The following is a 144179-nucleotide window of genomic DNA, read 5'->3' as shown; positions in this document are numbered from 1 at the left end:
CCAACATGGCTTCACTAAGGGCAAATCATGCCTGATAAATTTGATGGTCTCCTACAGCAGGTGTTGGTGGATAAGGGAAGAGCAATTGACTTCACCTACTTGGACTTGTCCAAAGCATTTGACACACAACATCCTTGTCTTTCAATTAGAGAGACATGGATTTGACAGATGGATCACTCAATGGATAAGGAATTGACTGGATGGTCACACTCCAAGAGTTGCATTCAGTGGTTTAATGTTCAAGTGGAGACCAGTGACAAGTGGCGTTCCTCAGGGTTCAGTATCGGGATCAGAGCTGTTTAAGATCTTTGTCAGTGACATGGACAGTGAGATCGAGTGCACCCTCAGGAAGCCTGCTGACGATACCAAGCTGTGTGGTGTGGTTGACACACTGGAGGGAAGGGATGCCATCCAGAATGACCTCGACAGGCTAGAGCGGTGGGCCTGTGCGAACCTCATGAAGTTCAACAAGGCCAAGTGCAAGGTCCCACACATGGGTTGGGGCAACCCCAAGCACAAGTACAAGCTGGCTGGAGAATGGATTGAGAGCAGCACAGAGGAAAAAGACTTGGGAGTGTTGGTAGATGAGAAGCTCAACATGAGCCGGCAATGTGAGCTTGCAGCCCAGAAAGCCAACCGTATCGTGGGCTGCGTCCAAAGAAGTGCGGCTAGCAGGTCGCGGGAGGTGATTCTGCCCCTCTACTCTGCTCTCATGAGACCCCACCTGGAATACTGTGTTCAGCTGTGGAGTCCCCAACACAAGAAGGACATGGAGCTGCTGGAGCAAGTCCAGAGGAGGACCACAAAGATGATCTGAGGGATTGAGCACTTTTCCTGTGAAGACAGGCTGGGGGAGTCGAGATTTTTCACCCTAGAGAAGAGAAGGCTCTGAGGAGACCTTTTAGCAGCCTTCCAGTACTTAAAGGAGGCCTACAAGAAAGCCGGAGAGAGACTATTGACAAGAGCTTGTAGTGACAGGACAAGGGTCAATGGATTTAAACTGAAAGAGGGCAGATTTAGACAAAATATAAGGAAGAAATTCTTCCCTCTGAGGGTAGTGAAGCACTGGAACAGGTTGTCCAGAGAAGCTGTGAATACCCCATCCCTGGAAGTGTCCAAGGCCAGGTTGAATGAGGCTTTGAGCAACCTAATCTAGTGGAAGGTGCCCCTGCCCATGGCAGTGGGTTGGAACTAGTTGATCTTTAAGGTCCCTTACAATCCAAACAATTCTAGGATTCTATGAAATGATAGTGAGAACACTACATGGGAAAGTGATATAATAAAGCATGAGAAAGTGTGGTAACAGGAAATCCAAAACTGAGATTTTGGAATTAAGAAAAAGAAATACTATGGGAAGAAAATTTGATTTTCTTTTTTTATTTTGAACTCTTTTCTAAATAAGAAAGAATAAATGGTAGCATGCTCCTGCTCTTTGCAACCAAGTAAAATGTCAATTATACACCCCATTTAAAATTAATTTTCTTTCAAACTATCAGGCAATGAATTTTAAAGTGATTGTATGTGAGGTATATAGTGCAAAATGTAACCTCACAGTTGTTTCATGTGAGCTGTTAAACTGCAGGAAAACACTTCTCCTCACATCCCTAAGTTGCAGAAAATAGCACTTGTGTGTTTAATAGCTGCTCCAGTTTTCATTCATAACAATGAGAATGCCTTATGTTCCACAAAGTCCTGGACCGTTCACTTTAAACATTAAGTTAACAATGCTGTCTGCTTAAATTGTAAGGCCTCAGCAGACACTCTTCCATTGAACTGAGAGAAGGAGAAAAGAGGAGGTCATGAATGAGTCCTAGTTACTGCATTTGATGGGTTTCCATCTGCAATTGCTTTTTACTGTTGTCAGTTTTCAGAAGTCAGATGTATTTGCCACATACATTTGTCACAAGAAATGGAGATAGAAATATTTATCAAATTCTGCTGTAATGACTCTTGCCAATTAGATGAATCAAGGAGCCTATGCAAGAAATTACCATAATGATAGATAGGAGAAAGAAGCAAGATGCAAAATTTAAATCACTAAGCTTAATTTAAGCAACTTCTGCAGTGCATTGCAAATTATGTATTTCCACTCATCCAAGATATAATACAATTTTTTACGATATGCATCACGCATGAAGCATACTGTGGTTGGTAGACATGTATCAGATGTTTTTTTTTTTCTGTAGGATTTGTATTATGGAAAGTTTACTAAAGAATAATAACATTGTATACAGATGCTTTCATAAGAAGTGATTTCTTTCTGAGCGGAGCACCCAGACCTCCTGGGAGTGAATCTGGATGCTTTTTCTCAGACTTCTATATTTGACCAGTTTGACACAAACTGTCCTTGATGTGAATATGTCATCAAAGTTGTATGGAACAATACTTGTTCAATATTATGTCTTATGTTACTTATAACTGAATAATAATCTCCAATTCTAGCTTTAGTAATATTAGATAATTCCAGCATGAATTCCAGCGTGAATTCCAGCATGAATTCCATTCCTTTCAGTTTGAAGGTTTCTTTTTTAATATAAGGTTGTGTCTAAATTAATTTAGAGTTTCTTCCTATGTTCTGCTCACACATGCCTTAAATTGGATATGATAACCCTCCCATCTGTAATTAAAACCTGGAGTTAAACAGGATGAAGAGCAAAAAATGAGAGAACAGTAGCCCTGGGGATATTAAGACTGATCTTTGTTGCTAACAGATGGTGTAGACATAGAGGTTAACAGTGAAAAACATAATCATAGAATCATAGAATCATAGAATGACATAGGCTGGAAGGGACCTTAGAGATCATCTAATCCAGCCTCCCTGTCATGGGCAGGGATGCCTCTCAACTAGACCAGGCTACTCAAGGCTCCGTCCAACCCGGCCTTGAACACCTCCACGGAGGGGGCATCCATAACTTCTCTGGGCAATGTATTCCAAAGTCTCACCACCCTCGTACTGAAGAATTTCTTCCTAAAATCTAATCTAAATCTGTCCTCCTTCAACTTAAACCCATTTCCCCTTGTCCTATCAGTGGACACTCTTGTAAAAAGTCCCTCCCCGGCCTTCCTGTGGATTCCCTTCAGGTATTGGAAGGCAGCTATTAGGTCCCCCCGAAGTCTTCTCTTTTCAAGGCTGAACAATCCCAGCTCCCACAACTTGTCCTCGTAGCAGAGGTGCTCCAGCCCCTGGATCATCTTTGTGGCCCTCCTCTGAACACGCTCCAACAAATCTATGTCTCTCTTATGGTGGGAACACCAGAACTGGACGCAGTATTCGAGGTGGGGTCTCACAAGAGCAGAGTAGAGGGGAAGAATCACCTCTCTTGACCTGCTGACCACGCTTCTCTTGATACATCCCAGGATGCGGTTGGCCTTCTGGGCCGCATGAGCGCACTACCGGCTCATGTTGAGCTTCTCATCTATAAACATCCCCAAATCCTTCTCTTCAGGGCTACTCTCAACCCACTCTGTGCCCAGTTTGTATTTGTGCCTAGGATTGGCCCGACCCAGGTGAAGGATCTTGCATTTTGACTTGTTGAAGCTCATGCAGTTTGCACTGGCCCATTTCTCAAGCCTATCAAGGTCCCTCTGGATGGCATCTCTTCCCTCAAGTGAGTCCACGGCACCACACAACTTGGTGTCATTGGCAAACTTACTGAGGGTACACTCAATGCCGTCATCCGTATCGCTGACAAAGATGTTGAACAGCACTGGACTCAGAACAGACCCCTGAGGGACACTGCTTGACACTGGTCTCCATGTAGACATCACACCATTGACCACAACTCTTTGAGTGCGACCATCCAGCCAGTTCTTTATTCACCGAGTGGTCCATCTGTCAAATCCGTGTCTCTCCATTTTAGAGACAAGGATGTCATGTGGGACAGTGTCAAACGCCTTGCACAAGTCCAGGAAAATGACATCCGTTGCTTTACCCACGTCAACCAGAGCTGTAGCTTTGTCATAGAAGGCCACTAAATTGTTCCTGCCTAACGAGGGGACAACAATACAATACAATACAATACAATACAACACAATACAACAAGCAATAATGCTTTGCTCTGTCGTTTTTAGCTGTGCTTCCAAATCCTTTGCCCTTTATCACACCATTGCTTAAAAACTCTTAAGGCCTTCTTCTATTTCACGTAGCTCCCTCTGGCAGGGTAAGGACAGCTGAAGTAAAAAGGAAATGAACCTGTGTGCACTTTAAGGAAGCCTGTAAGACTTCCGAAGTACAATAGAAGACATATAAATGTGAATGAGGCTATCAAAATAAATTACAATCAATCCAAACTGTATATAAAGTTGACACTAGACTTTTAAATCTACTGCTAACATTTAATGAGAGTTGTGACTGCATGTGAGTTTTGTGTCATTACAGAGCAATCGCACGTTTATGCTGATGCCCTGCCCAAACCATTCTGAGTTTGAACTCTCAAAAGTTCAAACACAACGGCTCTTGAAATCTCTAATTTCTATCTGCAGAACCCCCCATCCACAGCTGAGGGTTTGAACAGAGATTTAAAAGAAAGAGATGTTGGAAAACTGAGCTCCTACACAGCACATGGCTGTTTTTCATCTCCAGATGGAATGTTTGGGAGCGTCCTGAGCAGATGTCATTAAATAACCATGGACATCTGACCCCAGGGCTGCAGAGTGGGCTGTGCTGGAGGGGGCTGGGCCTGCCCTGTGCCAGTCACAGACAGTTCCCAACAGCTCAGCAATGGACAAAGCCAACCCACCGCCCAACACTACCACCACTTTGTACCGCTCTTGTTTTTTTGTTCTGCAGCCTATCCAGCAAGAACCAGGGGTGGAGTTTGTCATAAAGATACATTCAAACCCTTGCTGCCTTCCTGGTTTTGTGCTTTGAGGAGGCGAGAGGGCGTTCTGCTGAGGGGGTGTGTGCGCTGTCGTGCTGTCAGACCCCGCAGCCTGGGACGAAGGATAGATTTGGAAGGTTGTTTGCTCAAACAGTTCTTAAATACCTGCATAGCAAGGTGAAGGGTGGGATGAGTTGCACATCCTTTTGTCTTCCTGCATATTCATGGTGAACTGTCGAATGCTCCCTCCCAAGGTTTGTATAGTATTACCTGTCTCAAGAAATGATGTTTTACATCATAAGAAAGATCTGATTCTCCTGGTAAAATTTTTAGTCTTTCTTTTTAGTTATTTGATTTGTTTGGATTTAAATCACAAGATGTCTTGAGGGTTTTTCTTCTCCATAAGATTTTGATTAATTTGACTTTCTCAATAGAGAGGATCTCACTAGGTATCTTTTCTGCAGCTACCCTGGAGCTGTGTGGTTTATGAAATGAAAAATTAAACATGTGCGTATATTTCAGCAAATAAATCAATCAAGTCATGGTGCATATTTAGTTCTCAAACATTATTTTATTTATTTGCCTATTCAATTGAAGGCTAACACTTGCCAATCTTTACAGGTCCTGAATATCTAAAGACATAAGATATGTGTTAGAGCTGTGATTATTTCTGCAGGCAAGGTTCCTTTGCAGAAGCAGCTTCTGGAAACAGCAAATATTAATTTGGTGGATTTCAGAGAATGATTATGGAAAGTAGATTTGTTAGAACACATCCTGTAAACACAGCTGAGCCGAGGAACTTTGCACTGGTCCTGGGTTGTCATGATATTGTTGGCATCTGTTGCAGAGGTGGGATGTGTGGGTTACTGTGTTTTGTGCGTGTTCATGCTGATGTGCAGACCACAGAGAAGCTTGCTCCAGCTGCCACCGTCCCGTGCAGAACAATATGTCATGCTTGAAAATCCTTAAGAGACTGCAGAAATCTTAAGCTTAGAAAATGTATTGACTAAGTAAATAACCTCTATTCTAAGTGAATGACCCCTAAAATGCAAAGATGTTTGACAGGAAAATAAAGTAAATAAAAGATCGAAGATTATCAATGTCATTCTTGCTATTCAAGAGTAACCACAGTCTGACCAGCTTCAAAATAAAACACAAACTAAAGCTAATGAGTTCCTCTATTCAATAAGAAGTGTTGATGTGGTTGCAACAACATGTTCACTTCCTTGTGTGACTAAAATGTTTTTGTCTTACACTAGACATAGAATTGGAGGTGCTAAATGAATCTCACTGTCTGAGTTCATAATCAGTTCTTCTGAGAAAGGCAAAACATTCCTGTCCCAGGAAGCATCAAGAGACTGCAAAGAACAGCAATCAGACAGATCTCCTGCCATTACTCTCACTGACCTCAGCGTGAACACTGTAGCTGAGGAGCTGTGTCTATGGAGGTTTGTGTTCAGATTTTGTTGCTTAGCCCTTTGGGACTACTGAGAACTGATAAAGCTGCCTTTCCTTGAGTCTGGGACAGTGCTATGGCTTGGGATCAGCAAATTATAAATGGAAACTGAATGCAACAGTTCAACAAGATGTCTTGCATTTGCCTTTTATCTAACTGTGGAGTTCATAAGCGTTGATAACCGTCATGGAAAGGAGGATACAAATCTGAACACGAACTTAATAAGCGAACCAAACGGAAGTGAGAGGAGTTCCTTTTGTCATTACTAAAAAATTAAGTCTAGTGGCAGTTTGATAGGAGTTGAATGGGAAAAAAGGAAGCCTCATGGTTAAATATTTTATACTTGAGTATTTAAAAATTATTTTCAGATCAACATCCCTAAATTTAGCAAAAAGTTGTTTTTAAATAAACTTATTTTGCTCTTCAGCTTTATAGCTGAGTTGTGGTTGGCTCAGATTAAAAATAAATGACTGCGCGTGAGCATTAAAAATGAATTTCAAAGGCACCTACTCTACTAAAGAGGTCTATGTTCCAGAAAAGAGAGTTTTCCTTCATTTGTGTTATACATTATAACCTTATCAAGTTACTGATTGGTGAAATATGCATTTCTCTAAGGGTTGCAGATGCTGGAATGAAAGTAATGACTCAAAGAAAAGCTATAGTTAACAGTGGCAGGGGTCATCAAGGAAGTGAATAAGTATCCTCTGACATAATGAATAGCAAGAGTATTAAATGGGTCATTGCAGTTTGTAAAATAAATAATCGTTACTTTAACAAATATATTACTACATAATTGTCTGTGGCAATGATTATAGACTCTCTGGAAAATGCTGTCTGCTGCAATAGAAATACCATGGAGTTTCAAACCTTTGTATGCACCTTAACCTCTTCAGATGAACAAAATTCTTTCTGTGCCCACCTACCATATAACAAAAAGCACATGTCAAACTAAAAGAGAATTCTGCAGGCTGGAGGAATCAGGTGATTTGCTGCGGCGGCTAAATGCATGGACTCCATAGACGTGATAGCAGAGTGACCTTTATTATTGTTATACAGGCAGCTTTTATAGATTATTACTCTAGCCACGATGTGTCCACGCGCCCCTCACCCAGCTGTGATTGGTTACAAACAATAGTGCACGCATCTATTTTAACTTGACTATTGGCTATGCCTGAAAAGGAGCTATTTTTCACCTGCTAAACTAAACATCATTTTCTCACACACTCTATATCATCTTCCCATACTCTCCATGTCAGCTTCTCACACTCCTGCGCTAGCTTCTCACACTCCCTGCACCAGCTGTTCACACTCCCTTTTCTTTCTCATCCTCTTTATCGGTGTTTTCCAGCTTCTTCAATAACACAGGCTTAAATCATCAAGGCTGGGCCCCAACAGTAACTGTGTGTATGATTCCACAATTTGCTACCACCCCTCCCATCTCCTGTAATGAGGGCTTGTTCTCAGTCACGGAGAGTTGATCATATTGGACTCAGACCCCTCAAGGACAGATGGGTTTCAGCACAAGGAAAAGCTTAGGACTGGTCATGTGGCTTCCCTGACCTCAGAGGTTCTGCTGGGTTTATGTGATGGGGTTTCAGTAACAAGGGAGGGGCTGCAGAGATGGCCTCTGTAAGAAGCTGAGAGAAAAGCTTCCGTGGCTCTAAAACCAGTTGGAGCAGCTTCTGGGCAGGTCAAACCTCCCATCCCCTTTGGCCAGGGCAGAGCCAGTCAGCGCCTCTGCCAATGCCCTATTTAAGACGTGGACAAAGGAGCCTGAACCAGGTTGGACCTACAGTCAAGAGAGGGGAGAGGTTGGGGGTTAGCCCCTCCAGCCTCCTGGGCAGGTGGCTGTCCAGGATGGGCCACTGCCAGTTGACTGAAGATGGCCACGATGGTGTGGTTTGGAGAGCTCTGAAGCGCTGCGCTCCCAGGGTGCCTGCTGAGCAGAGCTCATCCTGCTGGGACTGCCGCGATTTGTCTGACAGATAGGGCCCGGCACGGCTGCAGCAGAGAGAGGACCGAGACCTGAGATAAACGGCCATGCAGACACCAAGGTCAGTGAAGATGGAACTGGAGGAGGTGTGCTGGAGCTGAGATTCCCCCGTAGCCCATGGAGATTAGCGGTGGAGCAGAGACCAACCTGCAGCCCATGGAGAACCCCACGCTGGAGCAGAGATGCCTGTGCCTATAGGGAGGTTGTAGATTGTCTCAGTGGGAAGGACCCCATGCTGCTGGAGACCAACACAAGGTGGAGAGGCATCTGGAGTCCGTGGAGAACCCCATGCTGGAACGGGTGTCAGCTCCCTAAAAAGCCATGACTCTGTGGGGAAGAAGCCCATGTCAAGCAATCTGATGTGTAAGGATTGCATCCTGTGGGAAGAACTCATGTTGGAGAAGTCTAAGGACTGTCCAATAAGGAGGGGATCCATTGGGGCACGAGAGAAGAGTGTAGGGAGTCCTCCTCCTTTAAGGAAGGAGTGGCAGAAACAATGTGACAATGTGTGATGAACTGACTTGCAGCCCCCTCATTCCCCATCCTCCCGCACTGCTGGGGAACGAGGTAGAGCCAGGAAGAAGGGCAGAGTGGGAGAAAACATTTTAACATCTGATTTTGTTTCTTGTTATCCTCTCAAGTAACTATTAATTTGTCCCTAAATTTGAATCTGTTTTGCCCTGGGGCCATGGTTGGTGAGTGATCCCTCCCCGTCCTTATCTCCACTCTCAGGCCTTTTGTTACAATTTTCTCTGCCCCAAGGAAGGGGACGAGTAAGCGAGCAACAACCTTGTGGTAGCTCAGCTGCCAGCTGGGCTAAACCATGACAGAGGTACATTCTGCTCCAGCGAGACCTTCTAGCAGCCTTCCAGTACCGAAGGGGAGCCTACAGGAAAGCTGGAGAGGGGCTTTTGACAAGGCCGTGTACTGATAGGACGAGGGGCAATGGATTTAAACTGAAAGAGGGGAGATTTTCATTAGATCTAAGGAAGAAATTTTTCACTCCGAGGGTGGTGAAACACTGTAACAGATTGTCCAGAGAAGTTGTGGTTACCCCATCCCTGGAAGTGTTCAAGGCCAGGCTGGATGAGGCTTTGAGCAACCTGGTGTAGTGGAGGGTATCTCTGCCCGTGTCAGTGGTGTTGGAACTAGATGATCTTCAAGGTCCCTTCCAATCCATGATTGTATGATTCTGTATACCCTGTTCAGTGGCACGTGAAAGGCTTTGCCCCCCAGCATAGTTTACCACAAAGTAGCCTGTATCACCAGGCTCTATACAGTTCTCATTGTAGGCAGACAAATGAGGTGAGAACTTAAATCCTGGGCCATCTGCAAGTAAACTCTTCCATTTTTCAAGTTTTCCTTCTTGGAGGCTCCCAGGAAGTCATTGCGTTGCAAATCTGAAAAATCAGTAATGAAACTGCCAGTGGAGAGGGTATGTTCACATGTCAGTTCTTTCAGCTGCATTGTTTGAATTTCAATCTCTTCAGATTTAAAAGAATAGAGCTAGGGAAGAATAAGGCAGGAAGGCATCTCTGGAGATGACCTCATCCAGTCCCCTGCTCAGAGAAAAGTCAGCTAAAACAGGTCACTCAGAGCTATGTCCAGTCAGGTTTTGAGTATCTCCAGGGAGGGATACTCTACAACTTCTCTGGGAAACCTCTTCCAGTGTATCAGTTTTTCCTCATTGCTTCTTGTCCATTCACTAGATACCATTGGGTATCTGTTGTCTTTGCACCCTCCCGTTAGATACATGGATTTTTAAAAACCAGTTATCTAAGATCTTTCCGAAAATATCTATAGAAACTCAGCTGACTCTTGCGTAGAGCAGAATGTGATTTTTCTTGTTTCTGTGAACTGATGAAACAGGGATGTAGAAGTTCAGTGACCATTTTATTATTAAAGAAATGGCAACAGAACCCAGGAGATTTGAGCGTGAAAATTTATCTGCATGAAAGCTTTTCAACCATCATTCTGGGTGCTTGGCAGCATTAAGCCCCATGCCATATTGCTGTAAGGCCTATAATGGACCTTTTATTCCCCCTTACAGATGTAGCAAAGGGTACTTCATATCACACTCCTTTTAAATTCTGGATATAAAACCACAAACCTTCAGCTAGGATAATTGCTCCTACAATGGTTCGACTTCAAGTGTTTTAAATTGGCCTTTCATTATTGCAGACTCCAGCTTCTTACATACTGAGTTGATCAAAATGAAAGTGTGTTTTAAGCAAGTTTAATTTGCCATGGCTTATTCTTGTGTTACTTCAACAAAATCTTCTTCTAAACCCAAAAAGCAGGCATGGATATTAAGTTAAACTAAAATACGTTCCAATAGATAAGTACCAGAATTATCTGAACACTTTTTTAAAAACAAAATCAAAGACCACAAACTTAAAAAAAAAATGTTTCCAATGAACTATTTAAAACAGACTCACTAAAACACTTTGTATATCAGAATGAACTTTAAAAGCTGCTTGGAACACTTTGACTGCTTTGCCTTAGATAGGTGAAAGCTTAGCAAGGATCAGCCACTAGGAATCTTGTGTGACTCATTAGAGCTAATCAAGACCCAGCAGTTCAGGCTTTGATATTGAGTACACAGAAGAAACAGCTTATATAAAATCTACAGCCCAAATTGTGTTCTCCAGGTTTAGTGACCTGATTAGTTTTAAATAATTTAAATAATTTAATTAAGCTAACAGGAAATGTATGTCCTGAGCAAGAGCGGAAATAGTAATATGTGTGTGTTATGAATTATAATTGCAAGGTAAATTAATATGCCCATGTTAAAAAGCTGCGTTTAAAAAGCACAATTCAAAGTCTATGTTATGTTTTTAAACAAAAAAAAAAATCCTATGGAGTCATCTAAATCTGTCTTTCTTCTCAACTCAATACTTTCAGAGGGTGTATATTTAAACTAAGATCTCACCTGCTCTGGGTTTCTAGGGCATGGTTATCTCAAAAACTTGTAACAGTTCAGACAGTGCCTGATGAACAGAGAATAATATTTTAATTATATCACTCAGAAATGCTATAGACATTTTTTTTTCCTTACCACTGTCATACAGGGGAATTGATAATCTAATAGATTTCTATAAAAATCCTTTTTCCAATTGTAATGTTTTTTTCCACATCTGTGATGTGTAAGGACTGTCATGGACACATTATTGTAATAACGTCTTTTTGTTCTTCTCCCCATTTTAACAGTAGGATCAGTCTGTGGTAAGCTCTACATTTGCCAGTTACAGAGTTGCACTCATGTCGTTAGTCACAATGGGAATGAGATATAATTAAAATATGCAAGGGTGATTGTTTGATGTGTAGAGTATTGTGCAATTTCTTCTGCAATCTCTCACAAAAATCTATATCAGTGATCAGAGGAAAGCAAAAAACAAACAAACAAAAAAGAGACTGACTGGGAAATTTTCACCAACTTATTTTTCTTATACGTAAGGAAAGCTTTAAATGTTATTGTAATATCTGAGGATTAATTGGAAATGCTTATTCCAGAATAAGAGGTAGACGCAGAGCTCAAATCTCATGTCATCCTTAATATTGTCCCAGTACTGGTGTCCCAGATAATTTGCTTGTAAGCTGTGAGGAAAGTATAAATAGAGATGAAGGAAATGGATAAAAAAATAGTGTTGCTATAAGCTGAAATACTGTGTCTATTTGCAACATAGAACACTACAGGGCATTCACACTGTTAATATTATTTTTGATGCACAGCTTATTGGATCTAAAGATGAATTCCAAGCAGAGCCCATGGATAGATCTTGTTTTACTTTAATAACTACCTAAAAGTAGGCACTGACAAAGGAATAGAATTCTGTGCAGTGCAATATAAGCAAGAAAGAGCTCCAATCACCATCATTCAAGAATCCTATGTGTCTCTAGGGATATGAGACCTAATACATTGTGAAGAATTTCCTTATAAAGATATAATTAAGTCCTGTTAGTCAGATAAAACAGCAAATAAAACGGCACTCAGAAATTTCTGGAGTCTTTTCTGTAAAGATTGACTATATTTCACATTCCCGGCTTTCCTCAGAGGCTTGGGGAGCTCCTTGTCATAAAGGAAACAACTCAGAAACGTCACAACAAACTATTTAGCATAAATCCATGACAGCCTTTGGGTGTTAGAGCTGAAGCTTGCAGCTTTCTATCAAAACTCTGGGCAATTTTTGAGGGGAATTATTCCCTTTGAGTTTCATAAAGCAAAATATTTTTATTTAAAATGTTCTGTGTTTGGTTACATGAGGCTAAATCATGTTGCTCTTTTGACATAAGAAAATAATAATAATAATGCACTGCCTTTTTCCTGAAGATTCTAGTATTTTTCAACCCAATCAGCTGAGCAGTTGATAGCAGCCCGCATTAGAGTGCAGAGAGACTTCTGTTGCTTGGCTGACTGATTAGTGTCAACATATATAAAATATAAATAACAATACAAAAATGAAAGAAGGTCAGTCATTTTGCAAGGGGAAGCTGCATGTGTTCATTCAATCCATAGTTCAATCCAGCTTCAGTTTCAGTGGGAGTACTTGTGTGTGGAAAGCTAAACACAGTAGTGTTTGTAGATTAAGGACTGTTTACTCTTGGAAAGAGTAAGCTCCTTTCGAGAGCAGACAAAAAAACTGCCAAAAGTTTTCTGAAATAACAGAGTCCTCTGAAATAAATACAAGTCAGTAAGAGAGAAATTTACAATTTTTAACTTTTTTTTTTAAATTAAGAGAAGACATGTTTTTCAAGTTAAGTTATTCTGAGCATGGAAAGTCAACATTCTTTTTCTGTTTGTATCCTAAAATTGTTTTGGAAATAGGTCTTAGATTTCCAAGTGTGCTGACCTCAGACCTATAAAGCTACTCCAATATTTCAGTTTTTGTTTTTGCATTTATTTCCCCTGGATCTGTCATTTTAGGTATGTATAAAACATTTATTTTAATTTAGAATCTCTTTTATCCTATCTAGTTTTAAACGTTTCCTGTATTGTGAACATATTCAAGATTGTTAGATGTTCTGAAAATCCAATTTGAAGTTTTACAACACTGAAGTGATAAAAATAAATACAAAGTAGTACTTTAAAGATAAGCTTCAAGCCCAAGCCATCAAAAACTAATGAACAATTGAAAAATTAATGCTGCAATAGCTAGTCACCAAAATCTCTTCCTAGATTTGTTTTTTCAAAGGCAAGGTCAAACCGACAATATAATGCTGCAAACACCAGCACTCCTTCTATCTCACAGAATATTAGACATCAATCCCCTGAATTTATTCAAGGTAGAAACAAGGACAGGGGAGAAATTATTTTAAGCCATCTCTTAGCTTTTTTGCTACGGGATTCAAATTCTGATATATTTGTTTTCCCAGGGATTTAATGGGTGGGACTGGGAGGCTTCCAAAAATACTTGTGGGCTCAAGTTTATGGTGGAGATGCTGCTGACAAAGTCACAGCAGCTGCTTGGAGGCTGCCTTCCTTTGCAAATGAAGAACCCTCTGCAGCCTGGACTAAGTTGCAGCTTCAAGTCCATTGTGCCAGAGGGACACAAGCCTTTGGCAAGCCAAGCATTTTTCCAGCTAGGTCTGGGTTATGCTTAGCCTTTCATGCCAGAAAAGGTTAATGCTGAGAAATCTCCAGTAGGCTAGGGGGAGACCTAGATACTTGCTGATGATTATATCATGATAAAGTCCCATCAGACACAGTGTGTTGTGGCTGGGATGAATGCCAAATCCACCAGATTATTTTATATTAATAAAAATCTTTCTTAGATTCTCCTGCTAGACTTGTTTTACTTTATACATTTTTTTAATAAGAAGAAATGGAGAAACTGCTCAAGGTGCTTAGCTAAGGTTTGGGACACCTAGGCTTCTTTTACAGTATATATTTCACCTAAGACTGGGAAGCTTCCTCCAGGCTACCTAAGATCCTTGATACATGGACAACCTTGTTGTAGATATACACCTCAGAGAGAACAAGAATTGGAACCTGTTCTTCTGAGCTGAGTGTCCTTTAAAAGCGGTCTACCATTATTTTGGAAAGAGGATCAGTCCTTCTCTTAACTAGGAGTCTAAGCCAGAGGGAAACACCTCCTTCCCCTTTGCCTCATCAGTTTTTCCCAGAGCAGCTGAAGTGACTTGATACTTAGAGGTTTTCCTTCTAATCCTCAAAAACTGTGAAGGAAGCTTGGGTGCTAAACAAAGGTAGAAAAGTATCTACCTTTTTAAAATAGAAATGCCTAAGTCTGCTTCCAAGTATAGCAGTGAAGTATTTAATTTTCAATGTTTAGTTAACAAGGTCATAAAGCAATAAAGCAAGTGTTAGCTTCTCCTCTGTTGTGATCATTTCAAGAACTCCTGTGAAAAGATGGTCTAGGCATTAGGAAGCAAGCTTGGATGTTAAAAAATATATGCCTGTTCACTGCTTTGATGACAAATCAAAAGCACATCCTAAACATGTCCAAGTCATTTACTGAAAAAATACAAAGATCACAAGGTCACGATTAGCAAACAAAACATGATTAAGAGCACAAAATACACTACTGAAAAAAAAAGATATTCCCAGGGAGTGGAAGGATAGAACATTTCTGGGAAAGAGCTGAAAAGTGAAAACTTTGTTTTGTATCCAATAAATAAAGTATGAAACAGAAAAAAAAAAAAAGAGTAAGTTATTTCAATTCACTTTTTAAAAATGACAAAAAGAAACTAAGATCATTTAGCAGATTTTCCTGCAAATGATGGGAAGCTTTAGTCATCTCATCTTCACGTTCACTTTCTCCTTCCATTAACTGAAATGGTTCTGTCTGAAAGCATCAGTATGAACCTCAGATAGGAAGGCGTAAAACTCAAAATAGGCCTCAAACTGGAAATTAGAATGATGAAATATCATCCTAGATGCTCATTGCTTGTCATTAAAAACCAGATGTCCTTGTTGTGTGTGTAGGCATATTAGACTATCTTAACCATACTGTATTGGAGGTAAATTCCATTTGCAGTTTCAGCTGGATATGATTTTCTGCACTCTCAGCTTAAGCTTTCAGGGTACTCCAATATTTGTAGTGTCTGTTTTGTAGTGTCTGTTTGATGCACCCTGTTCTAAAGTCAGCTGAAAAAAGGTCATGTAGTATGATGATCCCCTGATACAAAAAGCGTTCTTTGGTGTTCTGCCTCATGCTTAATACTGACAAATAATTAAAAAAAAAAAAATTGGTTTGGGTCATACTACATGTAAGACAAAGAATAGATTAATCAGGTTGAAAGACTGGTTGCGTTTTTTTGTGATTTATGAAGAGTGAATATACCAGTTCAGAAATTGTGTGTGATTGAATGACGACTGAGTGAACATCAAGGACAGAGGAGGGAAAGAAAGGATGGGAAAAGACTAGGAGATGTGAGAATATGGAAAAGAATGGTGGAAGAGGAAGAGATACTGAAGGACTGAATTTAGAAGGATGGAGAGTCAACAGTAAATACAGATAGAAACAGAAGGGAAGAGAATTTTGGATACCAGAGAGAAACCTGGAAAAGAAAGAACCAAAGTGAACATAGAGGTATGTATATTTTTCATCAATGTCGTTGACCAATTGAATTGATTTCAAAGAACCATTGACTGAATGATTTTGTGCGATTCCTGAAGTGGGTGCAGAGGACACGACTTAGCATGCTGTGTTTTCCGCCTAAATTCTGTTCACTCTGGCTATTCCCAGTCAGATGGTGTGGGAACTGATTCATACCTATTCATACCACACAGCTCAGCCTTGCATCAAAATGCAGCAGCTGCAGGTATAAGTATTTCCAATAGGCAGCAGACTTGGCCTATAGATGTAGCAATAATATATAGTAATGTGGTTGTAATTTACTTCTAAATTTTCCAACATATCTATTATCTTAGATGTAGAGAGAAGAGTTATTCCATCATACATACAATCTATCTCTGGGATGAATCATTATCTCTGACTACTGAGATAGTTACTCTCAACTGAAGTATAAGGACGGAAACTAAATAAAGTCTTTCTTCCAGTTGTATTTCTTCTGTTTTTCATACTGGGAAAGAAACAGCACAGAGAGGAAAATAAGCCAAAATAAAGCCTGAAATGTTGCTCCTAGTTTGAAGAATCGCTTAGACACAGTCAGAATATAACATAAGTCAATGTTATTACGCTTGCTTTGACACTGATGACAGTGTCACAAAAGATCAGTAAGCAAATCCCAGGTGAGATTTCAGAAGTTGACTATTTCAAATACTTCAAATGAGATTTTAACACTGTCTTTATATGGAAAATTGATTTCCCAAGGGAATCGTGTTTTTCCTTTACAAAAACTTTTTGTAAGAATGTGTGAAACAGCCAGTTTCAGGTTTACAATTGTTTTCACTTGGTCTTTCATCACTTACTTATCCTGGCTGTACTGGATAAATCTTGGCTCAGTATCATACATCTGGTTCTCTCTTCATCAGCTCCAGGGTGTGAGTGTGTGGGAATATTTCAGGTTTCAGAGGTTATTCATGTTCAGCAGAAATAGAAAACAAACAAACAAACGAAGAAGTAGCTCCCAAAATGAAGTGCTCTCTCCCCACCATACATGGTCCTTAAAGAATAAACTTTTTCAGTATTCTTTTCTCTTGGGAAATTCGGGCCAGATTTGGGTTTGAGTGCGGCTTTCTAAAAGTCTGGATGTTCAAAGCGATGTTTTGGGTTGGCCTGTTTTAGACAGAGTCTGTTGCATACTAAAACATGGTTTGTTCTCTCTATTTTTTCAACATATATTGTGCCTTTCTATTTTTTGTATTATTGTTATTATTCTTTAGACATGACTATTAAATGATTATAAATCGTATCTAGTGGGACTCTCTCCTGAGAGCAAATCATTATTACAGACTCTTAAAACGAGCAGAGTACATTTCTCTCTGGCTGAAATCCTGATGCGTCCTCCATGTGGATCTGATTTGAGGAAATTTGATGAAATTCTTAAAAATTACTAAGTCTGGGCATCTTGAAAAGCAAATCAAGGAAGCAACTATATAATTTAAAAAATGGATGCTGAAAAAACAAACCTTTTAATTTTACTTAATAAAAATGAAGACATCTAAGGATACTAATAAACACTACGCTAAGTCTAATTTTAAAAAGTATCTCTTTCAATTTCCTTTTTTCTGCTTACTTCTTTTTCTTGGTGTCAAATTGGATTCTGTTAAATTAGTCATGGAGGAAGTTTACTTCCATGCTTTTGTACCTAGATATGGGTATTCATGTTTCTGATAGGGCTGAATCATATCTCTGAGTACCACATGTAATTCATTGAAACAAAACTATTTCTAGTATTCCTTAGTAAACTATCCTGTAATCCTATGGACACAAGGTCCCAGGTTCTGCTCCAGATGATGCAACACAAAACATTGCACTATTGGGTCTTACTGTCTACTTTTAGACACTTACAGTGGAAATGTGCAAGATATCTATCTTTACTGGGGAAGCAACACGTTCTCTGTAAAAACAAACAGGGAAGATGAGAGGAACAAAAAGGAATTAAAATCATTGCAGAAACGAGCATTTGTGTAGGAATTCAGAGTTTCTCTGAATGTGTATGAATAGTTACTGTATTTAAGACATACTTGACACTTTCAGAAAATGGTGACGTATGCATCTCACATCTTGTAAATTGCATTTTGTATACTAAAAACATTGCTCATTAACCTGAATGAGCTATTTTGCAGTTACTATTCTCACTTGGCTACATTTAAGGAGCAGTCTATGCTGTCCATTAAATTTACAAAAACTTAGCTCAATGCTTTCAGATGTTCTTAGGGTATTACTTATTCCAAGAAAAAACATGAATCTCTGAAGTCTGAAAAATCTGTGGTTTTTTTGTTTGGGGTTTGGGGATTTGCTTTTTTGTTGTTTGTAGTTTTTTGTTTGTTTGTTTGTTTGTTTGTTTTAATGGGGACTGGAGTTTTAGGATACAGTATTTCAATCTGTAAAGATTTTCTACTACAGGAGAAAATTGTCTTTTCACTAATCTGCTAAATTGAAACATATGGATTTCTAGAAGGTGATTTTATCTTCCTCACCACCATGGACTTTTACTGCCTGTTTAAACATTCATGGAATAATTTTATTGTGGATGCCTTGTTTTTTTAAAGTTGAGCATATAAAACAAATATAGATGGGGCTATTCTTGCTTATTCAGTTCCATTGAATAAAAAGTACGCAAGCTTTTGATTCCACACAGTGGAAGAGCTTCCCACGAATTCTGCATATGTGAGGTTCCATTACTAATTTCCTGGGGAGAAAGCATCAGCAATGGTAATTAGTAATTAGAAAGCATTAGCGTCTCTGGAGGCTCAGTCTTTCTGGAAGCTCCTATTTTACATCTTGAATACTCCCTCTGTCCCTATTGCAAGCACAGCTCTTATACTCTTAAAACACAACAATGAATATGTTGCCTTAAAGAGACTGAATTATCAACATGGTAATCATCGATTGCACTGTCAAAGAAGAGAAACAAAAGAAAAGATACTGCAAAAACATCATATGGAACTGGTGTTCATTTCATCTACCAGATATTGGAAAGCTAAGTTTCCAGTCATAGCTATCTAAACTCCCTCTAAAACGTACAAAGGAGGCAAGGATCTCTGTCAAAGATAATTAATCTGATGCTACGGACAGTGTTTGAAACTAAAAGATGCATTGGCCTCTGAATGTATCAGTTTAGTTCCACAGTAGAAGAGTATTGGATTACAAAGAACTAAAGTCCAGACTGAAAAGGCCACAGCAGTACTGAACAGTGCAACACTGAATGCTGCACAGCACTTATCTGTAACTATAACAATCAACTAAAGAGAGTAGAAATTTTTAGTTAAAATTAAAATAGAATAATTGGTTTAGATGACATCCAAAGAAACCCAAGGCTGAAGGGAGGAGAGCGCAGTCAGAAGAACAAACATTAGTCAGAGAAAAGCTTTAAAGTTAAATTATAGTGACTACTCAAAGGGTATGATTATAAACTGCTGAAATGATTTATGTGTATAAATATTTCGTAACTGTATTCAATAAGAGCAAACGATTTGATTGATTTAGGAAGAGGATTATGTGATGGAAGGGATCTGTGATAAAATCAAAGCATATTGTATGACTGAGTTCTCTTACAGTCTTATATTCATGAAGGTTAAAGGCTACAACCTTTTTTTGGTTGTTTTAACATTAGCAAGGAGCTATCTCTGCTCCATTCTTTTACACTTTTGCAAATAAAGCAACTTCTCAAGCACTAAATCAGTGATTAGTGAACTTGATTTGATGCTGTTCAAGGGATTCGACTGCTTTTCATATCTGGAGGGTTCAAATTGATCGTTAATGGCAGCAATTTATTTTGGAGTATGTCCATTATTTAGGCATAAACTGTCCCAAAGAATCTCTAATCTGCCTCTGCTGCAGTGAACGTAGGGTCCATAACTAAAGCTTCAGCTAGTTAGAGATTTGAAATGCAGAGAAGAAAGATTTTTAGTCTAGAGGTTAGAGTACTTATGTTGGAGGACAGCTGTCCCCAAGGAGAGCTTACTGGTGGTGTTGAATGGTTGCTTGACAGGAAAACAGGCAAACTTTAGAGGAGGGATTAGAACTGAGTTCCACTTCAAAGGGTTTAATGCATAGGATTGCTATTATTACACTTAGATTTACTACTCCTACTCCTACTCCTGCAATCACTGCCACTACCATTACTGTTACCAGTACTATTGTTTTTATGAGGTTGCCCTAGTCCTGTGACTTCCTAGTCACAGGAAGCTACACAAAAAATGAAAGATCGGTCCAAGGATGCTGTTAAGGAAGACATTCTTGTTTCAAACATTCTGTTAAAGAAATTTTGGGTGCCCAAATATCAGAAATTTCCTTACTTTTTACAGCTATCAATAGTTATAGCTACGATGAAGCTATACATTGTCCTGGGACTAGACACTACTTATTCAAAGAAAAACTTAGACTAGGAAAGTCATAGAATTTCTCATTAAATCCTGACCTATCAAAAAAAAAAAAAAAAAAGTGTGTGCCGTGTGCCATGTGCCTCATACAAACCGTATGTGTGAGGTGTTTGATTCACATCAGTCAAAATATAATGGTCTCAAACTGTAGACCAAGAAAACAGTATTAAAATTAGCTGCAGAGCCATGGTTTCACTCTGAGAGGCATCTACCTGGCTTGCTCTCTGGTGGTATCATACCACATACAGGTAGTGCAGTGGCCTGCAGCCAGCTCACAGGGCCCTGTGGTCTGAATCTCCTGATGCATGGCCCTTACCTCTGCAGTGCCCTTGAGGGCCAGAGAAGCATGCAAGGTCAGAAGCAGCTTTTGCAATTTTGTTTTGAAGGTATAGCACGCAGTCCTTGCATCACTGACCTCTGACTGGGAACCATTCTGCAGCCTGGGGAGGGTGGAAGCTAAAGCCCCTACCCAGTCTAATTTGGCTCAGATCTACTGTGTTTGGGAGGACTGGGTTGCAGGAATTCAAGCTGGCTCCTGCTCAGCTATGCCAGGGTAGAAAAGTCCTGCTGTGCTGTCCGTACTCTCTCTGTTTCTCCAGGAGCTGATGAAAATGCAAAGGGCAGTCAGGTTTTATCCTTACCAAAAAAAAAAAAAAATAATTAAAAAAAAGTATAAATGTAAAAAATGTCTTTTTAACATTCTGAACAACCTAATATTGGGATTAAACCCCTTTTTATTTAGACAATTTTCTAACTCCTTGAAAGGTCATGATTTTAAACTCTGCTTCAAAGGACTGTCTTTTACAGGAGTTTATATTCTATTTTTTTGGTGTTCCTCCTATATTGATGCTAATGGAGGCTGCAGGCAGGGACAGACAGGTTTGAACATTTTATTTCTCTTGAGGAGAAAGTACGCTCACCTTTGCAAAGCTTAATAATGCCTCTGCTGTGGCATTACAAACCTTGCTCTGTGCACCTCTGAATCTTTCTTGGCACAGATATCCTCTTGCAGGTGTCCAATGAGAATGGGTTTTTTGGCTGTCTGCAAAGCAATAAAAGTCCACCACCATTACAAATTTGGACATATTTGGGGCTCTTATCTGTTTTCACAGAATGAGGTTCTTATTTACCATTAAATTTAAGGGGAAAGAGGTCAGGTCCTTAATGGTGTCAGGCTTCAATGCCAAAGAATCACATAAAAATAACCCAAATGTTGATTTGAAGCATGCTTTATTTAATAGACCTTCATTTCAATATTTGATTGTAAAAGAAAGAAAAAAAGACAGGGAAAGACTGACCATTTATTGCTACGCAATACAATGTCTTGGCCCTACGCCTAAGTATCTTGCCCATGTGCACTCTTTGCTGTTCTGTCTTGTATCTACTCCAAGACTTAGACTGACTCCCAGCACAGAGGAGTCATGATGTGATGGCATGGCTGATGTTTCAGGTTAACTGTCCTGTGTTTTTGCCCTGTTGGGAACTCCATGCACAAGAGAAACAGGCTCTTATGATGGCAGAATAGTATGGAGAGCTCTTAGACCCATGGTGGTTAACTTGTTTTGATAACGGTGCTGGTGGCATTATAAATACCCTGCTCAGGCACATTTTGTCTGGAATGAAAACATTTGACTGGAATGCATTGAAAGCTCTTTGGAGCAAGGACTGTTTGTTTTGAATTTGTCGAGTAAAAGGGTAGTAAGCTTAGGTCTCCAAGGTGTCACCAACTATGATGAAAAACGAGAAATGGAAATCAGTGGTGGAGAAGGTCTGTTAACTGGGATATAGAGAACTTACTGACAACATGTGACATATTGGATCTATGTCACTCTTAGCACAAATGTTACAGTAGAAAAGAAAACTCTCTAAAAGAGTTGACCTAGTAAAAATGATATGAAGGTGTTTCACCATTATTATTATTATTTATTTCTTGTTATGCTTGTAATAATTCAGGTGCTTTCCAAGCAGAAAAGCTACAGGCCCTGCCCCAAGGAGCTCACAATCTAAAGGTGGACAAGGAGAGAGACGTGAAGGAGAGAGAGTCCACAGAGAAGTCAAAAAGCCAAGATGGAAATCAACCATATCTTAGCAATCAAATGTGGTTTGAACACATTGTTGAAAAGCTATGCAAACTATTTTCCAATTACTGCTCAGATTTTCCATTTTGGTTCAGCTAATTCACTCCTAGGTGCCATGGCACAAATAGATGTGCAGGAAGGAAGCTTTCAGTATGTGAGCTCAGAGAGAGTAGCACATGTGTAAAGCAGTGCTGGAAAACAAACCTTAAAGTATAGAGATGAGAGGGGTTTGTCTGAATTTTCAAAACTCAGTTCAGTACCAGGATAGTTTAGATCCAGAACGGTATGGCTTTAGGTCAGGTCCTACAAAGTGGGAGTTACATGTGATGGATTCCATCTGGAATGTAAGTGTAATCTATGCATCCTTAATACAGGCTAATATGAACTACAAAATCTATCATGGCAGAGCTAGGGAAGTTAAGAATGAAATGACCACACTGATGTGTTATATTAATGTGTTTCCAAGGGAGAAGAAGGATGGTGCTGAGAGTTCAAGGGTGATCATTCTTAGATCAGTTGTAAAATTACATTTTTAATAACGTAGGACACCAGTCACTGATTAAAAAGAAACAGACTGTTTAATTTTAAAAATACTATTTTTGACTAAGACAATAAGTCACTCATCAGTTATGAAAAATACTATTAGGTTTTCTTTATACATTTAAACATCTAAATATTTTTTATAAAACCTCCAATCAGGTTCCCCCAAACTCTGAAATTGTCAAAGAAACTCTCTTAAGGTTTGCCTTTAAAAACTTCTCAACAAATTGCCATATTTTTCCAAGAAGCTAGGGGATCATTGTATGTTTGTTTTTTCCTGAAGTATCTTTCTCTTAGCAAATAACGAGAGTATTGTGAAGGCAAAAGCTAATAAGCAGTTGAATATTAAAGTGCATAGGTTGTCCACATTTGAAAAAATAAATGGTTGAAGAAGCAGTAGCTGTGATGATAACGGATTTCCGGGAAGTAATCCGTCATCAGTTTTTAGCAAGCCACAGATATTTATTTTACTATAAGAAACACTTTTTTACAGTCTTCAAATCCTGCAAATGCATTTCTAACAATGGTATCAGGATGGTGATAACCCTCTTGCTGGGAGGGAGAAACTGTAATTAAATAATCAAACAGACTGATCTTTCATAATTTACAGGTATTCATATTCCTTCAATAAATAAAAGAATATATTTTGTCTTTTGATTCTGTATAGTTTTTGAAAAAAATCAAGTTTCTAACAATTTAAATACATGATTCTAATAGCTTGACATGAATTATGCTGACAGGAGCTGCTTATGATTATTATGGTGCCCAGAATCTTTTAAGAACCTACAAAGTTAAATAAAGGCTTACAAGTCTCTCAAGCTACTTTTTATTTGCATAGAAAAATATTCATCATAGGAGTCAACTATCATATGAGAGAAATTGCATTTGTTGTAATTGAAAAAGATAGCTAAAAAGTTTCTGTGGGTTATTGCAACAGTACAAGAATACAAGATGCTTCCATTTATTAAAAAATGTAAAACAAACCGTGAAAGCTAAAGCAGGCTACAAAACAGAAGGTCCTGTATTATCTTTCTCTTGACTACTATGTTACAAGATCATGTGCCACAGTTGAGTACTATAAAGTGTAATCCTGCATTTGCTAATATAATTCTTAAAACATTCCCCCCAAAAAGCACTATGCAAAATATATATATTTGTAAATGCTTCCTCCTGTAAGCATCACAACCTTGTTATCACATAATCACCCTGATCAATTGTTTCCTGTTTCCCATCACAGTCAATGCTAATGTCCAGCTCCTTGTCCAGCTGATCCTGCGGTGTGGCTGGTTCTGAGTTCTGTAACTCCATTTTCTCTGTTTCAGAAGCACAAATGCTTCCTTCTTCCTGTGAATCCGAAGAGTCGTCATTATTTTGTGATTCAGCTAACACGCATTTTCCACCAGGACTTTGGATGTTTAATTCACAGTTCATGGTCAGTTCTTCCTCTTCCAGTTCAGCAGTTTTCTCACATTGTTCTTCTGCCTGTTGACGGGAAACTTCTTCAGAAACGGTGTATATTTTATTTGTACTCTGCTCCACAGAGTTTGTTTTTGATCGTCTGTGAAATAACCCAAAATTTTTTATGTCTGTTACAAAATTCACACGCTTTTGTTTCTCCTTAGTAGACTCTGACACCATCATTGCTGAGCCATTGCTTACATTATGTGCTTCAGAGGCAATAGTGGCTGATCTTGGGTGAATCATCGTTGTTATGTCAAAAAGGCTGAAGGTCTTTTTCTTTCCTTTCTTGTTTCCTTCGCTATCACTATTTTCTTCATTTTCTGACAGAGAAGCAGTGTCTTTGTTCATCTTTGAAGTCTGCAAATTAGACAGCTTGCTTCCTTTTAACAAACCCAGGACTTCAAAACGAAAACTGGAAATATCTTGTTTTAACTCCTAAAAATTAAGAATAAAGATGAAACATCAGAGCATGAAAGCTAATTTGACTTTTCCTCTTGTAATTAAAAAAGAGGGGAAAAAAAAAAGGTTACGCTAGGGGTCAGTAATAAACTTCACCACCTGGATAACACCTGACATTGTCAAGCTGCTTTGCAGAGTCTGTCTAATGGATCTTCCAGATAAGACAGGAAAGTGATCAGCAACTTTATCAGAGGAAACTTCAGAGGAAATGTGCCTTAGCCTAGACTACTCATGGAAATCACCGACAGTGGTGGAGGAAGGAACACGGACAACTTGAGTACCTACAGTCAATCTGCTAGATAGTATTATGCCATCATAATAACAGCATTTCGATCAACTGTTGACACCATCCCTTACACATACACAAACGGCGACACATGCATGCATATGCCATACACATGTGTGCATGTCTCCCGGTTAGTAGCAGTGCAGGTAGGACTTTGTGCATTTCCACTAGATGTTCGGCAGCTAGCAGCTAAGTCAGAGCTAATCATTGGTGGCTGCTTTCAGCCAGTTCAATCTCTGTCTCTTAAAGGTCTGTCTCACAAGAAGGCAACTTGCCTTCAGGAGTTCCCTATTTCTCTTCATTTTCTTTGAAGGGATAATCATAGAGTCATAGAATTATTTGAGTTGGAAAAGACCTGGAAGATCATCAAGTCCAGCCATTAACCTAACACAGCCAAGTCCACAACTAAACTGTGTCCCTAGCACCATGTCTACACACCTATTAAAAACCTACAGGGATGGTGACTTAACCGCTTCCCTGGGCAACCTCTTCCAATGCCTGAGAACCATTTTAGTGAAGAAATTTTTCCTAATATCCAATCCAAACCTCCCCTGGCACAACTTGAGGCCATTTCCTCTTGTTCTATCACTTGTTACTTGGGAGAAGAGACTGACATCCACCTCCCTACAACCTCCGTTCAGGTAGTTGTAGAGAGCGATAAGGTCTCCCCTCGGTCTCCTTTTCTCTAGGCTAAACAACCCCAGTTCTCTCAGCTACTCCTCATAAGACTTGTGCTCCAGACCCTTCATCAGCTTTGTTGCCCTTCTTCGGACACGCTCCAACACCTCAATGTCTATCTTGTAGTGAGGGGCCTAAAAGTGAACACAGTATTCAAGATGCAGTGCTGAGTACAGGAGGACGATCACTTCCCTAGTCCTGCTGGCCACACTATTTCTGATACAAGCCAGGATGCTCTTGGTCTTCTTGGCCACATGGGCACACTGCTGGCTCATATTCAGCTCGCTGTTGACAAACACCCCCAGGTCCTTTTCCAGCAGGCAGCTTTCCAGTCACTCTTCCCCAAGCCTGTAGCATTGCATGGGGTTATTGTGACCCAAGTGCAAGACCTGATAGTTAAACTTGTTGAACCTCATACAATTGGCCTTGGCCTATCAATACAACCTGTCCAGATCCCTCTGTACAGCCTTCCTTCCCTCCAGCAGATCAACCTCCAGCTCCCACCCAATTTGGTGTCGTCTGCAAACTTAATGAGGGTGGACTTGATCGTCTTGTCCCAATCATTGATAAAGATGTTAAACAGAACTGGCCCCCAATACTGAGCCCCGGTGAACACCACTCGTGACCAGCTGCCAACTGGATTTAACTCCATTCACCACAACTTTTTGGGCCTGACTATCCAGCCAGTTTTTTACCCAACAAAAAGTATGCCCGTCCAAGCCATGAGCAGCCAGTTTCTCCAGGAGAATGCTGTGGCAAACAGTGTCAAAGGCTTTATTAAAATTCAGGTAGACAATATCCACAGCCTTTCCCTCATCCACTAAGAAGTTCGTCTTGTCATAGAAGATCAGGTTAGTCAAGCAGGATCTGCCTTTTATAAACCCATGCTGACTGGGTCTGATCACCTGGCTGTCCTGTACACGCGGTGTGATGGCACTCAAGATGATCAGAATGAAGCAATAATGAAGTAATTAGCTCATGCTCTGGCTATAGCTTCTGCATGCGCAAGCTGAGGCAGATGAATATAATTTTGAATGTTTGGAGTTTGAGGCACCAATAACAACAAAAATGTTTGATGCTAGAAATAAAGATGATGGATGTTAACATTGTGATATATATGGCCACGCTTAGTTCCACTTTGGTGTCCCCTTACATGGGCACCATTCAAACTAGCTCTTAAAACATTACTTCTCCATCTAAAGAAAGAAGGAGACTTGCTGGTGTCCATGTACAATACGATCTGTGTGTGGTTGATCAGGATATAGACACTGCTCTAAGAAGCAAGTTATATGCCACCTGAATAACTGGGCAGTTTGAGAAATATGCTTCACAGTCTTATAATATCTTACTAAAACACCTATAAACATATAAAATACCACATACCTTAAAATTTTCCTCTGTCAGTCCTTCCTCAGTTTTGGCATCTCTTATCATTGCTGCAACATACCTCTTAACCAGATTTCTCATAACTTCCTAAAAATATAAAATATTGTGTTAGCTTTCTTGGTATTATTTACTAAACCTACGCTCACTGGGCCTGCTTGGACTTCTTGTTGCTTTAGAAACATGACAAAAAAAAAAATCTATAAATCTTGGATCTGGTTGAAAATTTGTTCTGCTTTTCAATGGAAAGCAGTGATATTAAGTCTCCTGAGAATGGCTGTATTAGGTTTCACCAAAGGTATGTCTTATGCCAGTAACATGACAGTGAGCTGATGCCTCATGAGGAGTGTAAGTCAAGTGCAGTTGTATAATGCTCTTTCCAGCTGCATTCTCCCAAGCCTCCTGCGATGCGAGATTCAGAGACTTTCTGAATCAGAAATGATAGCTTTAGGTTTAATGGACAGTGACAGGTTTTCCTGCAGGTTTTGAACTCATATAAACTTTCAGCATTCACAAATTCTCTGCCAATGAATTCCATGGTATAGCTGGAATAAGATTCCATTTGGAGTTTTGCTTATTTTTACCCTGCTCTCTAATAGTTTCCATTGTTGCCTTCTACTTCTAAGAATCCTAAAATTATTTAGGTTAGAAGGGATGCCTGGAGGCTGTCTGGTCCAGCTCAGGGCCATGTCCAGTCAAGTGCTGAATATCTCCAAGAGTGAAGATGCTGCAGCCTCACTGAGCAACTTTCCCCAATTCTTTACTACCCTCACTGTGATGATTTTCTTTATGGAATTTCCCTTCTTCCAATTCATGTCCATTGACTCCTGTTCTTTTCCTGTGCGCCTCTAAGAAAAATCTAGCTACCTCTTCTCTCTAATCACCCACTATGTTATTGAAGATAGCAATTAGATTCCCCTTAAACTACTCCAGACTGAAATCCGAGTTTTTCCTTTCATGTCAGCCCTCTAACCATCTTAGTGGCCTTTTGCTGGATTCCTTCCAGTTTGTTAACACCTCTCTTGCAGTGGGGGGGGGGCCCAAAACAGAACACACTGCTCCAGATACAGTCTTACAAGTGTGGGCTGAAGGAGAATAATCACTTCCCTCAAAGTGCTGCTTGAAGCCTTACTACTGCAGTGTAGTACGTGTGTGGTATTCACTTTGAGGATAGATGGTAAACAGCTGCTCTGTGTTCACCTTCCCCATGATTTAATAGATCTCTGTTGTGCTTCCCACAGCTGTCTCTTATTCAGGTTGGAAAAGTCCTAGTTTATGTTGTTTCCCATACAGAATCCATTAATTACCAAACCTACAAGTGTACAGCCCCCATCCTGGTTAAGTTTCAGCCTTTTGAACACACAAAAAATTTGAAAATAAATCTGAAAATTTTTCTTTGTGCTACGATAATCTCAAAAAGTCAGAGGGTGAAGTAGGAAGGATGGAGAAGAACAGCTTACAGGGGATCTAGGCAGAGGGGTTATTAAGGGACAGGAAGTTGTCTATGATGGACCAGAGCTGGAGAGATGGCGAGCAGGTTCTGATGAAGAATGTCAGTGAGCTGTACATACAATTCTGATTAATCCCATCAGGGAGGTGGGATTATGCATTTGTTTTTTTAAAGGCAATCCATGCTACAGTGGAAAAAATGTTGGTTAATATATGATTGCTCTAGGAAATATCCTTTTGCACCCCAAAAGCAGACAATCCTACTTCTCAAATGCTGTTGTTTGAACACCAAAATTACTATGATCGTTTGCTGAGGATGACATAAGTATGTATTTTTTTTTTTTATGCTTTCTCATGAAATTTTTCCTTTCTTTTTCCCTCCTAAAGACTATTTGGACACATAGAAAAATAATTGCTCAAATAATAATAAACATGGACCTGTACCTGGTATTGATGATGTCTTCTCAGATTGTCAGCTGCACGCCTCTGAAAAGAAAAGAAAAGAAAAGAAAAGAAAAGAAAAGAAAAGAAAAGAAAAGAAAAGAAAAGAAAAGAAAAGAGAAAAGAAAAGAAAAGAAAAGAAAAGAAAAGAAAAGAAAAGAAAAGAAAAGAAAAGAAAAGAAAAGAAAAGAAAAGAAAAGAAAAGAAAAGAAAAGAAAAGAAAAGAAAAGAAAAGAAAAGAAAAGAAAAAAGAAAAGAGAAAAACATTTATCTCTGTCTGGTAGTAAAATACAGCATAGCAAAACAGCAGGTCTGTGCAATATGTGGTATCTAGTAAGCTGAGTGAGATGGTTTACAGTCTGTTGAAAATGGCAGTGTTGGAGCAAAGCCTGTCATTAGCTTTACAGAAAGAAGAATGTTATTGGGAAGGCAAAGTGGATTTTCTACATTTTCATCAATGTGCTGCTATTCCAGTATTGGAATGGATGTGGTGGGGCAGCCAGGTCTCTGCTTGCAGAGCCCCAGAGTCACTGGCCTGAGAGAGAAGGGGAAAAATGTGATCATGTCACTCATGTGCACAGACTAAAGCATTTTTTACTGAATTGAGAAAAGCTTGCCATAAACATGGTGTTAGCAAGACACTTGCTATGGCTCCTAATGTCTCATTTAAGATAGAGCTAACCAAAACCTGCACTATAAAACTATATTAAAGAGAAAATTTCCTGCTTAGTTGCCTGTTAAAAAACCTTGGTGACAGAGAGAGGTATGGAAGAAAGAAACTTAGCTTGTAATGCAGAGTTTGGTGTTGGTAAGAAGGGATGGTAAGAGGTATAGTAACTCTGAAGAGTAATGGGAAAAAGGAAGTGTGGTAGGATGAACGCACAGTACAGGCTTCAAGCAAGTGTCATATTAGATTATACCGCCATATCTAAGGGCCATCCAGAAGAAGACAGAGAAAAAAAAGCCCTGAATTACTTTGTCCTTGAATTATTGTTGACCTCAATAGCATAATGAGTCACATCTTCCTGTTCTCTAACATAATTATCCCTGACTGGTGAAAGAAAGACTTAAAATTTTAACTTGGGTTCTTATATCTGCTGTTGGCAAGAAAAGGTGTCCGACCACTGATTGTATTTCTACAAAACAGAAAACTTACAGTATCTTAACACAGAATAAAAGGACATCCAAGGGACTTGTTAAAATTGACCTCAGCTGTACAATGAGGCAGGCACAGTAAGGTATTTCATCATCTTCTTTTACTTGAAACTCACTGGTAATTTATGCTTAACAATTTCCCTGTACTCATAATCAGTTTACACTTTAGAGTTAATTTCTTGTTTGAAATTAATCTGAAGGATGCAGTAGCTGTGTGGTTGGGCTTGGCAAAAAAAAATAAAAAAATAGTAAGGGGAAAATCATTATTTCCTAATTGCTCTGAACAGACATCATGGGGCAGGGCTTTGTACATAAACATAGAATCATAGAATGGTTAGGGTTGGAAGGGACCTCAAAGATCATCTAGTTCCAACTCCCCTGCCATAGGCAGGGAAACCCTCAACTACACCAGGTTGCCCAAAGCCTCATCCAACTTGGCCTTGAACACTTCCACGGATGGGGCATCTACAACTTCTCTCGGCAATGTGTTCCACTGCCTCACCACCCTCTGAGTGAAAAATTTCTTCCTTATATCTAATCGAAATCTCCCCTCTGTCAGTTTAAAGCCATTGCCCCTTGTCCTATCACTACACGCCCTTGTAAAAAGCCCCTCTCCAGCTTTCCTGTAGGCCCCCTTTAAGTACTGGAAGGCTGCAATAAGATCACTCCGGAGCCTTCTCTTCTCCAGGCTGAACAGCCCCAACTCTCTGTCTGTCTTCACAGCAGAGGTGCTCTAGCCCTTGGATCATCTTCGTGGCCCTCCTCTGGACTCGTTCCAGTAGCTCCATGTCCTTCTTGTGCTGGGGACTCCAGAGCTGAACACAGTATTCCAGGTGGGGTCTCACGAGAGCAGAGTAGAGGGGCAGAATCACCTCCCTCGACCTGCTGGCCACATCTTGTCTTCAGTATTTTTCCAGATTGTATTTGTGTATCTGTGCCTCATCCAAAGAGAAGGTGGAAATTCCTTGTGTTTAAGGGTGGAGGGATGGGTGAGTGTGCCCAACGATGGGGCCGGAGGGCGCAAGGCAGCCCTGAGAAGGCCGATACCATCCCAACACCTGTCTGTAGCCAGGTTTAATTTTCTGATTTTTTAGCAGTTGACCACACGATGGAGATGTTTCATTCCTGCTGGGAAAGCATCAAAGGAGCCAGTGGCTAAGAGAGCTCTCAAGAACAGATACTCACAGGTAAAGGGAAAAAACACTTTAAGGTGTAATTGAAACACGCTTCAGCTCAGGTAAATGCTAATAACTTCTACAAATAAAATAAATGCTGACTCTTGTCTTGAAGAATACTTTTTACAGTTGCTGTCTGCTCTGCTTTGTTTTACACTGCAATGCGAAATGAATGCATAGGTTTAATTCTGTACCCAGAAATCAGGTTAATCCTTCTTTTGCAGCCAATTCTGAAACTCCCAGACACAGAGCTTGCGGCTTTTCCACTCAATGTAATGTCAAAAAATGCAATTTGGGATGACTATGTAAACAAATTTATTTATGTAGTAACATGTCCAGAACAGTTCTACTGCACTTAGCAATTATTTTCAATCCATATCACTGAGAAGCTGAAAGAGAATGCATTAATGGAGTGTCTTCATACACAGACACACACATACAGCACAGGGAATTACGCATACACATAACCTATCAATGTTATTACTCTCATCAGCTCTCTATCTCCTGTTTAAATGTTCAGATTCAATTTCCAGTTCATAATCACCTTTTGATTCCTTCTGAAAGCAGAATGAATCTTTGCTTAAACACATCTGGAAATCAAGCTTAGACACTATAAATAAAACGGCATTAACACTCATATTTTCCTTATTCAGTTCGCAGGCAGCTTGCTTTTCTCTACCTGGTCATAGTCTACTTTGTGGTTGTTCAAAGTTTGTTTCAAGTAATTGCTGTGCTATGCGCATGAAGAAGTGCCAAAAACTATGGTTGACAAAGGAATAAAAGTTAAATCTGACTACAAACAGCAAGAAGGGAAGAAATAGTCTTCTGATGACAACGTTGTACGAGATCATGAAATTGAAGGGGATACTTTTACTACTTTCCACAGTGAACACTAATATCCTCTAGGAAGCTTTAGCAGTAGTTCTACTAGTAGTGATAATTATTTTGGTCTTCTTGCTTATGCCATTCATAGAAATTTGTATTGTTTGGAAGAAAAATCTCTTTAGTAGTTGAATATTCAATAATGTTAAATTACTTCTTTTGAAGTGTTTTATCAAAACTGTCTCTTTTATAAAGCAGGAATTCAAATTTAATGTCTGTATTTGACCTCAGACTGCTTAGTGACAAAGGTCCAGAAAATGTCAAGCTTGTCTGAAGTCATGGGATATATTTCTCAGCTCTAATAGAAACATCCAATAAAAATGCTAAGAAATTACCTGTGTTGACAAAGAGGTTTCCTTATGAGATGGTCCTTGGCTATACAACAAAAACTCCATATTATTGATTTCCATTCCAGGTGGAAAGTGTTATTTCTTCATTCAGCTTTCAATAACACACATTACAGAGAAAATATAAAATACTTATATTGATTTAGGAGTTGCACCATTTTCCACTTGGAGAACAAAGAACAGGAGAAGGGGAAAGGAGATTTTCTCTGACAAACAATAATTATCATGTGGATTGCTTGGAAAAATGGCATAAAAATCTGGATTGCTAGAAAAGAGGTAACTGTTTATCTAAACATCAGATGCACACACGCACAAAAAAAAAATGCTGCAGCTATCCCTGACAATCCTTTCCATTTTCTCCTCTGAAATACTTAAAATTATAGGTAAAATACTTCTTGGTGACTGATCAGACATAAAGTGGAATGTAATTTGAGGAAAATAGTACAATTTATTCCAGTGGGAATTGGGTTTCTTCTCTTACATCTCTCCTATTTTCAAATAGCAATGGACTTCAGATGGCCAACCAGAGTAGCCTTGAGACACCCAAAGGCCTTCGGCAGTCATGAAAACTTCAGTCTAATCAATAGAATTACATTACTAATCTGGCTTTTGCAAAGGTGAGCTAACAAAGTTAACAGAACTGATATATATATATATATATATAAGAGCAGCACACATTGTTATTTCAGAGTTTTAAGTGTAGGAGATACTTTGTGATAATAGCTGAAGAGAATGCTGCATACCTGGGATATGTCAAAATGACAGAAAATAAAAATGTGCTGAAATCTGAAAGGTAGAAGATTTCTGTCTGATTAATAGCAGAGCTGAGGTACTAATAAATCACATGTAAGCATCCTGGCCTTCCTTCAGCTGTAGCTGTGGCTAGAGAAGCTGACATCAGCATGGCTGGGCAGCATGTCACTTTGGAGAAAAATCCAATCCCTTGAAAAAGCTCCCCTTGACTCCACTACCCACTGCTTCAGCTGCCCCAGTACAACAAAGGATGGCAGAACTGACATCCAAGGAGAAGCAGATTAATTATCTCTCTTCAAAGACACCTCACTTCCTTGCAGACCCTGTTCTTTCCCATGATAGCTTTGTTATGAGCAGCACTGTAGATGGTCCTCCCAAGCAATCATGCCATACTTACTTCTACTGACATTTTTCTTTTTCCAATGAGCTACCATAAATCCTTTCACTTGTGTGTCTGCTGTAAACTATCCTGAACCTGCATATAATGAACTTTGAAGTGTACATATATATATATATACACACACACAGAGTGGATTGTTGGTGACACATTTAATACATCCTTAATTCATTCCTAGCTCATGATTCCTGGCTTTTGGTACTAAGGTTTCTTATGCAGATGTCATGCCTGCTCCTTGAAAAATGCTGGCTTTAACAAGCCAGCTACATTCTGTCTATCATCTGTCCTGTATCCTCTAGCACTGACTCAGCCTTTGGATGCACATTATTGCTTTTTCTACCGGAAAACACCATAGTACATCACCGCTGATTAGAACTTCCTAATAGGATAGTTAGCATTTAGAGGTTTCAGAACAAAATATTTTGAAATCTGAGTTCTGCTTCCAGACAACATGGCATCCATACATCCATATAACCAATGTAAGAAAACAAGCCTGAAACTGAGTGTATAAAGTTTTTCGCCAATACTGGTCATAGGGAAGGAATCAGAGTTCATAATGCAGGACCCTAGGAAAAGAAGTAGGCCCCAACAAAGCTTATCTTGCAGCTCTGAGGCCAGAGCTATTACAGGGGAGATTCCAGTGAGCTGGAGTCAGAGAGCTGTCAGCTGAGATCCCCACACAAAAGGCAGAGAAAACTCTTCATTTCCCTTCAGTTGTAAGGGCATAGAGGTTCTAAATTTAATTTGTTATGCAGTTTGTTGGTACAACTGAAGAAGTTCTGTGAACCCAAGTCTGAGATGTGGGTGATGGGAATAAGTTTTTCAAAACCAGAAAGCAGCACATTGCCCCAGGACAAACTGTGAGATCACAACAGTAATGACTTAACCTCTTGGGGACAATCCAGTTAACAGCATCTGGTTGACATCTACCCAGACTGTGTATAGACTTGACTGCTGGTGTGAGAGCTGGTAGCTCACACTCTGATGGGTACGGACAGATTTTCCTAATGTAGAAATCAGAGGGCATAGTGCATACTCACATTTTAACCCGTTTTGGAGCTCCTCTTCTGTTCTCTCAAGAGAAGAGGAAGCACCTTTCCCCCCATGATTGTAATGATTTTGACATGGAAATGTCTCCTGTCAGAGCTGTTCTGCTTGATGTAAATAATTAAATATACAGTGGCGAATAGAAGCGAACCTGGGTCTCCTCGCTTTACTTAGTACCTGCTCCTTCTCTCTCCAAACAGAAATTCCATCCTGAAGCTGAAAAGTCTTTCCCAACAAAAGCTTCTTTGAAATTGGTATACATTAATTGAAAAGTTTGAGGCTTAAGGATTTTGTATTTTTTTTCATTAAAAAGAAAAAAGAAAGAAAATTCTATTTGGAAAAATTCCCAAGCAGTTCTGTGTATGGACTCCCTGCCCTTTGACCCTTTGCTGCATTGGTTTTCCAAAACCCAAGCTGCTAATTTCTAGAAGCTGGTGTACGTGTACCCCAGCAGGAGGTAGCCACAGGAACCAGTGGGTGATATTTCTGAACGCCCTTCCTCACCATGTCATTCAGTACAGGGCTGAGAGCGCCCTGTCTCTTTCTCTATTATTCCATAGAGCCCTGAATGAGTTTACTCCCAGACTTGTAATTGGAGATGCAAACTAATGAAAAAAAAAAATCATTATCCTGGATGGAAAGTCTGACAGAAAATACTGTCCTGAAGGTTTTGCTGGTATGTATAAGTGTGCTCTCTATCTGTCTCAGCCAAACAGGGATATTGTGTGATAACCAATCCTAGGTTCTCAGCTGCTATACACTGGCATCACTCCATGAATTTTAATATCCCTCTATCAGTTTACATAGCTAATCATCCCTACCAAATGTTTAACAAATGCCTAGAAGCACTGCCCACTCTCCCTCCCGTCCCCCCCCCCGTCCCCTCCCCCCCCCCCCCCCCAAGTACATCATTCTCTTGTTTTTCTCTTTCTAACAAAATCTCACATTTTTTCCTCCAGTTGGTCTCTGCATTTACTTCATTTCCTTGCTAGGTTACACAGTGATGTTTTATTGTTCTAGTTCTTCACCATTCATGCTCAGTTTATGTCTTTTACTTCTATTTCTATCTGAATCACTGTTTGTTTTTTCTTCACTGCTTTTCTAATATTAATTTTAATGGGGTCTTTTAGTATTTCTTTCTTGCAGACTATCTCTGGTTTGTTTCAATGTCATCCTCATGCTTGTAAGCTTCCTTTTCTGGCCGTTTCTTTCCTATCTACTAGTATGACAGATAAGTGAAGCATATTTTCCTTTCAAGATCAGAATATTGCAATAAGCCTGATTAGAAGCTTTTCACAGAAAGGACAAAATCCATTCATCAGCGCACAAATTATGAATTAGTTTTATACATAACGCTTCTTCTTTAACATATATCTGTACACCTCTGTCAACCTATTCCTTCAAGTATCTCTGATGATTAAACTGAATATCAGGATACAACAGGAAAATATGTAGGGAAAGCCTATCCTTATCGCTCACTTCTCAAGAAACTAGGAAGAAATACAAAGAAAAGGTCTACAGAGTAATGGTCCAGCAAAGAATTGTATTGTATCCCCTGACTTTTTTAAAACAAATGGATGTTTTGCTACCAGGGTCAACAGCATGAGGACTGCAACCCTTTCTTCTTCCCCTTACCCACACACAACTCTCTCATACTCTCACCGAACACTTTGCTATCTGAGTTTCTAACAGAATGGAAAACATTTATACTCATCAAATCCTTATGGTATAGAGAAAGTACCATTATCCACATTTTATTCACAATAGTTTTCTTTATGTTGGAATTGGCTAAATGCAGTCTAGCTACTGAGGTACTGACTCGCTCGCTACAGGAAATGCAGAAGACATAACTAGAGAGATTTAGTTGTTTGTGGGTTATGTTGTTGCCTATTTCCTCTGACAATACAGAAAAAATGTGCTTCTGATAGGTATCTCAACTGGATAAAGCTAGGAGGGACAAATTCAAATCTGCTTTACCTGCTGAAGCTACCAGAGAAAATCTGTGGGTGAAATATTACACAGGCATTTCCTGAATTCAGGTGCTGGATTATTCTTGTTCCCCTTGTGTGTCTTTCCCCCTCTTTTTTTCCTAGAAATTTCACTGCTGATCATCACTATTAGAATAGGGTACCAGCATGATTCTGAAATAACTCTACCTGAAAATAAAGTAAGCAATTCCAAGTAAATGCTCTTACCTTTCAAAATGTTTTCTTTAGTGGGAACAGCTTTAGGTAAGAATGCTTTAATGTAAACCCATTTCATAGAATCATAGAATCACAGAATCATAGAATGGTTAGGGCTGGAAGGGACCTTCAAAGGTCAATTTCATTAGATGTAGAGAGAGAGACAGAGAGAGAATATCCCATGGTGAATACTTTATACATGATTTTGTGTTTCATGATATGTCAATGATACTTGAACTGTGACACTTGAGCTAGAGATCATTGACCAGATCCCTGGGATTGGTAAACAAGTACACACATTTGATCTCTAATATTTGTATTGCTTTTAATCTCTTGATTATCTGTAGATGAGCACAGTCATGGTTCATATTGTCATTGCACAGGAATAGGATGATGCTTTCTCTTCAGTTAAATACATTGGCATGAATGTAAAAAATAAACATCTGCTAGAATTATTCTCTGACTCCTATATACATTATTTGACAGATTGGATGCTCTGTAAGGCTGAGAAAGACTCATCAATACAGCAAAGAGGAGGACTACAGGCAGAGTAAAACACAGGACTTACTCCTATTGTTCCAAAACTTTCAGGCTTTCTTCTAATTTTTTTCTTGCAAAGGTGTCTCCATAACCATTTGATCAGATACCAGAGAGACTTTGGGCTTGGTATGACATTGAAAGGAGTGGGCAGAGTTCCTCCTTCTTCAAAGTAACTCATCCAGAGTTTTGTTCGAGCAAACTTCCACTCAATATCTGCATGATCCTGCACAGAAAAAACACAACACCAGCACAGATGTTGCTGTAATTAAGGAGGTGAAATAAACCTCTACGAAAATCTGAAAACCTAAAATTAGAACAACTCTGAAACACTAATGAACTTTCCTTTTAAAATACTGGCATCTTCTTTTGACAGAATGTCTTTAACACAAAGCAAAACTAAGCAGCTTTACTTCAGTAAAGAGATGTTGAATATGTACAGTACACATCCACTTTCAACCTTTCTTTCCTTGCTACAGGCTTTTAAATAATTAAAAGTCTCTCAAACAATAAAGGATAATTGCAAGCAGAAAAATGCTACATTTCTGGAAGAGATGTTTTGTTATAATAGCAGCTCATCATTATTCTACATAGATCACTCTAATTACTCTGATGTGTAGCAGCTTCAACAAGTCTGTAAGTCTCATGCACTCTCTTAGTAATTGCCAGCCCCAGAAACTCACAAATAGGTTATCCAACAAATCATGACGCTACTTAACACTGTTGAGCCAAGTATCATTTTTTTCCCTCCTACTTCAGAATTATATATTTGGAATAGGTTGTGGGGTGGGGTTTCTTATTTTAATTTTAAATGTTATTTCTTTTGGATTCTAAATAATATTGTATAATTTTGAGAGGTTTGGGAAAAAAATACACCAGTAAAGTTCATAGGAAGATTGCTAAATCCTAGCAGCTGAACAAGAAGTTTAAATCGCTAATATTACGTTTGTACAACAAGCATAGTAGCCGATAACTTTAACTACAGGTCTAGCCCAAGCCTTTAATATTTAACAAGATGCACAGTAATCAACATAGTACTTTAGAAGCTGTTGTAGGAAAAGTATTCTACTCCAGTCTGAGTTTTGATGAACGCTAGCAAGTTGTGATATTGTGTACCTGATGTTGCCAACTACTATTATATTAACACATGTAGTCAGTATTTCTTTTGTGGAAAAACTTGTAATTTCCAGATTAGGAAAAATGCACGTTTTAAAATCTTAAAACTGTGAAGCCTTCTATTATTTGTTTGCTTTCTGCATGATCATATTTGAATTATTGTATGATGAATCAGAGTTTTTTTTCATTAGTCTCCTTAACAGAGAGTTGAGAAATAAAAACAAGCTAATAGCTCTGATAGGGATAAAGAGAGTTTTCATCAAAGGAGAAAACAGGACACTGCTGAATGAGAAATCATGACCTTTTGTTTGAATCGCTAATAGGTCCAAAACTGTTCATGAAACATGAGTGTCCAATTTCTATTAACTGTATATCACACCATATAAAAAAAACCCAGCCTTCTAAAGGTTAATAAATACAATGTATTAAAAATAAAGTAGAGACAGAACAATCTTTGGCACGAAAGGTCCTGTGCAGTGCAGCTTGGGCAGGGCTGTAGCCCATGTCACTTCCCAGCAGCTTCAGGACATCCTTCTCAACCCACAAGCTGTCTTCTGCAGCAGGGCTGCCTCTTCCCCATTCAGAATTGTGAGAAAACTCCCCTCTGCCCAAACCAGCTGGTGTCTGGTTTCTGTGTCCTTCCACAACAGTGCAAGAGAATTAGAACAAACCAGAGAATTTGTCCCAATATTCTGTCTGTAATAAAGATTTACTGCCAGGAAAATGGGATGTAGGAACAGAGATCAGGTATATATTATAAATGATGTAAGGATAAGGAACAACTTACAGCAATAAGCTGGTAAGAATTATTCATCATGGCTATTAGCATGTTGAGTAGAACAACCAGAGAGATAACATTGTAGGTACCAAACATGGTGGCCCCAACAAATTCAGTAAATTCATGCCTTGCTTTCACATTGGTCACATAGAGATTGATGAGTCCAAATATAGACCAGAATAATGACTGCAGCGTTTCAAATAATCTGAAAAACAAAATCCAAAAGGAATAGTTGTAGAATAACAATACATGTACTTTTCAGATGATTGTTCATTTTTTCCCTAAACACACAGAAGTCCTTCACTTGATTGAGACGAATGATACTTATTACAATATAGGCAACATACACGGAATATTTTTCTAGGGAAACAAAGGCTTGATGTTTCAAATCTGAGGCTCTAGATATACCATACTGAATCCATAAATAAGCCTGCAAGTAAACGGCTGATTTTGTTCAAACTTCTGAGGGATAAATAACGTTTTTATTTTGGACACCTGCCTTGGGAGTATTTTGACCTTTTGTCTTGACTGTAGAGGGCAGAACAAAGATCCAAAAGTAACTCAATGATTGTGTTTCACCAAGATGTCAAAACAATTATGGTATCCTCTTACCTATTTGGTGTTGTCAGTTTATGCAACTTGTAGTTTGTGTTGAGAGCCATTGAGATAAAAGGAATTGTATAATTAGAAGGACATTATTATCATTAGCATATGTTTTGTTTTGCAAAGAGTGGAGACATTAGAAAGACAAAAATGCTGCTCTCAAATGAAACTTGTGCTTTTATAACTAAATGATATGATATTCCCTTAGAGATGTTTGGGACAACAGTTAGGAAGCTAAAAAGCAATAACCAACTTTAAAAAAATCCTCTGCCATTAGATAGCTTGACATAATTTCACTTTTGTACAATGTTCATGTGCCATAAGCACGGGCCCTGATCAGCCTAGTGGCTCCTGAAAAGTTTGAGGCATGATTTCCTGCTTGTCTGGTCCCGTATCTTGAGATTAATGGGAGTCAGTTTTTCCCACGGCCTCTCTCCTGCTCCTTCACCCTGACACCTGGACAGGTTACCAGGTTGTGTGGGCGACCAGCACTGTCTCTGTTGCACCCAGAGCAGGGAGGCTGTTGAACTGCAGCGACTTGTACCACCTTGGTTGGTCTTGCAGCTGGGACCCACTGTCCAGAGCTGGGCAAAACTTAACCCTTCAGCCTCTTTCTCACCATGCGGTATCATCCTTGAAAAGTAACTTTGTCATGCAACCCAGTACAGTGCTGCCCTACAGAGATACCTGAGAGAACAGTATGCTTTTATTTATAGAAACTCTAGGTCCTGATTCTCTGCTCCTGTAAAACAGTGTATATGAGAGGTAAAGTACTGCTTTGGAATCTCTTGTATGGTTTACACTTGTCTGAGCACAAACTGAACCACCACTATTCTCCCCCGCTCACGGTAGCAGAAAAGACTCATAAGGCATTGCAGTTTGCCTTGACACCATCTTCTGCACTAGTACTAGTAGTCTCCATCATTTCCTAGATGAATAACATTGCTTCCGTTAATATTCAGCTCCAAAAAACTTCCCTGTGCTTTTCAGTTGAGATCACACAAAGTTTAGAGCTGCATACGATGTTATTAATATGCAAGATAAATATGCTATGCCTGAGCAAAGTTATTTGATTAAGATGATATGAAAGGTGTTATTTTTTATAAAATTATTTACTTTGAGAAGGAAGCCATCGGTAATAAATATATTTTTAAAACACCCTAGATATGATTCATAGAATGTAATAGGAACAGGTACTTATAGCAGGAGTTTGATTCAGATTGGAAGTTGAAGGAAGAGAGAGAATTATTTTTTGTTCGGTAGTATTTTGGTACTATAGATGAATTATAGAACAGAACAAATTAAAATTGATTTTTAAGTAAAAGAAAAATAAATAAACTTTAAAACAGAGATTAGAATATAGTACTTGATTGTGTGGAGTAGACTCAGGGTCAGTAGAAGCCTGGACCAAATGTATTTTCCTGTCTCAGTTTATAACACTTAGAAGAAATCTTCACATTTTAAAACACCAAACTTATTTAATGCCCACAAGTAGACACGGAAGAAATATAGAAAAACAGCTGCCTGGATAAGCAAGCACTGATCTGGTGACCTTTTTTTTCCCTGAATTCTAAATATGTACTTTCTAACATCATATTATCTCCCCTTCCTCTTTATTTCATCTTTTTGTCTTTTGAGATATCTTGAATTGTACAGACTTCACTGTGGTATGGGATAAACATTATTACAGAGTGACGTAATGTTAATATTTTTCTGTTTTACTAGGGTAACTTGAGATGTGTCTGTCAGGATAGCACTGTAAAACCAACAGAAAACAAACAACCTCTTTCCTGTAAACAACATCTAAGTGATGAAAATATTGGGAGCAGAGGGGGAGGATAGAAATAGATCAGCCACTTACGTTGAAAATGCATTATTCTGCTTTTCACATCTTATTCCTTTGCAGTTGCCGGGTTCATTTGTCTCATAGTAGAAGTACAGCTGGTTCAATCCATTTGCAAAAGCTAGCAGCACAAGGCAGTATATGAAGAGAAACTTCAAAATGTCCAGCAACATTCTTCCTAGAGATATCTGCAGAGGTCCCAGGTGAGAATTTGCAGTGAATAATGAGATCAAGCGTAGGGAGCTAAAGATGTTTGCGATTGCAAACAGGGCCTCAGCCACCAGGGTTGGATGCCACATGTCCCAGCTCTCCCGTGGAACTAACCCACTATACTGAAAACAAGCAGAATGGAAGAAATTATTCCTCTATTTTTATGCATAAACAAGTATGTCAGTTTCTTTATAAGATGTTCAATTAATTTGCACAATAAAACTAAACATCTTTTGGAAAGCAACATCTCTCCAGGAGAGTTTTTTCCTTTAACAAAACAAAAAATCAGCGGTAGCCATGTGCTTGTCCTTCATTTTTATCTGCAGGATAGTCTATGCTGTCTAGTTTTTTGCCTGTGTTTTGCATTTGGTTATAATTTTCACAGTAGCAAAAGCAAGTCTAACAATTATGACTGAGAGTAAAAGAAATGGTTTTTGAACACCTGGGTTTTAGAATTACAGAAACCTTCAGCTGTAAAATCAGGTAAATTAATTCTTTGAAGAACTGTGCAAATACAATAACAATGAATAGAAACTCACAAGAACTTTGGCAAGTAAGAAGAAAACATTTAATCAAGGAATAAGTATATCGCTTAATCACTAACACTAGAGCAATGATGAAAAAGCTGTTTATTAATGAACCATGGCAAACTGCTTGTGTGTCTCATTATCAAAGAGTCTGATCCCAGGAACTATGACATTTTACTGTTCCATCTCTACTAAAAAATTTCTTGAAGACGAAAGATGTTACTTTGAACTGAGGCTTAACTACTGTGGCAGACTCATTATTATTTATTGGGTCTCATTAATCTGTTTTACAGAACATATCAGAGGACAGAATCTATGCTACAAAGCACTCTATAACCATGAGATAATATAATATGAAGCAGATTTCAAACAGGGACAATGGTGTGGTCAGTATTTACCTACTCTAGGCCACCCAGGTGCATCCTCCAGAGTGGCTGAGCATGCCTTCAGCAGTACGTAAAGGGACTCTTCCATGTCATTGGGGCCAGATTAAACAACACAGCCAGGTATCACAACATGCCCACACCGCTCTCACCCTCAAAGAAGCTGACTGCTCTCAAGGTGGTTTGAGATCACCTGAGGAATTTGAATACACATAAGTCTATGGGACCTGAGGAGATGCATCCCAGAGTCTTAAGGTAATTGGCTGATGTAGTTGCCAAGCCACTCTCCATGATATCTGAAAAGTCATGGCAGTCAGGTGAAGTCCTTGGTGACTGGAAAAAGGGAAACATTTTATCCATTTTTCAAAAAAGGTAGAAAGGAGGGCCCTGGGAACTACCAACCTGTCAAGCTCAGCTTTGTGCCTGGGAAGATCATGGAACGAATCCTCCTAGAAGCTATGCTAAGGCACATGGAGAACAGGAGGTGATTCAAGACAGTCAGCATGGCTTCACCAAGGGCAGGTCTTTCCTGACCAACCTAGTGGCCTTCTATGATGGAGTGACTACATCAGTGGACAGAGATATGGATTTGATGGGTGGACTATTCAGTGGATAGGAATTGGCTAGATGGTCACATCCAGAGGGTAGCGGTCAACAGCTTAATGTCCAGATGAAGATCAGTGACAGATGATGTCCCCTGTGGGTCCATATTGCGACCAGTACTGTTTAATATCTTCATCAATGACGTAGACGGTGGGATCAAGTGCACCCTCAGCAAATTTGCAGATGACATCAAGCTGAGTGATGCAGTTGACACACCTGAGGGACGAGATGCCATTCAGATGGACCTGAACAAACTTGATAAGTGGGCCCCTGTGAACCCCATGAAGTTCAACAAGTCCAAGTGCAAGGTCCTGCACCTGGCTCAGGGCATCCCTGGAATCAATACAGGTTGGGGGATGAAGGAATTGAGTGAAGCCATGAGGAGAAGGACTTGAGGGAACTGGTGGATGAAAAGCTGCACATGAGCCAGCAATGAGCACTCTCATCCCAGAAATCTAACCGTATCCTGGGATGCATCAAAAGAAGTGTGGCCAGCAGGTCAAGGGAGGTGATTCTCCCCCTCTAATCCACTCTGGTGAGACCCCACCTAGAATACTGCATCCAGATCTGGAGTCCTCAGCACAGGAAAGACATGGACCTGTTGGAGCAGGTCCAGAGGAGAGCCACAAAAATGATCAGAGGGCTGGAACACCTCTCCTATGAGGACAGGCTGAGAGAGTTGAGACTGGAGAAGTCTTCAAAGATCTTATTGCAGCCTTTCAATACTTAAAGGGGGCTTATAAGAAAGATAAGGACAGACTTTTTTAGCAGGGCCTGTAGCCATAGATAAGGGGTAAAGATTTTAAACTAAAAGAGGGTAGATTCAGACTAGATATAAGGAAGAAATTTTTTGCAATGAGCGTGGTGAAACACTGGAAAAGGTTTCCCAGATAGGTTGGTAGATGCCCCATTCCTGGAAACATTCAAGGTCAGGTTGGACAGGGCTCTAAGCAACCAATCCTCTGATGTTCCTGCTTACTGTAGGGGGGTTGGACTAGATGACCTTTAAAGGTCCCTTCAAGCCCAAACCATTCTATGATTCTATTATTAAAATTGCGGATGGGAAATGGGCATTTTTTTTTTTGGACAGCAATCCCTGGCACAGTATTATTTACTCATATACAAGCAGCCGTAGCCATCTGACAGTCCTGGGGATTTGAGGATGAGAATTGCAAAGCTGGAGAATAGTAGTCCATTGAAGAGTTAAGAATGTCAGCCTTACATTTCACCCATCAGTGATCTTTGTCTTCTACAGAGTAAAGGAATTAAATCCAAACCTGCTGGAGTCATAGGTCAGTACTCTCCTCATTAGACTATCCTCTCTCGTAATGATCATGCTGTAAAATCAAGTCTTACTGTATTTGACATTGTAGCTCCAAGAGAGATGCTAGTCTGCCTCATCCACTATTGCCATTCAGTACAATTCTGATTAATTCAAGATTGATGATGAAGTAACAGGTAGTAGAAAACAGAACTGAGTTACCAGAGACATCAGCTAAGAGATTAAAGCAAGAAGAAAATGAAGAAGAGCAAATTTTCAATGTTTATTGAGAAAAGAGAGGTCAGGACTCCTCAAAACATTTTCTATAATGTCTTTCTTTCAATAATATTGTACAGTATACTACTGTGAATTTTGATGACACTTTACAACCCTGATACGTGAAAACTTGCACCTATTAAATAACTAGGAACAAGTGTCAGTACAATGAAAGATTAGGTGCTGAACAGTACAGTAGATGTTCAGATTAGGGAAAAGTACACGAAGTCTGTTGGGGGAATAAGGTAAAATATATTACTCAAAACATTTAAAGAAAATATTTGAAACTAGGAAGAGAAGGAGTTTTTGGTAGAGAGTCTAAAGCATCCAGCTGCAGACATATTTTAGTAGGTGAAGGCAAGTAGTTGCAGATTCCAAGGAAGTTAACCAAGTCCGGGGTGGGGGGGGGTGGGGGGGGGTGTGGAAATCTACTGAAATAGCCTTCTGAGAAAAACGTGGAACTACAGGACACTGAATAAGGATAGCATATCATATAGTAAGACAGGAAGAATCAAATTAAAACAATCAGGTGTGCACAGTTGCATCCAACCAGAAACAGTGAAAATGTGAAAAAAGAAAAACTGTATTTTAGGGCAAAACAACCCAAAACATGCAGAACTGAAATATTTGTTCTCTCACTCATGCTTCTTGATGTTCTTCTGTTCTATATAGAATAAGTAAATGGTTATTGTTCCAGGGAATGGAAAATGGTAAGAGCATATATAGCAATACAGAGCTTGTTGATACTTGTTGAAGGAAATGTACGTGATATATCAATGGAAAATTAGAGAAGCCTAGATAACAAATCGAGCAGGATATAAACAGTAGAGTTTCAAGGCAAATATATGATGATTGTGCAATGCCACCCAGGGAATACAAGATAATAATTTTTGATCCTTACTCAAAGAAATTAAATTGCAAATCTAGTATCAGAACCATTTGTGAGAAAAAAAGCTGAGTGATCACTGTTTTCCCACGAAAACTAAAGTCATGAACTCTAGATCTCGTGAAAGCACCAAGGGAGATCAAATAGACATGTAGATCAGTCTACCTGAATGCTTAATGGGCTGTTGGACCTTGGTCAAATGTGACCCCTTGTTTCTGATAACCAAAAAAAAAAAAGGTTAAATAATGTCCATTTCAGGAAAAAACCTTTAAATTCTTTCCTCAAAGGTCATATGTGAATATGAACTCTTCTTGTTTCCAAATATATGTCCTAATCTTCATATTCATTATGCCGAATTTCAGAGCAGCAGTAGGAAGAGGGTGGGGGAATGGTCTAGCAAAGAGCTTTAAAACAGTAATTACACTGAAGAATCAAGTCTGTAATTTTTTGAGGGGGAGGAGGGTTAATAGTCCTATGTAAATGGACATTTGGTCTGTGAATCTGCTGAAACATCAATCAAAACCATTTTACAATGCAAACATACAAGACGATGTCAGAGTCTGCAGAACTGGTGGTAGAAGAGAAATACAATCTTATTTACTACTGAACAGAGCAGATCTGACACAGTGATCATTAAGCCAGTAAATAGTGAGACAAATAATGTATTTTCAGTTACTTTTCAGAGTTCTTGCCTTGAATAGGAACTTGATTCCCTTCTAGCTTTTCACGTCAGCGGCTGAGACACATAATCAGTAACATGAACTTGCATGCAGTCTCTAGCAGAATTGGAAGCAAGCAGTACTAAGTCCAATGCTCAGGTTTAACAAATACTTAAGATAAAGTGAGGTCTGCACATAAGTTGGCACTGCTCCTAACTTTATGCATCAGCACAAAAGAAATTATCTTCCAAAAACATAAAAAGAATATTTTTCTTACTGCACGACAATTTCTATTTATATTTATAATCCTCCATCAAAACAGATGTGTTGCTTAAAATCAGTCATCTTGTACTCTCATAAAACATGTGACAATGCACTATTTATAATCACAGTATTTATTAGAGAGAGAGCGTTTTCACTGGATATACTGGGTAATTTAAAAAGACTTCATATGTTGATATATAATCAGAGGCAAAAAGCATAGCCCTTTGAAAAATATGCAAAGTACTCATTTTATTTGAATACTGACAGAGAAACAGATAACTCTGAGTTATCTTAGAAGTTCTCTCATCCTGAAACTACACTCTCTGGTGTATTTTACACCATCCCATCAGCTGCTTAACTCTGTGTTAATATCCATCTGCTTAACTACTGTGTCAGTCGGAGAGCCTCGAATGGGCAATAAACACTACGTTTTTCTCTGGGAACATCTATCACACAGAAGAGTAGTATGTGGGCACTTTCCTAATTTTATTCAAGAGAGCTGGTTAAAGTGCTTTCTTAGGTGGCTTGAGCTGATTCATAGAAGGCAGAATGCATCTAAGAGCAGGGCTTATAGATTTGATTCGATAAATACCGAAAAGCTGTGTTTTAGAAAAACTTGCCTTGCAAGGTTTAGGAAATGAAAATGAAAGCTTTGCATCAAAACATACTGGTTACATTTGGCATCCTCTCAATCCCATGTGACATAGAGATGAGGAATTCTGTTGTAGGTATTTGAAGGAAGTGTGGCTGGGTATTAAGTTACTCTGTTCATTACATCATCATGTGTTTCAATTGTCTACCATAACTGAGGCTCTTTTAAGGAAGAAAAGGGTATTTGGGTGCAACATTGCACATTCAGTAAAAAAATAATAGCCGCAGAGCCAAAGATAGTGCTTTATGCACTGTGTTGATTATGATTGGCATGCAAGCACTTATTTGGAGAGTAATGGATGCATATTATCCCAGATACTGTCACCTTGGAATCTGATTACCGTAAGCAGAAGCTGTCTGGGAGATGAAAGGATTATAATGTCTTCTAATTAATATTATTCTAAAGTGAATAATTGGCCACTTCCAATGCTTTGGAAACATGCATTTTCAATGAACTGCTCGCTTTGTTATATGGGACAATGAAATGACTATTTATTTTCCAGTCACTTTATGATAAGGCATCCTTGTGTGTAAAATGGCATTTCATCAGCTTTAAATGACAGCTCTGCTCACACGTTCGAGTATCTTGCTCTTCCAGGCAACACCTCCAAATTTCTTTGAGTGAGAAGATTTCCAAAGGTTTGCAGCCAGAGAGTCAGCACACCAGAAACCTTTTGTCATAGGAGGAGGCTGGTGTGTCAACAGACCATAGGTCTTTACTCATCCCTGCCCCTGATCAGCTGTCATGTGGACCCTTGTGAATAGACACAAGATATTATAAATTAGAGGTTCCTATGTTCCGCTACACTTATGGCAGGGCTTCAGCAGGAACAGCTGCTGTTTGAGGATAGGGAGCTATAACCAAGTACTTGATGGCTGTCTCCTCTTCTTTTCCCAGCCAAAAGCATTTTGGCAGAGGAGAGACTCTGCTTCCATGCATACAGGATAGCTGGTGGCAGGGAACTTGAAACAGCTGAAATACAATGCTGATCACAGTGACCAGCAAAAATGGGCTTGTTATCTTTACTTAGATATCATAAGAGCTCCATGACAGATGCTAAGAAATGCTTTCATTTCATTTCATTTCAGATGTGGTTTCCTTGTGCTTGAGACCATTTTTTGATTAAAATACTTCATTTAATGAAGAATTTCTGTCATATTATGGATTCATGTTGAATGCATACAAAATGCAACATGTTTCATGGCTTTGGAAAGAAGGGCTGTTTTGCTGGAAGATGGTTCAAACAGTAGGAAAATAAAACTATTCATAAAAAGTCCATGAAAAGCATGAGAAAATGAACATACCCAGCCTCAAGTGACCATTTCATCGCCTTCAGCTTTAAATTTTCATGTTGCACTGCATTTTCAAAACAAAACTAACATCTTGGTCTCTAGCTCCACCCCCTACCCCTGATAATTTTGAGTAAACATTTTTCTTCTAGCTCCCCACCCCCCCCCCCCATTTTGATTAAGCATTTTTCTTCTAGGCCTGTCCAGAAGTTTTGCATGGTGCATAAAATTGTCCTAGGGCAATAATTTCTTACTGAAAAATAGGCAAAGACTAACACAAAACATAACTTTGTGCAAACATTATTAAATATTACCAGTGACTTTCCTTTTCTAAGAAAATGTCAGTATGACTGTTCAGGATCCAATAACAAAAGATTGCCTAGGCCAAGAAGAAAAAAGTATAAATCATAATGTTTTGTTCACCCGTATCCTGCTCTAGCATCTTGCCATAGCTGCAGAAGATTCAATGATCACACCATACATCTCTTGTATTGCTAAGCCTGAGAACCTTCAAATACAGAAGAAAGTTTGAAGAAGCCTAATTTCATTTATCTTAAATATTTTGCTGAAATTTTTAAAAAAAGTTTACCTTTGAAAATGCAACTATTTTCAAAGAGATTGTTGCTAAGTACAAGGAGTTCATTACAAAATCCATGAGGTTCCACCAGTCATGAATGTAATCCTGTAGTCCACCATCCCACATCTGTTTAATTTCACCCCAGATAAAACCTGTAAATAGAACATAATTCATTAAGCATGAATATTAAATAAAAAAGCCTGTGACTATTCTAGACACTTATCTCACAATGGATTGATTCTCCTTATATTAATTATAAAGGGAAGGTGGATAAGGGCTCTAAATTACACACCTAGTTAGATGAAATTTTATCTTCTCATCAATGTTTCCAGAATTAATTTGGCAGGTAAAACAAACAAACAAAAAAATCATCTGCGTGTAGAAGGGCAATTTCTTTGGCTTTCTTCAATTCCTTTTCCTGTCATACGCTACTAAGTATAAAAAAGGGTCTTAAAACCAGTCACCACTGCCAACTCTGTCCTTGTTATCTACTGAAACATAATTCAGCTGGAAAATTTATGACTGCAGGAGTCAATCCAACACATTAATTTATTTCAATTGCAACCCACACAATAAGGAAGACAATTTCTATTGTTGTTGTCAATGATGAACTAAAGTCTCCCTTTTTCCATAGCAAAGATGGAATGTAGGATTTCCAGTTTTACATTATCATTTGCTTGAAAAGAACAAGCAGAATGAATGTAAAAGTTGTCTTGAAACAAGAAAAAAATTAGAAGAACCAATACCACCACCACTTTACGATGTCAAAGCGTATTCAGAAATTTCAGCTGCCAAATGACTTCAACTTTGCTGGTAGTTAGGATTAGTTGTGCTTTGAATTCAAAATTATCAGATTTACAATAGTCATATACTGTCTTCCACTACTTTATAATAAGTCAGTATTTCTCTGTTAGTGTGAATTTTACAATTACATTTCATTTTCTGAAGCCTAGGAGGTGCTTCAAAAAACAATTTGGCGTTTCACAAAACAGACCAAATGCAGCAGCATTAGTCAGCATTTCTTTTTCAATCTGTACATAATGCTATTATGTTTTAGGCAGTGCTATCAAAGCATATGATGCTGAGCAACAGTCTTAGAGAGAACAGCCCTGTTGTGTTTGTGTCAGTTCATGTTTTTGGCTGGTTTTGAATCACAGAATATCTTGGCAGAAGACTTTAATGAACCTACAGCCTCTTGCTTAAGCATTCATCTTATTAATCATTCCAAACTATTTCTGCTCTGTTTTTAAAGCACATTTGATAAGGAACGCTTAACTGTGATGAATTGCAAAAGAGTTTATTTAATTCTATGAATGAGCATACTGATTTCTGTCAAGATTCATGTGGGAATCTTCTATCAATGCAACTGCCTGTTTTCTGTGCCATAGCAGTCTTCCCAGTTTCAAGATCCTGAGACTACATGTGAATTATTAAATAAAAAAGAGCAAGGAACTGTTCTCTAACACTGAGGCTTAGGGGCTGTATCCATATTACACAGCCTTTGGCTCCGAGTCTCCTCTGAGCCTGGAGCCAGGTCTCCTCAGGCTCCTGCAGCACAATGGTGATTTTTGTGTGCCGTTCTGCAGTTGAAGCAGGGGTGATTCAGAGCAGTGTCTGAAATGTGAGCGGTATATTGCAGCCCACAAAACAGCTGCTTTTATGACCTGATGATGCCTAAAAGGTGGTGGAAGAGCAAGCAGGGATATTTTGCTGGCACAAACAAGAATAGACCAGGAATTACTTCTTAGGGATCATGTCTCAGAGAAGGCAAAAGTTTTCCATGCAGTCTACCAGAGACAACTATTGAGATAAAATGCTAAGCTTCAAGGTGAATTACGGCCAGACAGGTGATGCAGGACTCTATAGGCCTCTATAGGCATGGAATCTATTCAAAATATTCTAAAGTAACATGCGATAAGCAGGTAGAGAGAAGCGATGTTGAATTAACTGTATCTCAACATCTATATGTGGGAGACTGGTCTCTTTTGTGGTGAATTTTGTCCCTTTAATGAGCACAAAAGTAAGAAATTCCTTTAAGAAAATATTTAACTGTGAAAAATTAAAACGTCTATTGGTAATCAAAAAGACGCTGTAGATAATAATATGAAATATGCATCTCAATGTTCTGTGTTGTTTTATCATACCATATTATACAATAATGTGGAGTATCTTCTTCAGAGAGGTTTTAATGTTTATAGCATTAAAGAGTCTCCACACAGTAGTCTCCGGAACTGTAAACCAAGTTCATGTCAAACAACTTGCAAAATTTCCCACTGGGACACTGGGATTGAATATTTATGTATCACTTTGTGTCCAGTGAAATGCATACTCTGCACACCTGAAAACAGTTTATAGTCCTTCATCTCCCAAAGGAAGGGATCAGCAAAAAATACTCTGCTGGAGCGATTCTGAGCAACAAACCTCAGGGATTCCAAGTTGTGCTGTTTAGGATTAATTTATGGTCACGTAGACAGAGGTCTTGAAATCTTGTTGTAGATCATAACTCTATCTTTTCGCAAGAAGGAAACGTCGGTGGGGAGAAGTTAGTCAGCTCTTATGTTCACACAGTCTGATCCAATATGCCAATTTTGTTCTGTTACATTCATTGGCAGATTCGGAAAAAGCTAGGCAAATCTATGTATTTTTTAAAAAAAAGAAAAAGACGTCCAGAGATCAGGGTAGTATTATCTCGTGCCCTTGCACACTTCCCTTTTCTATTCAGAAGACTTATGGATAGCTGGACACAACCTGATTTTATTACCTAAGGAAACTTTTTGGCAACTCCAAAACATGACATGACATGACATGACAGAAGAGGAGAAGACAAGCAGTGACAAAGCTGTCTAATGGGTGCATTGTTACAGAAGGAAAAAGATCTAGTGTTTAGGCATTGCCTGCTTACTAATGTGTCAAAGCAGTAATGTTATCATATGTTGACAGAGCTCATGTCAGAGCTGTGTTCCACAGCAAGAAAGATAATGTCTCAGCCAAGGAGAGGAGATATCAGCAGATATCAACAGTCTGCACATCGGTATTGGGGAAAAACTGCTCAGAGGAATCAGCCAAATACAACGGGTAGATCTAGAAGCAAGAGCCTTCAGACAGTCAGACTGGGGACAAGTTCATTGCCCAAAGCTCTCTTTACCTCCCTGGGAGGAAAGAAGCATCTCCAAGGCAACAATCCTGTCATCTGCAGGTGGCTAAATCTTCCCATTGACTGAAAAGGGAGCCATAGAGGATCAGGCTGAATTAAAACAGATGTCTAACTTCCAGGTGTCTGTATTTAGGTGAAGTAATTCCACCCAGAAGAGATTTCAATGTTTTAGCTGGATAATCTTTGCTATATTCTGGTAGTCTCTTTGCTCCAACTGTGTCCTTCCTATCTCTCCACACCATGTAGATTTCACACCTGCGTCTCATACCCTCACCTCTCCATTCCCCATCAACCTGCTTTAATCATTTATTGCCACTTGAAAGGAAATTATCAACATTATGCAGCTCTTCCACCTCATTAATCAAGGACTTAAATTGAAAAGTTGAAGGTGAGACTTTCAAGCAATTGTTGCATTGTTTATAACCACATACTGGAGCAGTAAAAGAGAAATACCAGCATGGATATTTTGAAACAGGCTGAGATGATAGAAACAAATTTAATTAAACATCCTGTGGTTTTAATGGGATCAAATAGATGTAAATTCAGGGCAAGAATCCCACAGACCACATGAGGCCCTGCGAATGACAGACACCATGGAGAGGTTTTGTATAGCACTGTGAAGTCTTATACATGCAAGCTGATAAATACAACCATTTGACTGAAGTCCTTGCCTGATGCAGGAAAGGAATTAAAATATATCAAATAAAACAAATTCAGAGAAAAAAATGGAATCTGTGTGCAAAATATATTTTCTTTTTGCAATACACATTTCTGAACATTGATGAAAAAAGTTCTTTCTTCTAAAATAAACCCTACATATTGTAAAAATATATTTTATCCAAGCTAACAAAATGGATAGAAATTTAAATGCTTCTTACTAAAAAACAAAAGGCACTGAAATAAAAAAAAAAAAAAGAAACTTTCTTAGAAAAATACCATCTTTCATTACAATTGCCTCATAAGTCTATTAAAAATCCTTAAGAGTTGAATAACGGATATCACATATCACAATTCGCAGCTACCTAGACTTGTGATTTTATTAGAATCATAGAATGGTTAGGGCTGGAAGGGACCTTCAAAGGTCATCTAGTCCTAAAGAACGTCTCTCATTCCTACGAAAAGAAACAAACCAAAAAAATAACTCCCCTACAAAATCCATTCAAAGGTGTATTATATTCTAAGACAAAAAATCCTAGATACAACTTGTCTAAATTCCTTTCTTGTACTGAATCTTGAGCAACTACAAAAATATATTTTCCAGCAACTGTGAAAATTCACAAAAATGTTATGTCATCTGCACAACAAGATTTGTCAAGGAAAGATACTAAAGGCAGTATCCTGAAATATTTTTGATTTTAAAAACATTTGTGGATTCCTAGCTAATTCTGTCCTTACCTTTCCCACAAAAGGTTGGTTGCTCTGTGCTATTTTTGTTCCTTACCATTAAGTGATGGGAAGCAAGAGGTTCCTCAGGGTCAATCTCTGCATGCCAAGTTCAACAACAACCTTTTAGTATGTTTTTTTGAAAACATATTTTCACTGGACTGTGAAACCATTTAACTGACAAACTCAACTTAGCTCTACTATGTGATCTAGAGTTTTTTACAGACATAAGAAGTGAGACAAGCTGCTAATGATCTAAAGCTCTCTGAAGCAGAGGAAAGTCGTTCCAGGGAATTCAGTGAGCATTGATAAGGCTCAAAATGTCTCTTCTGTTTTACACCTGGGCTGATGAACTGATCTCTGCTGAAGATATATGAAGATAACAAAAGGAACAGAGAAGCATCCTGGCACAATTCAAGGGCTCTCAATCTCTGGGGCATATTTTGTGAACAGAATACAGCTATTTCAAAGGAACGTGCACAAAATCAAAATACGCCTTCTGCTTCCCCCTGGAAGCAGGAAACGGGTGTTTGGAAGGGGAATAAATGTGCACAATGCCTGGCTCCTGTGTCAGGCCAGGCAAAGACCTAGGAATGACATGGCTAGAAGCACCATTTATGTCCCAGCTATCTCTTCCCAGGACAGTTATACTCAAGCAAGCTGACTCTGGGAATTGCTGGTTTAAGTTATGTATGCACGCAATTCAACAATGAGAATACTTAATATCTAATCTCAATTCACTCTTTGTCTTCATTTTCTTATCTGTACAGTTGAATTTAATTTCTTTCCCCACAGAAGCAATGAAGATGAGTTTAGTAATACCTCTGGAGTGCAGTGAAAAGGTAATGAAAAATATAAGGATTATGGAGCATTCAAGCTTTTTGGATGAACTATACTCTATCAGAGCTGAGAGCATTCAGTGATGATTATGTACCAGCAGTGTGTTTACTCTTGTGCTCAAGGAAAAGTATAATTTCTAAGAAACAGTGATCAGCTGCAAATGAAACTGGTTTAGGCATGGCATTATGAATTACGGTGTTATATATTTCACCCACTATCGAATCGCAGGTGCAAACAGTTTGGACAATCAGCATGGAACAGCCCCTCAAATATTTATGGCTCTGTTTCACTACCCAGTTCAATAGCATCAGTTTGTCTGGTTGCTTGAGTATTTATGCAGTAAGGCTTCCATATGAGTGGGACAGCTGTTCCCTTAACCAAGTATCTTTAGATAAGACAGTAGCCAGTATCTTTAGACCACACACTTTCTTTCATAACTTGAACAGCAAGAAGTCTGACTTTCACAGTACTCCTATAAACACCAAAAGCAAATATACGTAATTAGCCGTTAAATTTTTTTAAGCAGTCTTTTGAATTTCCTTTGCAAAATGTTCTGAAATGCAAATGAATTGTAGCTCATTATCATAGTGGAAGATTAAAGGAGATTTACCTTACTACATATATCTTAACATTACTGGCCCTTTTTCTTCTCCTATTTTTTTGCCTCTGTAAAACAAAGTTTTGGTAAAGAATAGGAATATTAGCCAAGAAAAAGTGTTTAATGATCTGGAGTGTATGCATAAATAAATTGTAACCTTGTTATGTTCAATATGAGTAGGTTAGTGGGGTAATAAAGTTCAAATTAATCAAAAATGCTCATCCAAACCATTTCACCTAAGCCTTCCAAAACAGTGAACTGCAGACGGTGACAATGTAGTCCTCATGATCTAGAGAAACATGAAAGATATCATATTTTTGGAATGTATCATGTGCTTAAACAAAAGCGTCTAGTGCCATTTTAGACGCCCTATGTATCCAAGCTGACCACTCCATGCATTCCAAAAAAAAAGGTACAGGTTTGCTGTAGGGTATTTATCATAGGTACAATCTCCCTGTGAGTATATCAAACTTCAAAAACAGGACCAAGTGCCTCTTTGCAGGCACCTGAGTTGCTTTCTTGATGTTTACTTTGATTTAATTTCCTAATTCATAACAACCAAACTTGCTAAATGTTTGAGTTAGTATCCTGGTTTTAGATGGGACAGAGTTAGCTATTCTTTTAGCAGCTAGAAGAGCTCCATGTTTTGGTTTTACTCAGAGGCTCACTCTGAGAAGAATGTTGATAGCAAGTTGATGTTTGTAGTTGGCACTGAGGTCTCAAGGACTTTTCAGCTTGCCATGTTCTTGCCAGTGTGCAGGAGCACAACAGGATAAGGGGGGAGCATGGCCGGGATGGGGAGTCCACGACTCTCCTTACGATTTGTACTTGGATTTAGGATTGAGGCCAAACTGGCCAATTAGTATTCCATATCATGCAGCGTCATGCCCAGTATAAAAGTGAGGGTCAGCTGGAAAGAAGGGCTTTTGCCCTTCCAGGACTCTCACTTTCAGACTCTCGGGGTGTTTTCTCTCTCTCTCTCTCACTCTCTATTTCGGGGCCTCCTGTTCATCCGGGATTGTGGTATCTGGTTTTATCTGTTTCGGGATTGCAGCTTCGGGACAAGACGGGCCTCGGTCAAGGGGTGGTGAGCAATTACACCATACATCACTCGTTTGTTTATATTTATCCTTGTACATATCCATACATATATATATATTGGTAGTGGTAGTAGTAAATTGTTCTTATCTCAACCCATGGGGCTCCTTTCTTTTTCTTCTTTGATTCTCTCCCTCATCCTTGGGGGTGGGTGAGTGAGCGACTGTGTAGGGTTTGGTTGCCGGAGCGGCCTAACCCACGACAGTTAGTAGTAAGGGGATATGGACGGGTACCTAAATATGGAGGTAAGAGTACAGAAATTCTGCACATTTCTGCTTTTGAACTCTGCTCTACAATAATGTTCTAGACAGAAATTTAGCCAGCCAAAAGTATTGATCCATTCTCTCAGGTGCTTTTGCATAGGAGACTATAAATCTCTTTAAAGAAAAAATATATTCTCATTTACTGCTTGTAAATGTCTATTAAGCTCAACAGGTTTACATAAGGAGTGGAGCATGCATGATTTTAATCATTTTCCTACCATCTCCACGGCTTCACTGAAACTGTTTGTGGCATGTATTTATCAAAATTGACTTCATACAGAAAATAGTCTCTTGCTTTCACAAAAATATTGTGGATAGGATAAGGAGCAAAGATTATATCCTAACTATTACTATAGACAGCCTTAATTTATAAAGTAATATGTATCCAATGTGTACAGTACTGCAATCTAATATTCATTAAATTGTTATATCTCCAAACATCTGCATGTTCCTTATCTTTGCCAGCACTTACTACATTCCCTTGGTGCTGCTAGAATAATATAATGAAGATATCCTTATCAGGTAGTTAATAGTAATAAATAAAGTTTTCAAGCATCCACGAGGCTTAGCTTCACAAAGGGATACAAGACCTGCAGGCAGAATAAATGAATGCATGGCTTGTCTATGAAACACAGAACGGCCTTTATGGCATTGCTCAAAAGCTTTCTGAGTCCTGCATAGACCAGTTTGGCATCATACATGCAGCTCCAGGCAAGGGCAGAAGTGGATATTCAGTAGAAAACTGCTCATCCCCTTGTCTCCTGTTAACAGGCATGTAAGGATTTGAACATCTCAATACTGAAGATTTGAACTTCATATTTGGGAGCTCAGTTCCACCAAAGGGTTTAGTCATTGAAATATTCTGTGATTCAATGTCTAAATTAAGTACAGAGTACTGAAAGTAAAATTCACCACGCAAGAGATCTAAATTCCCCATAAATTGCATTTCATGCTCACTTTGAGTTTCAAGTGCCTAGAGCTGAGGTCCACAGCCTATGAATACTGAGAGCTAAGACAGCCTGGACAAGAGGAACAGCAGGAACTGGAAAGAGGAGTAAATCTCAAACACACTGTTTCACCAGCACTCAGAAGCCTATCTCAGGGCTGCACTCAGACATCTACGTGAGACTCAGTTCAGGCATCCAAAACATCTTCCTTTCCTGAAATGCTTAAACTATATCCCCCAAGAGTAGTGTGAATGTTTGGCACTGCAGCTTTATCACTAAAATTCTTACACAGAGAGCAGGAAACCTGCTTTTTCTCAACCTGAGGGCAGACTGAACCTCTATCCCAGGGGAATACTAGGGCAGGAATAAGAGCATGGAGGTGAAACATTCACCACTCCTGCTAAAAATGGGAGAAAGGGAAACTTAAGGAGAGGGAATTAAAGAAGACAAAAAACCCAACCAGTATCTTTAGCCTCCTTACTAAGGGCCCCTACTAGGAAGCAAAGACATCAAAGTTAGGCTTTGCAGACGCACTGCAGGCCTCTTGTATTTTCTTTATCCTCAAGCTATATGATTGTAATGCTAAAATGTGAAATATTTGAATGCTAGAGGAGCAAATGCAATGGTACTCAATTGAAAACAGGACTGAACTCCGAAGAGTATTTCAGGATCCTGCCAAAACCTGCTTCCATCAGCAAAATACTGTGACTGCAAGAAAACATCTGGTTGCACTGAATACTTGTCTCTATATGATTATTTTATATTATCTTGTAAAAGCAATGTCCTTGTTTGCAGCTCTAAAGCATTGCCTGTGGGAGGGAAGTTTTCTATAGCTAATAAAAGTGTATGTAAAATGAACACTCAGATAGTTATCATTAAGGAAGAGAAATCCCTTCATTTTTTGTACTCTATTTAAACACTGTAAAACGCCCTTAAAGATAGGCAGAGCACTGTTCCATATAGCCTAAATTGCAGCTGATCCTGAATACTTAGGGGAAGGATTTGAATACAGATTAAAGTAAAAGCTTCCAGGTTTGCTAAGTGCAGGGGTATACTTGTCCAGAGATCACATCTCTGCCACTGTGAATAGAAGACACTGATTATGGCTGGTTTGACACTATGGATGGGATACACAAACCGAAGCACAGCCTGTAGCTCCATTTTAGATGGAAGACACATTTAAAAAGGCTTTTCAAATTTAGGATAGATTTTTCCTTGAATAGCAAAAAATACATGTGGCTACCCGCATTTAACTGGAGGTCATGGTATTATTGAAAGTGTTTTCCCAAAGAAAAAGTGTCCTGACTTTTTTTCATAATCAAAACAAGACACTTTTCTTTGACCTCAGTTTTGGAAATGGCAACACCATTCTAGGTCAAATCTTAAACCCACAAAGACATATATCAGCCAACACCACCAACAACCAAAGAATAAAATAAAATCACCTACACAAAAAATGCTAATCTTAAATATTTAAAACCTGGTAAATCTACAAGTAACTGAGTAAAAGGTCCTGTTATGGCAAGAGTCAGGCAGTCCTGACAAGAAGAGGCCCTCCTGATGTTTAAATAAATAACTTCATTAGCTGGTCCAGTTTTGCAATCCCCCCAAAAAAGAGATATTAACTGACTGAAGTGAACCTAGTAAAAGGCCATCAAGGCGACGGGGCTGGACCACATGATCACAAAATCATAGAATGGTTAGGGTTGGAAGGGACCTCAAAGATCATCTACTTCCAAGACCACTGACATGGACAGGGACACCTTCCACTACAACAGATTGCTCAACACCTCATCCAACCTGGCCTTGAACACTTCCAGGGATGGTGCATCCACAGCTTCTCTGGGCAACCTGTTCCACTGCCTCACCACCCTCTGAGTGAAAAATTTCTTCCTTATATCTAATCTAAAATTCCCCTCTGCCAGTTTAAAGCCATTGCACCTTATCACTATATACCCTTGTATATATAGTATATATATATATATATGTATAAAAAGTCTCTCTCCAGCTTTCCTGTAGGCCCCCTTTAAGTACTGGAAGGCTGCTATAAGATCACCTCGGAGCCTTTTCTTCTCCAGGCTGAGCAGCCCCAACTCCCTCAGCCTGTCTTCACAGCAGAGGTGTTCCAGCCCTTGGATCATCTTCGTGGCCCTCCTCTGGACTTGCTCCAAAAGCTCCATGTCCTTCTTGTGTTGGGAACTCCAGAGCTGAATGCAGTATTCCAGGTGGGGTCTCATGAGAGCAGAGTAGTGGGGCAAAATCACCTCCCTCGACCTGCCGGACACACTTCTTTTGATACAGCCCAGGATATGGTTGGCTTTCTGGGCTGCCAGCACACATTGCCGGCTCATGTTGAGCTTTTTCATCCACCAGCACTCCCAAGTCCTTTTCCTCTGTGCTGCTCTCCATCCATTCTCCACTCAGCCTGTACTTGTGCTTGGGATTGCCCTGACTCACATGCAGGACCTTGCACTTGGCCTTGTTGAACTTCATGAGGTTTTCACAGGCCCAAGTTTAGAAGAAGATGCACAGTGTACTTGCCACCTCTATGATCGCTTCATCTGAACTGTCTTGCTGTGCCATCGGTTTGGATGTATATTGTGCTAAGTACTGACAAGACTGTACACTCCCATACATCCCACCAGCAGTTTGCTAACCACAAATGTTTGCAATTTGCACAGTTCTCAAACATCCACATTCTCTATAGATTTACATACTCAAATAGTGTAAATCACTCTGACAGAAAGGATGGGGAATGCATTGTTAAAGAGATTCAGTAAAGCTGCATTCCTGCTCCAGGCACTATTCTAAACAACACAATTACAATAAGCATTTAAAGATACCCATAAAAGAGTAAAAAAATTCATCAAAACAAATTTGCCTAAAAAATGTTCTTTTTGTTGCAGCCACCCTGAACAACTGGCAGGGAGCTTTTTAACCACATCTACTAAGCACCAAGTTTGTCTGGTTGTTGGCTTTCTCCTCTGAATTTTGTAGCATTCCCTGGTGAACCAAATGCTCACTGTGAGAACACTTAGCATGGTCACTGCTAGGTTTAAGGCCAGGGTTTAATGCTGGCAAGGTATGGCAAGTCTATAGCCTATGGTCCTTATGCGAGCTGCAGTCAAGGCACACAGAGGGTGAGAGTGAGCTTTATAAATTTCCCCTTTGCATCACTGTTATAATGCTCAGAGGCCACTCAGCAACTGGATGGGCAATTTGATGATGGAAAATAATTGTCTTCCTCACTTTTTTCCACAATATGGAGCTCTTGTTTTTCTGTCTTTTCTTTTCAGTTGTGATGGGTTCTCAAGAATAGGAAACAGGCCTGTGTTTCTGTAGCAGCTGGCATGCTTGGGATATCGGAATCAACAGCTAATATAAAGAACAAAATTAATTTTCCTTACCAGCAAATGCTTGTTTCTTATTTGTTTAAATGCAAGGACAGGTAATTCTGACTCTTCTTACTAAGAGATTTTTCCACAACTGCTTCTTAAATCTGTAACATTAGCCTTGTTATACTGACTTATTGTTCCATGGATAATCACCACACACTGTAACACCACTTGTGTAATCATCTAATCATGTAAAAGACAAACAATGCAGAAGTTGCCTTAAGAGACTTTTTAAATGTAAAATCAATAGTCTCCATGGAAATGTAGCCCAATACAGGTTTTTCCTCTGAGCCTCCTACTCTAGTGACACTTTTAATATGTGCTAATTATCTACATTCAGCCTTTTATTACACAGTTGTAGGCAAATGCTAATTACTGTTTGATCGTTGAAGAGCTTAGATCATCATGTACAACCTCAAAACTTCTTAAATTCTACGAGATACACATATACTGAAATTCATGTTGATGAGAAGCCCGGAAAGTAGGGCTCCTCTTCCTCTATTCATTTTAAGGGAGGTAGCTATTAAAACGCAAACTACATGCAGAGCTATTTGTATTAAGAGAAAGATAAACAAAGAATTCTATTGTTTAAAATGGTAATAGTTTTGACGTGCTGTAGCTACTCCTGGATAACCTTTGCTTTGGAAAAAGCGTTTACTTGGTCATGTTTCCAATTTCAGAGAAAAACTTTAACCCTAGAGCCACGTTAGTTTTATCTCAGGTGTCAACATTGTTCATCCACATCCAGAAAATGCAAAGATATACGTGTGTACCTCAGATTTAGGCTCTCTTGTATAATTCAAGAGTGCTGCATTTACTTTTTTCAAGGATACGACATAACTGTATAGTTTGAAAAGATGAGATGACAGACTAAATCATGGCCTGGAAACTAACCTTAGCTTATTGATAAGGACTTAGTAAAACTATTTAGTTTATTAAAAGATGACTAAACCACAATTTGTATGTATGTGAATATGAAAACAGCAGGTTTTGGCTGAGCTTCATTCATTAAAAAAAGAAAAAAAAGCTGTAATATACACGTTCTTCACATACAGTGAGCTGGAGTGTCCTGTCGAAATGTGTGTCTTATCTCCTTCAACGATAGGGGGAACTTAAGTACCTAATGAATTGCCTGAGATTTTGATGAGTGAATCTGGGGCCGTATTATTTGAGTGGACTAAGGCACTGCAGCAACCAAAGTCCGAAAGCTAAACTCAGCAAACATGAAACTGAAACTACAGGAAACCACTAGTTAAGAACTGCTAGAGATTAGTGTGTAAAATACACCATTTTAAATGCAAGAGAATTTGGAAGGCATGTTTTCTCTGAACATTACAGTCTACATTAACCACAAGCTATGTGACCACATGGTATCTGACTATCAATCTTTACTCATGCCCATGAATATCTGTTTACGCAAGCAGTTCCCTTGACTTGACCTGTACTGCTTGCAGATGAGGGGCTTATTCAGCACAAGCAGTACTGGCATAATTTGGCCATAGTCTATGCTGCAAATACTAATGTTGCTTTTAGAAATGATAGTCATCTTGATAGTCATAATTCTTAGGGGTAATGGCTTCTTCAAACAAGTGCTTTGGGTGCTGAGTTACTTGAACCCTTTCCTAAATAAACAACAGTGTCAGAGGTTGAGGGCAATGGAGGTTCTTAGTCTTCCCAGTGCATGTTTTCTGGAGAGGAGTTACTCACCAAAATTTTAGAACTGCCTTTAGCTAAAACTAGCCCTTGCCCTTCTCAAATTGTGCCTTTTTCTCTGGGCTCTAATTTCTTTCTTTAAAGAGACATGATAGCACCCACTTTGGCACATCAAGGTCTACATGTCAGCTACACGTTTGTTCTTATTATCCTTCAGTCTCAGGATATTGTGAAAGCTGCATAGATACTGACCACCTGTTATTTCAGAAGGCCGGGCAGAAAAGCTATTAATACCTCCTCTGGGTACGAGACAGCACAGAAGAGCCCTCTGCTCCACCTCAGCATTGTCACATTTATTTCTAAGGAAGTAATGTACCAAACTAATGATTTTACATTGGTTTCTTATTTCTTGATGGTACAAAACTGAGAAAATTTACTGGAGGAATTTTTTTTAATATTTAAATGTGAATCTCGCCCACCAAAGTTAGTCTGAGTTGTCTGCAGGGAATGTCATTCTAAGAAGCCTGCCAAGCGAATTCCTTTGCAATAATACTAGATACTGGCTTTTTTAATGTTAGAAGCAATATTTACCCACTGAAGGGCAGCACATATTACAGGAAAGCTGGCAGTGAGGACTATTTTACGCTGTGCTATCATGAAGAAAATCTCAGAAAGCAGTTCATCTGTGGAAGGCAGGTCCTTCTGAGAAGTTCCACAAGTGTACACAGGGTTTTCAGTCATGCATGTTTATTTGTTTAAGTGAAAGATAGGTGTAGCCCTGCCTCCTGCTTGCCACAGTGCTCTATCAAGGAACATATAGAGGAAAAGCCACTGACTCATTCTTCTCTGGAATATCAGTCACTGTCAATTAGTGTCTTATAAATTCAACTCTGCATTGTAAGTTATATATGATCAATGACGTCAAAAGCCTTGTCAGTTTGGTTGCTCTAAAAAAGGCCAGATGTTTGGGAAAAGTTGCATAAGTGAAGAGAAACAGCATCTTAATGGGAAGCTCTGGGAGAGGTATCAGTATCAAAACCCCATCAAAATATTTCAGAAAAGCTTGTGCATGAGCTTGTCTATGTGATGACAATTTAAAGGAGGATACCAAACTTAAATTCTTGCAGTTAAGTCTATTAAGTCCTTCTTTCTACAATTTCATTTCATCATAAAATTATTTTATGAAAGTATATTTGGCCTGACCTGGTCCAACTGGTGCTGGACTAAAATAAGAAACAAGGAAGAGAACACAGCACACTAAGAGAGGTACTATCTAGAAAGGAAAACATGCAAAGGTAGGGAGGATCTAGGATAGTCCCATCCCATTGGATTGATCAATCACACAGGAAGACATTTAAAGCTGACAGGGCCCACACAAAGCAGGCTTTCAATAATCCCAGAATGAAATTCTTATTTTAAACTATCAGGACAGAGTGGTAAACTTTTCCCTCATTTTAAAAATGCTAGCGGATTTTCTTATTCCTTCTGATGTAAAACATTTTGTTTTAAGTTGAGTAACAAGTTCTCATCAATGGTTTTGCACAGAAAAAATACTCTGCATGCGTGTTTTAATGAAAATACTCACTTGAAAATGCTGGTCAGCATTATTTGCAATAGGTGAGTCTGTCATATTAGAAAGAAGCATACTTTAGGTAACTAAGGTTAGTGATAACACTCCAGAAATGATACTGTGCCTCATTCTAATACATGAAAAATAATTATCGTGGCAAACGGACACTTCTTTAAAAGTAGACCAACAAAGAAAAAACGCTTGACAGGGTTAGAAGAATCAGAACAACTTCTGGCCTGGAGAAAATTAAAGAGAAAATCAATATGTATGTTTCAGGGTACTGCTTAATCACGGGAAGGATTCCCCGATATCTTCTGTTTTCCCTCACTGTAATATATCAGGTGGTGACACCGTGGATTTTTAAATTCTTTCCAAGTTGTCTACTACTCTTGCTAGCTATTGGAGGAGATGGAGCATTTGCCTGTTTTGGTAGGTCAGTAATTCATGACAGAACTCTCTACTGTATCTTCCTGCCTCAGGAATGCTTGGCAAAACCACAGGGGTCAAAACACTTTTCACTGTATTTTCTTTAGTAATACATTTACCCAGGACCCACGGTAATATCATCCACTCGACGATGGTTGGTGGTGGTCCCTGCATGCTCAAGTCCGACCTATCAATGTGCTGAGAGGCAAGCAACAGCAGGAACAAGAAAGTCAAGTAGGATGCAGTATGGCAGATAAATTTGATAAATGGCTTTCTGATGAACAGCCCTAATGGGCTTTTGGGAGCTATCAGGTAGCACACGGAGAAGACTGGGAAAAGGAGTCCTATCACAACACATGTCAACATCTTCACAGCCCAGTGTCGTCTCCTCCATCCGGGGAACTCATCATACCAGCGGGATGCGAGCAGCTGCTGGCAGTTTGGCTGAGCAACAAACTACAGAGAGAAGAAGAAAGGAAGATGGTTAGTTCCTTGTTACCTCTTTAAAATTATTTCCATGGTATGTATGTTACAATAAGTAACTTTTGGATAGAGATTAAAAAAAAATAAAATCCACAGCCTGTGCAAGCCCTCTCATACCAATAATACCAGTAAGACAGGTCTGGGTCAGCCTGCCCTTCCTTCAATGTAAAAAGTATAGTACAAAGTAATCAAAATTCACTTTTCACAATAAAGCTTCACTTCTCCATCAGCTGAGTACACAAGGAGCCAACAGACTGTAAAACACATGTACCTCAAAAGCTGATTTCAAACTGAAAAGCAAGTTCACAAATACTTCCAATTATTCAACCAGCAACATTTGTAGAGAATCCACAGAACGTGAGATGGAAGTCACTATGAAAATGAAAAGCACCACTGAGATATGTAAACAGTGAAACCGAATTCCACAGCCATGAATGAACTATTTTCAGTATGTTCCCTGCTAATTCTCTAAAAATCAGGCTTACATGCTTTTACACTGACAAAACTCTTACAGATATATTACATAATGCTTGCACAATAGGAACTATTCACTAGCATTCCCTAGTACTTTACTAATCCTTGTTAGGATCTATTCCTACCCCATACAATATTTTATGGTCTATCTGTTCTTCATGATATGATTTCAGTTTTTAAAATATGATACTTAAAATTGAATTTCACCAAAAATCTCAAACCCAGTAAATAGTTCATATTTTTCAGTTAGCTTTTCAAAGAAACTTTAAGTATATTCCAGGGTTTTAAATCACATTTTTATTTGATCACTAGTTCCTATTTTCCCTAATGTTTTCTTTTATAAAAGGGACATAGAGTAGGAGCATGCTAGACTTGACATAAGAGATATAGAATAGAAGCAACATATGCATCCAAGAGAGTAAGTTGTTGCATTTTATTTTTGAAAAAAAAAAAAAAGAAAATAAACATTTTCCTCATGTTACACAGATGCATATATACACACATTGGACTAAATCATTAGCTGCAGACTTAATAAAGCTATGCAGAAACGTCTTTATTTTATTAAATAATAAAACTGTTTATATAAACTAAATTATTTCAGATTTGAATTCTAATCAAATGTACATAGTTTTGGATTTTACATTAATTTGATAATACTTATAACCACAGGAGCCAAGTTCTTTTGGGGATGAATAACAGGTAACTTCTCAAACAGTTTCTGAAACTAGTGGGATTACTACTGGGAGAAAACATTATTTAGTTTGGAATGAAACGAGAGTCAGCACACATCTTTCTATATATGCCTGGATCTTGTCAGGAATGTTAACCTAAGCCAAATTCAAACCTGGTGTATGTTAATGAAATGCCAGTGTCCTTAGCAGAGACATATTTGCCTACCAGACACCAGCACTGAACCTGCCCCTGACTGTTGTGAAAGATGAGAAGATTTACTCATACTGTAAGTATCTTGAAAATAGCCTTAAAGAAGAGTAACAGAGTGTTCTCTTCCGTCAGGAAGAATGCATTCACAAGGTTTCAGGGTGTTTGTTTCAAGATACAAATGTCTGGAATAATATTGCATGCAGCCAGAGCAGATGGTTTCTACGTTATGTTTTTGCCAAGTTTTTAACAGGGGTCTCCTTACAAAATTTTTCACCTCAGTTTGCTTGGGTAGGTACAGATTAGTGCTTTGCTTGACTAGTGAAAAAGTATGACTTGTAGACTAGTTCCTGAGTAAAATATTTTCCTTTTTTTCCCCTGGAGTGTGCCAGATTCATGTTTGTTTTGCCTTCTTCATAATATCTTTCCATTACATATCCTCTCACCTAAAAGTAATCAAGTTCCTAAGTCTTACCTGTGTCCCTGTTCTCGACACCTTTGGGTTGTGCTCATTGTGCTGGGAACCCAGATAAAGGAACAACTTGAAGTGAATGGCAAAGGCTGGTGGTAGACATAGGGGCCTATTCCTTGCCAAGCATGGCTAAAAAGCAATGTATTTTCCTTGCTGTAATGCAGAGGAAATTAAGTAAAAGGAGTTTTTTTTCCAATGTCCACCAAGTACTGGGCTGTCCTGGGTTTTGGAAGACCAGAACTGATGCAGAAGTACCTCGTGCCATGAGGAGATGCTTGCTGACTGCACCATCTGGAGGGTGCTCCACACCAGGTGGGCAGTAGCTGTTAGTTCTAATCCTTAAACACATTAATATGCAAAACAATCAATGTTAATACAGAAAGCATTTCTGAGCGGGCTTGAAAGATTGTTTGTTGTTTCCTAATAGACTAGATTTTGTCACGTTGTGATGAAATTGCTAAGGTACTATATGTTAAGGACAAAGATTGCTTTCCGAGGCACAGAAAGCTTGACCATAAGTGCAGAAAACTTTCAAATCTTGGACACCGAAGAGTCAATTTTTCAATTGCAATTTTTAAAGAAATTAGCTCTCATGTTTTCCTTCAAATTATGATTGTGACAGGACAGTTTCAACACCAGTCAAATCCTCTAACTACAGGAGAAAACTAACATGGACTATACATTTTAAGCGGCTAGAGTTAGGGGCAGCACCATCACTAATATACTTTCAACAGCCTACTAGACATAAAACACATAAGAAGTAACTAATAGTGTAGTACGGAGCAAGTATATAAAAAACTTTGTCAGCATTTTAAAAGCTGCATGTATATGGAAGCAGCTCCAGTAGTGCAGGCAAAAGTCCGTAATAGAAACCAGAACACAGTGTCTACAGATGATACACTGCATTTCTGAGAGGTCCAGATATTCAGTTTCATGCTGTCATTTTTATCTAGTAGCACTGTTGGCAAGGTTAGTTAGCAATGTCCTGAAGCATGAAAAAAATCTGTCTCTTCACTGCAGACTTTTCTTTATGGTTCTGAGCTCTGCTGCCTATACAATATACACTATGGAACACTCCAAAGTGTCTTCTTCAGACAACTGGAAAATTACCCTAAATCTCTTGCTGACACTTTTTATATAGCTATGCTTTTCTGCTTCACTTATCAAGGAATTGTATGACATTATTAAAAATGTCCAAAATAATCTTTGCAAATTTGACTATTTGCTCCATTTTTGTGGTTGAGAGATTATCATCATATGCTGAGAAATATGTTCGGTAGTGATTCCTACATTTATGACACTACCTGAGTTATGATGGAAGTCCTTGAATGGGGAACAGTTGAGGTACCCTGATGTCAAGAAAAATGTACACAATGGTGAATCCTACAGACATGTTCCTCAGCTGCCCAGAGAGGAGGATCTTGATACTGCATGTTGCATCTCCCTTCTTGTCCTGTGGACCTGTTTCCTACAGAGGAAATGAGGGGAAGATGCTGTGTACCCACACTTTGTCCTCATACGTTATAAATAAGTGTTTGAGCATCTACAGGAACTGGGGGTGAGGAAGTCTTCCTGGGACCCACAGTGTAAATACTGTCTGTATAGGCTGTCTCAGACATTACTCATAGTTCACATATAGTTATACAGGTCAAGTTTGTGATTAATATATTTTATTACTGATCTTGAATGCTTATTACACAAGACCTTTTGTTTTATCCATTAAAAAGCTCTTCTAAATAGAAAAAAAAAGTCTTCATGGCAAAATTCTGTGGTCAAATGAGTTTTACACTTTATTGTAAACCTTCCTATTAGAAAGGAACAGCAGAAGTGGATGGAAAAAAGATATATTGCAAGCCAAAAGACACCTCCTGTATAAATGGTTGCATCTAGGATGATCATATAGTAAAGCTAAGTAGTCATATAAGTCCTCTGCTGAGCTGGGAGCTACAAAAAAATTTTTTAAAAAAATATTTTACACAAATATTTTACGACTAGCAGAAATAGAAATACTCTGCCAGTTCTGCATTGCCTATGCCAAAATATTTTCACTGTAGTATATTTTTACTTCCTTAATTGGAGATATTGCATTCTGAGGTATTCAAACTATCTTTTGTACTATCAGTATTATGTTGTATATTATTTGACTTTGACATTGTCTCCATATAATTAGCAATCAGCAAGTTTATATTTTCATATTGCAATGGCTTCCAATAGCTTGCAGCAGTTTGTAATTATGCAAGGGATTTTGCTGTAATGATTATTCCTGGTTGCACATCTCTAGCTCTCTCATAGAGTCTGACTGTCTGAAAATGTTTTGGTATTCATTCTCTTAGTTGTCATGCTGGGAATTAGATCTTTCCTGAGACTGGTGAAAATCAGAAATTATTCACAGTGCCAGCAAAAATAATCTGGTATAAACAATAGCAGAGCCTGATTCTAGTGATATCCCAGCAAATACACAGCCCAGAATTTCATTATCACTGCTGATTAAATCTGATCTTTAGTTTTGCTACAATACATATCCTTCAGTCAATGGAAATGATGAAGAAGTAACAGAAGTGACACTATTTTCTATATAATGTCTTTATAGACATTTTTTATAAATAATATGTCATCAGAATAAGTCGTTAGTTCCTTACTGTAGCACAATATCACCTTTAAATATTTATTTAAAGGAGGAGAAGGACTTGGGAGTACTGGTGGACGAGAAGCTCAATATGAGCCGGCAATGTGCTCTTGCGGCCCAGAAGGCCAACCGCATCCTGGGCTGCATCAAGAGGAGCGTGGCCAGCAGGTCAAGGGAGGTGATTCTCCCCCTCTACTCTGCCCTCGTGAGACCTCACTTGGAGTATTGCGTCCAGTTCTGGAGTCCCCAACATAAGAAGGACATGGACCAGTTGGAGAGGGTCCAGAGGAGGGCCACGAAGATGATAAGAGGGCTGGAGCACCTTTCCTATGAGGACAGGCTGAAAGAGTTGGGGCTGTTCAGCCTGGAGAAGAGGAGGCTCCGGGGTGACCTTATAGCGGTCTTCCAGTACCTCAAGGGGGCCTACAAGAAAGATGGGGAGAGGCTGTTCAGGAGGGCCAGTTGTGATAGGACAAGGGGTAATGGTTTTAAAATAGAGGGAGGTAGATTCAGATTGGATATTAGGAAAAAATTTATTACCATGAGAGTTGTAGAACACTGGAACAGGTTGCCCAGAGAGGTGGTGGATGCTCCATCCCTGGAGACGTTCAAGGCCCGGTTGGATGAGGCCCTGAGCAACCTGATCTAGTTGGAGATATCCCTGATCCTTGCAGGGGGGTTGGACTAGATGACCTTTGAAGGTCCCTTCCAGCCCTAACGATTCTATGATTCTATGATTCTATGATTCTATGATTCTATTTCAATGTATTAAGAAATACAGAAAGATATTTTAAAAACCCACTTGTAATAGGGTGTTCATTTTCACACTTACAAAGCAGTCTAACAAAATCTGAGGTCCAAATGAAATGCTCAGTCTGAGATCAGTAGGTGGTTTAGTATAAATAACATAGAAAAAGAATGCGATGTATCAGAAACTGGTAACTGCTGGCCTGGATAGGCACACCCTCCTTTGGGTTAAAATCTGGCTGGATGGCCGGGCCCAAAGAGTGGTGGTAAATGGGGCTAAATCCGGCTGGAGGCCAGTCACCAGTGGGGTTCCCCAGGGCTCAGTGCTGGGTCCAGTTCTGTTTAACTTCTTTATCAATGACCTGGATGAGGGGATTGAATGTACCCTCAGTAAGTTTGCGGACGACACCAAGCTGGGAGGCTGTGTCGATCTGCTCGAGGGTAGGGAGGCCCTTCAGAGGGATTTGAACAGACTCGATTGTTGGGCTGAGGTCAATGGCATGAGCTTTAATAAGGCCAAGTGCAGAGTCCTTCACTTGGGGTATAAAAACCCCAAGCATTGCTACAGGCTCGGGGAAGAGTGGCTGGAGAGCTGCCTGGCGGAGAAGGACCTGGGGGTGTTGATTGACTACCGGCTTGATATGAGCCAGCAGTGTGCCCAGGTGGCCAAAAAGGCCAATGGGATACTGGCATGTATCAAGAATAGTGTAACCAGCAGGAATAGGGAAGTGATCCTGCCCCTGTACTCGGCACTGGTGAGGCCGCACCTGGAATATCGTGTCCAGTTTTGGGCCCCTCGCTTTAAGAGAGATATTGAGCTCCTGGAGCGAGTCCAAAGAAGGGCGACTAAACTGGTCAAGGGGCTGGAAAATAAAACTTATGGGGAGCGGCTGAGGGAGTTGGGGCTGTTTAGCCTGGAGAAGAGGAGGCTGAGGGGAGACCTGATTACAGCCTACAAATACTTGAGAAGGGATGGTGGGGAGGTAGGGGAAGGGCTCTTTACATTAGTGATGGGTGATAGAACAAGAGGAAATGGGCATAAGCTTAGTCAGGGGAGATTCAGGTTGGATGCTAGAAAGAATTTCTTCTCTGAAAGGGTTGTCAGCCACTGGAATCGGCTGCCCAGGGAGGTGGTTGAGTCCCCATACCTGGATATGTTTAAGAAGAGGGTGGATGATCTACTTAGGGATATGGTTTAATGGGGATTAGGGACAGTTGGACTCGATGATCTCTAAGGTCTTTTCCAACCTAGAAATCTATGAATCTATGAATCTAGAAATGAAAGCTGTCAAAGGAAAGTGATTTCCTTTTTGACTTATGTACAAGTGAGTTATGCTGTAACACAAAGAACTATCCCTGATATCATTCTCTAACAGATGAATTTTAAAGATGTTTTTGGGAAGAGGAAGTAAAAGAAAATTGTTAGCATAAATTTTATTAGTAATATTCTCTGTTGTGGTGTTTCATACTGCCTTTACAGCCAAGCTGGTAGGAAATGTTAGCTCTGAGGTCTGCTACTTTGTCACACACATTTTACAATGATTGTGCTCCAGTTCAACAAGAATTAAGCCCAATTACTTTTTCTTTCTCTAGAACACTTTACTTTTCATACTTTACATATTTTCCTAGATATTTAATGAAAACCCAACCTCTTCTAGTCATTTTCGCTTCAAATTTAGATGTCAAATTTCTCTGTCTGCTGGTTGTGAAAAGTATATTTGCTTGGCAGTAATGACAGATTCGAGTCCCAACCTCATTAAGTAGATTCCTAAATTCAGTAGTTTGTTTCTCTCTCTAGAGACATCACTGCATATTCTTTTCTGTTATGTTCCACCAAAGATTATATTTGTGGATTTCGGCTCTTACTTTGTGAGGACTGGTTCATTAAGACAAATAACATTTAATTGCAAGTTAAATGCTTTAACGTTATTGACTGGATAGCATTACATTTTGCTTTCTAAAAGCTAGGGACTGTGTTCTGGACTCCTCTGGGTATAGTTATACCGTCTGTTTTCTGCCTCAGGCCAGAAGCCCTGATTCCTCTGTCAATTTACTGTGAATCTTCTCATGTCCATCCTGTCTAAGTCTAGTAACAACTAGGACAGACTATCATTATAATCATGATTCTTGCTGGATCCAAACCACTGGGTCAACTTTTCCTCAGCTCTGTCTGCAACGTCGTCATTAAAGGAACTAGCCAGTCCTTCAGGATCAGAACTCCAGAGCACATCAACTTGTACATAATCAGGGCAACTTGCTTCAAATCAGGTCCCTACAGCAAAAAAAAATTCACAGTATAGATGCCTTCATCATCAAATCCGGAGTTTACACTGCTCTCACCAAGAATAAAATACAATGCAGAGTTTTTTTTTAAATCGTAATTATCCTATTGTTTAACTTCAAATATGAGGAGGAAGAAAATAAAAGGAAAACATAAAAGTGAAGACTGAAATGCTTCATTAAAAGGATTAATGAACATTATTGTACAAACAATGACATGGCAGTTTTTAATTTTAACATTTTAAATTTCTTTTTTCTACATCAACACAAGCAGAATCTCTTCATTTGATTCATTGCTCCTTCTCAGTAAAATGAATCAGCCCAGAGAAAACTATTAAGTATCTATTATATGATTCAAGACTTATCCATAATTGCAGCAATTCAGCAGATTAATTGCTTAGAAAAGGCAACAGCAACTGAAACTAGAATGCAGTTCTTAGGAACCAGCTATGCATGAATAGCTTTGTTAGACTTCCCAGTGGTAAAGTGAATCACTTGTTGGGCTTTGGGATGAGTGTGTAAAATAGCTCCAAACTTCAGAACTGGGATGCTGATTCCCATTCTGGACAAGTGTTAGACTCACCACAATTCAAAAGATTTTTGTAGGAAAATACAATTAAAGAACCCCTGTAAGTACGTGCAGAGATAATACGATATGAATTTGCTTCTGTTATATTGGATCTCTGTTTTTATACACCTAGCTGGTGTATTCCCATGCATAGCAAACAAAAAATAAGACTGACATTTATATGCAAAGTCCTACGCTTGGGATAGAATAACCCTCTGCAACAGTACAGGCTGGAATTCACTGTCTAGGGAGTAGTTTTGCAGAAAAGACCTAGGGACACTGGTAAGCAAGAAGCTGAATATGACTGGGTCCATGCAGTGCAAAAGCACAGCCTGAGCTGCAGTAGCTGAAGTATAGCCAGCATGTCAAGGAAGGTAATAATTCTGTCTTTGGCACTTGTGAGACTACATCTGAAGTTCTGTGTACTGTTTTGAGTCCCACACTACAGCAGAGACTTGGGCAAACTGAAGCGAGTGCAACAGGGCGCTTCCAAGAGGTTATAGGGCTGGATCCTATGACGCACAGGGGGACAATGGAGCTGGATGTGCTCAGCCTCAAAAAGAGAATAATTATGGTGGGCAACCACTTGCTGCCTTACACAAATGAAAGGGATGTTATGGATAGAAGCAGCCTTTTCTCAGGAGCACAATGAAAAGATGAGGATGGTCACTAGCTGCATCAAGGGAAATTCTGGCTGGATTTAAGGAAAATATTCTTCCCTACGAGAATAGTTAAGCACTGACACAGGTTGGCCAGGGAAGATGCATAATCTCCATCCTTGTAAATATTCAAAACTTGGCTGGGTGAGGTCTTTAGCAACCTAATTTAACTTCAATGTTAGCATGATTTTGAGCAGGAGGTCAGACAAGATGATTTGAGAGATATCTTTCAATCAGGTATTTTTTATGATCCCACATACTTACTGCATTAAGCCAAGCAATGTTTGCTGGGGCAACAAAATCCTTAGTAAGAGCCATAGTAATTGTTTTCACAGGTTTGAATTTATTTTTTTAGGTTTGAATTACTTTTCTAGGAATATAAAGTATTACTAAGATCTTTTTCACTATTGGTTATTCCCTTTGAAAAGAGGCAGAGCCTGTCTTTCTCACATCATTGAAGATACTATTGCCAAACAATACATAAAACCATTTCAACTGTTCCAAACACTTGTGCTGTAATAATCTGTGCATCACGTGTGGGGAAAAAGACATAATAGTCAAAATATTTGCCTAGGTCTCTGTCACTTCAATCCTGTCATTCCCAAAGCAGTCTTCAGATATCTCTGACACCCAGTATGCTGTCTGCAACAATAGTTTCTACAAAATAAATTAACTGATAAAAGAATAGAAATAGTGGCTGATCATTCTCCCAGTATTGATTCGAACACTGAATAAATTAAGACTATAAACATATTTTGTTCATAATCTCAAAAGTCCAAGTTCATTTTAGGAGACCAAAATCAATATATATTCTAAGCAACTTCATATATTAACACAGGTAGAAATCACATGCACTGCTCATAGCATACAGCTAATGTAAATCATGCTATGGACTCAAACTGATTTGGAAACAAATAGTAACTTGTGTAAAGAATAGTCTATTGTCAGCCACAGGAGCAGTAAAAAGGTAAAAAACAACAACCCACCTCTGAACCAGTCAGCAATTACCAGTAGCATGTTTCTGACATCCAAGCTCTTTTTGTGTCCTGTATTGACAAGGCTTCTAAGCATTAACTGGTCAGCCAGAAGGGGTTAGGATTCAAGTTAGATACAATCCAACTATATGGCAGAATTAACGAGTTCCCTCACATCCAGCTCATTGTACCCTTTTGTCTACTTTTTATAGCTGCTCTGTCACTAGAAGGAAAAGTTACAAATTAATAAACCAACCTTTCAAAATTCATGAGGGAGATACAAATATGTTGAAAGCATATGAAGCACAGAATGCAGCGTGAGTTTAATTGGAGAAGAATTAGCTGGGAAAATCTCTGAGTGAGGAAAGATAGGAAAGGGACTAGAAAAGCTAGGTTCTTCCTCTGGGCATTGCTTGCACATCTAAGAGTTTCTGTGGATATCACCGGAGACCACTCTGCTCCTCGTTTGTGCAGTTTGTTGCAGAGGTCAAAACAAGGTAAAGAGCCATTCTTAGCTTTGTTTTTTCTTTTTGAATATCCTTTCAGATTGAGCTATTTGGAAGAAACTTGACTACAACATTTTTTCTTCCTTTTCTCCATTTTCAGACTCTTTGCCTTGTTCTGTGAAGAGAAACCTTCTTGGAGCAGTGATATTTTGTCACATTATTTGATTTTTTTCCTATAAAAACAATGGTGACCACCTTTCATTAGCAATGGCAAAATTTAGGTTCCCTCTATTAGCTTAGCTTTATGAGGTGCCAACCTGCTTCCTAATGTGAAAAACAGGTATGAGCATCACTGGTCTTGACTCCAAGATTATGCTGTTCCAGCCAAGTGATAATAGAGTCAACAATGGAGTCATGTTGAACTCCAAAGTTTTCCACTTTCTTTAGAACTGGCTGTTTATTATGCGAAGCTTATTGGAATTGAAGACACCAAAATTCCCCCAAATCAGTGTGAATCCAGCTTTTGGAAAGCATAACACTCATTTGAAGGCTGACTGTATACAGAATTAGGGGATGAGGGAAAAATAAAAACACAGACTGATTACAAAGGCATTCAAACTAAATAAAGTAATAATCTGCATATTTTCTCTTGAAGGTTCTCTATTAACATGTTGTAGGGAGGTTTGGCTTTGTAGTTTCATTAAGACAGGAACAGAATGTATATAGTCACACAATCTGCTTTTCTTTCTCTTCAGATACTGTAATAGTTTTCATCTTTAAGTTCCTCTTGTTTAACTTGGCTGTGTGTTTATCTGAGAACATTAAAGGCTTAGAAATCAGATTAATCACCCAGTTCCTGCATAAAGACCAAGCTGAAATGATAGGCCTTTGGCAATGATTCTCAGTGAGCATTATTCTGAGACCATTTGCAGGAGAAATGCAAGTGAGTCTGTAGCAGATGCATCAATTATATCAGTCAAGCGTGGCCTTCACGAACCTTCCTTCTGGCCTTCAGAGATGATGTTTTTCAATTCTTTCATTATCTGTACAATTCATCTGTCTTCCTAGTTTTGCCTTAAATGAGTTCAGAGGATCTGCTCTTGAACAGCTGGTGGAGAGCCACCATGTGCAGCTTCTGCAGTTTAAACACAGAATATGAATCTTGGAAAGAATTGTAGGGAGTCTTTGCTCCTCAAAAGTCTTGTTCTCCAAAAGCTCCTTTACACTTAAAAATAAGTTGTGGTTGAAGAAAATTCCTTTCTTTTGTGAACAGACCTAAGAGATCCCTGTTCCTTGCAGGGGGGTTGGACTAGATGACCTTTGAAGGTCCCTTCCAGCCCTAACCATTCTATGATTCTATGAAATACTGTGCTTTCCCCTAATGAGAAGATACCTACAATAGCTGTTAATGAAATTCTGTGTATCCAGCATCTGTCAGCCTGGAGAAATAATGCCAGTCCTTGGGTGTGCTTTTCCCTTATCAAGCTCTGCTATTTGTGGCAAAACATTAGTTTGGTATCTCAAACGGAAACCTGGAGCTACTCTCAGCATTCTTGAACACAGAGAGGTCTGAACACTGCTGATTTCTGTCAAGGTGAAGAACCAGAGTGATGAAGGAACCAATAAAGAGCCTGTTTTACTTGATTTTTTACATATGCATCACTTTTAGGGATGTTCAGGCTTGTCATGGTGTGATGTGGAGGGGGGGGTGGTTCTGGTGGCAGGAGAGGGGTTTTGCTCCCTGCGTCCTCCCCGGTTTTGGAACCAGGTTAGGCTTAGTTCTGGCCACCAGATCAGACTCCCATCCCCCTCGGGATTGAGCCAATAGGGCGCCTCTGCGAATTGCCCTATTTAAGTCAGGACAAAGGAACCGGAAATGGTGCTTCGCCCAGGATCGAGGAGAGAAGGGAGGAGGGCACTGCCCCCACTCCCTGGCTCCCGGCCGGCCGGCTGCCTGCGTCGGGCCGGCGCCACCCACGGAGAATGGCGGTGGCGGAGCCAGCTGGGGAACTCAGGGGCACCCCACTCCCGGGGTGCCCACTGGGCTGAGTTCACCTGGAGAGGACTGAGATCTGAGAGAAACAGCTGCATCGACAGCAGGTCAGTGAGGATGGAGCGGGAGGAGGTGTGCCAGAGCCGAGTTTCCCCTGCGGCTGATGGTGAGATAGCAGGCAGCCCCCTGCAACCAGAACGGCCTCAGTGGAGCAGAGACCCACTCGCAGCCTGTGGGGAGAAGATGCCTGAGCCTGAGGATGGTCGTGTTGGGGTGCACAACAAGGCAGAGTGGCATCTGGAGTCTGCGTGACGACCCACGCCGGAGCGAGTGGCTACAGCTCCCTAAGTACCCGAGACTGTGGTAAAGCCCACACCGGAGCAATCTGTGGGGAAGGATTGTTTCCAGTGGGCTGGACTCACGCTGGAGAAGTTTGTGGATTTTTCCTCGTGGGTAGGGGATCCATTGGAGCAGGGGAAAAGGGTGTAAGGACTCCTTCTCCTTTAAGAAAGAAGCAGCAGTAACAGCACAGAATGAACTGACCTGCACTCCCCCAGTCCCTGCCCCCTGTGCTGCTGGGGGGAGGAGGTAGAGCCGGGAGGAAAAGGAAAAGGGGGGGGGAAGGTGTTGGTTTTAAGATCTGGTTTTGTTTCTTTCTGTCCTCTCGAGTAATCGTTTTTTTTTTTGGTTTCCCTTTGTCCTTCTAAGTAATCATTAATAAACTCTTTTGCTTTGAGAAAGCCCTGTCTGTTTTGCCCAGAACCATGGTTGGTGGGTGCTCCCTCTGTTCTTGTCTCAACCCTCAGTCCCTTTGGTTTTTTTTTTCTCTCCACTCTACTTTACTGGAGAAGGAGAGACCGTGTGAGTTTTAGTTGCTGGATCAGCCTAAAACCACGACAAGGCTACACCTACACTAAGAAATTAAACAGTGACTGAATTCGAGCACTGGACCCCAGTCATGTCCACCACTCATTTCATAGATTCATAGATTTCTAGGTTGGAAAAGACCTTAGAGATCATCGAGTCCAACCGTCCCTAATCCCCATTAAACCATATCGCTAAGTAGATCATCCATCCTATTCTTAAACACATCCAGGGATGGGGACTCAACCACCTTGCCTGATTTTGCTCTTGCAATTTGCTCTTGCCTGATTCCAGTTTTGACCTCTACAGACAGCTCTATGCAAGGCATACCTGCAACTTGTTGCAGCCTGTTTGCATACAAATCCAGTAGTATCACTTGGTCTTAGGGTCATGCTACAGTCTGCTTTCATTTAGCAGTACAGACAAAGTCTCAAAGACCAGCTTATTGTACAGTATTTTACTGATTTATGCAATAGGTTTGTGTCTTAGACTGATACTTCTAAAATTCATTGCATGCTCCTAGAAAATGGGTAACTCAGGAGATGTTTTTGTTCGCCCAGCTTCCATAGCTATGGAGTAAAACACATTGGCTTATAGTTCCAGGTAAAGGAATATATTTTCTTTAAAAATGTAGAGGAAAATGACCATTTGCAAAAAAACTAGAGGAGGAAGAGGTATATGTGGAATGATAGGAGCAAGGGCTGTGCTTTAGTCCCTGAAGGTTTGAGGCTACATTCTTCCTCAACAAATCACAGGCAATTTGTCCACTGACAGAGAAATACATTCCATAGCCCTAGCTTCTTCTCCAGCAAGTCAGAAAGGGTACATTTCTAAGAAAGAGCTGCTCTTTAATCCTTGTGAAAAATAGCTCACTGGTACCCTGAAGGAGTATTTTCTTCTGCTTCCTTTACATTCTTCTGTGGTGTTAAGCATATGTATCCTGATCACATGTATGAAATCGTGATTCCTTAAACTGAAATTTATTTGAGAATCAGACATATGTTATAATTAAGAATACAGAAACTTATTGTGTAATAAAAAATAAATGAATATAGAGCAAAAATACAAAGCAAACCTGCAAAAACATTGAAGTTCCTATGTGAAGTGCAATTTAAATTTAGATTGCACATGTACCTTTACCATCCCCTGCACTTACGCATAACATAGTGGCTTTAACTAAACCAGCCAGCTGGAGGAATTCTGCCTTGACCCACAGGCAGGCTGGGTGATGCCTCCTGAGCTGGAGTCATGTTCAGTATCTATTTTTCTCCACAACATCCAGCCTGCAGCTGTAAAACTCTCATGCTAATACCATCAAACACTGTAATCAGGGAAGCAAGACCTCTTCTTTAACAAACACTCCTCTCAAATTTACTCCCGAAATACCACCCTGCTGAGGTGATGGTGGTGAGATCCTTGCTCCTCTCTATTCCTTACCACTGCCCACTCTGTGCCAGTCAGCTCCAACCCTGACAGAAGCTGTAGTGCTCCCAACTCCAGCCTCCATCATCACAACAAAACTGTGATTTCTTCAGTATCCAAACACTTCAGTGAGAGGCAGAGAGAATGGCAGCCAAAACAATCCATACTTGGTGACTGAACTATAATGTCAACTAAATTACATTGTAATTGTGTGGGGAAATAGCGGCAGCACCGTTAAGTTTTAACTGTGAGCTCCTTTAGTGTTTCATTTCAGAACTTCAAAGATAATCTAACATCAGAGGTTTTTTTGTGGGGAAGTTTAAAATCCCCAACAAGGGATCTGACACAGCAAACCCTTAATTCTCTAATCTTGACAGCTTACAAAGGCAAAAACTCACCTCCTGTTTTGAAAAGAAGACTTGATGGCAGATATATCTCACTACTGCTTTGGGGAAATGTTTTTCTTTTTCTGAAGTACTGAACTTGCTGGACCTTTTTCAAAACCCAGCTTTTGCATGGAAATTGAGGGAGGATAGAAGCCAAAGGACCCAAGGCTGAGAGAATAATATTTATGTTTTTATTGGCAGAATATTTATACTGGCAATATTACGACTATGGTAAATTTACATTAATCGCATTTGTGAAGAAAGGAAAGCAGAAAAGAAGGGAACTTCTTTGCCTTAATTTTCCTTTTGAAAATTACAAGGTAATAATTTTCACTTAAATATTTAGAATTATTATCATCAAATTTGCTGGAAGAGGAAGAATAATATGCAATTGCAAAATATTCTCTTGTTTCAGTTTTTTGTTGTTACTACTTTTATTGCTAATACTAAGCATTTATGTTGCATTCCTGGGGCAAAAGATCTGTAAACCAAACACTTTCATATTCTATCTTCTGGCATAATAAATAACTTTATACTGATCTACGGCTTTCCTTCTTTAATTATTCAAAAATTCATATTGCTTGGTTATTTCAAACTTGTTCAACTATATGTGAAGTTAAATCTCCCTGGAGTATTGCTATAATATTAATAACAACAGTAATATTCTTTCTGTACCCTTAAAAGGTGTTAAGGGTTAAGAAGATACAAAAATGTTCCTCTTGTTATGCTTTCTGCTGAAATGCCGGGGCATATACCAGCAAACACATATGAGAAAGACTAATGTGGTTGGATTTCTTAATACAACAGAAGAAGAGAGAGGCAAGTATCTGTCATCCTTAATACACTTGATGACAGCTTTACAGAGACTTCCAAGTACACTGGCTACAATAAATACGGCTCCTCAGTTTCTGTCATCAGATCCTAGGATGATTCAGACTGGAAGGGACCTCAGGAGGTCTCTTGTCTAACCTCCTGCTCAAATCAGGGTCACCTGTGAGATCAGACTGGGTTGCTCAGGGCTTTATCCAGTTAAGTCTTGAAAATCTCCAAGGATGGAGACATCACAAACTGTCTAGGAAACTTGTTCCATTGCCTAACTGTCCTTATGGGGAAAGCTTTTCCTCCTCAGAAGGTAAGTGTTCCAGCCCCCCCGCCATCTCAGTGGACCACTACTGAACTTGCTCCAGTTTATCCATATATCTTTTGTATTGAGGAACCCAAAGCTGGATGCAGTATCCAGATGTGGTCGAATGAGTGCTGATTAGAGGGCGGCAATCACATACCTCAGCTATGTTCCTGTTAATACAGCCCAAGTTATTGTTAGCCTTCTTTGCTGCTGGCCCTTGTTCAGCTGGAGGTGATAACACCTCCCGCTCACTTTCTGCATTGCTGCCAGGCAGTCAGTCCCCAGCCTGTGCCACCGCAGGGGCTTCATCCTTCCCAGGTTCAGGACTTTGCATTTGTCCTCGTTGAATTTCACTAGGCTCCTGTCAGCCTATTCCTCCAGCCTGTCTTGGTCTCTCTCTAACTCAGTCATCTGCAAACTTTTTAAGAGTGGACTCCTCCACCTTCTCTATGTCGCTGATAAATCCGGGCAGCACAGATTCTTGCAGCACTGTAGTTTTTACCTGTCTTCAGGTAGTGTATAACCCATTAACCAGAACCCTCTGAGCTTGATCATCCAACCAGGTTTTTAACCTATCTTGTTCTTCCATTGATTCTAACTCAGATACAACAATATAGTGAGAAATGGTGTCAAAAGCCTTGCTAAATTCAAGGTAAAGGACATTTCTTTGGGCACAAATCTAGTTAGTGTCCACGTGGTGTTTCTGTGGTCAGGTATGGATACTCTAACTGAAAAAGCTGCAGCAGAAAAGCAAGCCAACTTCAAATCAATATAACCTTAAGTATTGACAAAGTCTGGTTTAACCATCATTTGCACACTGTAATTTGCAATGATTATACCTGGAAAGATCTGTCACTGAAAACAAAAAGTGCTCCTACTGGCAGAATGCTTTTGCCAAGGTTTAGCACAGAGCACAGAGCAAAGAGCAATTTTTCACAGTCAGGTTAGGAAGACGTAACCTTAATTCACTGTAATGAAAATTTTGATCTCTCTTCGTTCAAGTGTGACTATGCTACTCACCTTTAATGTGATTTGACTAATGTCTTTGTATTGAGAATAGGGCCACATGCAGTGAAAGGAAATGTTTTTTCAGTGGATATAAAAGCTTTGTCTTTTTATTTCAAGATTTTGTCTGATTTTGAATAAGTTCACTAAAGGTTTCCAGCTTTGGAAATAATGATGAAGAAATCATCAACACCACAAGCGGAGTTTTGGAGGTTGTCATAGCCCTAACAACAGCTATCTCTTGTAAAACTTTCCATCTAATCTTGAAAAACTTCAAGTAAAATTGACGATTTTTCCTTCAGACCAAAACTCTTGACATGTAGCTTCGTATGATGCTTACTTCTTGTGATAGTTTGATGTGTGGGGGGGTGTTCTGGTGGCAGGGGAGGGGATTTGCTCCCTGTGCCACCAGATCTGAGTCCCATCCCCCCCGGGGGAGGTTGAGCCAAATTGGCGCCTCTGCGAATTGCCCTATTTAAGTTGAGACAAAGGGGCGGGAAAGGGCTTTTTGCTCAGGAGCGAGGAGAGAGCAGGAGGGCGCTGCCCTCGCTCCCGGCTCCCGGCCGGGCGGCTGCCCGGGCCCGGGCCGGCGCCATGTGCTCAAGATGGCGCCAGGGAGCCACATGGGGGACTCAGTAAGCGCCCCGCTCCCGGGGTGCCTGCCGGGCCGAGCTCCCCCAGAGAGGATTAATATCTAAGAGAAAACAACCACAACGACCGGGTCAGCCAAGATGGAGCAGGAGGAGGTGTACTGGAGCTGAGGTTTCCCTTGCAATCGGTGTGAAGATGGCAGGCGGCCCCCCTGCAGCCAGGGTGTACTCGGCGGAGCAGAAACCCACTCGTGGCCCGTGGAGAAACCCACGTCGGAAAGGAGATGCCTGAGCCCGGGAGAGGTCGTGGAGCAGGGGATGCGCGACCAGGTACTGTTAACAATGGGGCATGGAATGCACGACGAGGTCGTGGAGGCATCTGGAATCCGTGGGACGGCCGAAGCGAGTGGCAGCAGCTCCCTAAGAGGCCGAGACTGGTAAAGCCCAAACTGGTGCGATCCATGGGGAGGATTGCAATCCTGCGGGCAGGACTCATACTGGAAAAGTTTGGGGACTTTTTCTTCGTGAGTAGGGGATCCACCGAAGCAAGGGAAAAATGGTGTAAAGACTCCTCCTCCTTTAAGAAAGGCGCGGCAGTTAACAGCATGGATGAACTGACCTGCACTCCCCAATTCCCTGTCCCCCTATGCCGCCGGGGGGGGGAGGTAGAGCCAGGAAGGAAAGAAAATAGGGGGTGGGGAGGTGTTGTTTTAAGATCTGGCCTTGTTTTCTCTTTTCTCCTCTCAAGTAACCGGTTTCGTTCCCTTGTCTCCTGTTAAGTAACTGTTAATAAATTGTTTTGTTTTATGAGGAAAGCCTGAGTCATGTTTTGCCCGAGACCATGGTTGGTGGGTGCTCCCTTTCGGTTTTTGTCTCGACCCTCAGTCCAAAAACCACGACACTTCTCCAGCTGAAAACTGAAATCATCACCCAATCTCTGTATGTTGGTGAAAAAAAGTGACAGGATGGAGGCTCCCAAACACCTGATTTTGACAGGAGGAAAGTTTCACTTGTGTGAACAGTACAAGTCCTGTAAAGCTATCTTCCGAGAACATATTGCCAGCTTCTCTGTAAAGGTGGATACATGGATAATGGTGGTCAAAGAGAAGTTATATTTCACTGAAAAGTGAAGAGCACGTTCAGGAACATTAGTTCTTGACAGGACTCCAGTTTACTCTGAGACTTGCATATTTCTGTTCTAATTGCTGGCTATTAATCTGTATGTAGCTCAGGGTCCAGAAACATTAAACTGCTTAGGGAGAACTGATCTGAGATGATTTGAATGCTTCTGTAATCTAAACACAACCTCTCCAGACTGCTGCAGTGAGGCCTTGTCCCTTGTCCCTAAAGCAAGACAGACTTTTAATATAGAATCATAGAACCATAGAATGGTTTGGGTTGGAAGAGACTCTAAGGATCATCCATTTAGTCTTTTCCCCTCCAACGAACTCTAGAGCCCACTAAGTCTAAATATGTAACTGTCTATAAACAATGTGGATGTCTTTGTGGTAAACTTGGTTTTTCTCTGAATTTACCTGCTAAGGCAGACCCTTAGATCACGTGGTGCATTAGAAGGGAAGATGCATCTTAGACTGCTAAAGGGATTCCAGTGAACAAGTTCATCTATTTCAGCTTAAAGGACTTTTCTCATTCTCAGAACAACAGAATACCAAGACTTCAAAAAACTAGCTTATGTCTACTGATACCTACCATCCAGAAATGACATGATATTCTTCTTAAAGAATTTTACCTTCTTTTTAGCCTGTACAACACATCTAGTTATCCTATGTCTCCTCTGAAGTTTAAGTAACATAGGCAGTGAAAAAACCAATTTTTTTCTAAATGGCCTGAGCCGCTGTCTGGAGATGTCTGTCTCTTTCCATAGACTATGAAGGGACTCAAGGCTAGGCTGCTGACATAGGTACCTTAGTTAAATTCCTGAGGTTATTGGAATGAGTCAGAAACTCATGGCACAAACACACTACAGGAATGGCTATTTCTAGTTTCTTTCTGCATGCTATTAAGAGGGCAGAAAAAAGAGTGCAAACCTTGAACTAATTTTATTAATAACAAAGTTTTTTTACCTTCCGTTAACACTTTCAGCTTGTCTTAATGTCAAATGCTATGTAACCGAGTCAAGTCTTTTGTGAACCATAACAGGGCTGCTAATGAAGCCCTTAAGGTTAGCTATTTAGAACAACCTCTAATTTAAATGACTACATTACTCTAGTAATTAAATATTACACAGAAATGCGTGGGACTGCATGGGTCAGAGATACTGTTCTGGTGCTTTGCTTAGGGAATCTATATCTAAGTCTCAAGCTCCTTCCCGCGGCCACGAGTCTGTAGCTTCCCTCTTTGGGAGGCAAAAGCAGCGGCAGTGAATGGGGCCTAGGAATATTTGTGGTAGTATTGGCCCTGTGTACAGGGCAATAGAGAATGGGCAACGGGCAATGGTGCAATTCATAAGAGAGGGACTGTTAGAAAAAAAAGGAGACAAAGGGTGACGAAGAAATCAATATGGATCTTGATATTCCTGGAGTGTGCCAATAAAAAGGAAAAGGATGCTTAAATGTATCACAGGGGAAAGCTATTCAGATGGTTTCAAAAGAATATAGCGTCTATTGGTATATTTTATGTGTCCCAGTAAACACTAAGGCAATTCCTGATTTTCTCAGCTGTCTCATTCAATCCAAATTATTGACTGAAAGTGTCACGGTTTGATGTGTGTGGGGGTGGGGGTTCTGGTGGCAGGAGAGAGGCTTTGCTCCCTGTGACCTCCCTGGTTTTGGAACCAGGTGTCGTGGGTTAGGCTGAGTCCGTCAACCAAACCCACGCAGCTCTCCCAGTCCAGTAAAATGGAGAGGAGAGAAAAATGTAATAAAAGAGCTGAGGATCGAGACAGGAACAGAGGAGCACCCACCAACCACGGTCCCGGGCAAAAGAGGCTTTTTCTTAATGCAAAACTATTTATTAACAGCTACCTAGAAAGAGAAAAGCACACAAAAACGGTTACTTAAGAGAATAACGAGAAAACAAGGCCAGGTCTTAAAAACAACACCACTCCCCCCTTCTTTGCCTCTTCTTCCCGGCTCTACCTCCTCCCCCCAGCGGCGCAGGGGGGCAGGGAATGGGGGAGTGCAAGTCAGTTCATTCCAAGTTGTTACTGCCGCTTCTCTTAAAGGAAAAGGAGTCCTTACACCATTGTCCCTTGCTCCAGTGGATCCCCTACTCACGGCGAAAGCGTGAATCCTGCCCGCTGGGGGGCAAATCCTTACCCCATCAGATTTGCCCCAAGTGCAGGCTTTACCAGTCCTGGGCTTTTAAGGAGCCGCAGCCACTCGCTCTGGCGTGGGTCATCAATAAACTTTAAATGTGCTCCGGCGTGGGTCGTCATGTCGACCTTAAATGCGTCTCCGTACAGACTCTGAATGCGTAAAATGCGTAAAAGTGTCTCTACCTGTGCCCATGATTCACAATAGTCTCAGGCTTAGGCATCTCTTCCCGACGTGGGTCATCCACTGGTTGCGAGTGGGTCTCTGCTTGCTCCACCGAGGACTGTTACAAAGGGGTCGCTGCTGGCAAGGGGGACTCAGCCGCGGCACACGTTGTTCCGTTCCATCTTCACTGACCTCTTATCTGTGTGGCCGTTTCTCTGAGATTTCAGTCCTGTCTGGGTGAACTCGGCCCGGTGGGCGCCCCGGCAGCGGGGCTCTCCCTGAGTTCCCCAAGCGGCTCCGCCGCCGCCATCCTCGACGGAGTGGGGCGGAGCGGGCCCGGCCCGGCCCAGGCCGCCGGCCCGGCCGGGAGCCGGGAGCAGGGGCCGTGCCCCCCTCCCGTCTCCTTGCTCCTGGGCACCGGCACACACCTTTCCGGTTCCTTTGTCCGACGTAAATAGGGCAATTCGCAGAGGCGCCGATTGGCTCAAGCCCCGAGGGGGACGGGAGTCCGGGCTGATGGGCAGCTTCTGCCACCCGGACCTCCCCCCCCGACTTCAAACCATAACATTAGGTTAGACTTGGTTCTGGCCACTAGATCAGACTCCCATCCCCCTTGGGGTTGAGCCAATCAGTGCCTCTGCAAATTGCCCTATTTAATTCGGGACAAAGGAACCGGAAAAGGTGCTTTGCCCAGGAGCGAGCAGAGAAGGGAGGAGGGCACTGCCCCCGCTCCCTGGCTCCCGGCCGGGCGGCTGCCTGTGTCAGGCTGGTGCTGCCCACTGAGGATGGTGGCGGCGAAGCCGGCCGGGGAACTTGGGGAGTGCCCCACTCCCGGGGTGCTCACTGGGCTGAGTTCACCCGGAGAGGATTGAGATCTGAGAGAAACAGCCGCATCGACACCAGGTCAGTGAGGATGGAGCGGGAGGAGGTGTGCCGGAGCTGAGTTTCCCCTGCAGCTGGTGGCGAGATGGCTGGCGGCCCCCCTGCAACCAGGATGGCCTCGGTGGAGTAGAGACCCACTCGCAGCCCGTGGAGAGGAGATGCCTGAGCCTGAGGATGGTCGTGTTGGGACGCACGACAAGGCAGAGAGGCATCTGGAGTCTGCGTGACGACCCACGCCGGAGCGAGTGGCTACAACTTTCTAAGTATCTGAGACTGTGGTAAAGCCCACACTGGGGCAATCTGATGGGAAAGGATTGCTTTCTGTGGGCTGGACTCACGCTGGAGAAGTTTGTGGATTTTTCCTTGTGAGTAGGGGATCCACTGGAGCAGGGGAAAAGGGTGTAAGGACTCCTTCTCCTTTAAGAAAGAAGCAGCAGTATCAGCACGGAATGAACTGACCTGCACTCCCCCAGTCCCTGCCCCTGCGCCGCTGGGGGGAGGAGGTAGAGCTGGGAGGAAAAGGAAAGGGAGGGGGGGAAGGAGGGTGTCGGTTTTAAGATCTGGCTTTGTTTCTTTTTACCCTCTGAAGTAACCAGTTTTGTTTCCCTTTGTCCTTTTAAGTAACAGTCAATAAATTGTTTTGCTTTAAGAAAGCCAAGTCTGGTTTGCCTGGGACCATGGTTAATGGGTGCTCCCTCTGTTCTTGTCTCAACCCTCAGTCCCTTTATTATATTTTTCTCCTCTCCACTTTACTGGAGAAGGAGAGACTGTGTGAGTTTTAGTTGCTGGATCGGCCTAAAACCACGACAGAAAGCTATTCTAGTATTTAGACTAATCATAAAATAATAGATTGTGAAAGCTCAAAGTTCAAATGAGCATTATCAGAGTGCTGGTAAATTCCCCTTACTTGTGGTACGTCCACTGCGCATCAGAATTTATCAAGCCTTGGGCTAGAAGAAGAGGGTCAAAGGAGAACAGGAGACACTTCTGGACCATGCCAAAGAGGGAATAGAGTGGGGAAGAATGTCATCCTATTATTTGCAGAAAAAAGCCAAGTGTCTCTGTAAGGAGGACTTCTTAATAGTTTTGTGTGAACATTTTCTTTCTGGTATGAAAAATACCCTAGAAGTTCAAATGCCAACAGTCAATCTTGAGAGTATATGACTTTTACAAATATAAGCTCCTGTTTGTCATACTCATACATATCCTGAGTGCCATACTCAACACCTCTCTTCATTTTTCTACTTTAACTCCTAGAGCTGTAAAGTTTAGAAAGTTTTAATCTCTAGTCAAAAATTTGAATAAAGATCTGATCTCTTTGGAGGCACAAGAGTGAGTTCATATAATAAGAGATTGGTTTTCTAACAAATCTTTAGTTTGATAATGGATGTACATATTGATAGAGGTAATGGATGAAGAAACCCACCCTTTACTATTTTAATCTTCATAACTAAGGCCTACAGCAAAAACAAGGGGTAAGGAGGGAAGAGAAGAATGCTCTGTGGACATCTGGTGGAGGAAAGAGGAGGTAGATTAAAAGAACAAGTAGATAGGCCTAAACCAAGTTTGCTTTGGCTGTTGTTTTATTGCTCAACAAGCATTTATCTTGCTGGAGGGAGTCCTGCCAATCAGTGGAAAAAAAATCACACTGCAACAGCATGTAGAAGTTTCAGCCAGCATGTTCAAATGTGCCTTGGTTAAGCAGTCACTCTATCTTCAGCCAGTGGCACCTAGCACAGGCATGGAAAGGTTAGATCTTGGACAGGAGTACAGAAGACTAAGAGTGTCTTATAAGTGTAAGTGGTCTATAAGATATGTGAGAGAGGAGGGGTTGCTTAAGAGTGTCCTGGGAGCTATGAAACAGAAAAAATAGAAAGGAGTTAAATACTCCTCTACGAGTTAAATGCTTATATGAGCTCTTCATGCTGCAAGGGTAGTTACTACAGCTAAAATAACACAAATTATTTTAAGCTCTTGGGCTTTGCCAGAATGACTTACAGCGAGGAGTGAAGCATAGCTGCTGGTGCAGTCATGGCAGAAGATGCAGGGAGCATGAAAGAGGAGCTGCACAAGGGCGGCAGCAGTCAGTAATCAGTGATGGAGGCCATGGGAGGAACGGAAGCAGCTGGCAGACACAAATCCCACCACAGCTCAGCCTGAGGCTCCTCACCCAACAAGCATATAGAGGGAGGAAAGAGGGCTGTAAACTTCCTATAGTTATAGGTGTACATTCAAAATTAAATCCTATGCACCACCTCATTTATTCACCTTGTTAAAGATCTTTTTTCTCTAAAATTTTGGTTTTTAAGAAAACGTTTTGTTATTGTATGTAGACAAAATTAACTGACAGTGCTTAATCTACCCCATGTTTGCAGGGAAGCTTGTAGGTGCATTAGTAGTGACTCCTTCAAACCAAAAGCCAACTTCTGCTGCTGCCAGTCACATCCTAACAGATAGGCTGTGCACTGCTGATTAGAGACACACACTACTGGTTGTTCTTTCTTGAGGCAGACATCCCAGCAACATTTCTTTTGAAGAAAAAGCAGAAAAGAACTGAAATGAGAGATTTTATTAACAGCAAGTCTCCTCCTCTTTGAGTTAATTGCTTCTAGCAAGTGTTCAAAATAAAAAGATGTTAGTGTCAGTTCATGAATAGTTTAACTAGAACTGTGATGAGAGGGTTGCAACTTGTTTGCAGCACATAGCGTTCAAAGATTATCTATGCCTTCTGAGACATCATTAGGAAGTTAGTCTTGAGATTCATTTCCCCTTACGTGGGCTCTGAGCATTCAGAATCCAAAATCTTTGTTACCACAGGGTAGAAATTGCAGTTGATGCAATAAATTGTCTCACTTGCATCTGCATTTTCAATGCCCAGTGAAGTAATTCTTCTAACTGAAGTGCCCTGTTTCCTTACCCAGCCAAGGGAGCAGAGTTAACTTAGATGTCTTATCTTGAGCAGACAGGATCTCCCTCTGCGCAAACCTCTCTCTTTTGACTGTATAAGGAATTTGCTCACATACTTCAGGAGGATTGCTTCACCACGCATTTAAAATGTAGGCACAATTAAATGCTGTATTAAGCAGATGTGCTCCCATCCTGTGATTAAAGAACATTTTTTTCTAGCAGCAGTAAGTAGAGATTCCACAAGGACATCTACACTTCATTCAGTTCTGAGGTAATAGATCACCAATTACAGTAAGACTTTAAGTATGTGTAGTAGATCAGGCACTTACATAATTTATGCTATTTAACAATTTGTGGAGTCTTTATCTATAAACACAGAGACTTTTACATGATTTACAAAGCAAACATATGACCTGTTTTAGAGTACCTGGCTCTTGCCTGGAAAAATGTTTATCAAACTTCTTGAATACTATGGCTGAGAGTTTGCAGAAATGGGTCTTTTGGAGACATGGACCCAAACGTGCATACATCACTCCTTTCAGTTATGGGATTCATAGACTAAACACATCTTCCTTTGGTGTTAAAAATGTCCAAATATTATCAGAGTCTGTTTTTTGGGAGGTTTTGTTATTTTTCACATGGAGACTTCTGACTGCACCTTTCCAGTCTTTTGACAAATATTCACATACACAGTGACTTGCTAACACATGGCTGCTGTGTTTCTGTTTATCTTTCAGGTGTGGGGTATTTTTAAACACAGGATAATTCTTAGATGCTGTGTTTCCAAAGTCATTCCTGCTTGCATAGTCAATAATTCAGGCTTTTGTACCTGAAAGAATCTTAACAATAAATTCGTTATAATGGCTACTAAAATTAGTCAAAATCAATCTGTGGTTCCAAAGGAAAATCCTACTCTCTGAGACAGTCACAAAGCTTGACTTAGATTCTTAAATTGTATTACTGCCAGAGGAGCTCTACAGAATTTTCCAGCATTTCCAGACATATTTTATATTCCATATCTGAATAAAAAGCCAACAGAATGGCAGTTTAAATTATTTTCTCTAGGCATTGTAGAGATATTTAATTTTGATAAGGAATAATTTTTGCTCTCTATCATATTTATACTGCTTTGTACAATAATATGATATGAATAATATTAGGTATAAGCATTACATTGTAAAAAATGTTTAAGTCCAAGTGAAGTAAGAAGAAACTGCAGTCAAACAAAATGCTTTACTTAATTGAAATGAAGTCTTTAGACAACAACATGAAATGACAGATTTGAAATGATTTGACATGTTTTCATTGAAAATTTCACTGAATTTATGACATTATTGTGAAACATTTCCATTTCACCAAGGCTGTATTTTCCATAGAAAGCTAGTGAAGAACTGATGATTGCATTTTTTAACAGTCCTCTTTTGAGCAGGAGCAAACAGATGGCTTTTATTATCAGTAACAAACAACTTTTTTATCCTGCAGCACCATTTTCATAGAAAACAGGAAATTATCTATGAAATGTGAATATCACATCATTGTATTTAAGATTTAATTAACCACTTAATAATTTAGCAATATTGCTCATACCAGTAATCTTTGCTCTGTGTTTTATGGGAACATATCATTTTATGCTAAAAACAGTTGATCCATGATGTGTGTTTCCTATGTGGGGGAGTCCTGTCTTACTTCTTGACCGCCTGAAATAAGTGAGCAAGCTAGTCAGAAGCTGATTTCCCTGAAATTCTTATTAATAAAGCTTGTATTCTTGTTAAATCAAAATGTCTTTAATTAAAATCCACTCCCTCTTTCACTCTTTCTCTGCCCTTGCCAGTTCAGCCCTGCAGGTGCAAACAACTCAGAAAAAGGTAAAGTGAAAGATGATCAGAGTAAACTAAGAACAGAGAAGAAAAAGAAAAGAAAAGAAAAGAAAAGAAAAGAAAAGAAAAGAAAAGAAAAGAAAAGAAAAGAAAAGAAAAGAAAAGAAAAGAAAAGAAAAGAAAAGAAAAGAAAAGAAAAGAAAAGAAAAGAAAAGAAAAGAAAAGAAAAGAAAAGAAAAGAAAAGAAAAGAAAAGAAAACCAGCTAGTCTCTATTCATTTGAAAAAAGTTAACAGCTATATACATAAAAATTCGTATTTCCTCTGTGTTGATATGAGAATGTCTAACGACAAAGCAAAATGAGATAGTATTGCCAATAATTATAACCTCTTCCTGCTACTGTGTTTGAGCTTATACAGCTATAGCTTAAATGACATGGGCCAGTTAGTATGGGGCAAGATGAGACAGGCATTTAAATTACTAGTATAAGTATTTAAATTGCACTAATTAAACTTACCGAGAAACCAGAGGATAATGATTACATCTATTAATCCCCTCCTCCTTCTTTATTTCACATATATGGGAAAATTAGTAAGCATTTTAGTCGGCACTTTTTCACGTTTGTGCAGATATATGCCTAATACCTATACAGAACCAAAGCTAAACCAAAGCTAACCAAAGAGTGAGAGACACCAGAGTTTTGCTGTGATTTCTCCATTAAAAACTGTCAATATATATGAGACAGAACACGCATTTTGCAATTAGTAGCAAAGATGATTGTCTACTAATTATTACAGACTGCCACTATTCTCTGCTACCTAATTGCATTGTTGCACCAGGGTCTTGCAATTTACTTGAACTCAGAATGCCATATTATTATTATTATGGGTAGAATTACTTTTCCTTGTAAATCATATACGAAATCGGGAATTTTCCTTTTACATCTTTGAATGAAACTGCAGTTGAATCAGATAACATTTTTGTTTGGTTCAGGAAAATGGGAAACTATTTGTCATTGCTCGTGTATTCAGACACGATTGCTTACTCATAGAGCTCTGACCTCAGCTCTAATATAGCATTACAAGGTCCTTTAGTAATAATACGAATAAAGGTCGAGATGTTAGGGATGAGTGGTAAAGTGAGAAGGGAAGACAATGCATTCCTATCTGTTTCGATATTTTGTTGTGGTTTTTTTTTTTTAAATTATTAGTATTTTTTTGGATAGCAGGCAAGTTAAGAGAAAGAAAGACAATAACTAGAACTGGTAGTATCAAGAAAACCCAAATCCATGTTTGCTCTTGTCATAATAGAAAAGTCTATGGTAGAGAACTGACTCTGAGTGGTTGAGACACATAGAGCAGAGGAAGCAGATGTATCACCCCAAACAGTATTTTTAAACAGGTTAAATCCAAAATAATATATTAATGGGCTAACTAAAATCCAGCCCACATTTTTTTTGTGTCATTTCAAAAAGTTGCCTCTGCTGCCATCAAGCTTGCCTTGGATAGTTGTAGTGCAACCGTATATGAAATCTGAGAGCATCTGGTTCATCAGATTATTTGTTCACTTAATCATCTAGTTAAGAGTTAATCAGCATAACAGAAACAGAAAACCACAAGGAAAGTGACAAATTCAACACAGAAACCAGGGTATAATACAGGCAAAGACAAAGTCCAAGACTCTTTTGCTTCTGACAAATGGGCCATTCAAGGGCTGGCTGCAATTGTCTCAAGGAAGGTCAACCTCAACTTTGTAACTAATCATAAGGAGGGGAAAACATCACTATCATGAGTATTACGGGATGTTTCAGGGGGTCCCTGGCACTCATGGAAACTCAAAGTTATTATGGGATATCAGAGGGGTCTTGTGGGATTACGTAAAATTTATTGTGGCATGTTTAGGGAAAGAGTAAAGGGTGGGGAAGGATCAGGGAGGAACAATCACGGCAAAAAAGGAGAGGAGAAGGCAATCAAGGGGCTGGTCTTGTGTAAGCAAGGCCAGTGAGTATGCTTGTGCCTGGGACGGAGACCTTGGGGTTTCCAGGTACCCCTGGCTGGGCTCCAGTGGCCAGGCTGAAAGAATCCCAGACCCTGGAGGCTGTGGGATTTGGTGTCTCTTAACAAAAGAAATAGAAAGACCCATCTAATCTATTTTCATTATGATCCATATGCACCAGGACAGCCAGAATCCAAGCATTTTTATGCCTGAGGTTCTCAAATCTTGGAGCTGTACCTACCAGAATACTGATGTAATAATCAGAAATAAAACGACTCATCAGCTACAGTGGCTACTATTTGCTCCAGCATCTAGTAGAGAACACATTTAGGAATACAGCAAAAGAATCTAATAAAACTTGATTTTACTTCAGGGAGACTCAAACGGTAGGGATAGTGGGAAATACTTGTAGAAATGAAAAATGTATGTAAAATACAAAATATCCACTGATTTGGAATTGCTGCACTAAACCAGTACTGCTTTGATGTTTGCTATTAAGAACAATCAATGAAGTGTAATCACCTATATTACTGCAATTTAATTAGGCATGGGAATTAGATGCAACTATAAAAAACATTTTACCCTACAGATGTCTCTCGCTGTCTCTATCTCAAATTAAGGAAATTCAAGCATTGTATTTAGGTTTTAAGAAGAAAACATGAGAGGTCAGAATTTTATTTCAGTGCATGAATCCTTTGGAAAACAGAAGTCCAAGCTAGAATTTCTTAAACAACTGTAGGCCAGGATTGGCGATTCAAGAAATAGAAATAGTAGTTGTTACGGAAAGTCTGGAATAGTATCCTCTGAAAATAATTAATGAAGGCAAAGAATATGTTGCCTAAAACATTACACTACCAAATATAAAATTATGCAACACATTTCCTGAAGGAAAAAAATGCTTATTAAAAGACTTATGAAGTCAGAGACCAATTGAGATATTTTTCCAGCAGTACTTCAGTAGGTTCCTATCTTCATGATAACTTCTTAGCGTTACTAAACTGTATTTCAAACGGACAACAGAATCATTACATGTTTGGTTATAGTACCTGCAAACCTTTCTCTCATACTTAATATACTAATGCATTCACTCTTTTATTTCTAAGAAATAAAAGATATTTTTGCAGTGATAGACTAGTTAAACATAACACAGAAATGTTCTAAGAGTTTGCCATATTTTATACGAACAAGTAACGTTTAATTATTAATAGTATTTGACTTGCCTATGCATTTCCACATTCCCACTGATTTTGGATGCACAGGCTCCAAGTGAGATCATAAAACACATTCTGACATGATGATAAGCAGGGATCAAGTGAATTTTTTGGAAATACCAGGGGATCTGTCTTCCTAACTCAATTTTCTGTCTCAATTAGTCTGCTTTTGTATACATGTAAGAACTTGAGTAAAGAAACGTAGACATCCTCTGATTCCAACTGAACATCTATATCTGTGAAGCAAACTCATGACTTTCTAACTGTCATGGAAACCAATACCCAGGTATTGCCATTTTGGATTGTTCATGAAAAAGAATCTGAATGTCAAAATTTTGGGGAGCCATGCAGCACTATTAATCTTATGTTTCAGAATCTATTTATAACAGCTATTTTTTGAAGAAACCTCTCTATAGGGGTACCTATAGTGTTTTATAGGTGTTTAAACACATAGCCTCCTTTTTCTGTCAGACACAATTAAAGCTAATTTGAGGTATGCTGTATATATTTCTCATTCTATTATTGAACAGCTCTTCAGACCACAACTACTGGATATTATGTCTATTCAAGTGCAAGGGAAAAAAGGTTCTTTGGATCTGTGATGTAACAGAACATTTTAATTTCTGACTCTATCAAACTGTAACAGCCACTCAAATTCATCTAATTAAAAATACAAAAAAAGACAAGACCCTGTAGAACAAAAAAAAGATAAGCAGCAATTTGTCTCCGTTAAAAGGATGTATTTCAGGCTATTATCTATCACATTACTACTACTAAGTATGCTTAAATATTCTCTAGCACACTCACCTCTTTTTGGCGGTACTTAATTGCCAGTTTCAATCTTGCAAGATCATTACCACTTTGTTCTTCTATCAAGCTATTATCGTCTCTGTAATTAAGAATAATTTCCAATTCCCTGGAACTCCGTGTCTGATCCAGGAGATCTTTTGCAAATTGCTTGCATTGCCGTGACAGTTCCTCATACTCTGACTTAAATTCATTTTCGACTTTACTCAGTTCCTGCAGCTCCCAGCTCAGTTGAAAAGCAGTAAGGAAAGGATCCTCACTAGACAAAGCAATCAACGATGGGCTCGCCAGAGCCTTGTAGATATTGAGTCTGGATCGAGAGTGGCGGAGGCTATCCACGTCTGAACTTGAGACGCATTCAACGCAGTTACAGCGGACCTCGTGTGGCCTGGGCACAGACACCCCTTTCTGCACAAGGAGCTTTATGATTTCGTAATTGTTGGTGTGGGCAGCCAGAATAATGGGCGTGATATCCGGCGTAAATTCTGAAAACTGCTTGTCCAGAAGCACTGGTGGCACCTGTGAAAAAAGGCAAAAACCCTTACAGGCCTCTTCATTGAAGAAGAGCTATAGAAAATTAAGCTATGAATAGTTCACCAGGTAGTACACTTACTGATGGATCTTTGCTTCTGGGCAGAGTTTAAAGAAACACTTTAAACATAACAATCCAATCAGCTAAGATAGCCTCTTCCCGTTAATAAATTGCTATAAACAGGGTGTGATTTTTCATAAAACCTGTTTGTATGTAAACAGCCCATAGGCAACGATTCATTAGAGCAAACGATTAGATAAACAAGGAAGAGTCAGGCACAAATGCTCCTGTCGAGTCTCTTGAAGTGCCAGCTATGAGCAAGATGGAAATGGTGTGTTGTCTCTCACTGGTTAATCTCAGTTTTATAGGGAAGACAGAATCATGGGGACATAATTGTGATTCTCTTAAGGAAGCCATGAACAGGACACAAGTTAGAGTTATAAAATAAAATGGGCAAGTAAATGAGAAAGGAAAATATACGTTTTCTTAAAGAGAAGATTGGAAATATGACTGTGTAGAGTAACAAAGATACCTGCTGCAAAGAGCTTAATGTCTTAAGGCTCAGTTCTACATTCACATGTGCAAACAAACATACTCTTTTTATAGGAAAATGGGAGAGTTGGTAGCCCAGGGCCCCAAGAGAGGAAACACTAGAAGAGAATTTGTAAAGCCTCTTCTTATGTGCATTTCTGTATTTTCAGTCGTCTTACGTGTTTCAACATTTTATCAGAAGACTGTAAGGTCTTTCATTTTAAGCTTGTTTTTTTATTTTACAATATCAGACTCTAAAGTCTTTCCCAGATCAAGATAGCTTATTAGACTAGTACGATGAAGTCATACAATTGTATGTCAATGTCAATCAAAAAAAAAAGATATTGGTGGCATCACTTATGGACTGCCTTTGGTCCATAGCTCAATAACCAAGTACAAAATCAATCCATATCAGTGAGGTGTTTTGAGTGATGCTCTGTTAAGAGGAAGAAAAAGGGAAAACATTTGACTATAAGTTATCTCAAGGCTAAAGAAATAGATGGCCACTGGAGGGAGGAAAAGATGTTTGATAGAAGTCTGATGACAACAGAATGACCTTGTTGCTAGGTGGAAAACACACAAATATCTAAGAAGAGGAGTTAATAGGAAACATGTAAAGCATGTGAGAACAGTGTAGGAATGAGTTGAAATGAGCTATGTTTAGAGCCTTGGGAGGAAAAGAAGTGGAGCAAAAAAATAAATGCACAGAATCAGTGGAAAAGAAAACTAGAATGAAATTAAGCTGAAAAGAAACGGTAGTCTGTGGATCTAAATCCATAAACAAAATCCATAGATCATGGATCTTTTTCTCACTTTTTCTAATGAAGACACTGTATTTTGTACATTTTTTAGTCGTTCTGTGTGTAAAACAACTCATGTTTGTTCAATGGGACTGCATCCATGTATAAGAGTTGCTATGAGTGTGGGCTGTAAAACAGAGGCCTGAAGCACTAATTAGCTGAATGAGAGAATTACTTTGGGAAGTGGCCCCTTATTTATGTAAAATGAGGTGGAAAGTCAAGACTGGAGATCCGACGTTTGGGATTGTAATCACACGTCCCTAGGGAAACAATCCCTGCCTGGCCATAGCATATTTCTGACCTCAAGAAGCTGTGCTGGATTCTGAGAAGGTATGTGGAGTCAACAGGCAGAAATCCCTTTTCTCCCTTCTCATGCACTCAGACTCGCACACGTGGCTTGGCACTGGGTAAGGGCTGGCACTGAGTTCACTTTAGAGCAGAGCTGCAGGATGCCAGAGCTAGCCCACCCACCCTCACGACCCCACGCAGAGGGAGCGGGCGTCCTCACTGTCCTCCCCACAGGCTTATGGGCAATGCTTAGAACCAGGGGGTGTGAGCTGAGAAGCTCGTCAGCAAGTTCTCTTCTGCTTTCCTGTTCTTTATTCCGAGGTACAAACAAACAGTAATGCCTTTGCGTAGTGTAGTGAAGGCGTATAGAGACATATGGGCTTAAAATTACTCAGGAGGTAAGGAACTCAGCTGAGAATATACTGAAGGTACGTATGGCTGGGGTGGATGCTCAGGTACAAGAAAAAGCAGAAGATCTGTGCACCGTGACCAGTCTCAGCTGCAGTCAGGACAAGAAACACAACCTGGGCATATGTTTTCTCAGAGGACTCTCTTGCTATGTCCACACTGCTCTGTCAGGTTTCTCCCAATGCTGGAAACCTCCAGGGCACCTCTGGTCATCCGTCACTTCCAGGCTGAACACTGCGCAGAGCGCCCCTGGGGATGCCCACGTGCCCAGATCGCTTCATTATTCCTGTCCAGTGTGGACCGGGGCTTGAAACCCATATCTGTTTTCTCACCTGTCTGTGGTGTCAGTAGACAAAATGAGACTTGTTTCCAACCCCAAACTTCACTGGTTATTGTAACCTTAGATTTATCTTCTCTTTTACCTACTTCTCTTTTACCTACAGAAAAAAAAGAGAGCGCATGCGTGCACACACACACACACACACTCTTTTCCTGCTCTCTAAATTGCAACTGTGGTCAATGCTTTTGAGGCTGGAAAGAGATGAAAATGGCAGTAAAGGCTCAAAATTTGCATCAGTAGAAGTGAACTTTTGGGCTATCATAGGTCTGAAACAGGTTTAGAGGGAGGGACGTGTTGTGCTCTGACAGCGTCCATCAAAACTAGTGAGACTTCCTCTTGGCCCCAGGTTCAGGGCACTAATGAGGAGATGAGAGAGCTGGAAGGGCAGAAGACTCAAGGATATGAAGCTGTAACTCCAAACTCACCAACTGCTCAGAGCATTCCTCTGTCACTTAGCATGTCATCAACCTTGTACTTTCTGACAGTACTAAACTAATATTTGCTTCAAGCCCTGCCAGAACTGAAGGCTATCTTAACATGTCATTAACTGCAATCTTCTCTGAAAAATTAACAGAGACACAGCTTCAAACAACATGGCATTACAATCATTGACTTGTACATGGGGTCCATTAAATCACAAGCTGCTTGTTTTTTCTCATAGCTTATGAAAACCTTTCCTCTTAAGATAACTCATCTATAAGGCTAATGGAATTCGCCTTTTTTTCCACATTTTGGAATTCATACCATCAGACTTTACCCAAATATAGAAGTGTTTATTAAATAATTTCAGCATTAACTTACAGAAACATTTAAACTTAAAGGGCAAACCCTAAGACTGCAAATTTAATTACATCATGAGTCTAACCTCTGACCATTTACCTCCTATTTCAAGATTTCCTACTAATTTAAACTCAAGATATACAGAATGCCAAAGCAGTGAGGTCAAATTATTTCCTTATCTGCAGCATAATGAAGTACTTATCTTCTAAAGTTCTGAGTGCTCTCATGGCACTCAGAATATTTCAGTATTTAACTGTTGACCCAGAGTACTTGCTCTGAAGTCATCAGACTTACGATGAATTTTACTTTCAAACTACTGAAAAATAATTCTTTTTAAAGGAGCCAACACAAACAATCAGCACACACTGATATTAGCCACACAACCTACTTCTTTGACAGAACACTCACAGAAAACACATGAATCTTCCTTAAATCTTGGGAGGATGGGAAGCTACTAGGTCTTACAGTCACTGACTGTGACTTTGACTTCCCAAGGCTTAGCAGTTGTGTAAATATATTATACCCTTTGGAGTTAATATGTCAAGTGTGAGGCTGCTTAAACTTGGAAAGGTCAAATGATTTTTGCCCTCCTATATTTTGTTGACATTTTTCTACTTTAACACTATTTACAGAGCTAAGCAAAGCAGTTTGGTGATTGTGTATACTTGTACGCTTATCTGTATGGGGATGAGTAGGCAAAAAGAAAACAAAACAGAAAAGAACAAAGCATAGCTCAAAGTTTGTACATTTCAGTGCTCAAGGACATGAGGTTTTTTGTTGCATTCCTTTTCCCTGCACTTACTGTAAGTTGGAATGAGTCAGTCCGACTTAGAGATCTAATAATTTTTTTAAATATCAAGTGGAACTGTCCTCTTCAATATGCATTTTAAGTTTCCTGCATGGTCTGTGTGAAGACAAGCCCCTTTGCTATGACAGAAAGAGAAATCTAGGCTAAATTAATGCCAGTTGGGTCAGAGAGATTTTCTGTCCCTATGACATCGAAGTAGAGAGACTGATTGCTGATGATCTCTTAGATACCCACAAAATAGGAAAAAGCAACAGTCAGTTTGAAAAAGGAAGAACTGAAACCCCAGGTGCGCCCATTTCTCCATGTAGATTTCTCATAATGGCTCTCATTACTGCAATATCTTAACAGAGACTGAAAACTGCAGTGCCTATTTACCTGCTTTTTCAGTGCAAGAGCTCAGAATCTATGTAAAGCTGCCTGTATCCTTGGATAAATAGATAGCTTGCCTGGTTCTTGTCTTTGTTTATTTATTTACAATTATTTTGCCGTTTGCTTTTAAAGGAGAGCAAATCCTGCAATGACTGCAAATAGTTAGATGAATAAATTTCTGAGTCATGTCGGTCATGACAGGATGACTGGAGGAAAAACCTATACGAAAGAAAAAAAAAGATATATAACAGATAACAAGATGAATACATATATTTATTTATTTGTATTGCACAAGTCCATGGGACCCGAAGAGGTGCATCCATGGGACCTGAGAGAACTGGCAGATGAAGTTGCTAAGCCACTATCCATCATATTATTGGTGACAGCCAACATGGCTTCACTAAGGGCAAATCCTGCCTGACTAATTTGGTGGCCTTCTATGATGAGGTCACAGCTTTGATGGATAAGAGAAGAGCAACTGACATCGTCTACCTGGACTTATCCAAAGCATTCAATACTGTCCCATATGATATCCTTGACTCTAAACTGGAGAGACACAGATTTGATGGATGGACCCTTCAGTGGATAAGTAATTGGCTGAATGGTTGCACTCAAAAGAGTTGTGTTCAATGGTTCAATGTCCAAGTGGAGAACAGTCATGAGTGGTGTTCCTCAGGGTTCAGTACTGAGGCCAGTGCTATTTAACATCTTGGTGATATGGACACTGGGATCAAGTGCACCCTCAGCAAGTCTGCTGATGACACCAAGCTGTGTGGTGTTGTGGACACACTGGAGGGAAGGGATGCCATCCAGAGGGATCTTGACAGGCTGGAGAGATGGGCCTGTGAAAACCTCATGAAGTTCAACAAGGCCAAGTGCAAGGTCCTGCACATGGGTCTGGGCAATCCCAAGCACAAGTACAGGCTGGGCAGAGAATGAATTGAGAGCAGCCCTGAGGAAAAGGACTTGGGAGTGCTGGTGGATGAGAAGCTCAACATGAGCCGGCAACGTGCGCTTGCAGCTCAGAAAGTCAACCGTATCCTGGGCTGCTGTCCTAGTTTTAGCTGGGACAGAGTTTTTTTTTTTAACAGCTAGAAAAGCTCCATGTTTTGGTTTTACTCAGAGGCTCACTCTGAGAAGAACGCTGATAACAAGCTGCCAAGGACTTTTCAGTGTGCCGGAGTGCAGAAGCATGGCGGGATAAGGGGGGAGCACAGATGGGACAAGGGGGACATGATTCCCCTTGTGATTTGTGTGGAACTTAAGACTGAGGCCCAAACTGGCCAATTAGTATTCCATATCATGCAGCGTCATGCCCAGTATAAAAGTGAGAGTCAGACGGGAAGAAGGGCTTTTGCGCTTTGGCTTTTGCCGCTTTTGCTCTTTTGCGCTTGCTGTGTTTTTCGCTCTATTGCTTTTCTTTTTTTTCTTTCTCTCTCTCTCTCCCAGTACTCCCACTCTCGGAGTACTCTCTCCCTCTCTGCCCCTCTCTATTTCGGGGCCTCGCGTTCGTCCGGGATTTGCAGTTTTTGGGACGAGACGGGCTTCGCATACGAGGGGGTGGTGAGCACCTACATTGTATTAAATCATCTGTATTAAATCACTCTTATCTCAACCCACGGGTTTCACATTTATCCTTTCATTCTCTCCCTCATTCCTGGGGGTGGGGGAGGGGGAGTCACCGGCTGTGTGGGGGGGAGGCAGTTCAACCTAACCCACGACAGTCATAATTGGCGCCCAACGTGGGGCTGAGGAATTCGAGATAAGAATAGTGATTGGGAGAGGTAATGGGCAAAACATGGACTTCACAGTGCTGAAAAACAGAAGGACCTTGGGAAACTTCGATTGTTGTGACTCGTGAAGGGACAAGGGGTGGATTGTTTGTAAAATGTGTGTTCTTCTTCTTCTTCAATGTTCTTGTGATACTGTGTTCTCTTTCTGTAACTAAAGTTGTGCCTAAATACGGAATTCATATGGGGTGGAATGTCATGGTTTGATGTGGAGGGGGGGTGGTTCTGGTGGCAGGAGAGGGGTTTTGCTCCCTGCGACCTCCCCGGTTTTGGAACCGGGTTAGGTTTGGTTCCGGCCACCAGATCAGACTGCCATCCCCCTCGGGGTTGAGCCAATAGGGCGCCTCTGCGAATTGCCCTATTTAAGTCAGGACAAAGGGACCGGAAAAGGTGCTTCGCCCAGGATCGAGGAGAGAAGGGAGGAGGGCACTGCCCCCCGCTCCCTGGCTCCCGGCCGGGCGGCTGCCTGCGTCGGGCCGGCGCCGCCCACGGAGAATGGCGGCGGCGGAGCCGGCTGGGGAACTCGGGGGCACCCCACTCCCAGGGTGCCCACTGGGCTGAGTTCACCTGGAGAGGACTGAGATCTGAGAGAAACAGCCGCATCGACAGCAGGTCAGTGAGGATGGAGCGGGAGGAGGTGTGCCGGAGCCGAGTTTCCCCTGCGGCTGATGGTGAGATAGCAGGCTGCCCCCCTGCAACCAGGACGGCCTCGGTGGAGCAGAGACCCACTCGCAGCCCGTGGGGAGAAGATGCCTGAGCCTGAGGATGGTCGTGTTGGGGTGCACGACGAGGCAGAGAGGCATCTGGAGTCTGCGTGACAACCCACGCCGGAGCGAGTGGCTACAGCTCCCTAAGTACCCAAGACTGTGGTAAAGCCCACACCGGAGCAATCTGTGGGGAAGGATTGTTTCCAGTGGGCTGGACTCACGTTGGAGAAGTTTGTGGATTTTTCCTCGTGGGTAGGGGACCCATTGGAGCAGGGGAAAAGGGTGTAAGGACTCCTTCTCCTTTAAGAAAGAAGCAGCAGTAACAGCACGGAATGAACTGATCTGCACTCCCCCAGTCCCTGCCCCTGTGCTGCTGGGGGGAGGAGGTAGAGCCGGGAGGAAAAGGAAGGTGGGGGGGAAGGTGTTGGTTTTAAGATCTGGTTTTGTTTCTTTCTGTCCTCTCAAGTAATCGGTTTTTGTTTCCCTTTGTCCTAAGTAATCATTAATAAACTGTTTTGCTTTGAGAAAAGCTCTGCCTGTTTTGCCCAGGACCATGGTTGGTGGGTGCTCCCTCTGTTCTTGTCTCAACCCTCAGTCCCTTTGTTTTTTTTTTTCTCTCCTCTCTACTTTACTGGAGAAGGAGAGACTGTGTGAGTTTTAGTTGCTGGATCAGCCTAAAACCACTACAGCTGCATCAAAAGAAGTGTGGCCAGCAGGTCGAGGGAGGTGATTCTGCCCCTCTACTCTGCTCTCGTGAGACCCCACCTGGAATACTGCACTCAGCTCTGGAGTCCCCAGCACAAGAAGGACATGGAGCTGCTGGAGAGGGTCCAGAGGAGGGCTACAAAGATGATCCAAAGGCTGGAGCACCTCTGCTATGAGGACAGGCTGAGAGAGTTGGGGCTGTTCAGCCTGGAGAAGAGAAGGCTCCGGGGTGATCTTATAGCAGCCTTCCAGTATCTAAAGGGGGCCTACAGGAAAGCTGGAGAGGGACTTTTCACAAGGGCATCTAGTGATAAGACAAGGGGCAATGGATTTAAACTGAAAGAGGGGAGATTTTGATTAGATATAAGGAAGAAGTTTTTCACTCTGAAGGTAGTGAGGCACTGGAAAAAGTTGCCCAGAGAAGTTGTGGATGCGCAGTCCCTGGAAGTGTTCAAGGCCAGGTTGGATGAGGCTTTGGGCAGCCTGGTGTAGTGGAGGGTTTCCCTGCCTATGGCAGGGAGGTTGGAACTAGATGATCTTTGAGGTCCCTTCCAACCTTAACCATTCTATGATTCTGTGATTCTATGCTGGGCTGACCCTGCTCTGAGGGAAGTCTGCTGCCTCTCTGGAGCCCAGGTTAAAGATGTCGCTAGGAAACTTCCTAGCCTGGTATGGCCCACGGACTGCTACCCATTATTGCTCTTCCATGTGGGTGGTGATGAAGCTGAAATGCGGAGTCCATGCCATCTCATGCAGTACTGCATTATATTGGGAAATTAATATTATGTAGGTGTGTCATCAAGCTTACCAGTTGCTTCAGCACTATTGCTCTACAGCTGTCATCAGTCAAACACCTTGAAAACACTGAACTCTGCATTTCAGTACAGCCCACAGCATGCAAGTTATCCCTATGCATATACAGTTTTCTGATTTACATTCAGGTTTGCTGAGTTCTTCTCTTCTTTGGTTTCATATTTTTATATCAGCTGAAGTACATACTGATTACGATGATGGAAGCAATTCCACCAGGAAGAATTCAAAAATTCCTCCTACCCCAACTTCCTTCACATGCACTAAGTCACTGATGTAAAACTACCAGACAACTTGAATAACTTGAAGACCTAACTTCAAGATAATTTAAATTCAGTTGTCACACCACTGAAGGGATCTGTACACAGTCTATCCTGAAAGCCATGCTGACATTATCCTTCGAGACTGCACAAACTGCAGGCCTGCAATGGTCGCCCTAGATTTGACCGAAAGTCCTTTTCCTCATTCCAGGGCACTTGCTGTGCATTGCACAGCTGGCACGTTGTTTGGCCATCGAGCGTATAAGGCAGGCAAGTGGATGGAAGTTGCCAAGCTGAGCTCAGGGACGGCATCATTTCAGAGCAGCATGTGTGTGATACCAGCCATGCAACATCCATCTGGTACATTGCCATATTCTGCTTTCCATAGGCAGCTTCCCCGGCCTCCCTGGCAAGGGTTCAACTTGCTTATTGATTTTGGACTTATTACATTTCCTGAAGGTAAGTACCACACTCTTAATGCGCTACTGAAGTATTTGCTTTCCTTTTATAATATTCTGCCTCCGCATCTATTCTTTTTGAAGGAAACATAAAACCACAAAACCTCACCCTTGCCCTAAGGCACTGTGAGGTAACTGACAACAGTTTGAGGACTAACTGTGAATGTATGAATGTGAAATTAAATTTTTTAGAGATATTGTAACTTCTTAAGAATGCACACTTTGAATAGTAATCAAACATCTGAAATACTGCCTGTCTCAGTCCAGCAGATAAAATTTCATTACAAATTGTGTCCTTTAATATTTTCACACCCACAGTTTATCTTAACACTGTCAAGGTGTTTAATGCTTGTCTTTCAGATTTCTTTTCTGTGGAGTCTAACCACAAGTAACAGAGATGACAAAAATGGGGCAGTACATATTTGAGGTTAAGTCATGCTTATCTTTTTGGCTCTTAAATAAAATATTGACTCTTCAATGAAGTGTGCTTAAATAATTAAAATATTGGTTCTTATATAAAATATATTAAGACCTCCAATTAAAATTCTAGATGCTAGACACGTAAGACCATAAAACCTCCCTCTTGTCCTAAATTATAGAATGTGGTTCACAGCAAAATGAAAGGACCGACTAGCCAAAATGAAATTCTAACAAGTTGAGACTTTGTGGTAGAAAGGATTTTTTGAGCTGCAGCTTTGAGATGGAGGTATCTTTTGTGAGATTCCAAGTTATGTTATGAATGGAAAACGTGGAGGATTCCTGGAGGGGAAGAAAACACATAAATCTGCCTTAAGGCAATAACAGCTGGACAACTTATCTGGACCTCAGGACACAGGTTTTGTTACCATTTCTGCCAGTAACTCTAGGCTGCCGAGGCAGACCATCTCTTTCTGCTTTTTTTCCCAGTTGAGTACACTTTTTTCAGCAAACGTTTTATTAACCCAGGATGTAATTCAAGTTATGAATTAATGCCGGGACAATACAGGAAAATAATAATAATTTAAAAGTCAGGTATTTGTATGTGGACTTTTTTGAACAAAAGATTCTGGATTATTTTTTATTTTGAAACCTTACTTTAGTCTAAAATTTGCTTACAATTTAACAATAAGAAGGACCAATCCTCCAACATTCTGCTTCAGATTAAATTATTCTGATTATACTATTTTATTAAAACAATTCTAATTATTAATTTTCTAAAACGTCCCTAATATTTTCTTACGAAAATATTGTATTTCAAGACAGCCAAGAAAGGTGTCTAACAGCAAGAAGCTTTGATAAGCAAAACAAACCAGATATCTAATCTTCGATAGCTAAAGCTGGGTAAGGTAAACACTCCCTTAGCATATAGCCCAACAGAATTTATTCAGCATATGCAAGCTATATGCTGAACTAGCTCAAAACTTGACGGCTGTGCTATCTCATGCTAATACTAACCCATGGCTAACCATAGCTCATGCCTCCTAACCTGCACTGCTAGGATAAAAGATGGGTATTTTTCAAAAGTACTGGATTCATCATTCTGACCATTTTCCAGGGTTTGTGAGAAGGTGGTATGAACAGTTAATGCCAAATATATTACCTTAGGAGTTCATTTTTTTGTCTGTCTCCTATTGGTAGGGAGAGGAGCTGCCATTTTTGCCTCCTTGCAAGCCCTTCTCAATTTATACCACGTCATAAACATTTCCAAGCATCAGGCCTAAATGTCCTTATTTGCTGCTAATATACATTATTGTTAGCAAAGGACAACTTCCTCCCAGTTAGAATAGTGTTTTATGAAAATGATATCCATTTATTTTGCTGAAAATTTACTGACGAGGATCAGGGATGTTGCCATAGCTAATATAAAATCCCTGTCACATTTAAGGAGGCTTCAGTGCTGGCCTTTTTGTGTATATGAGAATTTTGCAAAGTGAAATTTACAAGTTTGAGTTATTTTCATACTATTTTTTTCCAAGTACAAGCTGAGTTTTCAAAGCCTCAGAGTTTTTATCTTTTTTTTTTATCAGTTATACTTAGCCTACCCTAAGACATGAGCCAATGGTTTTCTAATGCTTTTTCATGCTCATCCTATTACAGCTGAATCAATTTGTGTGTCACAATAGTCACAGCATGGACTGATGACTTTCAGTCTCTGTGGCAGCCATATGCACAAAAGGCATTAATGTTATATATTAAGAATTACAATAGTATCTAGTAATTCACTGAAACCAACATCACTGTTCTAAACAATGAGGATAATGCATGATGCATGATACCAGTAACAGTATATACTTAACACATCTGCAGAGCATTGGAGCCAAACAGCGTAAAAGGATTCAGCAACAGCAGCACTAGATGGCAGGAAGGAACTTCTCAGAAGGTCTTGTTTGCCCTCTTGAACCCAAGGTATGATAACTACATCTAGAGCAATCCCCACAGATATTTGACCAATCTTTTCTTAAAGCCCTGCAGTGGTGGGTGGATACATCACAACTATGACATAGTTGCCATCACTGAAACATGGTGGGATGACTCATATAACTGGAGTGCTACCATAGATGGCTACAAGCTCTTCAGGAGGGATAGGAGAGGTAGAAGGGGTGGTGGGGTTGCCCTGTATGTAAGGGAAGGTCTAAACTGTTTAGAGTTAAATGTTGGGGATGACTTGGTAGAATGTGTGTGGGTGAAAATCAAAGGGGGGCCTACGAAGGCGGATATTGTAGTGGGAATCTGCTACAGGCCACCCTGTCAGGACAGTGAGACTGATGAGCTATTCTTTAAACAACTGGGGGAAGTCTTGCGCTCACTAGCCCTTGTCCTTATGGGTGACTTTAACCTACCTGATGTCAGTTGGAAGTATAACATGGCAGTCAGGAAACAGTCTAGGCGGTTCCTGCAGAGTGTGGAGGACAACTTCCTATCACAACTGGTCAGTGAACCGACTAAAGAAGGTGCTCCCCTAGACCTGCTGTTTGTGAACAGAGAAGGTCTTGTGGGAGATGTGAAGGTTGGAGGACGCCTGGGGCATAGTGACCACAAGATAATAGATTCTCAATTCTAGGGGAAGTTAGGAGGGGGAACACTAAAACGGCCAAGCTGGACTTTGGGAGAGCTGACTTTGGGCTGTTTAGAAGTCTGGTTAACAAAGTCCAATGGGAGACAGCTCTCAAGGGTAAGGGGCGCAGGAGTGATGGTTACTATTCAAAAAGGAAATTCTAGAGGCACAGGAGCGAGCTGTCCCTGTGTGCCGGAAGTCGAGCCGCTGGGGTAGAAAACCAGCTTGGATGACGAAGGAGATTTGGGAACATCTCAAAAGAAAAAGGGATGTCTATAAGTCTTGGAAGAATGGGCAGGCATCCAGGAATCAATACAGGGAGAAAGTTAGGACATGTAGGGAGATAATCGGGGGGCAAAAGCCCAATTGGAACTTAGACTAGCCTGCTCCGTAAGGGACAACAAAAAGTCTTTCTATAAATATATTAATAACAAAAGGAGGGCTAAAGATCACCTCCAGCCCCTACTGGACTCAGGGGGTACGTTAGTCACTAGGGATGAGGACAAGGCTGAGGTCCTTAATGCCTTCTTTGCCTCAGTCTTTAATAATAAGGTTAGCAGTTCCCAGGTGAGCTGGCCTTCGGTGTCTGAGTGCAGGGAGGGAGAGCAAATCGAAGCTCCTGTGATCCAAGAGGAACGGGTCAAGGATCTGCTCCTTCGGCTGGATGCCCACAAGTCTATGGGGCCTGATGGTATCCACCCGAGAGTCCTGAGAGAGCTCGCGGATGTCATTGCCAAACCCCTGTCCATTATCTTTGGGCAGTCTTGGCTCACTGGGGAAGTTCCGCTGGACTGGAGGCTGGCGGATGTTACCCCCATTTACAAAAAAGGGCGGAAGGAGGATCCGGGGAACTACAGGCCTGTCAGTTTGACCTCGGTGACGGGCAAAGTCATGGAACAGGTTATCTTGAGTGCTATTAATGAGCACATACAGGTTAACCGGGTGATCAGGCCCAGTCAACATGGGTTTATGAAAGGCAGGTCTTGCCAATCAAACCTGATCACCTTCTATGACAGGGTGACCCGCCTAGTTGACGAGGGAAGGGCTGTGGATGTAGTTTTCCTGGACCTCAGTAAAGCCTTTGATACAGTTTCTCATAGTGTTCTGGTTGAGAAACTGATAACTGCTGGCCTGGATAGGCACACCCTCCTTTGGGTTAAAAACTGGCTGGATGGCCGGGCCCAAAGAGTGGTGGTAAATGGGGCTAAATCCGGCTGGAGGCCGGTCACCAGTGGGGTTCCCCAGGGCTCAGTGCTGGGTCCAGTTCTGTTTAACATCTTTATCAATGACCTGGATGAGGGGATTGAATGTACCCTCAGTAAATTTGCGGACGACACCAAGCTGGGAGGCTCTGTCGATCTGCTCGAGGGTAGGGAGGCTCTTCAGAGGGATTTGAACAGGCTGGATCGTTGGGCTGAGGCCAATGGCATGAGCTTTAATAAGGCCAAGTGCAGAGTCCTTCACTTGGGGTATAAAAACCCCAAGCATCGCTATAGGCTTGGGGAGGAGTGGCTGGAGAGCTGCCTGGCGGAGAAGGACCTGGGGGTGTTGGTTGATTACCGGCTTGATATGAGCCAGCAGTGTGCCCAGGTGGCCAAAAAGGCCAATGGGATACTGGCGTGTATCAAGAATAGTGTGACCAGCAGGAGCAGGGAAGTGATCCTGCCCCTGTACTCGGCACTGGTGAGGCCGCACCTGGAATATTGTGTCCAGTTTTGGGCCCCTCGCTTTAAGAGAGATATTGAGCTCCTGGAGCGAGTCCAAAGAAGGGCGACTAAACTGGTCAAGGGGCTGGAAAATAAAACTTATGAGGAGCGGCTGAGGGAGTTGGGGCTGTTTAGCCTGGAGAAGAGGAGGCTGAGGGGAGACCTGATTACGGCCTATAAATACTTGAGAAGGGATGGTGGGGAGGTGAGGGAAGGGCTCTTTACATTAGTGATGGGTGATAGAACAAGAGGAAATGGGCATAAGCTTAGTCAGGGGAGATTCAGGTTGGATGTTAGGAAGTATTTCTTCTCTGAAAGGGTTGTCAGCCACTGGAATAGGCTGCCCAGGGAGGTGGTTGAGTCCCCATCCCTGGATGTGTTTAAGAATAGGGTGGATGATCTACTTGAGGATATGGTTTAATGGGGATTAGGGATGGTTGGACTCGATGATCTCTAAGGTCTTTTCCAACCTAGAAATCTATGAATCACACCATTTCCAGACAGTGTTTCTGATACTTAGTTTGTTTTACCCTTGTGCAATTTCAGCCTAATTCTAATTGTGTCCTGCAACAGTCTTGTGATGTCCCCAGCTTTGTGTTGTCTACAGAGTTAACATGCCCTCTCTCTATTTCATCCTAAATGTCATAAATTAATCTACTGACTGGGACAGACACCTGCAAAATTGCTCATTTTATCCCTCTGTTTGATTCATTTGTCCTATTTGTAACCGAATACTGTTGGCATCTACTCTTAGTGTGGTTTCCTTAGATGGTATTTTGAGTGACAGTTTCTGAAATCTTACAAACTCAAGCGATATGATATGTACTGCTTTTCCCCAACATACAGAGCTTGCTATCTGGTGATGAATGAAAATTATATTGTTATGACAAGATTTGTTCTTGACAAATCCTGGTAGGCTGCTATTCATGTCTATGTTTTCTTCTAGGTGCTTACAAGCAGGGAATGTTTGATTATTTTCTTCAGGATCCTCCTTGGTGTGAAAAAGTATAGATTTCTTTTATTTGACAAAAGAGAATAGAAAATGGAAAGGAAATTCTGTAAAATGAATTGGTAACTATTTCCAGACAGAATCAGAGGAAAAGATATTTGATTTGATAGATTTGGGACATGTATTTGCTGGGCGTGACTGATGACGAAAGGCTTCAGCACTTTAGATCTCTTGTTTTTTTTCCTCCCTGTATCTCCGGGAGCTGATCCAAAACAGAGCCTGTACACAGAAGTGGTCATTTTCAGTTAATGTCTTCCTGTGTGCATTGTTAGTGGATGGATATGCCCTCCTTCAGTCAATGTCAATAGCTTGAGTAAGGGTGGGAAATTACTTAAAAGCAGACACTCAATAAAAGACTGTCAGGATATTTTGAGATTGTTTGCTGAAACTCATACCTGCTTTCTCATAGAATGGTTTGGATTGGAAAGGACCTTAAAGATCATCTAGTCCCAGCCCCCCTGCCATGGGCAGGGACACCTTCCACTATATCAGGTTTCTCAAAGTCTCATCCAGCCTGGCCTTGAATATTTCCAGGGATGGGGCATCTACAACTTCTCTGGGCAACCTGTTCCAGTGCCTCACCACCCTCAGAGGGAAGAATTGCTTCCTTATACCTAACCTAATCTGCCCTTTTTCAGTTTAAATCCGTTGCCCCTTGTCCTGTCACTACACGCCCTTGTGAAAAGTCCCTCTCCAGCTTTCCTGTAGACCCCCTTTAGATACTGGAAGGCTGCTATAAGATCTCCCCAGAGCCTTCTCTTCTCCAGGCTGAACAGTCCCAACTATTATCACGTATCTTTTTGAAATTAGGTAGGGAAGAGTTCTTCAAGAAAGAATTCTAGGCATTGCTTGAATGCTCATAATGAAAAATTACAAGCAAATAGTGTTGTTTTCACTCATGGAAGAGTGAAAGAGGCAGGAAGAAATTGGCTTGCTTCTCCAGTAGGGTCTTGAGAGAAATGTTAGAAAAAAGAGTTCTTATAATCCGAGCTGGATCCTTTGTTTTTCCCTGAGCTTTACAGATCTAGAAACAAGAAAAGGCATCCCACTAGCTGAGGAATGAGAAAGATGGTTTTTGAAAAGGAGCTTTTGCAGAAAAAAACAATAACAGATTGGTGGCCTCTCTAGGTATCAACAAACTGTTTAGGATACAAGTGTCCCTGAGGGAAGGTTGAGAATTAGCTAAACTTCTTTACAGCTGATTGCAATTATTTAGCATTGCAAAGTAATTTGAGGTATCTTCAAGGCTGGCAAGTAAATTTCATTTCTGAGAAAATTAAAAGGGTTGTACTCTCAAAGAAAAAAGTGGGAATCAGGCAAATTTGCAAAACACTTAAAGAAAAATGCTGTATATATTTTCAAAATATTATGAGAAAGGAATAGAAAAGAGTATAGCATGGACATAGAAGCCCCATTAATCTGTAGAGGATGCACAGAAATATCGTAGTAAGCTGTTTCATAAGTATGTTATTCAGTGGTTTGTTAACTAGCAGCAGCTTTAGTTTTTGAAACATACTGTTAAGTTTTCCAGCTTTCACAGACAAATAAAAGGACTCATTTCTGAAGCAGATAGAGGAGACCAAGGCTCATGCAACTATGCTAGCAGTGAAAAATTGAACTTCCTTTGAGAGGCAAGGGATTGACAACTGAATATTATTACAGCTTAATGATATTCTCAGCTATGTTCAATTCCTAAGCTATAGACACTTTAAGATCTTCCCTGCATGTGAGAATCAACAGAACAATCCTGTTGCTTATGAGGTTTTGGGAAAGTATAATGGTAAACAATAGAAGATTGCTAGAAATCTAAAATTCCCTTTCGAATTTCCATTGCAAAGAGATCAATGGAGAAATGGGAGAGGTGTGTATTATTATAACCTGTCCTATGCAGTGAAAGACCAGGAGCAGAATAGTTAGTTTGAAGTAGTTTAGGGTAGATTGCTAGAAAGAAGCCTTTGAAACTGGTGCCAAGGAGAATGGATTGGTTCAAATCCTTTAATAACATGAGTTGTTCTTGTTTCAGGTTAGTCTGACCTTAGCGTTGTACTCCTCTTGAGCTTACAGACTGATTGCAGATCTTGATCTGTACACATCTTATGCACATGGTGCAGCCTAGTAATGAATGGGTAAAGAGATACTCCTAATGTGCTTTAGGATACAGAAAGTTTTTTCTTTGAGCTCATGTAAGTATATTTTTACTCAATTCAGTGCACGGTAGTAAGAGAGGCTTAATAAGCACAGGTTTAAATGAGCAGGGAAGAGAAATTTCATCTTGCCAGCGAGTTTGTTTGTATTTACATTTGATGTCACAAAGCTGGTTGGTAGCAAATAAAACAGTGGCAGACTTTCTCTGCATTTTCAGCAAATATTTAGCTGCATCTGAGCAGTACACAATATGAAACGCAAGGCTTTGAGGGTAGATATTTCAGGTTTGGGTTTGGGTTTTTTTTCTGCCAGAAGGCCTCACACATTGTGACAAGCCTGCAAACATATATGATATTTTATTACAATCTCCGTTAATGTTTTAGTAGACGAATTGAAAGCGGAAATAATTTTGCCTCCTGCCAGTCTGGGGTGAAGTCATGACAGATATGGATCATGGCACTGGCATAAAGGACAACTAAAACACTTCTGTCAGTACAATATGTGACATTTGTATCCTCTATCCAGAAAACAGGTGGCAAATTGACAGGCTAAATCAGTAGCCTTCTAAGAAAAGTAAGGCTCTGTAATTACGTTAATGGACTCTGTCAGTCACTCCATTGTGACTTTTGAATTTCTTGGGCTGTTGCAGGTGGATGCTAACAGGAAGGAAAATTAGAGATACTAAATTTCTGCAAATTTCCTAAAAGAGATGGATGAGTGAGATCTGAAGAAAATTCTCCAGTGTGAGCTCAACAATATTACTAGATACCAGAGAACTCATACAAAAATAGGATATTACAAGTGCATCAGCCTCTTGAAAAGCTTTGATGAACATTCATAACATTAAAAACACAGGAAATTGAATCATGATGCACATGGCTGTGTAGAAATCAGATTTCAAAAATTTCATTGCTCACAGAACTTATTTTCCAAGGGATACCCTATGATAAGCACAAAGTTGATGGTGGAGTGTTGAGGGCCACGCACGAGTAAACTTCTCGACAGTGCCATGTTTCTGGTTTTTAAATTTTCATAGGGTTTTCCCATGGCAGAAAGTTTGGAAAGCCATCCCTTTTAAAGACTATTAGGTATGACTGTGTGTTTGACTTTCAAAGACTAATGTTCACTTTGAAAAGGTCTTTCAAATTCTACTCTTCCTTGCACACAACTTATTGCATGGAGGTACCTCCATAGGCAAGTTCCAGGTAACTGCATTTCATCACAATGGCTCAGAGACAAAGCAGAACTCTAGAATGGCTCTTTGAAAATGTTTTTGCACCATTGGATTGCCTGGAAGATTGTGTCCATCAGGAACTGCTGTGCCTTTGAAAGAGTTTCCAATAACACTGCTCTGGTGGTCATGTTCCTAAAATCTTTCCTGGGTTTCTGCATTGGACACTGTCAGAGAGAGGATATGTTGTAGATGAACCTACAGGATGTGATTTATCTCCAGATTTAAACAGCTAATTATAAGGTCTATATGTGAATGAGGTTTTTAAGCTCCTGTTATACCCGGTGCAAATTCAGGGCTTATCTCAGTTGCCCCCATGTAGGTGTATAGTGCTATTTCAGATACCTTCAGGTGTACTGCGCGACCTCCAGTCACTACTCCACACAGGCACAGGTCTTGCACAGGTCCTGTGTCATAACTGCCAGGCCCACACATGTCTCAGATATACTGGGATGCCTCACATTTCACTTAGCCACTACATGTGAGCCTCCAGCCCCTGGCTGACGTAGTCAGTAGAGTCCAGAGAACTATTTTTCTTAACTCGTGGTAGACACTTGCATTTGGTCAGCAGACCATCTAGCTTGTCTATGACCTTATTGGGAGCTCAGATATCTGGCTTATATGTGAGCACTAAAGGAGTTATTCAGGTATCTAGACATAGGCATCTAGTACCATTTAAGATATCCTAGAGAATCAGAGAGATATACATAGATATGACACAACACCTACTGGAGGGTCTCACCCCTTTTCATCACAGGTGGAAGAGAGGCAGGCTGCTCTGATGCAGGAGACATCACTGTATAGATCCCTGGCTCTACTGCTCCACTGCATTCTGCTTCAGGCATCTGAACTGGGAGGTGACTCCCACCACTTACATACATATATTTGCATATTTATTTTTGTATATAGCACAAATCTTCTCAATCTGTTTTGTGGAGGGCAAAACCATTAATTGTCCCCTGGGAGGCTGCTCTAGGCAGAGAAGATACTGGTTTGTTTATATTGCTCCTTTAATGTTTATATATTTGTTAACTTCATAAATTAAATTGCATAGCCAAATGTAAAGATAATTGGCCATGAGGATTTCTAGACTTTAGAAGATAAGACTACCTCAATTAAAAAAGGTTCTATTTGTTGAACCTCTTAGTCTTAATAGATTTATATTTAGATTTATACTACTGGCCTCAGCGCTGATTCTTAACCTGTTTTCAAGCATTGAAAGGCTGTTAAAATCTTTAGTTGAAACTATCTGTGTAGGTGTGAGTTGTCAGGAAGTGAAAGCAGATAGGTTTGGCAAAAAGGGTTCCAGGCATGGAGGGTTACGAAGATAACAGTACAGGACCACTAATTGTAGAAGGCAGAGATTTTGAACATTTGATTTTTTATTTGTATGCTGTTGCTATTCTGATTGTAAACTTGGGTGAGTGCTGTAAAGTGGGGCTCAATAAATATAAAGGAAAGTAAAGTAGCACTGAAAATGTGACCCCTTGAAGAGAAATCTAGCTTTTCCACAGACCTCATTTTTGCATTAACCTTCTAATTCTAAAGATTCTGATTTAGATTTTCAAATGTTTATTGCTAATCTGCACTCATCTCCTCATGGTAGAAAAGTGGTTTTATTTGCAGCATGAGCTGAAAACAAGTGTGAAAAAGTCAGCAAACAATGACAGAAAAGCACTTAATAATTCCAAATCTATAACACTTAAAGTTTGAGTAAAAGTTTGTTTCACCACTTATCCGTATTTATCATCGATGTTTTCTGAACTTCCGCAAACTGCTAAAACAGAGGATTAGATTCACTGCTGGTGTAAGTCATCATCAATAACACTACCTGCCAGGAATCTATCCATAAGGATTCATAGATTCATAGATTTCTAGGTTGGAAAAGACCTTAGAGATCATCGAGTCCAACCATCCCTAATCCCCATTAAACCATATCCTCAAGTAGCTCATCCACCCTATTCTTAAACACATCCAGGGATGGGGACTCAACCACTTCCCTGGGCAGCCTATTCCAGTGGCTGACAACCCTTTCAGAGAAGAAATACTTCCTAACATCCAACCTGAATCTCCCCTGACTAAGCTTATGCCCATTTCCTCTTGTTCTATCACCCATCACTAATGTAAAGAACCCTTCCCCCACCTCCCCACCATCTTTTCTCAAGTATTTATAGGCCGTAATCAGGTCTCCCCTCAGCCTCCTCTTCTCCAGGCTAAACAGCCCCAACTCCCTCAGCCGCTCCTCATAAGTTTTATTTTCCAGCCCCTTGACCAGTTTAGTCGCCCTTTTTTGGACTCGCTCCAGGAGCTCAATATCTCTCTTAAAGCGAGGGGCCCAAAACTGGACACAATATTCCAGGTGCGGCCTCACCAGTGCCGAGTACAGGGGCAGGATCACTTCCCTGCTCCTGCTGGTCACACTATTCTTGATACACGCCAGTATCCCATTGGCCTTTTTGGCCACCTGGGCACACTGCTGGCTCATATCAAGCTGGTAGTCAACCAACACCCCCAGGTCCTTCTCCGCCAGGCAGCTCTCCAGCCACTCTTCCCCGAGCCTATAGCGATGCTTGGGGTTTTTATACCCCAAGTGAAGGACTCTGCACTTGGCCTTATTAAAGCTCATGCCATTGGCCTCGGCCCAACGATCCAGTCTGTTCAAATCCCTCTGAAGGGCCTCCCTACCCTCGAGCAGATCGACACAGCCTCCCAGCTTGGTGTCGTCCGCAAATTTACTGAGGGTACATTCAATCCCCTCATCCAGGTCATTGATAAAGATGTTAAACAGAACTGGACCCAGCACTGAGCTCCTCCTAGTCAGGTTTTTTTATGTTGCCAATAAAACCTGGCTCATCATATTGCACAGGTCAAGAAACTATCACGTTCCCCCATATTTTGGCATGCTCCTTTTGCCACTGCTTCAAGTTTGGAATATTATGATTTAGCATTTCTTGCAAGGTGATAGGTGCATATTGTAGAACACATTGCCTACCGCAGTATTGAAATTGCTAGCAGCTCTATTTATGGCACCAGCATACCAGCTTCTGGAGTCTTTCTTTAATAATTGTCACAGGTTTTTCTACACAGCCACCTAACCTACCTCTGATGCATATAAACACAGACAATTTAGGTTTATTGCCAAGACGTAATGACACTTACTGTCATGTTTAGCCCGTCCAGCAGCTAAGCCACCACGAGGTCGCTCACTCACTCCTACCCCCTGGTGGGGTGGAGAGGAGAAAAATGTAACAAAAGGACTGAGGGTCAAGATAAGAACAGCGAGGGATCAACCACCAACCATGGCTTGGGGACAAATCACTTTAATTCGTTAATAGCTTATTCAGAGAGGATAAGGAGAAACAAAACCAGATCTTAAAAACACCTTCCCCCACCCCTCCCCTCTTCCTGGCTCTACCTCCTTCCCCAATGGCAGGGGAATGGGGAATGGGGTGGTTGCGGTCAGTTCGTCACACACTGTTTCTGCTGCTCCTTCTTCCTCAGAGGGAGGACCCCTCACACTCTTCCCCTGCTCCAACGTGGGGCCCCTCCTCATGGGAGACAGTCCTCCAAGAACTTCTCTGACATGAGTCCTTCCTGCAGGATTCAATCCTTATCCATCTGATTGCTTCAGCGTGGGCTTTTCCCATGGAGCCATGGTTTCTTAGGGAGCACCCACCCTCTCCAGTGTGGAGTCCTTTCCCACGGACTGCAGATGCATCTCTGCTCCACTGTGAGGATCCAGCAGTGTGGGGGTCCTTTCCCATGGGAGACAGTCCTCTATGAATCCCTTCAGGCACAGGCATCCCTGCTCCAGTGTGGGGTTCTCCACAGTCTGCAGGGGAATTTCAGCTCTGGCACACCTCCTCCTGCTCCATCTCCACTGATCTGGTGTCTGTATGGCCGTTTATCTCAGGTCTCAGTCCTCTCTCTGCTACAGTTGTGCCTGGCTTGACTGGCGCAGCCAATCTTCGCAGTCGTGGCCGGATGAACGCTGCCCAGCGGGTGCCCAGGAGCGGGGTGCTTCAGAGCTCTCCCAGCTGCACCACCGCAGCCACCTCCAGCCGAGTGCTGGTGGCCCAGCACAGGCAGCCACCTGCTCAGGAGGCAGAGGGGAAGCCAGCGCCCTCTGCCTCCTCCCTCTCTCACTGCAGGTCCCACCCAAGCGAATATAAGAAAGATTGAACATGTGGATAGGCTACTATATCTATTTTATCTATAAACTGAAATATCCTCTGTACAGCCTTTTGCATTCATCTCTATCAATATTTTAAAACCTGTCAGAAAATTGTAATTAATCAGATGCCATTGGAAAAAAAATACTCATTTACCCAGGCAGGTAGATGGGAGTGGGAAGAACCAACGTCGTGCCCTCACATTCCACTTCAAGACTGTGTGCTTCAAGACTGACAAAATAGCTCTGCATCACCTCCTCCATACTCATTACTAGCTAGACTGCCATTAATCAGAACATTCAAAAAAGGCACTTAGTTCATGAACTTCTGTGGGAGACATTTTCAAAACAAAAATGATGCTTTAATCTCCACAGATGAAGAGCATTACACAAGTGATTGTGACTGGTATTTTCCAAAGTTACTGGAGAAAGAACTTTAGATTAAAAAAACTACAAGGCATCATGCAGTGCTCATGAAATCTTTCTCTTCCTCTCTGCCCCTGCTTCACCAATCTAAGTCCCAGTTCTGTTACTAGGTGAAAATCTGAAATAACATCTCAACACAACAGGTCCTCTCCGTAATGACCCACGCTGTTACCAGTAGGAGGTACAACCCTCACATAGCAGCTTCCCCATGAACACTGTTAGGTTGTGGGGCAATGCAGAGGGGGAAAATGATATCATCCCACAAGACTTGGAAGAAATATAATGGACCGAAGCTGACTAGATGCTCTGCACGTACAACGAGGAGCCTGACTGAGACTGAAGTTGAGCTATAAGCACAGCTCCAGAGAAGAGAACTGGCTTCATCTCAGGACCCTGGGACTCCTCAAAGGGCAATTTCAAGAAGTACAAAGATACTAAGAGACATGAAAGGGTGATGAGGCCACATGTGGGGAATTTCCCAGGAGACAGGAGTTCTGCCAGACCTGATAGGAGCTCTATCAGAAGTGTAGAATCTAGGCTGCCAGCATCTCAGCAATGGAAGATGACTTTTTAGGCTCTGTGCAGCTTTCATGCTGTTTCCTGACTTTTCACCTTTAGACTTTTTATCTATTTCTGGGAACACTGCCAGACTGAAGGCACTTTGCCTGCAAAACTGTCTAGCCTTGCTGCCTGTGTCCCTTCCCACATAGTTTAGGTGAGTGCCTGAACATTCATATAGCAGCCTGTCCCACTAGCCTAGAAACTATATTGTACAACATCCCTGACACATCCTCACACAGGATCATTCCCTCCTCCTAGTTGTTCTCCTACACCCTTTCATTCTGTCCAAAACTACATGGTGACACTGCTAAAAAAAATCAGATGTTGAGACACATTTTGGCATAAGGTCAATCATTGTTTATTCTGATGAGAATTGCATGCGGTAGATTCAAGTGAAAGATAACTTGTATTGTCAACACCGCCACTTCTGCCTTCTTCCACTCCAAATAATTATCAATTACCTGGATGCATCAAGATGTATAAAATATAAGTTTAGCTTGTGACAGCAAAATAATGCTCCTTCTCTGCTCACCTCATCAATGATAGCAAGCTTTCCTACTGATCCACCTGGATAACTCTTCCTGTGCACAAGTTCACAGTGGCTGCTGATACACTGAGTAGCACATAAATGCCAGAGCAAGCTCTGAGGTGCTGGTCTGCCTATCATCCAGATCAGGGGGCTGGCCAGACCTCCCTGTAGCTTTCTGCAAGTTCTTTCAACATCCAGATGTGAGATGATGTACTGGTGCCTCCCTGGAAGAAGATGCTGCCATCACACAACCTGGGACCCAGGAACTCCAAAATGTCCTGGATCCTCTTGTTCACACACGGCTAAAATGTTCATGACAAGCACTATGCATGTGGCATATGGCAGCATTAGGTTATGTTTGGCTGGGTTAGATTCCTGTATTAATATATGGTGTGCAAAGTATCAGAGCTGCCATCTTCTTACATACCACTTCTCACCTCACCATTTCTTCTAGATGACATTTTCCTTATAACACAAAAGCATATAATCACAGTTTCCTGTCCTTAACCCCTACAAAAAATTTTTCATCTCTTTCATTTCAGTCCTTCCCCTCAGAGATAAAGGCTAAAACATACCGTTCCTTTTACTTAGCTGCTCAAGAATATCCCAGTTGTAAATCCTATCATGATCAGAGAAGCTACTAAAGAGGCTCTTAAATATTGATGAAGAAGGGTTGCTTACTGTCTATCTGGAGAGAAAATGGTAACTATCCTTATGCTCTTCCTGAGGGAGTCTCAGAACCTGATAGTGAAATCGGAAATTTGAATCCATAGTTCTGAGCGCAACACAAATGGTTGCTAACCAGGTTTGTAAAAGCATGGGAATTATGGGGAAAATTGATGCAGTGGACAAGTGTCACGGACCGCTGGTATCTCGTTCTTCAGGAATCACAACCCAAAAGGTCGTTGTGATTCCCCTCGTATATCAGAAGGCTTTATCTCAACTCTTAAGGGTCTCAATCCCAATGGACCCAATCGAAGGCTATCCAACAGAGAGCCTCAACTCACTGCTCTCTCAATCAGAAGGCTATTCAATCAAGAGCTCTAATACACCACTCTCCGGGGGCTCCTACCACTCCAGTACCCAGGAGGGAAATGTCCCCCTCCCTGAGGGGAGTGCCCCACCTTTAAGCCTCCCATAGGTCACGTGGTCTCCAGCTGGCCAATGTGACTCGCAGCACCTGTCTCGACAAGGCACAGGTGCTTCCCATGTAGCAGCCAGGAAACTTCCCCGACAGACAAGGATTCTACAAAGTGAATATATCTTACTTTGGGATGGGTGCATATTTCCAGGTCCACTGTAACCAGGTGGCTTTGGCAATCCTTGCTATCCATCTTAGCATCATAGCATGATTTGAGTTGGAAGGGATTTTTAAAGATCATCTAGTCCAACCTCATCTTAAATAACTTCTAGCCTTGAAAAGGCTAGTAAAAAGTCATGAAGGTGCTGAGATGCTAATTCAGGGATCAGTACTTTCTACCACTTCCTGAACATATGCCAGACTTTTTTACCCTGTCTCTGGTACCCATATGCAATAGGCTCTTCACCAAGGAATATCATAGAATCATGGAATCAGAGAATGATTTGTGTTGGAAGGGATCTTAAAGATCATCTAGTTCCAACCCTCTTGCCTTCGGCAGGGACACCTTCCCCTAGATCAGCTTGCTCAAAGCCTCATCCAACCTGAACTTGAATGGTCCCAGGGATGGGTCATCCACAGCTTCTCTGGGCAACCTATTCCAGTGCCTCACCACCCTCAGAGGGAAGAAGATCTTCCTCACATCTAATCAAAATCTACTCTCCTGCAGTTTAAAGCCATTGACCCTTGTCCTATCACTACACACTGTTGTAAAAAGCCCCTCTCCACCTTTTTTATAAATCCCTTTTAACTAATGGAAGGCTGCTATAAGGTCTCCCCAGAGCGTTCTCTTCTCTAGGCTGAATAACCCCAACTCTCTCAGCCTGTATTCATAGGAGAGGTGCTCCAGCCCTCGGGTCATCTTCATGGCCCTTCTCTGGACTCCTTCCAAAAGATCTATGCCCTTCTTATGTTGGTGACCCCAGAGCTGAATGCAGTACTCCAGGTGAGGTCTCATAAGAGAAGAGTAGAGGGGCAGAATCACCTCCCTTGACCTACTAGCCATGCTTCTTTGGATGCAGCCCAGGATACCTTTGGCTTTCTGGGTTGCAAGCACACATAGCCAGCTCATGCTGAGCTCCCCATCAACCCACACCCACAAGTTCTTCTCTGGACTGCTGCTTTCAATTCATTCTCCACCCAGCCTGTATTTGTGCTTGGGATTTCCCTGAACCATATGCAGGACATTGCACTTGGCCTTGTTTATCTTCATGAGGTTCGTACAGGTCCACCTATCCAGCCTGTCAAGGTCCCTCTGGATGGCATCCATTCCTTTCAGTGTGTCAACCGCACCATACCATTTCGTGTTGTCAGCAAACTTGCTGAGGGCGCACTCAATCCCACTGTCCATGTTGCTAACAAAGATGTTAAACAGCGTTGATCCCAATACCGAGCCCTGAGGAATCCCACTCGTCACTGGCCTCCACTTGGACATCGAGCCAGGTAATGTCTGTAAACATCGCAGTCAGGTTCCCATGCCCTAAATCTAGACTGACAGATAATACAATGCTACACTGATTCAAATTTAATAACAGACTTCAGCTTCAATTATGTGCTTTGTGGCATCCTCAGAAGAAAGCTACTCCACTGCCTCAGTCTTCCCTAAATATACATGGATATCTAGGCAGTCAACCACCCAGCTACAGATTGATCCCCGGGTTCCTCAAGCAGTAGAGCATGCTGTGATTTAGATAAAGGTATTTGACTCATTTTTTTTTATGCTACCTAACCCCCATCCCATCTGTGGACGCTGCAAGCAATTAAATAAGATAAAAATGTTTTCTGCAGATACTAAATTTTAAAGAACAGCTTTTTTTTTTCCTCTTAATTTGGCATTCAACTATCCATCAGGCTGAGCAACAAGTGACTTGGCAGATAATTCAGGACATATGGCTTTGAAGAACTAGTAATTTAAAAGTACTTGGAAAAGTTTCCTCAACTCGTTCACCTTAATTTGTGTTATTCTCTTTCACTTGTGCTCTAGCAGCTGGTCCAGCTATGAAAGTGTAGAAAATACAATGCAAGTGACAAAATAACATTTTCCTGAGTTGTATTAATGTATACCACAAAAACCTCACTCGCAAACTGAGTAACGGAGCAAAATACTGTTCAAAGCTGTTAAACATGTATGCCTCATCTGCAGTCACCAGGTGGCACCAGATGTATCCATATATTGACAATCAGCTTAAAACTTCTGTAACTCACGTGGTCGTTGAAATGCAAAGCCTATCACCTCTGGATATTAGGTAGAGCCCAATAGCTGAGTGGTCAGTACACTAGAGAGTTTAGCTATAACTTTAACAAGATCTGACTGTTGTTTTTTGGTGGATTTTTTTGAGAAGGAAGTAAGTAAGATTCAATGGCATCTCCTAATTTTTAAGATATTGGTTAAAAAACTTCTTCAAAAATTCAAAAATATATTATTTTTAACTAAATGCATTGATTCTTGGTCAGAAAGAACAACTTTTTACATTTTTTCCCCTTTTCTTTTCAAACATTTAAATGTTTAAAGAATCAAATTTTAGAGAAAAATCATTTTTTCAAAAGATACATTCCAGCTGTCCTGAAGAACTGTAGCTTTCTGTTGATACAAAAGGACACTTTTTTCTCTTTTTGACATTGTCAATGAGCTCTTGAATTATGCAGGAAATCCTATGCTTAAAAATTCTGTCATATTACAAATATAATCACATTATTATAGGAGGGTGAAGCTGAAATTAGCTAGATAATATATAGTATATTATCTCATGAATATAAAAAAATAGTGAAAGCCAATCCATTTACCTGTAAATCGTAAGTCATATCAGTTTTTTCCTGCATTTGAAAGCTTATAACTTTCATCACTACTGAAATATTTGGGCATCTAAACTGTTTCTTAAGCTTGGCAGTATTTAGCACATGCATTTTTCTTATTCCTTACTATCTGTCTCCTCTTTGAATAACTTTTCATCAGGGGCAAAAAAAAACAACAGCAAAATGGTGAAATTTTGAGCTCACTGAGTCAATGGCAAAACTCCCAGTAACTTGAAGGGGCCAGGATTTTACCACACATGACCAGTTTTACACAAAGAAGGAAAACCAAATAGGCAAAGATATGTTATTAAAGGCACACAGTCTGAAAATGAATCATCAACTAGACAATATGGTAAATGTTTACAAATAAAAAGTAATCAAAAAAAGTCAAGCTGTAGTTTGAAATAGAGTTTCAAAAAGAACTTCATTCTTCAGAGAAAAACCGTATCATTCTGTCTAAACAATGAAAATATAAACTTTAGTATATAATGCTAAGCATTCAGATTTCATACCTTTAGCCTATTGTAATGATTTTTCAGCCAGCAGGTACTTTTGATTATATTAAATATTCACAGTCGTATCTGCTTCATTACAGCAAAATGCTTATTGCAAAAACAAAATCCACTTTTACATTCTCTTCAGCATGACCTATTCCTAAAAATATATCTACATATACAACACCCATAGAAGCTTAATGGTTGTTGAGGTCCCCAGTGCAAACAAGGGCATGCACGTGTAAATAATCAATTAGTTTAAAGCCATTTTTTGCAAGCACTGGCTTGCAAGCCATATTTGCATTTGCAATGGGCAGGCTTTGCCTTGTACAGACACAAGAGGAGACATCTTTGTTTCAAATGATTCATGAGTATTCTTCAAGCTTTACAGCATTTGGAAGACCCTCAGCAAGTGTAGCTGTGAAAACAGAATATAACTTAGCTTTTGTAAAACACTTTGCCACGTTAAATCTGAGAAGGATGTTAACACTATTATCCCACAGGGAAACCAAGGAAGAGAAGGAGAAGCAGCAGTCTTCATATCAGCCAGCAGTGGAGTGTGGCACTGAAACAATGTGCTTAAGCTCCAGCCCAGAGAGCTAATCTTTAGTCTGGAGTAAAACACTGTATTATGCACCTGAAAAGTAAGCCTATCTTTGGTCTGCTATAGCATGAAGCTTGCCTAAAACAAGTTTTACTATTTGTATTCAAGTGTTTCCATTACAGTAACTGTGGCACGTACCAAAAAGTAGTCTTGAAAGTCTAAAGAACAGCCTGAAATTTAGGCATCTAGTGTAAGGTGAATGGTAGACTGTCTCTCTAGCTAGTCCAAAAAGTGGTTTATGCTGTCTTAAGACAAGTAAATGAGAAAGACAACATGAGTTGCTCTCCTGGGATCTCCATTTTTCTCCATTGGTAAGGGAAGTCCAGGCAGTCAGATCAGAGATGAGACACAGGTTTGGATGGCTACCATCAAGTGAGATGAACACTGCTCTGCAAATGGCAACTTCCACTATAGAGGCTGGAGAACAGGTGGTTAAACTGGCTCACCACAGGGACATGCACTGAGCCTTCTGGGTACTGGTACATTGCGTTGAGAAATTCCGGTACGTTGTATTCTCATCTGCAGTACCAGTTGAAAAATAATAATGAAACGAGCCAAACATAAAGTTAATCTAGTTTTGCTCCCTTTCTCTGACATAAATCTGTTGTCATTATAAAGGAGCTCTGCTTTTACTCTCTCAGAGAGAAGGCAGACACATACATTTGTACAAAGATCTACTATATTTCTTTCTCTCTGTAACAAAAAAAGTATAGAATTAATGTTATTTTATCGGCAAAAATTATACTCTTTACCTACTGTCTGCAATTCTATCCATAGCAAGTACATTATACTGTAATTAAAGTACATTGTATGCATTATCTGTGAAAGGGCTGTAATCATTTCAACGTACTATTCATTGAAATGCACTAATACAGTACCTATAATACATGAAAATTGAAATAGATGAAAATATTATAACTATTTTTAAGGTTTTTCTTCCTGGAAGAGTCCTAGGAATATCAGAATTTATGGGCTATGTTATCTTGTCACCACCAGTTTCTTAAAATGAGAAGGATATGCAAGAGGCTAGCAACAGCCCATAAATGTCTCAAGATGTCTCAAGACAGTGAAAGAGGAAGCAGAGTAAGTATCACATTTATCATGAATGAGACTGTATGTAATGATTTTTGTCTTTGAGAGAAGACAGGGAGAACCACAGAGGAGTTTCTACCTTTTTAGCTGTACTCGATAGGATGGATGACTACTGGAGACTGGGCTGAAGTTCTGATCAATTGGGTCATGTCTCCTAGTGTTGTCTTGCTGAGTTGGGAGATGGCAACCTCCACATGGAGGAGCTGAAAACTTCATTGATTTTAAAGGGAGTTTTATAATGAATTTAAATGGACCACATCTTACTGCTACAATTCTCTTTGGAATGGTTTGTATCTTTGAATGATTAAGGATTTCCAACTAATACCTGCAAAAATAATGTTACCATGTCAGAGGTCTCAAAAGCAAAATCTAACTTTTTTCTCAATTTCCAGATTTTCCTGACTGAGTTTATAACAGATGCAAAGCTCTGACTTGAAGAAGTTTGACATTTTTTGCTGCATAGTCTCCCAAGAAGGGGCTTTTGTGCATGATCAGTTAAATGTGAGCCCACTTCTGGCTTTACAGAAAGCAGTTAACAAGTCACTTAGCTGTAAGTGGAAAACCTTGTTATTTGGGCTAGGCATAAGAAGGATGCAGGATGTTTTTACCTTTTCTTATTGGAAGCTATATGTTATGTGACTTAACTACATTAAACTAATAAGCCTTGTGGACCTGTACAGATTTGACTGAACGACAGAGAAGACCTTGGCAGGCTTGAGAAGTGGGCACAATGTGAACCTCCTGAAGTTCAACAAGGCCAAGTGAAATGCTCTGCACTTGGGTTGGGGCAATCCCTACTATCAGTACAGACTAGGGGATGAAGGGATTGAGTGTAGCCCTGCCAAGAAGGACTTGGGGGTACTGGTGGATGAAAAATGGGACATAAAACTGGCAATGTGTGTTTGCAGTCCAGAAAGCCAGCCGTATCCAAAGAACTATAGCCAGCAGGTCAAGGGAGGTGATTCTGCCCCTCTACTCTGCTCTTGTGAGATCCCACCTGGAGTACTGCAGCCAGCTCTGGAGTCCCCAGCACAAGAAAGGCATGGATCTGTTGAATTGGGTCCAGAGGAGGGCCACAAAAATGGTCATAGGGCTGGAACACCTCTCTTATGAAGAAAGGCTGAGAGAGTTAAGTTTGTTCAGCCTACAGAAGAGAAGGCTCCGGGGAGACGTTATGGTGGCCTTTCATTATATAGAGGGGGCTTAAGACAAATACAGAGGGAGACTTTTTACCAAGGCCTGTAGTGACAGGACAAGGGGCAACTGCTTTAAACTGGAAGACGGTAGGTTTAGATTGTACACAAGGAAGAAATTTTTTACAATGAGGGTGGTGAGATGCCAGAACAGGTTGCCCAGAGAAGTTCTGGATGCCCCATCCCTGGAAGTTTTCAAGGTTAGGTTGGATGGGGCTTTGTGCAACCTGGTCTAGCAAAAGATGTCTCTGCTCACGGCCAGGGGGCTGGACTAGATGATCTTTAAAGGTCCCTTCTGATTCAAACCGTTCTATGATTCTATGATGTCCAAACGCAAATGAACACGAACACAGAATCAAAGTCATTGATTTTCTGATTTTAAGTACTTGTGTGCAAGGATGATGGGTAATTCTCTTTTTCTTTTTCGTTACTCCCTTTGCATAATTTTTCTCTTTTCCTTAGAGCAGACTACAAACCTAGCAAAAAATCCTGCACATACCTGTTTCTCCCCACTGGGCTTCTTGTGGTTTAACAGCAGCTCCACAGCACCAACTACTTCCTTTCGTATGGCGTGCAACAGAGCGTCTCCCACATACACGTTAAAACTTAAGAGCAGCTCAATGAGCTCAAGGTTCTCGTTTTCAATTGCGATAAGGAGTGCAGTTCTTCCCAGGGGATCAATGCAATTAATATTGATCTTGAAATAAATTTCTGCTTCCTCCAAAGCTTTCTTTACACTGGCATAATCTCCTTTCTCCACAGCGTTCAGATAGGCTTTCTCCGAGTGAGACAGTTCAGATTCTGCCCGTACAATACGAAGAGGGATACGATCTCTGTAGGGAGCATTGACACTTCTCTTGTAGTAGAACTGGGCCATATTTTATGCCATTCTAAGACTTTGTCTCTGCAATATGAAAAGAAAGATTAAATCAATAATATATTTTGGGGGTACAGTGCACTAAATTAATATTTGCAACACATACGTATTTAAAACTCATACTAAAAAGTGATGTTGAAACAAGTACAAATGGTCTCTATCACTAGAACTTGTAAGATCACCAGCAAAACCTGGAAACCAAAGCACATAACCAAACTGTAGCAACTTAACAAGTCAAAGCATATCTGTCAGCATACCATTTGCTTGTATGTATTTCCTTAAACCTCAGGCAAGCATAAGGTGATATGATACAATGTAGTTTGCGTCAAATGTGTTGCTCCAATGTAAGTTCCACTACCTCAGGTTTCCCACTGTTTAAGAGTATGCTCATACACAGCTGCTGCTGCTCAGGAGAATACAGAGCACTTTTTAAGCTTGATTGTGGTAGTGGTTGTGTCACTTAGTGATTGGTTCAGTTGCCCATCTAAGAGAAGCACTAGTTATCTGTACTCCAGCATGGCTTGGGTCTTTCACCTCCATGCAAATGTCTCTGATACCCTACACAACCCAGGTGTCACTCAATGTTTGTGTGTGGACAACTAAATACAGCTCTTCTTACCTGTTTCTTTAGCTTGGCAGAAAGAACATGTTAGAGTTGGAACAGTTATTAGCATTCACATCTTCCTAGTGCTACTGAAATACTATGACTTATCTGTGGCAAGCACAGATTGCACAGTTCAGAGGTGAGTTTTCCTACTAAGATTTTGATTCAATCTCATATGCTATTAGAAAAACATTAATATAAAATGCTTTTCCAACCAGCACTTACTAACATATAAATTAGAATTCAGAGCCTTAGAGGAAAAACAAAATCCATATGAGATAAAATCCCAAGGACTGGTAGACAATAATCGTGGGTTTAATTCTAAACTATTCAGTTCTAAACTAGAATTAAAACTGAAACACTGCAACTATAAAACAACTCTAAAGTCTTACATATAATAAAGCCTTTAATGCTTCTGCTTTTACTCTGTAGATTTTGTGCAAGGACTTTGGAAAATTAATTCCTTCTAACAGGATTATTTTTTCCTGGTTCTACCTTCTCTCTGAAAAAAAAAAAAAAAAAAGAGAGAAAGAAGAAGGAAGAGGGAAGAGAAAAATTTGACTTAAAAGAACAAGGTACACAAAAAATATTTCATTTTACAGTTCAATCAGAGATTGAACAGCTTATTAGTCAAAAAAAAAATAGTTTCTTGTCATTTTCTCATCTGACTATGCAAGTTGCAGTAACCCACTGCCTTTTCCTCCACTTCCTTCATGCATAAAAAAAAAAAAAATCTCTGTTAAAATCCTAGTTTGGAAAGGCTAATATGTAATTTTTTTATTGTAAGAATTTGATTCATCACAAATTTCCCTAAACACTGTGAGGAACATAATCATTCATCTGCTCCAGTCTCCTTATGCAGTGTGATGAGAGGTAAGTACAAAGGCTGTTAGTAAGTTTTCTTCGTTTTCTGGAGCTTGAGGCAGGCAGGAGCCAGGAAAGAAGATGATACATTACAAAGGATTCTCCTCCAGATCCATATACAGGAACTGAGTAATTGTAACCCTTTGCAAGACGTTTCCCAAGTCTCCCTCCAAGATGGTATTGGCCTGCAGTCTGGGCTACTAGAGGTTGCAGTCTATGGATTATGTTCCGTTAACCTCACTCTTAAGTAAAATAAAGCGTATATCCATTGCATAGTTTTGTACCCCTGGAACAGAGATACCATATTCTTATTGTTAATGCATTTCGTTTTACTAGTATGCTTTCCATTCTTCCTTTTAAAATGGCAAGTTCAACTCCAGAAGAAAAAAGTGTCATGTATGTTCAGCTCCAATTTAATAGTCTTAAATCATAGAATGGCATAGGCTGGAAGGGACCTTAGAGATCATCTAATCCAGCCTCCCTGTCATGGGCAGGGATGCCTCTCAACTAGATCAGGCTACTCAAGGCTCTGTCCAACCTGACCTTGAACATCTCCAGGGAGGGGGCATCCACAACTTCTCTGGGCAATTTATTCCAAAGTCTTACCACCCATGTACTGAAGAATTTCTTCCTAAAATCTAATCTAAATCTGTTCTCCTTCAACTTAAACCCATTTCCCCTTGTCCTATCAGTGGACACTCTTGTAAAAAGTCCCTCCTCAGCCTTCCTGTAGGTTCTCTTCAGGTATTGGAAGGCAGCTATTATGTCTCCCCGAAGTCTTCTCTTTTCAAGGCTGAACAATCCCAGCTCCCGCAACCTGTCCTCGTAGCAGAGGTGCTCCAGCCCCTGGATCATCTTTGTGGCCCTCCTCTGAACATGCTCCAACAGATCTATGTCTCTCTTATGGTGGGGACACCAGAACTGGACACAGTATTTGAGGTGAGGTCTCACAAGAGCAGAGTAGAGGGGGAGAATCACCTCTCTTGACCTGCTGACCACGCTTCTCTTGATACATCCCAGGATGCGGTTGGCCTTCTGGGCCGCATGAGCGCACTGCTGGCTCATGTTGAGCTTCTCATCTATAAACATCCCCAAATCCTTCTCTTCAGGGCTACTCTCAACCCACTCTGTGCCCAGTTTGTATTTGTGCCTAGGATTGGTCCAACCCAGGTGAAGGACCTTGCATTTTGACTTGTTGAAGCTCATGCAGTTTGCACTGGCCCATTTCTCAAGCCTATTAAGGTCCCTCTGGATGGGATCTCTTCCCTCAAGTGTGTCCATGGCACCACACAGCTTGGTTTCATCGGCAAACTTACTGAGGGTGCACTCAGTGCCGTCATCCACATCACTGACAAAGATGTTGAGCAGCACCGGACCCAGAACAGAACCCTGAGGGACACTGCTTGACACTGGTCTCCATGTAGACATTGCACCATTGACCACAACTCTTTGAGTGCCACCATCCAGACAGTTTTTTATCTTTTTTATGTTGTTTTTCAGGGGAGAATGGCAGCATTCTGCCTTCTTTGCAAACCTTTAACATTTCCACCCTATATCCATTTGATAATTTGATATTTCTTAGAAAAAGCTGATATTATTAATTTTACTGATGCCAAAATAAGTAATTGAAATTTCTCTTCTGCTGCTATATACATGCCTATTATAACCATGGCTACTCAAGAAGTTTTCCCATCAAAGTTAAAGCTCAAAAAAAAAAATGCAACGAGAATTCCTTAATCCTTATTCAGCCTCTGCGTTTGCCTTATTTGCTGCCCCTAAATATACGCTCATATCCGCAGTATTTTTCCAGGGTACCCTGACTTGCATTTCCCTCTCATGCTGTCCCTTACCCCAAACCACTATTGTAGCCAGGTATGACGGAGAGACAGGAGTATCAGAGTGAGCCACCAGCAGGCACCAATGGCCTCTGTGACAAGCCACTTTTATTGCTAGCCACAGTGCTTGCATACAGAGACACTTTCAGAGACACGAGAAGACGCCCAGTGACAACACATCTCCTTCAGCAGACAGGCAGCTGGATGGACATGGATGTGTTCCGCAGTAACTACATATGCAAATTCTGAAATACTTATTGGACATTACCTTTCTAAAGACACTTTATTTCCAGACTGATCACTAAGTTAGACCTATTATAGCATTATTACACTATATAGCTTCTTCTGTGATGTCATAAAAAAATACACTTATGATTTTGTTCATGAGTTTGCTTTTCAGACTATTTCCACGAAAAAAAAAAATAAAAGAGACTTCATAAGAAGTAACTACGGAAGCACTCTGCTCAGGAAACTAGAACATTTATGACAAGTGAATAACATGCTGATTTCTCTGTGATCTTCTGAAACTATTTTATAAGCATTTTTCATGGCAAAGGAAAGTTTCTGACATTTGTTGTATTCATGAAAGCATGACATTTTCTTTCTAAAATAGATCTATGACATACCAGCTTTAATCTGACACAGAATCCTATTCAAAACACAGTAAAAATGATGTTTAAAGTGAATTTTTGAAAGCAAGACTCTAGCTCTCATAAACCCCTGTCCAAAAGAAGCACAAAGTTCCTTCACTTTCAGTCACCAGGACAGACTGTTTCATTTGAACAAGAGCAAAAGAAATGCAGATAAACCTTTGATTTCTGAACCCAGCATCAGTCCAGATGCTGGTGTAAAACCACATGTCTACACAAGTAACTTAAACATGTCTCTAGCACTGAGGTCAACTGGATAGGCTGTGCCCATACTGTTAAACTTTCTTGATCCCAAAATAGGACAGCTGAATGAGAACTGTCTACTGGGAATAATATGGATTCCATGCTAACTCTTAAACTGTGCCCGGAAATTTCTTAGGCAGATGTTAATTGGCTTAAACCAACGCTATTCCAGGGACTATTCTAACAACCTCAGCTGCAGGTGGTGGATTCCACTGCCCAGGCATACCTTCTAGCACTGTTTATTTTACAGTTGTTATAGCTGACAATACAGTGCAGGGGTCCTCACCTGAAGGTCATTTTTCATTGTTAGAACTATGATCAGCTTCAGACTTGAAAGCTAACAATAGCAATAGTAGCAATTTAGACTTTAACACAGAGATAAACTGAACAGCGCAATTTGGTATATGTTCCCTACAAGGCTGCTGATTAATTTGGTGCTAAACCTCTTCTTTGCACTCTAGTTTAAAGTACCCTATAATCCAAGCTGCAGTAAAGCAAAGAACATGACATAGTACACAGCTGTCGGTGATGACGGGAGGCAGGCTGTCATGTCTGCTTATACGTGTTCTGGCTTCAGAGTCAGCAAGGCAGGGCATCAGCTAGAAAGAATAACTTCCAGGGGCCAAGATACAATGGATATATGACAGATGAAATTCTACCACTGTCTAACATGAGCAGTTTAAGAGACTGAGTCCTAGGAGAGTGCAAATGCTGACACTGAATAAGATAAACCTTTACTGCAATGACATGGATTACTTGCTTAGATTTTTTTTTGTCAATTTTAAGACAGGATGCAATTTCATAGTAATTTTTTGGTTTTAAGCATAATGCTTCATATATAGTGTAAAGATGTTCTGTAAGTTCACTTAGGCTACATCGAATAGGAGGAAACTTTCATTTTCAAGGGCTGACATCACATCAGATCTTAGTTGAGAATGACAGTTTCTTCTTGCAACAGTCACCTTTAAGGTCAGGACTGGTACCAGTCTGAGGTTTGAGAAATATCAGAAGATCAGTTTTACGAACTTATGGAAAAAACACTGTTGAGAGATATTAGAAATTATTAACAGACCATACAGGGGTAGGGTGATTTGGGGCCAGGCATGCAGTATTGCAAATCTGCATAACTGCTAAATTCAGAGGTATTCAAGAACTTACTTCTTCAAATACAGCTAAAATTGAGCCTAATTTCACTTATCTTATGGGTGAAAAAACAGATAGCTCCTCACATGAAAAAAAAATGAGCACCACAAGCTCACAGAAGTATTATTAGATGATAATAGCTCTCTAGTACATATTAAATTAGTTCATATTCTCAGTGTTATTTAAACCAGAAAGAGGCACTCCTTTGAAAAAAACAACATGCACAGTTACCTCTTGCTGACGGGTAGCAGTATGGAAATATCCTTGGGAAAGTGAGGGAATGACCCTGAAGCCTGAACTATTTGTTCCTGCTCAGAGGGGAATACTGAAGCATTTAAGCAAGCCTGCTACCAGAGCAAAGGAGTGAAAGACTGCTTTCCACCTACTGACATGAACATGTTCTTTGAAATGACAGAGCATGAACGATGTCAGCCCAGCCTATATGCAACAGGCAGCAAGTCTGGGGTGGGAAGTATAGAGAAGGCAGTAACACAGATAATGATCTTAATGAGTGGCTGCACCATCCAGTTGAGCTGACCTCCTTGTCTCCTTGGCTGGTGTTATTCCCCTGTGTAAATTCAAAGAGCTCTCCAAAATAATTTTCAAGAGAAAGCACTTCAGTGTCATCTGGCTAACAGAAGGCCTTCTTCCAGCATTTCCAACAGTAGCACTGACCTTATGCTCTGTTGATGTGATCCTGCAGCATTCGTACTGCACAGCAACGTTTCTCAGGAGACATGGGGAGTGGGCTGTCCACTGCTCATGGAGAGGGTGGGCAGTCTTTCTCCACATGAGAAAAGCATGGGAGAAGAAACAAGTACACAATTTCTGCTGAGAAATCAAACCATGGTTGGTCAGAAAAGGTCTGGCTGTACAAGTTCACTCAAGGAGGAAAGGGGAGGGGAGGTGGAGTAGCCTGGGAAATACAGGGCAGGAGCATTGCTTGTGGGAGTTATGCTACAAGTGGTAGTGACTTTCTTTCGCTTCAGGATGTGTTTATGTGCGGCTCCACGTATCTTCCCACGCTTCACATGACGACGCTCCAGGTAGCGTGTAGTTTGGCCAGAAATAGGAGCTTGTGGGCAGACTGCCCAAAAACGTTTAGTAAAGATTTGCTAATAAAAACACTCCAATGTGGGCCCATTTTCAGATGTACAAGCTAAGCCACTCTGAGGGTAAGTTAAAACACTCTCTAGTGTTTAGAGCTGATAGCCAGCTGTGAAGAGACGTGTGTACAAATATACACACCCACCTAAACATTTTAGTATTGGCTGCTGCCCTAAGATTGGTACGTGTATTTTGCAAGGAGCCTCGACAGAGGCTGAACTAAAATAAAACAAAAGTTGGCAAGAAATAAAGACTAGTTAGGGGGAACTGTTTGGTCTTTGAAATTTATTGGCCAGTTTCCACTCAGATCCTTATTGGTTCTGCCCTCACACAGCTTATTCAGAGACATGTGATTCAGTGCATTTTAATCTATTTTATTAAAAGACTTCATAAAAAAATCAAATCAGGAAAACTTATTACCTAAGCTCAGCTACCAATAATATCACACTGACTCAAGTAAAAAGAATTATAACAATTGATCAAATAAAAATTAAATTGATATTAAAGCAAACCAATTAGACTCAACAGTAAACAATGTTCCACAAACTAATTAGTTAGATAACACAAAATGTAGTTACACAATTCTAGAAAATATAGTTGCCCATTGGCTATATACCCCAGCTTGATATGAGCCAGCAGTGTGCCCAGGTGGCCAAGAAGGCCAATGGGATACTGGCGTGTATCAAGAATAGTGTGACCAGCAGGAGCAGGGAAGTGATCCTGCCCCTGTACTCGGCACTGGTGAGGCCGCATCTGGAATATTGTGTCCAGTTTTGGGCCCCTCGCTTTAAGAGAGATATTGAGCACCTGGAGCGGGTCTAAAGAAGGGCGACTAAACTGGTCAAGAGGCTGGAAAATAAAACTTATGGGGAGCAGCTGAGGGAGTTGGGGCTGTTTAGCCTGGAGAAGAGGAGGCTGAGGGGAGACCTGATTACAGCCTACAAATACTTGAGAAGGGATGGTGGGGAGGTAGGGGAAAGGCTCTTTACATTAGTGTTGGGTGATAGAACAAGAGGAAATGGGTATAAGCTTAGTCAGGGGAGATTCAGGTTGGATGTTAGAAAGCATTTCTTCTCTAAAAGGGTTGTCAGCCACTGGAATAGGCTGCCCAGGGAGGTGGTTGAGTCCCCATCCCTGGATGTGTTTAAGAAAAGGGTGGATGAACTACTTAGGGATATGGTTTAATGGGAGATTAGAGACGGCTGGACTGGATGATTTCTAAGGTCTTTTCCAACCTAGAAATCTATGAAATCTATGAAAAGGTTATTTAACTAGCTTAACATCAAAACCTAATCTGGACCAAAGTCTGACAAAAATACTGTTTTTTTTTCTCAATAAATTCTATTCTTACACGACGACTAACCCCTTCCTGCCCTTGTAGCAACCAAGATTTCAAAGAATAGAATAGAAAACCAATAGTCTGACAACTCCTATTTACCAGAATTCATAAAATGACAGCTTCATGTCACTCAGGACCTTTAAATGCATAGCTCAGAATATGCCCTAATGAATAGCTTGATGAGGTATTATATAAGACTGCTCTTTCCAGAAATTTGCCTGCACGGTCAAATTGTGATTTATGCATATGCTCAAATCACAATCCAGGATTAAAAGTCTCCTGCTAAATGAGTACAGGAAGGAAAAAAAATAGTAACAATGAGAGAATTCTCATTGCTAGGAAGTGGTGAAACCAGAAAACTGTCACTGGCTTACAAAGGCATGTCTATCGTAGTGCTCTACAGATCCCTGACCTAGCAGTAATTATGTGAGCTTGGTAATGGCCGAAATACTGTGAGCATCCTTCAGGAACTTTGTGTTTTCTTCCTTGGGTGGAAAAAGGTCAGAAGAACATATGTCACCATGTTACAACACAAAAGCTTTAAAAACGGATCACCTGAAAATTGTAATAACAAATTTAGCTCCTCAGCACGCACTTCTCAGCTGCTTTCTTAAGTATTATGTAAGGTCTTTTCTCCTAAATGATGCTTCTTCTCCAAACATATAATTTTTCCAGTATGTTATTCACAGGAAAACTATATTTGACAGAGATGAAAATGGGAAATAATTGATACAGAAAACTTTCACTGTGGAAAATGCCTCTTGTCATGATTTTCAACTAGCAGAGGATTAATTCTGCATTCTTTTAGGCCATGTTTTCTCTCATCTAATTTAAAAAATGATCGTTCAGATCTCTGAAACTATTACTAGGAAGTAAGCAACTTTGAAGCAATTTTGAAGCATTTGTGGTATGTTTCCTGCACCTAGAGCCAGAGGGGACAAGTTCATCTAAACACAAACTAGCCTGACTCAGAGCTGTAACCAGTTCTCAATTTGGGAATACTTGCTTGGCAAGACAATCAAATAAAAGCCGAAAAGAAGGAGAGGGCAATTAAAATTTCAGCAAAATGAAACTTGGTTACCAGGAAGTCTTTGAAATATTATTTTAACTATCAAGAAGCTCAGATGTTATGAGATTTGCAGATATAAGGATTAGTACAAATATCTAATCTGAACTCTGTCATAAGGCAAGTCTAGAGAAAATCAGCATTGCTTATTGGTCCTGAGAAGCTAATGCTGGAAGAAGCTTCCTGGGTCACTAAACCCAGCCTCTTTAACACAGGCAGCTCTCTCAGACAACCTCTCCTTGAACACATCAGACCCACTGTTAGATGCAGTTGGGATCTCTCTGCTTGACCCACCTTCCCCTTCGCTGCTCCTGTGAGTGGTGGTGGACAGAACCTCATTTCTACAGCAAGATTAACTTCCTCAATCCTAAATTCAGTTCAGCTGTTGAGGACTGCTGACAGGATTGTCCTTCCTCCAGAATATTTGGAGAAAAAACTGCCCTTCCTTTAGACTTCGTTTTGCAAGGCTGCACAAACCTGAGTCCTTTACAGCTCCAGCATATTGCTAGTCCATTGATGTCACCTGAAATGCCCCAGGGTGCCCAACCTGTCACTCAGATGTTGCCCTGGAAGTGCTTGTGTCCCCTCCAGCTCTTGTGTCACACCTCAGACCCCTGGTACCCTCAAGCTTTCAGTCGGTAATAGGTGTCTACAAGTGGAAAATTGAACTGAATATTGAGTCTCCTTCCAAGTTTACACAATTTCTTTGCCATATAACTTTTTCTGAGTGACCTGAAGTGTATATGTTAGTCCAAGAGACTTCTCATACAATTGTTTTAATACTTCTCTATCTCATGGTTAGACACTTTGCTTGCTTAAGTTCTAGACCTACAATTGTCTTGTTCAAGGCTGCATCATAATCATTACCTTCAATCTGCTGATAACCCATGTTCTTTTTCTTCTCAGCTGTTTTCAGTCAGTAAAGTTCCAACGTATGCAAAAAAAAACAACACAACTTTTCTTAAAATCATTCTATAAATGCTCAATCTTTCAGTTTGCACTCCTAGGTAGATTAGACTAAACTTTTGTACCTTGCTTCCTGCAACAGTGAAATAACTGGTCTCAAGGGCAAAGCAAAAGAAATCTCATGATGCATGTACTTAATTCTGCAATGATGCATACCTATGAGATTTTTTTTCCTTCCAGCTTTGCAGCAATCAGCTTCCTCTCTAGTGCTTGAGCTTCAGTCAGTTTTCTCTTTCCTTACATTTATCACATAGTTCTCTGTCTCTGTCACTACTCAGTAAGTCTCTGACTTCGTGACCTCTTGTAGCTATGAATGTCAAATGTTCCCTGTGAACTGCATGAACTTCATTCTTGCAAACTTTCCTCTATGTATACCTGCCACCATTTTATTTTATCAGATAAGACAGGTGAAACAAAAATATGAGCCATCAACTTTGTTCTTTGTTTCATTTTATTTATCAGGTTTGCCAGTGAGGCAAAATAGGGCCATCATCAAGTGGTTAAAAAGAGAAGTTTGTAGTGTTTACAGTTTTTTTCAAGTAAACAAAGTGACATCCATCTCATACTAGTGAATGTAAGGGGTAAATACTGCAGATATTAACCACATTCGGTCATGCTATACCTAGATGCAAACTACCTAAATTTAGGCAGCTTGCTAAGGTTTCTAAGTTGGAATGTGTTTATCTTGGATTCCTTCTAAAGTTGGTGGAGAAAGAGAAGGAAAATTGCTGCAAGCAATTCAGTCAAATCTGTATTTCTTTCTTTCGACTGGCATAGCTGGGTATGATTCAAGGTGTTTGAAGAAGTTTCTGAACTAAAGATGTTCAGAAACTTCATTTTCAAAACAAAAAGTTGCAAATAAGAAACTGCATTAGGTCAAAACCATAGGAAGATGAATATACTAAGGAAGACATGCCCGTACCTTGATTAGGAATATCCCCTCACATGCAGGTGCCTGTCACTATTCCAAGTAAGATACAGTAACTACCTTACTGCAGGCTATGGGCCAATCTCGTTTTGGAAAGATTTCTCTTTGCAGGAAACTTACTTCCTACTCTAATTGCCTTCTAAGGATGAATACATATAGCAGCAGATGGTGGTCTGCGCCGTAAGTTGCGGCACGTTTCCTTTCAGACACTGCACTAAACCAAGATACCAAACAATTGGTGACCATTGAAAATCTCATGAAATGTCCTGAAAGATTAAAGAAGCTCATCCATGTTTAAGTGATATATCTGTACAATCCACTCTACCTGGTAAGGGAAACAATACCCATTTTTTCTTGGAATTAGTTTTCTCAGAGATGAAATTGATGTTAAGCTACATAAACAATATGACCTTCAAATACATATACGCAAGCTATTACAATCAATAACATTGTGCAGGTGTATCCTACATTCTCCATAGTCCCCTGCCTGTTAACATTGCACAGTTACATACTGAATGTATGAATTTCTTTCAGATTCAGTTGTTAGTGATGGAGTTTCCATTTTCAATTTTTTTTTTTCTTCTAAAGATGAAAGTTTAATATATGAAGCTGAGAACAATCTACATAAACCAAAGACAAAACAAACTATTAGTAACACTGCTATATAACTCTACTAAACAGTCTTCATGCTCTGTCTTGAAAGTTGTTAGCTTCTTGATTCCATGCATCTACTAGAATATCATTGCAAACCATACTTTTTAAAAATCCTAATTTTCAGTTTAAAATTACTGTCGTGGTTTTTGGACTGAAGGTCGAGACAAGAACCGACAAAGGGAGCACCCACCAACCATGGTCCCAGGCAAAACATGACTCAGGCTTTTTTCTTAAAGGAAAACAATTTATTAACAGTTACTTAACAAGAGACACAAGGGAACGAAACCGGTTACTTGAGAGGAGAAAGAGAAAACAAGGCCAGATCTTAAAACAACACCTCCCCACCCCTATTTCCTTTCGTTCCTGGCTCTACCTCCCCCCCGGCGGCGCAGGGGGACAGGGAATGGGGGAGTGCAGGTCAGTTCATCCACGATGTTAACTGCCGCTCCTTTCTTAAAGGAGGAGGAGTCCTTACACCATTTTTCCCTTGCTTCGGTGGATCCCCTACTCACGAGGAAAAAATCCCCAAACTTTTCCAGCGTAAGTCCTACCCACAGGATTGCAATCCTTCCCCATGGATTGCACCAGCTCAGGCTTTACCAGTCTCGGCCTCTTAGGGAGCTGCTGCCACTCGTGTCAGCGTGGGCCGTCCCACGGATTCCAGATGCCTCCACGACCTCGTCGTGCATTCCATGCCCATTATTAACAGTACCTGGTCGTGCATCCCCTGCTCCACGACCTCTCCTGGGCTCAGGCATCTCTTCCCCGACGCGGGTTTCTCCACGGGCCACGAGTGGGTCGCTGCTCCGCCGAGTGCACCCTGGCTGCAGGGGGGCCGCCTGCCATCTTCACACCGATTTGCAAGGGAAACCTCAGCTCCAGTACACCTCCTCCTGCTCCATCTTGACTGACCCGGTCGTTGTGGTTGTTTTCTCTTAGATCTTAATCCTCTCTGGAGGAGCTCGGCCCGGCGGGCACCCCGGGACCGTGGTACTTCCCGAGCCCCCCATGCGGCTCCCTGGCGCCATCTTGAGCACGTGGCGCCGGCCCGGGCCCGAGCGGCCGCCCGGCCGGGAGCCGGGAGCGGGGGCAGCGCCCTCCTCCCCTCTCCTCATTCCTGAGCAAAAGACCTTTCCCGCCCCTTTGTCTCAACTTAAATAGGGCAATTCGCAGAGGCGCCAATTTGGCTCAACCCCCCGAGGGGGATGGGACTCGGATCTGGTGGCACAGGGAGCAAATCCCCTCCCCTGCCACCAGAACACCCCCCAAACATCAAACTATCACAATTACTCATAGACAATTCATACTCATATTTTTGTTGTTCTAGCACCCGCTTATAGAATAACTTTTCTAACTCCCCAAGATATACCTTCATGATGCATTTGTAGAAAACAATAAAATCTTAGGCTCTTTGACTGTTTTTTTGAGTGACTCTGGGATTCATCTTAAATGAAAGGTTAAAGCTATCTTTGGTGGAAATAGATAGATTGCCTGCATTGTCATTTTCCCTTTTAGAAGGAATTCAGCTTTCTTTCTGACAGCAGGGAATAGGAAGAAAATGAAATAATGCTACTTTGATAATGAAATTAAACTTATTTTTGTGAGCAAGGAACAAAGTATTACTAATATGAATGAGAACAGTTTGGTGTAGCTATAAAAAACAATGAGTTTGTAAATACAATGTATATTTAGATACCATCTAATAGCTGCAGCATTTTATATTTCATCTTCTTACTTATTAGATTGCCATGCTAATAGATCAGGCCAATGTTTTGAATAATCAGCACATTGTTCCAAAACACCATGGATCTAAACATTGATTTAAACACCTTTTGACACAATTTTTAAAAAATAACATTCAAGTCAACACAGGCTCTCAGAACATTGTATTTTATAAAATCAAAACACATCTCAAAGTGTTTACACATAGATTTGGGAATGTAGGAGATCAACACAAAATAAATTGGTTTCAGGTTCCACGCAAGTGCAAGACAGAAGACCAAGATCTAGGCCAAGATGAATTTTATTTTCCAGGAAAACTTGGTAGAATAAAAAAGAGGCAAAGCAAGAGAGAAAATTGTCTACAACATTGATAAGAGTGAACATTTCAGGACCTGATGAAAGAAAAACAAGTATCCAGCATGCATAGGGAGAACAGCAAGGCACAAATGAAACTGAAAAGAAAATGCTGAAAAAACAACGACTCTGTTAGAAATTCCATGTGCAGGGGGTACACTAACTAAATGAGGAACAGACTACTGTGACCTGACAGTGACATCTTCCCTGAAAGCAGTTAGCACATCTCATGGTAGCAACATGCCCTCCAGCCATTCCTTCCCTACAACTGAACCGGTGTCCTCAGCAGGGATCTCCATTGGGCTGGGCTGGGCTGTGCAGGGACACACATGACACACATCACCACCAGGCCAGCCACAGCCAGCTATGCTGAACACTGCACGCTGCTAAAGTGGGTTAGTGCCCCAATGTTCTGGCCAACACCAGTGGTTTCTATTCAAGGGAGTCTAAAATTATGTAGTGACATTCTTTCCATCAAGAGCTACAGTTCCAGACATGCAATAGCTCTTGATAAATAATCAGGAACTGTTAACATAACATCATTGAACATAAAAACAGTTGATATTGTTTTAGCAGAGCACTGAGGAGAGAAGTGGACAAATAACTTCATATCACTCCATTTAAAATGAAGGTTTGTGAAAGGAAAGAAGCTTCCCTTTGGGGAAGATTGAGAATCAAAATATTCAGTGATTTTTTTACAGAAGCAAAAATTTAATGCTACCAGATGCCTGGGATAGCATGTTACCAAAGCACACATCCCTCAGTCCTCTACACTCACTGCTTGGAATAAGGGGGAAAATAAAATTGCTATTGGTATGCGCTCTGCTTGAGTGCTTACTCAACTCTGATTGAGTAAAGAAATACTGGAAGAGGTTTTAATGTCGTTCGCAGGAACCATTCTCATGGTAAAAATGAGCAACTTTGTTTTTCAGAGGTCGAACTGTTTCTAGGCTAATCATACCCAGTTGCTTAGATAGTGAGACAAGTGGGACTAATTCAAGGCTAGTATAATTTAGACATAGTCTTTGCTGAGTAGTTTCACTACTCATTGCACAGTGGCATGTCAGAAAGAACTTCATCAAGCTAATTGTCTGAAAATGTAAGGTCAACCTCAAGGTAGAGAAAACAGCTGGTAATAAAACCCTCTTCTTCTCAGAAACAATTATTCAGTTTGACTGAACGAGGATATCTTGATCCTGCATATTGTAGAGATCAGTAAGAGTAAAAAATGTTCACCATTTTTAGCAGTGGCTTAGCAACAGACAGGACTGGGGCACAAAAGAAATTGTAACAAACCAACAACAACAAGTGGGCAGTGGATCAAGCAACAGAATATGTCCATGTGAATACGGTACATCACGTAGAATTGAGAATCACACCTAGTGGCAAGGGACCCTAAAAGGGTACTCATATTTATTTCTGAAAAGCAACCGTTCGGATGAGAGCTGTGTCAAAGTGTTGCATATATTTGAAAATAATTTACTGGCAAATTCTTGGCATTTTGCTTCAGGCAATCTCATGTCCTTAGACTACTTCTTTTTGCAGGATAAAACTGTGGGTGGGATTTAGTTCAGGGTTAAGACACCTACGTTAAATGTCTAAATGTAGACATCGACATTTGAGGTAAGTCCCTAAACTCCCTCAGTTGTCAGTGGATAGCCAGGATGGGATCAGATTTTCTGAACAGCCAAATGACCTTTAAGATACCCTGTGTGTCTGAGACATCGCTGGGGACTGGCCAAAAAAAGTACACCCTTCTTTGTCCACAGGTAGAAGGCAAGCAGGATGCCATCTGAGATGTCACTAGACACCTACCTCTAGGCAACTTTGTCACAGCTTGAGTCAGTAGGATTTGCAGCACTTGCAAAGTGATTCAGCTCACCTTAGAATATCTACACGCCAGCCAGCTGCAATACTTTCTAGGCCAGACTTTCACCTAGTTTACTTATGGATAACCTGAATGTACACCCTATGTGGGTCTGGAGGCAAATCCCATATGCTAAGCAGAATTCATTTCCCTGAATATTGGTGTGTAGGGGCATAAGATGACACATTAGGGTATTAGAGATGCCCACAGGGAACTAATAGTTATGACACAAAGACAGTGTAAGACCCATGCCCTTCTTCAGTGACAGGCAAGGCATGTTCTGCCCCACATACATCCAGAGTGTGGCTCTGCCCAAGAACCAGTGATGCTGGTAAGCCATCCTGTGTCTCAGATCAGCAGTGCAAGCTCAAGCTCACAGATTCCCTGTGGCTGCCCATGGTCACATCTAATTAATAGCAGCTGGACACAAAACATCAGTAGGGAAAGAAGA

General features: G+C 40.7%; 1 protein-coding gene across 1 annotated transcript; it reads right to left on the bottom strand.

The window, feature by feature from the left end:
• Positions 1 to 24037: 24037 nt before the first annotated feature.
• On the bottom strand, positions 24038 to 128386 carry TRPC4 (transient receptor potential cation channel subfamily C member 4). The gene is made up of 10 exons (XM_086612643.1): positions 128009 to 128386; positions 95798 to 96316; positions 64865 to 65201; positions 49431 to 49570; positions 41850 to 42163; positions 39395 to 39590; positions 37523 to 37717; positions 29019 to 29060; positions 27126 to 27215; positions 24038 to 24754 (listed from the first exon to the last, which is right to left on the bottom strand). The coding sequence occupies exons 1-10, from the start codon at positions 128384 to 128386 to the stop codon at positions 24038 to 24040; spliced, it is 2928 nt and encodes a 975-aa protein (XP_086468769.1).
• Positions 128387 to 144179: the final 15793 nt, after the last annotated feature.

The sequence above is a fragment of the Tauraco erythrolophus genome, chromosome 1 (assembly GCF_009769465.1).
Source record: "Tauraco erythrolophus isolate bTauEry1 chromosome 1, bTauEry1.pri, whole genome shotgun sequence".
In the NCBI taxonomy this organism is placed as follows: Eukaryota; Metazoa; Chordata; class Aves; order Musophagiformes; family Musophagidae; genus Tauraco; species Tauraco erythrolophus.
This window is presented reverse-complemented; position numbering and strand designations above follow the sequence as displayed.

What these genes read in the sequence shown, in the direction of transcription:
- TRPC4 (XM_086612643.1), bottom strand. Translation starts at nt 128,386, where the DNA reads ATGGCCCAGTTCTACTACAAGAGAAGTGTCAATGCTCCCTACAGAGAT. An exon ending in AAAGTTTTGGAACAATAGGA is followed by an intron (nt 29,061 to 37,522) that starts GTAAGTCCTGTG and finishes TTTTCTTTTCAG; the next exon opens with AGGCGTGCAGCTGACAATCT. An exon ending in TGACAGAGGAAAATTTTAAG is followed by an intron (nt 24,755 to 27,125) that starts GTATGTGGTATT and finishes CTTAATTTTTAG; the next exon opens with GAGTTAAAACAAGATATTTC.